Source organism: Nansenia antarctica, assembly GCF_963989245.1.
Source record: "Nansenia antarctica genome assembly, chromosome: 1".
NCBI classification, from domain to species: Eukaryota; Metazoa; Chordata; class Actinopteri; order Argentiniformes; family Microstomatidae; genus Nansenia; species Nansenia antarctica.
Window position 1 is genome coordinate 79319176 of NC_137674.1, and position 144179 is coordinate 79463354.

Sequence of the window (144179 nt, forward strand, 5' to 3'; positions counted from 1 at the left end):
CTGGATCCAGTTCCTGCCTCGGTGGCTATGAATATCCCTGGAGGAGGTCACATGGTCTTGATCTGCACAGAGCTCTTTAAGACTCATGTAATCATCACGCCAGAGACAAGGGGAGGGGGGGTAATCCTGTGCTGTCACACAGGAAGTGCATAGTCACTGTCTAATACCTAATTGGTGGTGGATCCGATGGCCAGTTAGTTTCTTTGACATCTTGTCAATGTGTTTAGGGATTATGTGTCTGAGCCCTGTCTGTCTGTCTGTCTGTCTGTCTGTCTGTCTGTCTGTCTGTCTGTCTGTCTATCTGATGTGAGTGACTAAGAGTTATGGTCCATTCTCCCTTCTTTTCTCCCTTACCACACTGACCCTGTCTCTACCCCACTTTCCCCTTCTCTCTCTCTCTCTCTGCCATAACCACCCCCCCCCCCCACAGACTACTACACCCCCGCCATGCTGGGTCTGAAGACGGACCAGGAGGTCCTAGGGGAGCTGGTGAAGCTGAAAGCCCCCGGCGTGTCTCAGGCCATGGGGGACCACAACGTCATGTGGACCCTTGTGGTCTCCCGCTGGTTCATCTGCCTCTTCATAGATGTGCTGCCAGTAGAGGTGAGGAGGGGAGGGAGGGAAGTGGAGACACTGTTGGGGTGGTAAGACACAGCAAGGGAGAAAGGGTGATGGTGGTTAAGGTAGAGAGGGGTGGGGAGACAGGGTCAGTGTGGTAGGGAGAAAAGAAGGGAGAGTGGCAGGATACTAGAAGGGACGGAGAAAGAGATGGTTAGGGAGAAAGAGGGCCAACCGTGGTCGTTGTTGCTGTTTAACCTGCCTCTCCCTGGTTCTCCTCAGACTGTCCTGCGGATCTGGGACTGCCTGTTCTACGAGGGTTCCAAGATCCTGTTCCGCGTGGCCCTGACCCTGATCCGCCACCACCAGGCTCTGATCCAGCAGGCCCCATCCCTCCCCGACGTCTGTGACTGCTTCAAACAGATCACCAGAGGGCCCTACGTTGAAGACTGCCACGGGTTCATGCAGGTGTGTGCGTGTGCGTGTGCGTGTGTGTGTGCGCGTGTGCGTGTGTGCGTGAGTACAAGATGACATGCTTTCGTGTGATTAAACAAAGACCCTCTGTGTGATGACCGCTGGTCCCTGATCTGATCGGCCCATGGCCCTGTGGCGTAATCCTCCAATCCCCCTGCCTTTCCTTTCTCTCTCCGCATTCCCAGGAAATCTTCACCGAACCAGGAAGCCTCTCCATGGCAACCGTCAACAAGCTCCGGGAGACGTGTCGGGCACGCATAATAGCTGAGGAGTCCTGACCCCGCCCACAGTGACCTGTCACTTACAAACACACACACATCCACATTCCAGAGCCGTTTCTCAATATTCTAAAGCGACGTCCTCTCTTTGTCTCCTTACCTTCACCTGCACTGATCTGATATAACAGGGAAGGTCAATATGATAGATGTCCACCAAGCAATCACTTCCCCCCTCTCCAGTTCTCCCGTATGAGGGCTGATGAAGGGAAGGAGACGAGGAGAGGAAGCCACCTTAAACTATTGGGATGCTGCCCTCCTCTGCCCCTATCTCCCATGATCTCTGATGGGTGAGAGGACTGGATGGGCTTCCACCATACAGCTTTGACCCATCAAGTCCTTTCAGATCCGTGAGGGAAGGCCGGCATGGAAGACTTAACACAGACCCAGACTCAGATTTGCACTCTGTAGACTGACTACTGTACTATGAACCACTCTGTAGACTGACTACTGTACTATGAACCACTCTGTAGACTGACTACTGTACTATGAACCACTGTTTTAACATGTGCGTGTTTTTGAGATACTACGATGATGCACAAGTCTTCACTGGCGAGAACCCCACAGTACCTAGGGAATAATTTTAACTATCAATCTGCGATAACGATCCAATGTTCTGCGCAGACCTGTGCCAAATCTGTGTATCTTGAAACATGAACAATGTCTCTGCTGAAGTCCTGTCACAGAATCTAGATGCTGTAATTGGTGTGTGTATTTGGACACAGACTGAGGCTTTGGTGCTGCATAGATCGATGTATGCGCGTATATACAATACCATCTCTACATGGAGTAACCTCTATGCGTTGAGAAAAGGCTAGATGGATATATATTTTTTCAAATACTGTAGAACTACAGTAACTGATTATACTGTATGTAGATGTGAGTAGCTTTATTCACAAGCTGAGGATTCCATTTTAAATGTTGTACACTGACTTTAGTCTTACGTATGTGGCAGGGGAGGCTGGTGGAGGTAGACATTGGAGGACGGGCTCATTGTAATTCACGGAATGGAATCAGAATCAGAAACAGATTTATTGCCAAGTAGGTTTTCACATACAAGGAATTTGGTCTGGTGTATAACAATAAACACAGTATGAGAACTAGGGATGGGAATCCAGAACCGGTTCCAGTGTAACAAATGGTTGGATCCATCAGAATCGTACAAGGTTATCCACTCCTTTTATCGATGCCGGCATGTGTTTTCTGACAGTTGCGCATTGCAAAAAGTTAATGCGGCATGACGTCAAATTCTGCGGTGTAGTATGGAGTATAACGTTTTATTTAGTCGCAACAAGGAAAAACATAAGTGAATTTTTTTTATAATAGAGATATTAAAAGTATTTTAATATGAGTAATAGAAAAGTATTTGCAAGAATAGTGCAGTGTCTGTTTGATGTTAGTGGGGGTGAAGATAACAGTCTGTGTGAATGGGGGTCCTGGGGACTGCAGTAGGGAAGAAACTGCAAATGAGATGAGGAATTCTATTCCATGCGTTCCAATGAGCCCGTCCTCCGACGTCTACCTCTAGCAAGCCTCCACTTCTATGTGGAGGAAGAACATTTTTTAAGAGTAATTGTTGAATTAAATTCTATGACTTTGCACTTTGCTTCTGATAGTAGAAGACTGATGAAGTTGGGTTGTAGGCTTAAAGTGTTTGATACTACGGTACCTAGTGAGAAAGAAGTGTTCGTTGTAGTGCACTACTGTAAGGTGAAATCAATGCCAGACTATGGTGACTAGCTTGATTCTTTGTACACAAGCCACAATTAAAAAGCTGCTTTTTCCCCCTTTTGACCTTCATGTGACCTGTCTCCTTGTCTGTCTCTGCTTATTCAGTGAAACGTTTAGAACAGTATATCCTGTTTGTTCTTAGTTCCTTGATGATAGTTTTCTATCTGGAAATAAAGTAGTGAGTATGTAATAATAATAATTTATTACTTTTTTAAAATTGTATTTTTATTTATTTTGGTAAGTTTTTAAACAACAAACGTCACAACAAGGACAGACATTAAGGGAAAACAAGTAACTACATGAAGTAGAAAGTAAGACAAATAAAGTAATTATAAGACAAAACACAACAGCAAACTAAAAAGTCTATAAGCAACAGCAACAGTAAAAGGACAAAAACAAAAAAATGACATATGCCAGTAATCAAAAGTGTGTGTGCAATGGGGGAAGGGCATTACCACCATCAACAACCACATAGACAGTGGCGGACTCAGGCTGTTTGAAGGGCAGGGGCGAAAAGAAAAAAGCGCACCTACTGCACAACATGGAACCCCATCAGCGAGCAAAGATCTATGATGCGAACATTATGTAGTCTAGGCCATGGGCGGATTTACGATTGTAGGAGATCCGGGGCTTAGCCCAGATGCGTAATGAAATGCGCGCACAGAGCCCCTGAAAAATTGGCCCTTTTTTTGCTGCGACACCACAAACTTCAACTTACCACCACCTTATAGCGGACAAAAGTCACTGGAGAACACTTTATACCAGGGGTCGACATTAAGGCTTTTTATATAAATGATACATCTTTATCAAATCAATAGTAGTCAAATGAGTTATAGGATTGCATGAGAGGTATTAGAGAATGAATGTAAGGATGGAGGGTTGGGCTTGATGAACCTGGAGGTGAAAAAGAAGGCTATGAGAGTGAAAAGGATCAAATCAAATCAAGTTTTATTTGTATAGCGTATTTCTCACAAAATGTGACCCAATGCGATTCACATGATGACAGAACACACAAGCAGGCAAGGGCAAAAAACTGTGTACACTGTGCATCCAGGAAAATTCCCTTGCAGCCCTCTACTCATAGAGCGACTACTTCCAGTTTGCATACCAGCGCACTTAAGGTAGCATTTTTTACTGCATTTCACTTAAGGTAACTTTTTACTGCATTTCGTTGTCTGAATCTAATCTAAAATCTCATCTAAAAAAGTATGTCGGCTATAAAATTATGGTGCAGGCTAATTTACAAGAACTGACACGATTACAATGGTGTTTGAAGCCTTTGCATGAAATCTTCAGTTAAATGTAAAAAAAAAAAAAAAACTTATTCAAGTCTCGAACTCGCAACCTTCAGAACTCTAGCTGGTTGCCTTAACCACTGCGCTAGCCAGACCGCTGTGTCAAAAGCAATGCAAGTTAATAGACATACCTTTTTATTTTATTTTATTTTTTACACTTTTTAATTTATTTATCTATCGATCTATCTATCTATCACACTTTCAAAATATCAAATTATCTATATCACACAGTCAAACTATCTATCTATCTATCTCGTAAAAAGTGGGAACTAATATTTCCTAAAAGACACTTGATGGAACTGTCGTTCGGGATATAGTTTCCGCCTGTGAGACAATTTTGACGCACGCATTACTTTAGCCAGCCTCTTAGCCTGCTTGCGACCAGAATAACTCGGGAGGCTATGTTGCATAGCAACCAAACAGTGAATTATTTGAGCCACATTGATGGACCCGAACGCAAGATAAAATTATCGCCGATTAGAACTTTATCGCGGATTAGAAGATAATCGAGCTTCGTGGAATCGGCCCCAGGTCCTCTTTTCCTGTCAACAGAATATCTCAAGCGCAATTATGATGCAACAGCACAGTAATCCTAGTTCTATAATCCCTAAATTTGCCAACTTTTCTCCCTAGTTTCAAAAGGCGAGATTGAATGAGTAGGTTTTGAGGTCTTGCTTAAATGTTTCCAGAGTTTTGGACAATCTCAGGCTCTCAGGTAGGGTGTTCCACAGTTTAGGAGCATATATACAGAGCATATATTTGGATGGTGAAGTATCTATATGGGGGTGGAGAGTACAGTATGCATGGGAAATATTCCTGGCTGAGGCCATCAGTAAGTGTGGAGGGTGTGGGGAGAATGGGGTGTATATGAAGATGAAGAAGGAGATGTTGGAGGGAGCAGAACTTTCCTACAGGGACATTTTGGAGGCGTGGGGAGAGTTACTACCTTGGGTGTCTTATGAATGTGAGACAGGTGTGGGAGCAACCAGTGTTTTTAAGCCCAAGGATAAGGTATGAGGGGAAGGAATTGTATGACATGGTAATGATGAGGGCTGGGTTGGGAAAGGTGAGGGTGTATGAATTTGTACCGGGATGTATGCCTGCAATGGTGGTGGTGGATGCAGTAGAGGAAATGGGAGATGAGATGTGCGAGGGGGCAGCAAGGAATATGTTAATGGAGGATATGGTGATGGAGGATGTGTGGGATGTGTTTAAGGCTCTCGTGAGAAGGGATGTATAGGGATGATAAGGATGTATGTAGGGAAGGAGACATTTGAGAAGGTGTTTGGGGAAGGGAGCATCTGGTAGCTTGTCTATGTTAGTAACACAGTAGCATGTCTATGTTAATAACACAGTAGCTTGTCCATGTTAGTAACACAGTACCTAAGTTGTCTATGTTAATAACACTTAGCTTAACTATGTTAGTAACACAGTACCTTGTCTAACACAGTAGCTTGTCTATGTTAGTAACACAGTAGCTTGTCTATGTTAGCAACACAGTAGCGTGTCTATGTTAGTAACACAGTATTTGTCTATGTTAGTAATACAGTAGCTTGTCTATGTTAGTAACACAGTAGCTTGTCTATGTTAGCAACACAGTAGTTTGTCTATGTTAGTAACACAGTAGCTTGTCTATGTTAGTAACAAAGTAGCTTGTCTATGTTAGTAACACATTAGCTTGTCTATGTTAGTAACACAGTAGCTTGTCTATGTTAATAACACAGTAGCTTGTTGGGAGCGTACCTATGTTCCCCGGGTCCTATGTTCCCCGGGTTCTATGTTCCCCGGTACCCCGCTTCCGAAAAAGGGTTCTATGTTCCCCGTTTTTATTTTTATTTTTTTAAATTATTTAAAAACAACATACACAAATACATAATCATACTGTGTTTTTTTAATTTTAATTTTTTTATTTAAAAAACAACATACACAAATACACAAATACATACACAAATACATAATCATATGTATCAATGTCAATCATATGTATCAATGTCAATATCAATATCAATGTCCTGAGGTTGATACACTAATGTATGCTGACGACACTGTACTATTTGTACATGGTCAGACCAAGACGGAGGTAGCTGCTGTACTTACCAAATCTATGGCTCAGGTGACTACATGGTTGAACCACTGTCGTCTCCAACTTAATGTTTCCAAGACGGTCAGCATGTTTTTTACCAAAACAAACCGTTCTGCTGAAGAAGCATATGTCATTATCTCAGGGGAACAACTACAAGTTGTGAACGAGTTCAAATATCTTGGGGTGCTGTTAGATTCCAACCTCACTTTTAAGGCACATATCAAAAAGGTCTGTAAAATTGTCAAGTTCAATCTGTCCAACTTCCGCTTTATAAGGGACTACATGTCAACAGAGGCAGCTACCATGTATGTCCACGCCATGATCTTCACACACATCAACTACTGCATAACAAGCTGGTCACAAGCAAATCCCACAACCTGCAAAGCACTCAAGTCACTATACAAACAAACAATCAAAACACTAGACAAGAAGCCAAGACACTTTCACCACTGCACAATACTGAAGAAACACAACATTCTAAGCTGGGACAATCTGAAAACCTACACAAACCTCTGCCTTGTCTATAAAACTATCCACAATTTAGCCCCACCACCACTTAACACCTTCATCTCACGACCAGGAAGTACAGCACGCACCACAAGGGGTGTCACCAGAGGGGACTGCACCATCCCATTTAGGAGGAGTGCCTTTAGTCAGTCTGCCTGGTCAGTTAGAGGGGCACGTGAATGGAACCTGATTCCAGGGCACCTTAAAGAATTAGGCACCTTTAAATCATTTAGAAAGCACCTAAAACAGTGGATGATCAACACACACACCTGCCAACATTGAAATGTCCTGTCCTATACCTGTATGTCATGTGTACCGCCTGTCTGTGTACCGCCTAACATGTCTTACCTGTACAGTCTGTGTGCTTGTTTTTAGTCTGCTTACCGTGCGTATATGTTGCTTGCTTTTAGTCTGCTTACCGAATATGTACCCTCCCTTTAACCGCCTATGATTAATGTATGCTCTTTTAACCCTCTGCTTATATGTACCCTCCTTTTAACCGCCTATGATTAATGTATGCTCTTTTAACCCCCTATGTTATGCCCTTAAGCTAAATGCTTGTCCTGTCTACTTTTTTGTGCCTAGGTCTACCTATATTTTATCTTTTAAATGTACTTTTTTCCTCCAGGGAGCCGTATACAACATCATGGCATAGGGACTGCGGATGAAAACTAGCTTTCGGGCTAACTCTGGCGTATTTACAATTTATTGTATTTTATTAATATGCACTGTCCCTTGAATAAATAAATGAATCTGAATCTGAAATCCGAAATTTAAAAAACAACATACACAAATACATAATCATATGTATCAATATACATAATATTATGTAATAATCAATGTCATAGTATTGTCTCAGCATTTTATATAACTCCCTAGATAGATCATTTTCGAGATGGAATTGAACATCTTATATTCCTAAAAGAACACCAGTGATATATATATATACACATTATTAAATATTTTTTCTATATTTTTGTCAAACGGAATCAAATAAATACAGTAGAGATATCAATCCAAAATATAGGCTTTTATTGCAACCAACCAAAAAAAATAGACTATGTTTGTGCATACATAATAACAATAACAATATTTAGGCCAATAACAATAACATAATAATAACAATAACAATAATAATAATAACAATAACAAAATTAGGCCAATAACAATAATAATAACAACAACATAGGCCAAAGTGCTCTCAAAATAAATGTGGAAAAATGAAAAAATCTAAAAGATCTAGCCCATACGGACGCTACGGCTGACAGCCCTCCAGTACGAAGCCAGATCTCTGAGGCCCTGCATATACTGTCCTTTCAGCCTCAGTAGACGGGCCTCAAGCAGCACAGAGACACACTAAATATCAGAGTGCAACATTGTCCCCTGAAACATACAAGTATATTATATCAATGTGTTTCTATGCAGTATCAATAGCATCTAATTTAGATTTTTTATTTTAGTTGTTTATCTAAAGAAAATAATATTTTAAAATAATGAATTATCTAAAATAATAAATTAAAAACAATCTAAATGATATGCTATTATCAATAGCATACTCCTTTTATAATTAGCATACTGAATTTCATTCTCAGATTTGATATAAAGACTATCAGAGTAGGGTCATTTGTGGAGACAACCCCAACCCAACTCCACCCAACCCTACTTGGTGAAGACAGGAACCACAGGCCACCGGTGAAAATCACAGGCATATGGGCTACCATGTCAGGTAAAATAGTCTTACTGAAAGACCTTGTATAAAAAATATTGATGGGAATCTATAGCCTACCTTAATACTTGATGTCTTTTATTTTCAGAGAATCCACAGCTCCTGTTTGAAGGGACCGTGTTCCTGCCACTCCACAGAGAAGATCCCCTGACAGGCTGTGAAGAGTACAAGGAGGGAGCAAAGCTTCTCTTCCCACCCTCAGCCATCACTGACACCCTCCTGTTCCTACATCATAAATGTTTTGGGAACCACGCCAACTTGTTGGGATAGGTATGAATTCAACTGCCACCAATGGGCAATACTGTGAAATTGTTGATAAAAGAGTAGTCCACAACATCAGGAACACATGCTACCTGAAGAATACGTTTCTCCACTCTCGTAACTCTCCCATGTCACACAAAAACAAACAAAAAACAGTATGATTATGTATTTGTGTATGTTGTTTTTTTAACTCTTTGACTGCCAGCCATGTTCAGAGCGGAGAGCTCCACACTGCCAGACTTTTGGGGCATTTTCGCTGAACTTTGAAGACCCACCAAATATTGACTTTTCGGACTACATAAACATTGAACATATCTACCAAAACTTTAGACTCTCTTCTTTCATCAGAAAAAGAAAGTTTGTTTCTAGCCTCTTTGAGTGTTTAGAAATCGGCCGTAGAACATAGGGTGGTTTCAGCAAAAACACCTGATTTTGACCAATAAACAGAGAAAACGAGCTTTTTCTGCAGAACTTTTTTTTTTTTTTCTGCACTTTTTCTGTATCATCCGACTCTGAACTGTTTGAAGAGTCGCGCGATGGCCGTGCTGCTCCGCGATGCTCCGCAATGCTCCGCGATGCTCCGCAATGCTCCGCGCCGCGTTTGGCACATACCCTGATCCGTTTCGCCATTACTACAACCCACAGCAAGCCACTTCCTTCTCCAGGCTTTTATCGAACTACTGCCCCCATCTGGGACCGAAATACATTACACCCAAGTCTGAAATTCACTCGCTAGGTGTAGAACATGTCAATAACGCGATCCCCGCGAAAAAAAAAAAAATCCCAAAGACGCCATTTGGCGTCTTTGGCAGTCAACGTTACTATTCTATAAGACGCCAGTTGGCGTCTTTGGCAATACAAAAATAAAAAAACCTCTCACGGAAGCGGGGAACATAGAACCCTTTTTCGGAAGCGGGGAACATAGAACCCTTTATTATTATTTTTCTAAGAAATCGGGGAACATAGGACCCGGGGAACATAGGACCCGGGGAACATAGGGATGACCCCAGCTTGTCTATGTTAGTAACACAGTAGTTTGTCTATGTTAGTAACACAGTAGCTTGTCTATGTTAGTAACACAGTAGCTTGTCTATGTTAGCAACACAGTAGTTTGTCTATGTTAGTAACACAGTAGCTTGTCTATGTTAATAACACAGTAGCTTGTCTATGTTAGTAACACAGTAGTTTGTCTATGTTAGTGTAGACTAGAGTATTTGGGTTTGCATCTATTGCTCTAGCATTGTTTATTCTACCTGGCCTGAGTACGTTACGTCACTATTACGTACCTGTTGGACGTACCTCCCAGCATTCCTATGTAGGACGTGACATGCAATGTAACGTTGTCATTACTCCAAGTAAAGAAGCTAGTAAACTACAGTCCGTTTCTCCGTGTTTATTTGAGTAGCCTACTAACCACAGTAGGTACACAACAGTGGCGACGAGGTGGTTGGAAAGTGAACCCTGTCTCTGATATGACCAAACTTGTTTCGCGGGAACAACAAACTGAGACTAGTGACTCTGACGTGAGTAGTGAAAGTGAAAGTCCCGTTATACAGCGTGGCAAGATGGCTAGAATTGGATCAATTGACCCGTTTGACGGCGCGACGGATGACTGGGTCGAATATACTGAACGCATTTCACAGTATTTCAAGGCAAATGACATTGAGGATGACAAACATGTTGCAGTGTTGCTGAGTGCAATGGGGGGGAAATCATATGGCCTGTTGCGTAGCTTAACTGCCCCAGAAAAGCCTTCCGTAAAAACATTCCAGCAACTGGTGGAGGTAATGAAAGAACATTTATCCCCAAAACCACTACTAATTGCTGAACGTTTCAGATTCCATAGACGAAATCAACATGAGGATGAATCCATAGTCAGTTACGTGGCTGAGCTGAAGAGACTCACTGAACATTGTGAATTTGCAAATGGACTGAATGATGCGTTGAGAGACCGTTTGGTATGTGGCATTCTTGGTGAGGCCATACGGAAGAGACTGCTAACAGAGGCCGGCCTCACGTTCAAAAGGGCAGTGGAAATCGCAGTCTCAATGGAAACAGCAGCCAGGGATCCTGTTGAACTGCAGACAGGAGTAAAGGCAGTAAATGTAAACAAAATGGCAACCGTCACACAAACAAGAGAGCAAGAACTGTGTTACAGGTGTGGGAGGGGCTCACATTCCCCATCACAGTGTAGGTTTAAAGACGAAGTCTGCAGACTATGTAACAAAACTGGACATATCCAGAGGGTGTGTCGCTCGGGAAAATCAAGAGTGAACAAAAATGAAAAAAAGACACAGTGGAGTGCGCAAAAGAACAGGAAAGTGCACAACATGGAGGAGGCTGCAGACGACGAGTCAGACGAGGAGAGTGAACATACCAATAGCTTGGATGTTTACCATGTCAAAGGAGGCGGCAGGGAAGCTATCTGGCTTGCACCACAGGTGAATGGCAAACAAGTACAAATGGAACTGGATACCGGCTCTGCAGTGTCAGTGATGGCACACATTGACTTTGTGAAGTACTTTGGAGACCAGAAGCTGAACCCATCATCTATCCTCCTAAAAACATACACTGGAGAGAAAATCAAGCCCCTCGGAGTACTGCCTGTGGATGTACAACACAATGGTCAACAATGCATTTTGGACTTGTACGTCGTAAGAAGAGGAGGACCAGCGTTGTGGGGGCGAGACTGGCTGAGGAAGCTGCAGCTGGACTGGAAATCCATTAAGAGCCTGCAGGTGGCGCCAAACCCCACTCACAAGTCCACAGAGGTGAAACTGGAGAAAGTCTTGGATGCCGCAGCACCTGTATTCCAAGACGGCATCGGGACGTTAAAACACATCAAGGGAAAAATCGTTCTCCAAGACGGAGCCAACCCATGTTTCCACAAAGCACGCCCAGTTCCATACGCCATACGACAGAAAGTGGAAGCTGAGCTGGACCGCCTGGAAGCTGATGGGATCCTGTCCAAGGTAGACTGGAGTCCATGGGCCACACCCGTTGTCCCAGTAGCAAAGAAGTCAGGGGCAGTGAGGCTGTGTGGAGACTTCAAGATCACCATCAATCCTGTGCTACAAGCAGAACAATATCCATTACCCAGGATTGAGGACATCTTCGCAAACCTGGCCGGTGGAAAACGGTTCACCAAGGTGGACCTGGCTGAAGCCTATCTACAGATGGAGATAGAAGAAGACTCGAAGATGTTCCTGACGATAAACACTTTGAAAGGCCTGTACCGATACAACAGGCTGGTCTTCGGAGTGGCCTCTGCCCCGGCCATATGGCAGCGAGCCATGGATCAGGTGTTACAAGGGATTCCAGGCACACAGTGCTACTTAGATGATATCATTGTGACGGGGGCCAACGATAACGAACACCTGGAGAACCTCCAGAAGGTCTTACAGAGACTTCAAGACTACGGACTCCGGGCCAGACGTGACAAGTGTGAGTTTTTTAAATCATGTATCACATACTGTGGCCACACCATCGATGCACAGGGCTTGCATAGATGCAAAGAGAAAATCGAGGCCGTCATGGAGGCTCCTCAGCCACAGGATGTACAGCAGCTGAGGTCGTTTCTCGGATTCATCAACTACTACAACCGGTTCATGCCTAACCTGTCCACGGTGCTCTACCCGTTGAACCAACTACTTCAGGCAGAACGGAAATGGAAATGGACCACAGAATGTGAACAGGCCTTCCAGGAATTGAAGAAGCTTGTGACATCGGAGACAGTACTCACACACTACGACCCCTCCTTGCCAGTGAAGTTAGCATGCGACGCTTCGCCGTATGGTATAGGAGCCGTTATGTCACATGTGATGCGGGACGGGACCGAAAGACCAATAGCGTTCGCCTCACGCTCCCTGGCCCCGGCCGAGAAGAATTACTCTCAAATAGACAAGGAGGCGTTGGGCCTGGTCTGGGGCGTAAAACGGTTTAACCAGTACCTGTACGGCAGGGAGTTCATCCTGGTGACTGACCATCAACCGCTGGTCTCGATATTCAACCCCCAGAAGGCGATTCCCGTGACAGCTGCAGCACGGATGCAACGCTGGGCCCTGTTCCTAGGAGGGCACCGGTACAAGATCGAATTCAAGAGAACACTGCAACACGCCAACGCAGACGGGTTGTCCCGGCTGCCACTTGACACAGCAACAACGACAAAGGGGGACAAGGAACCGGTGGAGATGTTCACACTCATGCAACTCGAAAGCCTCCCGGTGACGGTGGAAATGATTGAGAGAGAGACCCGGAAAGATGCAACTCTCTCACAAGTGTACAGAGCAACGCAGACTGGCTGGACAACCCACGAAGGGTCTCCCCTCACTCCCTATTACCGACGTAGGGACGAGCTCACCATTGACTCTGGATGCCTTATGTGGGGAATGAGGATCGTCATCCCCACCAAGCTCAGGTCCAGGGTGCTGGAAGAGCTACACAGTGGCCATCTGGGAGTGGTGAAGATGAAAGCACTCGCCAGGAGCTACGTCTGGTGGCCGGGGATTGACCAACAGATAGAACAGCTCGCCATGCATTACTCTGGCTGCCAACGTGTACAGAATGAGCCGACAGTTGCACCTCTCCATGCCTGGGAATGGCCTGCATCGCCATGGCAACGTATCCACATTGATTTCGCCGGTCCATTCATGACAACATTCCTAGTGGTGGTCGATGCATGTTCAAAGTGGCCAGAAGTGTTCACCATGAGCTCCACGACAACAGCCCACGCGATCGACGTGTTGAGAAGCCTCTTTGCAAGAACTGGTATCCCCGAACAGTTGGTGAGTGACAATGGTCCTCAATTCACGGCTAATGAATTCCAGATGTTCCTGAAGCTCAATGGAATTCGCCACATAACATCAGCCCCCTATCATCCGGCTACCAACGGGCTCGCCGAGAGGTTCGTACAAACCCTAAAACAAGGTCTGCGAGCTATGGCAGATGCCTCTCTCTCTCTACGTCAGAAGCTGGCCAATGTCCTGTTTGCCTACCGTAACGCCACTCACGCTACTACCAACCGGACACCCGCCATGCTGTTCCTGGGACGTGGGTTACGCTCAAGACTGGACTTGCTTAAGCCAAATCTGCGGCGGACTGTAATGGATCGGCAGATCAGACAGGGTCTAAGGGCGCACGACAGGGAAACACGTCAACTAGAGATTGGACAGACTCTGCTGGCCAGGGATTACCGTGGAGAACACAAGTGGGTGCCCGGCATAATCAAAGAAAGACAAGGGCCCTTGTCCTACACTGTAGAAGTAGCTCCTGACACTGTCTGGCGACGCCACCTTGACCAACTACGGAGGTCAGAGGTACGCACTGCAGAAGAGGTGGTGGATCCTGCTGCACGTATCACCGCTGCTCAGGAGAGCCTGAGCCTGCCTACCTCCAACACTGCTCAGGAGAGCCTGGGCCTGCCGACCTCCGACCGTGAAACGGGGTGTCTGCCTAGCCCTGGTCGGCCCCTGACCCCACGCCTGGGTCTCCCTGCTGGTGGTGCGAGCCCGGGGGTCACACCCCCGGAGGAGAGACGTTATCCAACACGCACCCACAGACCTCCAGACAAACTATCTCTCTGAATAAGACACTAGTGTGTTTAGTTATCTGTTTAAAGCAAGGGTATTGTTAGTTATGTTCAACCTAGTAAATGCTATGGTGTTTAATGTTGTTGTTATCTAGAAGGGGAGGAGTTGTAGAGTATTTGGGTTTGCATCTATTGCTCTAGCATTGTTTATTCTACCTGGCCTGAGTACGTTACGTCACTCCGTTATTACGTACCTGTTGGACGTACCTCCCAGCATTCCTATGTAGGACGTGACATGCAATGTAACGTTTTCATTACTCCAAGTAAAGAAGCTAGTAAACTACAGTCCCTTTCTCCGTGTTTATTTGAGTAGCCTACTAACCACAGTAGGTACACAACAGTTAGTAACACAGTAGCTTGTCTATGTTAGTAACACAGTAGCTTGTCTATGTTAGTAACACAGTAGTTTGTCTATGTTAGTAACACAGTAGCTTGTCTATGTTAGTAACACAGTAGCTTGTCTAGGTGTAACAGAGTTGGGAATGTATGTTTAGTTGTGGTGAATGTAGATGAGTTTCGCCGTGCTTGAGCAGCCCTGGTTGTTGTTGGAGCCCCCTTTGGAGTTTGGGTGTACTGCAGGTCTGCGCGTTCTTTTGTCCTTCTGTTGTTGCCGTACTTACGGTGGTACCAGAATATGGCTGCCATCTTAATGGGTATGTGCGCGATGTAAAATGCTCCTCGTGTTTTGTTGTTTGTGTGGAGAATCTTGTAATGTAGGGTGAAAATGTTGGTGTAGTACTGTGCTGTTTGTTTTTACATGTATTGTGATGATGTGATGTATTGTGATGATGTGAAACAGAACATTTATTGTATGTTATTTTGAATGCACAGATTCACAAGAGTTGCAGACCAGAGGAAGATTTGCGTTTTATATGTCTTCCATGCAGGTATGTTGCTCCACATGTTGTTTGTAATTGTTATTTGTAATGTTTGAGGGAAATTTGTGTTCTTTCTGTAAACAAATTATCCTGATGTGAAATATACATACACGGTGGGACGACCAGAATATGGCTGCCATCTTAATGGATTCACAAGAGTTGCAGACCAGAGGAAGATTTGTGTTTTATATGTCTTCCATGCAGATCAATAAAAATAATTGGTTGAAAGAAGTTAGCCTGTTTGACCATCGTTACATATGTTAATAACACAGTAGTTTGTCTATGTTAGTAACACAGTAGTTTGTCTATGTTAGTAACACAGTAGCTTGTCAATGTTAGTAACAAAGTAGCTTGTCTATGTTAGTAACACATTAGCTTGTCTATGTTAATAACACATTAGCTTGTCTATGTTAATAACACAGTAGCTTGTCTATGCTATAAACACAGTAGCTTGTCTATACTAGTAACACAGTAGCTTGTCTATACTAGTAACACAGTAGCTTGTCTATGCTAGAAACACAGTAGCTTGTCTATACTAGTAACACAGTAGCTTGTCTATACTAGTAACACAGTAGCTTGTCTATGTTAGTAACAAGACAGACAGCTACATGAGACACTGACAGACAGACAAAACTTGCTTTGCTGTGCCCAATACTGTACAAATTAGCAGGACATTACATCATTTTGATAACAATCATTGCCTTTTCAATGAAACATTTGGAACATTTGGTACAGAGGACTTACCAATGCGTAGTCTTTCTCCAACTGCCTGACTCCTAGAATGTTCACATCCCAAGACTCTGTCCGGATGTATGTCATTATCTGTGACATCACATCATTGTGACATCACTTCACACTTACTTGAGCTTGTGAAGATGCAGTTTGGGCATTTTCTCTCTATAACTGTATTAATCCAACTGAGTTTGGTGGAGCTCACATTGCAGTATTTACACACAAGCTCTCATCACATTTATAAATCAAATATAATAGTTGTTTGGTGTAGAAACGCTTTACCACTACCATTAGACTCCCTTCACAGGATGATACAGGATGATATACAGAATTATACACCAAGGAAATACACTCCTCGTAAAATACACCACTAAAATACACCGTGCTATCTCAAAATAATCTCAAACGTGACGTTTAGCAATTTTCGGGAAGAAGAAGAAGAAGAAATAATAATAATGGTGTGTCCGTGTGCATGCATTTATCATTATAGTCCATAAAGCATCTAGTGGGACGTCAATGTAGTTCCTTACCATCCCATCTGGGCATCAAAGCTGTAATAAAAAAAGAAGACAGTACATTTAAAATGATTGCCCACTGTTACCAACACACCATTTTTAGGAAATACTACTATGTTGATCAAATTGAATTGCTAATACAATGACAATGAAAAATACCTGAAGTGAAGGTGACTCTCATCAAGGTCTTATCTCAGAACCTCTCACCTTATCATTCTGTAACACAAATTTCAGGTCAGAGGTGTGGACACACTGCTAGTGTATGCTTGCATGCTTTCCATAGACTCAGTGTACTGTACTTGTTGAAGTCATCCTGCACTGTAAGAAGTTGGCTAGTGAAATCATTTCAATCCACAGTATTATTCTACAGCAAATCTACAAATCAATTAATTAATCATTCATAATTTAAGCATTTACCTTTTCTATAATCTATTATAATCTCTAACAAAGCTAGCTAGCTAGCAAGCTAACACTTGCAGGGCCCGCTTGTCCGGGACAAGTACATTTTATGTTCGGACAAGTGGACTTCCTCCTGCAGTTGTCCGATGGACAAGTCAAAACAAAAAAAGAAATCAATATGTATTAATATCTGCAAAACATTAATTCCTCCTTCCGATCTGAATAGTAAAAAAAAATATTACAAGCAAAGCGATGCCGCGCCTCGTTCTCGCTGAGGCTATTTCAGTCTCTTGTAGTTCGTTATCGTCGATGTTATAGAGTAGTTCATTCATAGTTCGTAAATTCGCTCAGAGCGCCAGAGCGCACACTGCGTTCAACGTCATAAAGAGACCAAGTAATTTGATTGGACAAAAGGCATTCCATGAGTGCTGCTCAGATTCCAGTGCGAGTTTACGAACGCAGCCATAGTGTAGCCGTTGTGGGTCGCCTGTCACTATACTAGTGCCATTCGCGTGAACGCGTCTTCGCTTCTTCTCAATGCCGCTTATTTTCATGTATTTCGATGCGATTTTAGGTTTGAAGTTTTAAGACCAGCACATCGCAATGCGAACTTCAGAATGACACTAAATGATAGATTTCTCAATTTGAATATAGGATACTATCCAAAAGCTAGCCCATTGGGGAGGGACTAAGTTACAATTTTTTTTTGTAAATATTCCTAGATATTCATCCCTTTCGTGGGTAATCACTGATTACCCCATCGTAACAATTTTAAATAATGACAAAATATTGTTTAATGAATACATTTGAAAATTAAGGATACATCATTATCAAATCAATAGTAGTCAAATGTGTTATTTGCATACACATACACTCACTGGCCACTTCATTAGGCACACCTTGGGGTTGGACCCCCTCTTTTGCCTTCAGAACTGCCAATTCTTCGTGGCATAGATTCAACAACATTCCTCAGAGATTTTGGTCCATATTGACACTATAATATCACGCAACAGCCTGTCTGGCACCAACAACCATGCCAGGTTCAAAGTCACATAAATCACCTTTATTTCCCATTCTGATGCTTGCTTTAAACTTCAGCAGATCGTCTTGACCATGTCTACATGCCTAAATGCATTGAGTTGCTGCCACATGATTGGCTGATTAGATATTTGCGTAACAAGCAGTTGAAAAGGTGTACCTAATGAAGTGGCCGGTGAGGGTATAATAAATTATTATTAATATTTATTGCTTTTTCAAAATCTTTGGATTTGGACAAGTAACTTGAGCTCTCGGACAAGTACAAGATAAGTTCACTTGACAAGTACCTGAAAAGGCTTAATGTCAAGCCCTGACTTGTGTGGCTATCGTAGTAAAAACACACACACACACACACACACACACACACACACACACACACACACACACACACACACACACACACACACACACACACACACACACACACACACACACACACACACACACACACACACACACACACACACACACACACACACACACACACACACACACACACACACACACACACACACACACACACACACACACACACACACACACACACACACACACACACACACACACACACACACACACACACACACACACACACACACACACACACACACACACACACACACACACACACACACACACACACACACACACACACACACACACACACACACACACACACACACACACACACACACACACACACACACACACACACACACACACACACACACACACACACACACACACACACACACACACACACACACACAACCACTTATAAGTCAGCTAACAAAAACAAACAATCTTCTACAAAAGCTAGCTAGCTAACAAGCTAACACCTGTTTGGCTAGTACACTAGTTAACAAGCTAAATAACTCATTACATAGTTAACAAGCAAACACGTTTGACTACTATGGCATGTAACTCGCTCTTGGTTTGTCGGCAACAAACAGAAACTTTCTCTGTGGATCGTCCTTGATGGCAGCTGTCTTGTCAACACACATGACGACGTGGGTCGGGAGTAGCCCACTCATAAATAAACAAATTAATAAAAATAATACCCTTCCCCCCCAAGTTTGCTAACTAATTGTAGGTATTTAGTGTAAAACTGTTGGTTATATGATCCTATGCCATAGTGGGTCCTATGCCAAAAAACGGAAAACACATTTTTCCACAACAAGACTTGTTTGGCTCGATTGCGAGGTTTCACAATTCCCAACATGGGGACCTTTTCATCAAACGGTGTCACATTTAGATGCAGCCATTATGAGTTAAGCATAGAACAACTACACAACTCGCAACAAGAACCAAAAGACAAAACAACCCAATGCAGGAGTTTCAAGTTTATTTTATTGACTTCAGCAAGATGCATGATAGAAAAAGATCAAAGCATTCTCTACAAAAATAAAAGATCAACTCATATCAACACAATCTCAAAGGGAGGGGGGGCGGGGGGTTAAAACAATATGTAACATCCCCCACCCCCCCCACATCTATGTTATTTACCCCCCTCCACCGTGTAAGGCCAAAGATTCAGAAACCACAATACATGCTCCTCAGGGGAGGCTGGTGGAGGTCGAAATTGAAGGTAGAAAATGAATGCCGTTCCTTGCATTATAATGTAACCATCCATCAATTTCTACCTCCACCAGGCTCCCCTGTCGTTCCTTCACATGTTGTGACTGAGGAATGGGGTGGACAGACATTCACAGGTTTCCCTTTTCACAGGACTTTTTAGACCTCCTAATGCTAGATTCCAAACAGAGCCCTAGCCCCTTACCCGACACCCCGATAGATCTGAAAGGACCGGACAAGTAAAATCAATATGGTCAAAGTTCCACTCAGGCAGAATGCCAAGGTGGGTCAGTTCCTACATTACTCACACCCATCCATTCCTTCCTCAGGTCAACAGGGGAACCTATAGGAGGTAAGGGGCTAGGGCACCATTTGGAACTCAGCAGAAGTGATTTCATAGAAGCAACGGCATGAGACAACACGAGAGGCCAAAAGGAAAGCAACAACAACACTGTGACTGCTCGCTTGTAGTCCTGGATAGACTCAGCTGAGCTCTGTATATACAAGCTCAAGTCAGCCAGTCCCACTTCAAACTCAATCAACATGAACTTTGTCCCCATAAAGTCTGAAATGGCTTCCTTTCCTATGCTTATCACTTTCAGTGGGTGAAAGCAATATAAACAAGGAATTTGTGAAGGAAGGATGAAGGATATAAGGAAGCTCATTGACTGTTATTGGAACATAGCCCATCATAAGACCCCAGTAAAATCATTCAGCACTTGATTGACAGCTCAGTGTGGTTACCATGGTTACACAGACCCCACCTCTACGTGAGTTTAATACTATAACTTAATGTCAAGTCAGATACACTTTTATTTACACAAAAATACACAATAAAAATATCATTCAATTCCTTGAAAGCGCAAATCCACCCAAGAAAACACAAGACAGAGTCAAACTTAACAGGCTATACAGAGCTGGTAACAGCAGCAGAGATGCATTAGTCAGAGTAGGGGACCGGGAGAGGGGGGTCGTTTGACCAGACAGTGGTTAGGTAATAGGTAGCAGATATTCAATTTCTCTTAATAATCCATAAACAGTAAGTAAAAGAGAGAAACCCAAAAAACTAATGTTCATTCACACACAAAAACACACACACACACACACACAAAAACACACACACACACACACACACACACACACACACACACACACACACACACACACAGCAGCTCGCAGGCTTCGTTTGTACATGGTCTAGTCAGCTGTTAGTAGCAGTGGTTGGTTCTGATTGGAGCATCTCAGCACTCCGTGGGCACTCTGACAGGAACTGGAAGTGCACGTGTGTGTCCTTATATGGTCTGGTATCCAGCATGACTCCTCTTCCTGCCGATGAGGTATGCAACGAGGACAATGAGGACCAGTCCAGCCAGAGCCGCTCCTACGATGATGGGTATCAACATGTTGTCCTGGTCCAATTGGCACTCCTCCGCTGGAAAGAGGGATGCAGCATGAGAGAGAGAGAGTCAAGGTCATTCTCACACACACACAGTAGAGCTGAGGAACATGAACGTGAGGACAACCATTGATTGATCAACAGGGTCATGAAGAGATGAAAGACCATTAAAGGAGGGAAAGAGATAAAGGGAGTGAACAAGAGAGAGAGAGAGAGAGAAGGAAACACCGTACCTGTGGCGAACTGTCCTCCCGTGAGGCCAAAGGGCTGAACCTGCAGCCTGAAGGTGTTGAGGGAGAAGTCCGGGACCACAGCCAGAGTCTGCTCTGCACTGCACATGTAGGAACGCCCCAACGTCCCTGGCAGGTAGTCCAGACTAACGTTACTGGCAGAGAAGGGTGCTGGAGAGAGGGAGAGAGGGAGGGAGGGAGGGAGGGAGGGAGGGAGAGAAGGAGAGCGAGATGATGAATGAGGTATTTCCTTATATTGCTTTAAGACTTCATGAAAGGCTGTACGACAGTACATTGCACTGTGGGCTATACCTGCACCTAGTAACCCTAATTCACACTACAGAGCTGCACCTAGCTCAGCTGAGACGAACTGGGCCGGCCATAGTTGAAACAGTTCTGAAAGGGTGACGTGAAAGGAAAAAAGAAATAGGGGTAGTGGTGGCCTAGCGGATAGTGAGTTGGACTGGTGAGTTGGACTGGTGATCAGAAGGTCATGACTTCAAATCCCACTTGTAAACTCCACCACTAGTGTGCCCTTGAGTAAGCCACTTAGCCCTAACTTACTCCAGGGAGACTGTCCCTGTCATCTCTCATTGTAAGTCGCCTTGGATAACACATAATCGCGGGGGATTTCAATCATGCTGACCTGAAGGTAGTACTACCGAAGTTCTATCAGCATGTTAAATGTGCAACAAGAGGAGAAAAAACACTGGATAAGGTATACACCAACATCAAGCTTGCTTACAAGGCTAGACCGCTAGCTCATCTAGGCATGTCTGACCATGTGTCAATCCTCCTGATCCAAGCCTACACTCCCATGAGGAAAAGTGCTCCCATCACCACTAAGACTGTCAGAACCTGGCCAGCAGGGTCCGCTCCACTGCAGATCTGCCTGAATGACACCTCATGGCAGGAATATGCCATGGGTAAGGCACTTAGCCCTCAGTTACTCCAGGGGGAATGTCCCTGTAATTCGTAATTGTAAGTCGCTTTGGATAAAAGCGTCTGCTAAATGGCAAAATTAAATTAAATTAAAATTAAAATTAATTAAATTAAAATTAATTGAATATGAGCATGAGGACCTGGAACAGTTCACGTCGTCGGTTTTGAACCACATAGTGAACTGCACCAACTCAGCCACCGTGGACAAACGGGTCCGGGTCTACCCCAACACGAAGCCATGGATGACTGGGAAGGTCCAAAAACTGCTCAATGAGAGGGACAACGCCTTCTCAGGGAAGGACACACTGCTGTACAGCACCACCAGGGCTAACCTAAAGCGTGGCATCCGGGAGGCCAAGGCAGACCACAGAGAGAAGATTGAGGAATGCTTCCTGAGCAACGACTCCAGGCGGGTGTGGCAGGGGGTTCAGCACATGACAAACTTCAGAGCCAACAGGCTCACAGCCGCGGAGGACGACCCCCTGCTGGCGGAAAAGCTGAACTCCTTCTACGCCCGGTTCGACGAGGGGCGAATGGAGGTAACCACAACACAAACACCACTCTCTCCAGCTCTCAGCAGCCTCACCCTCACAGAGCATGAAGTGAGACGCGTGCTGAAGGCGGTGGACCCCAGGAAAGCCTCAGGGCCGGATGGCGTCCTGGGACGGGTGCTGAGGGACTGCGCCGACCAGCTGGCCGGGGTTTTCACCAACATCTTCAACCAGTCCCTGTCCCAGGCCACCATCCCACCCTGCCTGAAAACCTCAACTATCATCCCAGTCCCGAAGAAAAGCACGGTGAGCTGCCTAAACGACTACCGCCCGGTGGCACTCACACCAATCATCATGAAGTGCTTCGAGAAACTAGTCCGGGCCCACATAGTCACACGCCTCCCGCCCAACCTGGATCCATACCAGTTCGCCTACAGAGCCCACAGGTCCACAGAGGACGCCATCGCGACGACTCTCCACTCCACTCTATCCCACCTGGAGAGGGGAAACAGCTACGCGAGACTGCTCTTTGTTGACTTCAGCTCTGCCTTCAACACCATCCTTCCAGACAGGCTAGTGACCAAACTACTAGACCTGGGACTATCACACTCTATATGTGCATGGATCAAGGACTTCCTGTCTGACCGCCCCCAGAGGGTGCGGGTGGGCTCCCACACCTCCACAGCCCTCAGACTCAGCACTGGGTCTCCCCAGGGCTGCGTGCTAAGCCCCATCCTCTACAACCTCTACACCTACGACTTCACCCCCGTCCACCCCAGAAACTCCATCGTAAAGTTTGCAGACGACACCACCGTGGTGGGCTGCATCTCGGGGGGGGACGAGGCGGCGTACAGGGATGAGGTAGAGCAGCTGAGCAAGCTGTGCACGGTTAACAACCTGCTGCTGAACCAGTCAAAGACCCAGGAAATCATCGTGCACTTCAGGAGGAAAAAATCTGAGGTCCAGCCCCTGCTCGTCGATGGAGGGAGCGTGGAGAGAGTCTCAACCCTCCGATTCCTGGGGGTGCACATACAGGATGACCTGTCCTGGAAGATCAACACAGCAGCCATCATCAAGAAGGCACAACAGCGGCTCTACTTCCTGAGAGTCCTCAGGAAAGACCACATCGGACAGGAGATGCTGGTGACCTTCTACCGCTGCGCAGTGGAGAGCATCCTCACCTACTGCATCTGCATCTGGTTCTCCAGCTGCACAGCCGCAGAGAGGAATGCGCTACAGAGAGTCGTGAGATCGGCCCAGAAGATCACCGGCGCCCCCCTCCCCTCTCTGGAAGAGCTGTACAACACACGCTGCCTCAGGAAGGCCTCCAAGATCTCCAGAGACCCATCCCACCCTGGGTACGAACACTTTGCTCGGCTGCCTTCGAACAGGCGGTTCAGGACCATGTTCGCAAGGACAAACAGACTGAAGCTCAGCTTCTACCCCAGGGCCATTCAGGCCCTGAACACAGCAAAGACCTAGGTTCTAGGCCCTGGACAATCTAGACAAATTGATGGCAGCTACTAGATTGAAATCAAGTGTAATACTGAAACACAACTGTGTACATTTCAAACCTGCAAACTGCGACACTTTAAATGAATGTGCAATAACACTATGTGCAATATGACAACCCTAGGGTACATAAGGTTCAGAGAATAGGAAATGTTAGAATAGGTATAGCATAGCATAGAGTACAGCACAGTGTTTTATTTGTATAGTATAGTATAGTGGATAGTGTACATAGCCTTTATTTATGTAAACCAGCTCTTTTCCCTTCTTGTTTTTAGCTTTTTTTTCCCTAGCACCAGGGGAGCCCCCCCTCCCAAATTTCGTTGTTTGGTACCTGTACTATATCAATGACAATAAAGACCATTCATTCATTCATTCATTCATTCATTCATAAAAGCGTCTGCTAAATGTATGAAAAAAATGTCAATGACCCTGTAGTGAGTGAAGCCCCTAAGGGTACGAAAAGGGGGACTCACTCACCAGTCATGTCGGGCAACGCTGCCTGTACCGTCAACCCACTCAGGTGGTACCTATTAGACGTGGAGTTCTGCAGGGGGAAGGACATTGAGTTAGGGTTAGAAGACAATGGGGACAGACAGACAGACAGACAGACAGACAGACAGAGATCATCACCAGAGAGAAAATGAAGCTGAGGTTGATGGCACGATCCTGCGTTAGCAACAAGGTGGCACTGGTCGCGGCACATGATCCTGAACTGGTCGTCTGATTGGGCTGCAGGTTTACGACTTCCTGGACAGTCTGCAGACATGGAAGACAGGTGATAGTGAGTTACTGATGTGTGTGAATCTGTGTGTGTGTGTGTGTGTGTGTGTGTGTTTGTGACCTACTTTATTCTGGGATGCAGAGAAATAGGAGATGTTGAGCTGCAGTCCCATGCTGGCCAGGAGACAGATGGTGCCGTTGCTATTGGGTACGGTGTAGCTCCCCCGGTCGGGGGTTCCAGGGGTGACTGGAGCAGGAGCTGTTGTCGTGGCAGTGACTGGTGGGGGTGGGGGGGCTGTGGTGGCACTCTGATCAGCCGGGCAAACACTCTCTGTAATGAACAGAAAAGCATGCACACACACAAACAGTTCAGTGCAGTTATCACACAAGCACACAGATACACGCAGACAGAAACACACAGACACAGACACACACACACACACACACACACACACACAGTATTGTCTGTCTGTTGTACCGTTAGGGCTCAGGTCGTTTCCGGGCATGTAGGCCTCCATCTTCATGTCAGAGAAGGTGACGATGGCTCCGCCCACGTTGACAGACGTGGTGCTGAAGCACTTGTAGGTGGTGTTGACCCGCGCCGATATCCCTACGGAGGTTGTCACCAAGGTAACCACATCTGAAGTGGGACGACAGTTGCATTGGTTAGAGGAATCATTATGAAAAAAAGTAAATAATTATACCCTAACTTGCATTTGGTACATTTGATAAGACCAAACAACAGCTGCAGACTTAGCTAGAACTTGTATGATTGATTTTTGGTTATTTCATTGCACCTCAATGGCACCCAGCTCATACGTGGGCATATAAAACACAGAATAGAAATGTGTTTTTCACATTCACCTCACTTCATTTGAAAGCAAAACAAAAAATAATAAAGCTAAATGTCTGTATATAGTGTGTGAGCAAAGGTGTGCCTGTGTAGGACATACTGATTGCATAGGTTTGTACAGTTTAAAGGGAGTATACAACTATTTAAAAACATCTATTGTACTCAATTTCCCTTGTATGAACAGTACATTCCACTGCAGTATAGGAGTAGGGTGAAATCAGTCTCACTAAGTCAAACTCTCTGAGTTTCCGACAAGATCAGGGCGAAGATGACCCTCGATGGTGCCAAGACGGTGTGAGTCTCACCGGAGCTGTTGGCCAGTGGGAAGGCTGCGGCGTCACTCAGGTTGTACTGCAGGGTGAGGTTGGCCACGCTGTACTGGCTGCCGCTGAGGGAGAAGCCCAGGCCCAGGGAGTGGCCCGGCCCGAACACAGCCACCAACCAGGGGGAGCCACTGGTGCCGCCGCATGAGCTGCTGCCGTCCACCGTGGCTGAGTCAGGGAGGGGCGTCTGTGTTGTTCTCTGGGGTGGGGGGGAGGGCAAAAAAAAAGATGGGACTATAAGGAACTGTCAGAGCAGAATGTGGAATTCATCGCTGCATTCCGATTCTCTACCGTTGTTCTCCCTGGAATGTGTACTTGTTGACTCCCTGAAGTGTGCACTCATTTACTCACCGTCATGGATTTAAAAGCATGGGGTTGGCGTACGCGTCGGCTAGGAGTTTCCAGCATATTCCACCTATCCACTGTGTTTAACCCATGAGGGGAGGTGAATGAGTGCACACGTCAGACAGAGGATGGAGAAACAGAATTCGGCGCAGACCCGTGCAGAGCGTGCAGAAGGCCAGCCAGGGAGGATTGTGGGGGGTGTAGTTTACCGTGCCATTGGTGGAGTCATAGGTGATGAGGATGGAGGCGGAGAGTTCAGCTTTGATGCAGGTGGAGTTCCCTTCCCTCACTTCCAGAGTGACGGCATGCGCTACCGCAACACAACCTGCTGGGAGACACATCATCATCATTATCATCATCACGTGACCCCAATCATTACGTGTTGCCCCTCGTCTAAAAATTACGATCTTTATCATCATCATCACTGATCCTTATCATCTTCATTAGGCCATATGAGGGAGACAACATGAACATAATCATCATCACACTGCAGGAGATGTCAAGGCCATATAACCTCAGAAACCAAAGAGATTCAAACACACCGAGTCAGATACAAGTTCTAGAGCTTTGCCTGAGTGATGTAACCTCATTGATGACGCAAATACGGCAGCCCATCCCTCCATCCTCCCCCTCCCCTATGACACCCAGCAACGTTAGCAAATACTTGATTTATTACACTAGTTCAGTTTAGTCACTGTCCCTGGCACTGTCACTGAACACTATTAATACCTGCTGATCTGCCACAGAGACATGCACCCTCCTTCCAACACCCTACACCCTCTTATTACCCACTGTGGAGCTACAAGACACACTCCCTCCTACCCCCTGCACCCTCTTATTACCCACTGTGGAGATACAAGACACAGAGGTCAAAGGAGGGGGGGGAGAGAGAGAGAGAGAGAGAGAGAGAGAGAGAGAGAGAGAGAGAGAGAGAGAGAGAGAGAGACTCCTCCTCAGAGTAAAGTGCCCTCCAAACAGTCTGGTCCGTCTATAGCGAACCATCCCTATTACTGTAACAAGCCTGGGATATCGACTCCATTATCTGTCTGGTTGGAGAGCAGGTCCAACTGTAATGTGCATCCTCAGATGGCTCTGGTTCCATCATGATTATCTACCGCTCTGTGTTTGTGTGTGTGTGTGTGTGTGTGTGTGTGTTAATGATGACTCAGGGAGTTTCACTCACATGAACCAGCCTGCCTCCCAGACTCCCAGACTCCCACACTCAATCACACACACACACACACACACACACACACACACACACACACACACAATGGGACAGACAGACATGCACACAGAGGCAAACTGACAAATACAGATGGGAATACAGATGCAAGCACAAACACACACACGGACGGACGGACGGGCGCGCGCGCGCACACACACACACACACACACACACACACACACACGCATTAAAAGACCCGAACTACCCACTGTACATACTTTGTGTTTTGTCCCCCGCCCCCACCTGTGGTGTATGTCCCCACCTGTCCTACCCGCTGTACATACCTGATGTTTTGTTGTATTGTTCTTCCCATGATGGATGTATTTTTATCTTGTAGATAGTAATAGTTATTTGTCTGTATTATCTTGTAGATAGTACTTGTTTTTTTGTCTGTCTTACATGTAACGATGAATTGAGAATCAAGGACCCCAATTGAAATAAGCCAGTGGCTTTCTTGGGTTTTTATCCTGTTAGTTGACCTTGTATGTAATTATGTACTTTCATGTACCTACTTCTGCAAATCTTCTAATAAAGTCTTCAATCAATCAATCAAACGCACACGCACACACGCACACGGCTTGTATTGACACATTCAACACTACAATACTACAATCAGTGGTAGCTGGTCATCTGATTATGACAAGAAATAAGATTTGACCAAAGATTATTAAATTGGCAAGAAAGAGTCCACATGGCTATACTTCAGTATTTATAACAAATATGCTTCTACATTCAGCAAAACACATTTTGACAGCACAAATCTCAACATAATTCAAATGGGGAAGGGACAAAGTTGTAGAGGTCAACATGAATCTGGGTCTAGACCACAAATAGTGGTACCCCAAAACATTGAAGCACTGATAGTTCCGTAGGAAAAGACACAACCAGCCTACATTAGGTGACTATTGGCTCACTTCACAGTGCTGTGACATATCTTTGTGGTCGTGTGTCAGTCAGTAGAGACCATTTAGAATAGTGTCTGACCGGCCAGCTAAAATGTAGCCTACATAAAGAGGCCACTGTTTCAATACAAAGCACCTCCGCGGTCACGTGAAGCGCTCCGGTACAATGGAGCGGCTCTATGAGCGCACGGCTCCGGTTGACAGTCGCGCTGTTGATTTAGGAAAACAAACTCGCAGTCTGTCTGTCCCCATTTGATTCGTACTTTACACGGTCTGTCAATTTGCATGGACTTTTTGAATAACTGCAAATTTGCTATTATCTGGAAACAGGAAATAGTAGATCGACTAAATCCCTATAATTAAAGGCCTGTCAATCAAACTTCGTGTCCAAATAGGGACCACAAATATATAGCCTCTTACGCAGGGTAAGCATTTTTAAGCAAAGAATAACCACAACACCATACTTGGATCCTTAAATGTAAATATAAGAAACAAGCTGCACATATAGCCTAACTAACGCCACACCGGAGATTAAATGTGACGTCGTTTCAATCCCGGCTGTAAATAACGGTCATCCACAATAAACACTTACCGAGGATCGCAATGCAGGCGATGCCAGCAACCAAGGAAGGTTTGTGTGTCATTTCAAGAAGAGCGCTGTCACTGTAAATAACACGCAACAGAATTTAAGGGAGTTTCGAGCGCAGACTGGACAGCGTACACAAGCTTCGCCTTGTCCAGCGCTACCAATACGTGCGCTTCCGTTCTCTGCAACTGAAAAGTAGTCTATAGACCTTCTTCTTCGCGTTCTTCTTTCCCCTTTATTTGCTTGTTATTTAATCCCGTTGGTATGCATGGCCCTGTGTTCGGACAGGTTGCAAGAGTCTGACAGTTAGATGGGTTTTCTTTCATGCCCTGGATATGAAGGAATGTAACGAGTCATGTGAACCAGCCTTTAGAACCACCCAGCACCGTCACGTGAGGCAGCGACACCCCTCCCCTCCTATCCCCCTGCCAGAGAGTACGCAGTTCTAGGCTACTGAAACCAGAGTCGACTGCATGGGCTTCTTTATAGAAACTGAAAATGTAAAATCTACATTGATTTCATCAGAAAATAAACATTGTAATTCAAAGGCCAACATACATATTTAGACTTAAGCATTTCCTAAAAACAAGCTAGGAAATGATCAACAAACACTGCACAATGTGCAAATAGATTTAGATAAAATCTGGGCTCGCTCGAACTCTCTAACCAAGTTATTGGTGTGGTCAACTATCAACACATTTTTAAAATGTATTATTATGTATCTGTTATCTATGTCACGAAGAGAAATGATTAACATAAATGACTAACATTTAACCAAATAATATAGTAGAATTATAGGTTTAAAAATTGTGACAATAGCCAGATTATAGGAGCAAATCAGAATAGTCAACAGCCATGTGAGGCCCCACGCGCAACCCTGCGCACGGAGGTCAGGGTGGAGCGCGCGCCGTGGGCGGTCAGCTGACGCTCCTTGCAATTCACGAGGGGATGTTGAAACCTTGGAAGGAACGCGATGGTCGCCGCAACTAAATACCGTTTCTTCGATGTATCGATGTCACAGTTTATTTGAGATTTCTTGCAGGTCAAAAGCGTGACTAAGCAGAATTGGCATAGCGTTGGTGTTGTCACAAATGCTTTCCCAGTCTTGCTATGAGGAAGGGAGGGTTCAACTTTTTTGCCTCAGTTTGTATAGATCCAGACACGGTTTCAATAACTTCTGGTGCAATGTGTTGACCGGGATTTTGTAAAATCATTCTAAAAGTAGTCATTACACCCTATAAAACAATTTTAAACGGCACGAAAAGTTCACCTCCGTATACAAACCTTCGGTTTGGTTCCTCTTGAGAATGGTCATGGTGTTATAGGTCATAGGTCAGACTTCAAGCTGCTTGGAGTGAAGTATTTACACATGGAGTGAAGGAGAGGGCAATAGGTTGGTTCACAGCACTGCAGGGTGCATCTCAATAGTCTAACTGGCTTCTCCTTTCCTTATCTGTTCTGATGTGAATGACCCCGGAAAACAAAGGGAGGTAACTGAACAGAAAACCAATGTTACATTTCTGATTTGGTAGTTTTAGGTGTTGAACTAAACCCGGATCATGTAACAACAAATTGCTTGTAGATACCATGTCCTTAAGTACTACTATTGATTTTACTTTATCTTTGTGCAGACTGGTAAGGACAGAGGAGAGGAGACATGGAGAAGGACACCACTTAAGTTCAGACTATTGAGACACACCCCAGGCGTGTGGGTGAGAGGTCCAGCACCCTCAACCTTCCACAGCGGTGTGTCAAACAGACAACCTGGGGAAAGGACCTCTGACATTGGTGGCCACCTGCCCCCTCCTTCCCCAGGGATAATTTGTTTCTGTAAGGAATTACTCAGACGGGAATTAAATTAGGCTGCCTTGGAGACATGCGTTGTCGGCAGATAGCTACCAGCACGTGGTCAGGGATACACACACACACACACACACAACGTGGCCATGAAATATATTTTTGGTGCGCACAGCTGATTCCTGACTAGCTGGGATAGTGAAATCATTTAGTGAAACTACTCAACTTCTTCTGACACTGACCACTCTATCATTCATTAAATATCAATTTATTCAGATTTCTTTTCTCTCTCTTACAAAGAATACAATCTGGTCTACAAAATTCAGAGCGTGGAAACATGTTGGTCAAAATACAGGAGAAAGCTAAAGGAACACCCAAGTGGTTCGTCCTCTTGTCCAGCTGCATCCCCTCCCTCCCCCATGTCACTCCCCACTTGTCCATGTCCATGTGACCCTCCTCTCCCCCCCCTTCCTCATGCCCCCCATAACCCCTAAAACCTGGTTCCTGCGCCCAATCCAATGCAACACTGGAGGTGCCAAACAGACCAGAGCATGTTGCTTGACAGAGAACTAAAAAATAAAGACAAGCTAATTCTACAGCTGAAACTGATAGACCGAGAGGTGGATGGAGCACAAATAAACCCCCCCAAAAAACAACAATAAAGAAATGAAAAACAAAAATACAACAGAACTTGACAAAGTGCTAGTTTTCTTTTTTTCTTAGCGTCAGCAGAGGATTTGTGCTGGGCCTCCCACCAACCAGGCCGCCTCCATCGCCACCCCACCCTGGCCCTGCCCTGAGTCCGTCTGAGGGTGCTTTTAGCTGGGCATGGGCAGGTGGGCTCTGGCCTCTCCTCCTGGCCCTCTGAGCTGGGCCTGGGCCCCGGGAGCAAGGGGGGACAGGGGCACAGGAGGAGGGGCACGAGGTGTGGTGAGGGGCTGTATCAGGGGCCGTCCTGGGCCCACCGTGAGGATGGGGATGGGATGGGAGCACCCCCTCAGGCCACATAGTGGTACTGGTTGGGGCTCTCCTTGTCGCGCTCCATGTAGTCTCGGTCAATGAGCGACTCGATCCGCTTCTTCAGGTCTCCCGGCTGCGGAGGGAACACAGTGGGGTGAGACTTGGAAGCGGGAGTGTGTGTGTGTGTGTGTGTGTGTATATAATTGTACGTGTTAAGTGATGTTTACTTTATGTGCGCCAACTTGGAATGTGACATTGGAGAACAAGCAAAAAAGACAAAAAAAGACAAAAGAGAGAGAGAGGAGAAAAGGAACGAGAAAGAGAGGGGGAATGAGAAAAGGAGAGGGGAGAGGAACAGGAGAGAGGGGGGAAGGAGAAACAAGCACCTTGACAGGGAACTTGAGCTGGTTGTAGAGTTCAGACACCAGGAGGTTGTGGCTGAGGGTCTTCCTCATCTTCATGATGCGGACCACGGCCGCGTCAATCTGGTACTGTCTGTCCTGGAACACGCGCTCTGTGGTGCTCACCTGCTCCTCCACCTGGACACACAAACACGCACAAAATGAAATCAAGTGTCAAATGTCACTAGAAAGCCCCATAACATAAATGTGTACTCATATAACAGAAACAAGATGCAGAGAAAGTGAGTGAGTCAGCCAATGCCCTAGTCTTTCCTGTCTGAAAGACACAGTCTTGACACAATGCTTCGGTGGATTAGACAAGAGGAGGGGAAGGTTTCTCCTTGGTCACGGATGACAAAATGTCAATGGTGTTCCACTAGCGCACCGCAGGCTTTGGCCTGCAAGAGTGAAAACTGGTGTAACTGATTTCCTTTCTGTTACGGCAAGCTTCAGGTAGAGAGAAAGAGAGAGAGAGAGATGTTAGTGATTGTGAGGCTCCAGCCTACCGTCTCCTTCATCTGGATCTGGTTGATCTTGATGCGGAACAGTTTGTGTTTGAAGTCGTTGTTGAAGTTGAAGCGGTCCCCGTCCTCCACGTCCTTCCCCCGGGGACTCTTATTGAGGACGCGCGCCTTCCCGCAGGCCAGAGACTGCAGGGTGCGCCTCAACTCACCTTCCTCTGGAACGGTCGTTCGAGGGGGGGGGAGAAATAAACAGGTCAACTTCTTCCTGTTCACCATGAATAAATAATGTTATGATGCTCACATTGAGATGGGAAAGAGAAAAGAAGAGAAAGGAATCTGTTTAAAGAGACAGAGCGATAGGGAGAGAGATAGAGAGAGCGATAGATAGAGAATGAGTGTGAGAAGGAATGAATGACAGTGTGTGAGAGAAAGAGAGAGATGGGGAGACAGAGTTGGAAAGTCATACCTATGCCGGTGGCTGAGCGGATCTCCTCCACGCTGAACTCTTCCCCCTCATTGAACATCAGCAGCACCAAGGTCTGGAACAGAGACACCTGCAGCTCCTTCTTCCCCTGCAGGACGGACACAGACAGACAGACAGTTACTAATAGGGAGGATCTTTATCATGTGTTATAAGAGGTAGGAGACTCCAACTCGCTGGCATCCCATCAAATACATGATTTCTTTGGCGGAGAACGAAACCATTTCTTTGGCAGAGGAATCCCACACATACTGTGAAAAGCAACATGACACACCCACACCGGTGAATAGGTTTGTCGGCAGAAGCGGGTCAAATTCGAATTTTGACATTGGCGGGTAAATCGTTTCATTTTATCAGCCACTTTGGTGGGGTAGCCAACAAAGGTTTATGAAATACTATGTTTAGCTAAAAAGTTCAAAAAAAATCAAACATGTGTGATGACACTCCTGCTGCTCCTTCCTTCCCCCGTCTGACTCCCAACTGCTGCGCATCTCACTCACGGTTCTTCCCCACTTCAACAATCAAACATTTGAATAAGTTGACCAGACATGGTCCCTGTCACACCACTGCAACTTGGCTGGTAGTGTCTGGCTGGGAATACCCTCTCTACTCCTCTTGTTCCATGTCTGCAGCAGCAATGCATCCTGTCAGGGCCATGAGGCAACAGTCTGGCCACAGAAAGAGAAACATCGGTGTTGCATCGATATCCGTCCTCCTCCCTCTGTGACTGGCTCACCTCTTTGAACTCGGTCTTGAGCACCGCGTGGCCTAGGGTGGGCTGCCACTGCAGCTTCCTCCCGCTGTGCTTCCCCAGGTAGAACAGCTTAAACACCTCCTGCAGCTTCACCATCTGATGAGAGAGAGAGAGAGAGAGAGAGAGAGAGAGAGAGAGGGGGGGGGGGGGGGGGGGGTGGTAGAGACCAGAGAGAGACAGGGTTGGGAATTTTTCAATCACAGGCATACACTAGAAAAGGCAACAATGGTGTTACTTCGGTCCCAGGCTGGCAATACAGATGCAGGGCTTAAAGTGGGAAAACATCCTGTGCCTGAAACTTTTTCTTGGGGAGGGGGGGTCACAGTTTGAGATATTGGGAGAGCGGGTACAGAAGACAGCTTCTTGTCTCAATGTTTAAATGCATTAATACTATTTAATAGTCAATACAACATATATGTCTAGGGATGCACGATATGCATTTTTTTCCAACTGATACCGATACCGATGTTTACCCGCTTCTCGTGGCCGATAACCGATATGAGAACAGATATAATTTCACAGTTGATAACCGGTAGTTCATGCACACCTGAAGGTAAGAAAGGCTATGTAGTGAGCAAAGATTGATGATTTAATATTCCATAGTGTTCTCACCAAATCTCACTATTGTTAACACAACAAAGAGAACACTTCTGACTCTTCAAATGTTCATTTATTATTTCCTCTAACAAACAGAATCTGTTATAGACAGTGCACATAAATGCTTTTTTTTAGAGTGTCAAAAATAAAGTGCATCTTGTCTATCCCTGTAAATTGAAAATGCATAAATAAAATATCAAAAAATAAATAAATAAAGTGCATCAGTCAATACAAAAATAACGGATGAGGTAGGTTGTGATAAAGCCCATCAAATGTTTTGCATAAGAATTCAAAATAAATTGCACTGACATGGGAAAACAAAAAGTGCATGTTTTCCTTGTAAACAACAAATCTCACTATAACAATACAGAGTGCATGTTTTCCTTGTAAACAACAAATCTCACTATAACAATACAGAATAAAATATATACATGTCTTTAAAAGAACAAACTGATTACTTAAGCCACTATCACTTATAATCTCCTTCTTTTTGGGTCATAAACAAAGCCCTGCAATTTCTCAGAGACACTCCTTTTCAAGGCATTAAGTGTTCCAGGGGAGACAGAGGACGCTTTGAGTGGTGCAGTGGAGGCAGTGGGTGGTGCAGTGGAGGCAGTGGGTGGTGCAGTGGAGGGTTTGAGTGCTTTGGGTGGTCCAGTGAAGGCTTTAGGTGGTGCAGTGGAGGATTTTAGTGCTTTGGGTGGTCCAAAGAAAGCTTTAGGTGGTGCAGTGGAGGATTTGAGTGCTTTGGGTGGTCCAGTGAAGGCTTTGGGCTTTTCTATATCATAATAGATGTCATTGCAGAATCCTTCCACCTCAGAGGTAAATGGGCTCATCATGGCCTTGGCGGCATTGTTCACCATGTGAACTGTATCTCCACATATGTCGAGCAGGTTAGGGTTCTCCTTCCTTGCTTGTGTCTCCAGTCCAGTCTTCTTTCCTCTCATCACTGCACAGTTGTCAAGCAGAATACTGATGACAAGTGACAAGTCAAGACCATTGGACTCCAGGATATCTTTGAGCTCCTGCATGAGGGCTGAGGAGTTGGCGATGTTAAGTTTCCTGCTGGCTAGGTGTTGTGTCGTTACCTTGCCCAGATCATCATCAAAAAAACGAACAAGGACATTGAGGATTTTGTCCATGTTGAGATTTGTAGCTTCGTCGATATTCATCGAAAATGTAGCTTTTTTTTGCTTTTCACATAGCCGTTTTTTTAATTCCGGGGCAAGGCCATGTGTGTTTAAATAGCTGGCGTGCTGGTTGGAAATGGACAGCTTTGACAGTGCATTTTTATCTTGTGATAGCGTCTTACACAAATCAACGAGTGGCTGAGCCACTGTAAAAGACAGATCATGTTCGGCTATAAACGCACACACTCGGATCTTTTGCTCGCAAACACGGTCGGTCATTGAAGATAAAATGGTACCTGTAGCCGTCGCTCCCGGCAAGGTTGTTGTGTGAGCGAGTGCTCGAACCGATGCTTGGTGACCGGGATCTGAGGCGTGTCGAGCGATCACCTTCTTCCCACTACTGCCGTAGAGGAGTCTCTTCGAGCACGGCGTACAGAAACAAGCACCCGGCTCCCTCAGTTTGAGGCACCACGTCCCATAAGGCTTCCCGTCACCACTACTCTCCTCTATCCATGCCCAGCGCCATTTATTTTTTACTCCTCGTTCTAATATAGCTGTGTCTTCGCCAGTTTTGAGAAACTTTGCTTCCATTTTAATAGACAAAAGTTAGCGAGACAGCGGGCTGCTAAAAGCGAACGTCTCTACAAGCTCACAATACACTCAAACTTCTTAAGGCCCGCCCCCACTACTCTGCCTCCGATTGGCTAGAAGTCGTTGGTTGGCTTGAGCAATACCATTGGTAGGCGGAACTGTCTCTTTGCTGAAGATGACTCTTTAAATTACGATGTAAACCAATAGCGTGTGATATATATATATATATATATATATATATATATTTTATTCCCCCACGCCGGAAATCCGGCACTGTGCCGGAGTACTTTAAGCCCTGCAGATGACAACGGCAACGGCGGCACCGCGCTGTCGCTCTGGTTCACTGCCATGCTTACACGGCTCGCTGCCCACCAACTGCTGGTCGCTCCCAGCCTATCCACTGACCTGCTCCCACCTGTACTCTGGTTTCATCTTCAGCTTGGTTTCGCCCTCCTGCTGCTCCTGTCGTTTTGCCCTGGACTCCCGGCCATTTCACCTGCCCCCCACCTCCCCCTGCCCTTCTCTCGTCTCACCTATACTCCCACTCTGACTCTGTGTTCCATGTTACTTGTTGTTTTAGTGTTTCCCATATCCCCTATATTGTCAGCGTCTTTGAGCCTCGGAAAAGCGCTATATAAATTTAATAAATTATTATTATTATTATTACTTTCTCACATCATCGTTTGACATTTCAAGTGACTAAGCGTTTTAGACAGGCTACGGAAGAACATAGCCACATCCACTTCTCATATCACACAATTCTCTCACACAGACACACACACACACACACACACACACACACACACACACACACACACACACACACACACACACACACACACCTCAGGGGGTAGGTGGACCTCCATGGGTATGTAGGAGGGCCAGTAGCCCATGGTGAGGATGTTGACAGTCAACTCGATGTTGCTGGGCTCGCTCTGGTTCTGTGTGTACTGGGGGTAGGACAGACAGACAGACATCACATAACTTTGTGGTTTTATTTGCGATTATAGTTTTTTTGTTTTTACCCTGGAGCAGCTTTATTCTATATATTTAAAATAGTCAAATACAAATAAATGTATTCTTAACTGACTACACAAACGTTTACAAAGGCCTTATTCAAGCATAACAACTTAATCCATAATCAGTGATGTGGCCACACAAACACATTTCACATGTTCCCTCTGCTGTGTGATGTTATCAGTCATAAGCCACACCCAACAGGAATGAGCCGTCCCGTGATCTACCATTTGGGCTGCCACAGGTATTCAGATAGCAAACTAAGTCAACTTCAACTATCGGCTCTATTTATTTAGTCAGATAGGGCAGTTTGTGTGAAGGTGTCTACCCAGACAGAGCAGTGTTTGTGTGACTGTTTATTCACCTGTTTGTACTGGATCATGACATCTTTGGAGAGCTCCATGTCTTTAAACATCCCCTCCAGTTTACTAGTGAAGGCCGCTCCGCACTCTACGCAGGAAGTAAAAACCACAAACATCACACTCACATCCTGTACGCTTGTTCCATTGCTTTTACTGGCATGACTATGACTCAATCACAGAGGACTCAATCAGAAAGCAAGGTTCCCACACCTTCTGAAACATCAAATTCAAGCACCTTTCAAGGACTTATATATTCACCTTTCAAGGTTATATACAGTGCCTTGCAAAAGTATTCACCCCCCTTGGCTTTTTACCTTTTTCAAATTTTATTTGATGTATCTGCACAAAATAGTGTTAGTTTTTAAATGAAATGAGAAATATATACAGTGGGGAGAACAAGTATTTGATACACTACTGATTTTGCACGTTTTCCCACTTAGAAAGAATGTAGAGGTCTGTAATTTTTTATCATAGGTACACTTCAACTGTGAGACAGAATCTCAAAAAAATTCCAGAAAATCAAATTGTATGATTTTAAAGTAATTAATTTACATTTTATTGCATGAAATAAGTATTTGATACATCAGAAAAACAGAACTTAATATTTGGTAAAGAAACCTTTGTTTGCAATTACAGAGATCAGATGTTTCCTGTAGTTCTTGACCAGGTTTGCACACACTGCAGCAGGGATTTGGGCCCACTCCTCCATACAGATCTTCTCCAGATCCTTCAGGTTTCGGGGCTGTCGCTGGGCAACACAGACTTTCAGCTCCCTCCAAAGATTTTCTATTGGGTTCAGGTCTGGAGACTGGCTAGGCCACTCCAGGACCTTGAGATGCTTCTTACGGAGCCACTCCTTAGTTGCCCTGGCTGTGTGTTTCGGGTCGTTGTCATGCTGGAAGACCCAGCCACTACCCATCTTCAATGCTCTTACTGAGGGAAGGAGGTTATTGGCCAAGATCTCGCGATACTTGGCCCCATCCATCCTCCCCTCAATACGGTGCATTCGTCCTGTCCCCTTTGCAGAAAAGCATCCCCAAAGAATGATGTTTCCACCTCCATGCTTCACGGTTGGGATGGTGTTCTTGGGGTTGTACTCATCCTTCTTCTTCCTCCAAACACGGCGAGTGGAGTTTATGCCAAAAAGCTCTATTCTCCTCTGGATCATCCAGATGATCATTGGCAAACCTCAGACGGGCCTGGACATGCGCTGGCTTGAGCAGGGGGACCTTGCGTGCACTACAGGATTTTAATCCCTGACGGCGTAGTGTGTTACTGATAGTTTTCTTTGAGACTGTGGTCCCAGCTCTCTTCAGGTCATTGACCAGGTCCTGCCGTGTAGTTCTGGGCTGATCCCTCACCTTTCTTATGATCATTGATGCCCCACGAGGTGAGATCTTGCATGGAGCCCCAGACCGAGGGAGATTGACCGTCATCTTAAATTTCTTCCATTTTCTAATAATTGCGCCAACAGTTGTTGCCTTCTCACCAAGCTGCTTCCCTATTGTCCTGTAGCCCATCCCAGCCTTGTGCAGGTCTACAATTTTGTCCCTGATGTCCTTAGAAAGCTCTTTGGTCTTGCCCATTGTGGAGAGGTTGGGGTCTGATTGATTGAGTGTGTGGAGAGGTGTCTTTTATAAAGGTAACGAGTTCAAACAGGTGCAGTTAATACAGGTAATGAGTGGAGAATAAGAGGGCTTCTTAAAGAAAAACTAACAGGTCTGTGAGAGCCGGAATTATTACTGGTTGGTAGGTGATCAAATACTTATTTCATACAATAAAATGCAAATTAATTATTTAAAAGTCATACAATGTGATTTTCTGGATTTTTGTTTTAGATTCCGTCTCTCACAGTTGAAGTGTACCTATGATAAAAATTACAGACCTCTACATTCTTTCTAAGTGGGAAAACCTGCAAAATCAGCAGTGTATCAAATACTTGTTCTCCCCACTCCCCAACAACGACCCCAAGCATACTGCTAAAGCACTTTTTTTTATAACCCAACCCTGACTTGGAGAGTTCCTTGGTCTTCATGGCAGTGTTTGGTTGGTGGTGCCTCTTGCTTAGGTGTTGCAGCCTCTGGGGCCTTTCAGAAAAGGTGTGTATATACTGACAGATCATGTGACACTTAGATTGCATACAAGTGGACTTCATTCCACTAATTATGTGACTTCTGAAGGTAATTGGTTGCACCAGAGGTTTTTAGGGGCTTCATAACAAAGGGGGTGAATACATATGCACATGCCAATTTTCAGTTCTTTTTTTTTTTTTTATTCTTTTTTTATATATATATTTCTCATTTCATTTAAAAACTAACACTATTTTGTGCAGATTCATCAAATAAAATTCTGATTAAAAAAATGTTTAAATTACAGGTTGTAATGTCATAAAATAGGTAAAAAGCCAAGGGGGGTGAATACTTTTGCAAGGCACTGTATATATATATTTATTAGAGAGAATGAGAGAGAGGGGAATTCAAGCACTTTCAATGACCCATGTCTATTTTCAAAAACTTTTAAGACCTTGATTTCCCCCCCCCCTCAAATTCACAAACTTTCAAGGATTTCAAGGACCCGTGGGAACCCTGAGAAAGGCTAACTAAGCTAGCTCGTCCCGTGGTTACTACGGAAACCACCACAACCCCATATTGAGACAAACAACCAGGTCACTTCCTTAACCATTTTTTGCAGTGAAATACTTCAAAATCCAAAAAACATTGACAGACACTTGGATTTAGCCAACTCTCTGATGTCGATAAGGGGTCCTGTCAAGACAGAAACTTACCGTGTTTGAGTTTAGACAACATTGACTTCTCTGCGTCGACAGAGGCACTCTTGCCCACCAGCAGTCGCTTGGCCAGGTCCTTCTTATAGAAGGCCTCAAACACATCCTTCCCTGTAGGGGGCAGACACAGGTTAGGGTGCAATCAATCACAACGTTTTCCCCCAAAAATGAAAGATATTTATTAATGATAGAGTAACTATCGTTGATCTCCAATACATCACTGTTAAAAGCAAGATTGTTATGATGTTCCTCGTTAAATTCAGCATATTTTAGGTATTTGAACCTGAAACAGTTTAACAGTTTTGATAATGCAACCCAGAAATTCCACAAAATCCTGGGAAGAACCACGCTAGCATACTAAAGCAATGTACTGGCAATGCAGTGTTGCATCCTGACTAGTCCCTCCTCTATTACTCACTTCCTCTGACCTTGCTCCCTGTCTGTCTTCACTATCTCTATCCAATGAAATGAAAAATAAATAAAAGAATATGAGGGCGATGGCCCAACTCAGAAAAAAAGAGAAGAAAAAGGTTCTAGGTAAAGTCTAACAATCTGGTTAGAACATACAGTGCAGCCTAATCTTGACTACACACCCCTAAATGCACTGTTCAAGTGGAACAAGTCATAAGACAAGCCAGTCAGTCTAACACTAACCCAGAACAAACAAACCAGTCTTGGTCAAATCAATCCAGTCATTGATATTCACAGCACATAATGTAATAGTGCTCAACCCAGGGTTATAGTCACATGACTAACAGGCCTAGTCTGAATCAAATGAAAACACACATGATCTAATGAGTGAGTCAGCTGTCCATTTTCTTGAGAGACAGTGACACAGACACAGACACAGACACACACACACATCTCTCTGACCGTGGATGAAGCGAAAGATGATCATGATCTTGTCCAGGATCCTCTCCAGCTCCTCTTCTGTGGCCTCCTTATTCCCTGCCCGCAGTTTAGAGTCCACGTACTTAGCTGGACAGAAGAGCACCACCGTCAGAACAGGTCCAACACCACAACAAACACAAGGGTCCTTGTGACTGATCAAAATCTAGTTTTTTATTTCACAGTTCTGTAGGTGTGTCGGGTTTGTTAGCTATGAGTTCTGCAGGTGTGTCGGGTTCGTTAGCTACGAGTTCTGCAGGTGTGTCAGGTTCTTTACCTACGAGTTCTGCAGGTGTGTCAGGTTCTTTAGCTACGAGTTCTGCAGGTGTGTCAGGTTCTTTACCTACGAGTTCTGCAGGTGTGTCAGGTTCTTTAGCTACGAGTTCTGCAGGTGTGTCAGGTTCTTTAGCTATGAGTTCTGCAGGTGTGTCGGGTTCTTTACCTATGAGTTCTGCAGGTGTGTCGGGTTCTTTAGCTATGAGTTCTGCAGGTGTGTCGGGTTCTTTACCTACGAGTTCTGCAGGTGTGTCGGGTTCTTTAGCTATGAGTTCTGCAGGTGTGTCGGGTTCTTTACCTACGAGTTCTGCAGGTGTGTCGGGTTCTTTAGCTATGAGTTCTGCAGGTGTGTCGGGTTCTTTATCTATGAGTTCTGCAGGTGTGTCAGGTTCTTTAGCTATGAGTTCTGCAGGTGTGTCAGGTTCTTTAGCTATGAGTTCTGCAGGTGTGTCGGGTTCTTTACCTATGAGTTCTGCAGGTTTGTTGGGCCTCTTGTTGATGAAGCTCTCAAAGGCCTCCTTCATGGCGTTGATGAAGGTCTCGTTCCTGTTGAAGCAGCCTTGGGCAACGTTGTCCATCTTGTCCTTGAAGTCCAGCAGCTCCTGGACCATGTCCTTATCCTTCTCTGGAGTCCCCACAATCTCCCCTCCAAAACTCTGAAACAGACACACACACACATTGATGAGGAGATAGAGTGTGAGTGACAGGGAGAATGATGTGTGAAAAAAACATGTCATTGTGGGTCCAATTATAAAATATGTTGTGTGTGTGTGTGTGTGAGTGTGTGTGTGTGTGTGTGTGTATGCACACCTTGATGTAGTCTCTCCAGAACTGCAGGAGAGTGGGGAGGCCTCCCTTCACCTTACTGAAGAGCTGATACAGCAGGGCCAGCTCAGTCACACGGTTCTCATCCAGCAGGATGCCCAGACCTGAGACAGAGAAGAGGGTGAGTGTTACAGACAGACAGACAGACACACGCAAACACAATCTCAGTGCTCTTACCTTTCTGCAATATGGCCGTCATGTGTTCCCCAAGCAGCTGTTTCTCTACATTGGAGATCAGTGGTTTTCTGAGAGAGTGAGAGAGAGAGAACGGGGTGTGTAAGTAAAGAGGTCAAAACCACTGAGCTACTGTCGTCTATGATTGGAGCACAGGCCTAGTCAGTCAAACGTATGCAGGGAATATCTTACTGAGTGCTCTGGTCGAGGTAGCTGATGACACGGTCGTTCTCCTCCTCCAACCGGCGTGCCACGTGATGTAGGTACACTGGCACCTGAACACGCGCACACACACGAGAGAGAGAGAGACAAGTGTATCAGAGGGCATCATAATAATTTTGTATACTAATCAGGGTTTCCGTTAACCGGTAATTACCGGTCTTTGTCCGGTAACATTTGTTGAAGTCCGACAAACTGAAAACTCGTCGGACAAAATGTCCGGTGAAAATAATCACCACCATTCTCAGCTGAGCACCAAACACACACACACCCACGCACACACACTGCCCGAGAGAGAAGGACCCGCCCCCTCCAGCCAGCCTATAGGCTAACCAAAGGGGGCGGGTCCTTCTCTCTCGGGCAGTGCCGCGCGTGCACGAGTGTGTGTGTCCGGTGCCCAGCTGAAAATGGTGGCCCGAAGCGGAAAGCCTTATCTTTATCGCACAATAACAAGGATAACAAACGAAACGGACAACATTTACACTAAGACAGTGTGCGAATTAAATCACGGTGTGCGGGGGAGCCCAGGGATTCAAGCAACAAAAAGAAAATCTCCTGACGGAAAAAAAAGTTCTGGCCAAATCGGGGCCGGTGGCTTTCCGCGCGCGTGCGATGTTCCGTTCTACGTTCTAATGCTTTGACTTTTCTTTCGAAAAATGTGAATACATTTCCGCGTTGTCGAAAATCAATGACACATCGCTAGTCAACTAACACGGTTTGTTTTATGAGCCTGCTAACAATGTAAAGTAGTGTTGTAAGATGGAGACAAACTTCAGCTATATGATCTAACAGCCGGTCTTCAGGACGACATACAGACCCGTATGAGCTTACAGGGCTATCCCCTAAGTATGATTTGACAGGCAGCTAAACGAAAATGCCTTCCCAACCAGCGAGACCTGGGGGGTGTTCCATCAACGTCGCCAAAGGAAAACCTAGGCCCACTTCGCCAAGTCCCGCGAGACTCTTAAAAAGATCCAGGCATATCTTGATAGATCTCGCGAGACTTGTCAAAACAAGCCCAGACTTTCCTCCAGCGACGTCGATGGAACACCCCCCTGGTTATAGAAATGACGTTGTTTTATTGATAAAATTTTAAAAAAAGGGTAAAACTGGAAAGAGAAAATTGAAAACTCACATTAATCCCAAACAATTTAACAAACTTCAGTTAACGTAATGTGGAGTCCGTTCATTGATCGATGCTGTCTGTTCAGTTCCCAGTGAGGCGCCCGTTCAGCGCTGGACATAATGGCATAGCGCGCATGCGAATCATGTTATATTATTATATAGCTCGCATCTAATCGTATCGGATGAGAAATAGACATTAAATGGCATATATAGGTCGCTACACAACAGTAATCACCGCGACAAACAGCTATATTAGATTTGGAGAAAAAAAAATATGATTTTGAAAAAAATTTTTTTTATTATATTTTAATATGATGACCGGAATAATTCACGTTTGTCCGGTAAATCGAAATCTTCCCGGACACGATGTCCGGCGGCAAATTTTTCTAACGGAAACCCTGATACTAATTCACAGCCACTACGAGACCACCCTGTGCCACCCTACTGATGTGACCATAACGATTGATTGACACGTGTTACTCACATCTCTCTCTTGCATCAGTCTCTGTCCTTCTGCGGCGTACAGTCGGTTAGTCTCCATCAGAAACCTCTCTTCAAATGACTCTTTATATACCTGGGAGGCACGGAGGACAACAGGCATTTATAATAGACAAACTCAAGGATATATTCCAACAGATAAACATTCCCTCCCCCAGAAGAATCGTCCAATCACCTGCAGGTCAGAGAGCATGCCCAGTAGGCTGCGCAGCAGACTGCGGTCCACGGTCTCCCCGTTGCGCTCGCGTTCTATCTGCTCCAGGATGCCATCCACCGTGCGCTTCTGGACCGCACCGTCACTTATGATATGGGTGCGGAAAAGCTCTAGCCCCGTATCCCTGCCAAATACACACACACAGACACATTGACACACACACACACACACCTCTGAGCACCTGAACGTAACACAACCACAACCGACCACTCAGACTAATTAAATAACTAACTACACTGGACATCAGAGCATGTGGATGGAGGCGTTACCAGATTGAGGGCAGGAGGGAGTTCTAAAGGATGGGGGTTTACCATATTGAGGGGAGGAGGGAGTTCTGAAGGATGGGGGTTTACCAGATTGAGGGGAGGAGGGAGTTCTGAAGGATGGGGGTTTACCAGATTGAGGGGAGGAGGGAGTTCTGAAGGATGGGGGTTTACCAGATTGAGGGGAGGAGGGAGTTCTGAAGCACGTAAGTCCGGTCCAGGAACAGAAAGATACTACGGATCATGATCTACACAAGGGAACACAATGGCATCAGAGTCAAACGTTGTCACGAAGAACCTTACACCAACAAAACATTTCATACAGCCAGCTCAACCACAAACTCTCTGTTGATCCCACTGACTCTATCCAGTATTTAAAAAAAAATATTAAAAAAAGACACAGCCTTGGGCCGTTTGTCTGTCCGTCGACAACTGTGTTGACAACTGTGTGTTGTGGTGAGTACCGTCTGTCTGCAGTGGTCCTGCCAACAGCGGTTCATCTTCTTCAGGAAAGACAGGCTGTCCAGGGACTCTGTGAACAGCGGTTAAGGAGGCAGGGTATATACAGGAATCTTGAGGTTAATTTCAATACCTTTCTAAGACTTTTTAAAGACCGTGTCAATATTCTTCCAGACCTCACCGCCACTTCGAGCTGTAACCGTTTACATCAGTGACACCTTTAACTTAACAGTTTTAGTTTGCAATAGACTAGACCACTATCATACAACAGAATATCAGTTTTCATCTTTGTTTTTTAATAAAACTAATAAATTCACGAACTTTTACTAAACGTTTTTAGGACTCAAACTCTTTGGACAGAGTCTAATTCAGAAAAATACCTACAAAATTCAAGACCTCATAAAATCGCGATAAGACTTTTTAATACTTATTAAGGGTCTTGATTTTTCCAAAATTGATTCATCAACTTTGAATACTTTTCAAGACACTGCGGATACCCTGGGAGGGGACCTCACAAGTCAATAGAGGAACAGTAAACCCAGCGGTCATCATACCCGACCATTCTTTGTGCCTTTAGCTTGGTGAAACACGGATTTGGAAGCCACAACCGAGGTGTCCCAAATCCATTATGGTGGATGGCCCTCTAACCTGATACAAGAGCAGAGCAGATAATGTGTCCTTTGACCTCCCCCTGTATGTATGCAGCTAAGAGGAAGGTAGCCAGTGCCCCCTAGTGACACACCCACACTATTGCACAGCAACCTGCTGATGCATAAACTTCTAAGAAAAACAAGTGTTATCAGGGCCACCCAGCTCTCTCCATATCATAAACTCTGTCCTTCTCACACCATGCTATACGCTACATAGCTAGTGACTAACATTGTCATAAAGACATATCTCAGAGGAGGCTCAGCTGCCATGTAGCATAGCACACACACTCACACCCATGCAAAAGGATATTCTCTGAACTGGTGGATCTGGGCCTGCACGTGGTCCTCACAGACCTGCCGTAGCTGCTTGTACAGAGTGGGGGAGACTTTATATGAGCACAGATTCTCCACCGCCTGAGAGAGAGAGGACACACACACACACACACACACACACACACACACACACACACACACACACACACACACACACACACACAGACACAGACACAGACACAGACACAGAGAGAGAGAGCAATACAAAGGTTATTCTTATTCTTAAATGTTACGGGTTAGGGTCATATGTTCACTGTCATTCTCTGTTTATCAGACCTGGGTGGAAACACGTTAGATGGGCTTGGGGCAAACTAAATCAAGCGCAATTGAAGTAATTCAAAGAGAAAACCAAATCCTATTCAGACCTAGGTCTGCTGTCCAGAGGCTGTTCAAAAGGCCTAGACTAGAATGGTCAAACTGGTGGAGCTGGTCAACACTAGAGAATGTTGGACGTGCTGCTGTGAGCTACAATCCGGTGTCATGGGTCTCTTCTCTAGGGTAGTGGTGGCCGAGTGGATAGTGAGTTGGACTGGTGAACAGAAGGTCATGAGTTCAAATCCCACCTCATGTGAGCTCTTGAGCAAGGCACTTAGCCCTAGGTTACTCCAGGGCGACTGCCCCTGTAATCTCTCATTGTAAGTCGCTTTGGATCTGCGTCTGCTAAATGGTGAAAATGTCAAATATGTTTTTGCGATTAGAGTTAGTGTCCGAGGAAAGCGCAGCCTCCAAATCTATGCTGGCCCAGTTAACACCGCCCAACCTCTAGGTCCATTACATCACAGGCCAAGGGAGGTCACACCCACACAGGTCATATGACATGGCGCAATGGTGTTACATAAAGATGCCAAAGTCACATACCCACGCACAACTAGGGATGCTCCGATTTATCGGCCACCGATTTAAATTGGCCGATTTCACTCCAAATGACTCGATCGGTGATCGGCAAAAATGGCCGATCGCAAAAGCCGATATTTTAATGCATTGCTCTACTTTTACGACGTGCGAATGCGGCAGCGGAAGTATCCTAAAAAGTCAGTCGCGTAAAAAGTCAGTCGCGAATGCGGCAGCGGAAGTATCCTAAAAAGTCAGTCGTGTAAAAAGTCAGTCGTGGCCATGTCGTCAGTTTGGCAGTTTTTCACAGTGTCCCCAAAAGATCCGAAAAATGCTATATGCAACGTCTGCAAACAAGACATCTCTCGTGGAGGACAGTCAAGTAAATCTTACAATACGACAAACCTTATACGACATTTGACGAATCGTCATGTAAAGGAGTTTGGTGAATATGAGAAGCTAAGGGCTGCTGCAACATCAGCAACATCAGCAGCAGCGGGCCCGTCTATGAAGCTAAAACAGCCCACAGTTTTGGCAGCGTTTCAAAGCAGCGAGCCATACCGTAGCGATAGTAAAAAGGCAAAAGACAAAGGCAGTAATGGAATTTATTGGGCTAGATCATCGTTTCTCAACGGGGGCGTTCAGACAACATCGGGGGGCGCTGGAGCAATTATTTTTTAAAGGGGGGCGTTGAGGTGTTCTTGGGGGGCGTTCGTTCACGCATAAAGTATTTTTCTCATGAAAAACAGCTGTGTTATTACGGGCACATTCGTAAATGCACGAACGGTCAGTTCGCTCGGACAAACCTTGTTTTCAGTCAGAGCACCCATCTCTGAGCGCTCTGAACTTGGCCGGGCTCTGTGACGCAGACACACGTAGCGCCACACCCAAAAAAATAAAAGTTTCCAATGTGTCTGGGTAAGCTGCATTGTAGAAGAATCTTGACAGTTCATGTACAGTGCAGAAATTGCAATACTATGCTACGATAGAAAGAACCCCGGTTCATCCCATCTGTAACATCATGTTGACCAATGCCCAACTTCTATGAGTGTTTTCCTTGTAGGCTATGCTTGAGTCCCATCGTGCTGATACCTTGCCGTGGTGGGGCAGCTTGTGTGCTTCTATGACTCTGAGAGCTATACCGGCCGGGGTTTACACCCCTGGCAGGTTCAACCAAGCCGGGCAGGTTTCAGAGGAGGGGCCAGACGAAAAGCAGCACCTGGCCCTCCAGGTTGGGGGTTGGGCGTGGGGCCAACAACCCCATCCCGTAGAAAACAATCCGTTACAAAAACGTTGACAACAGAACAGACCTCAGCCCTGGAAGAAGAAGGATCCTCAATGAGAGGAAATATGACGCTGTGTGATGAAAGCTGTCAAGTCACAGAAGTCACAGAGCCGAAACCCCTTCTGTCAACCAGAGACATACGAATTGGAACATGGAACGTCAGGACCTTGTATGAGACCGGAAAAACCATACAAGTAGCAGCAGAAATGAAGAGGTACAAACTAGATCTTTTAGGAATTAGTGAGTCACGATGGACACAATCTGGACAACAAAGACTGCAGACAGGAGAGCTGCTACTCTACTCTGGGCACGAAGAAGACAAAGCCCCTCACACTGAGGGGGTTGGCCTTTTGCTATCAACAACAGCAAAGAAAGCACTGATTGGATGGGAGGCACATGGATCAAGAATTATAACAGCCACCTTCAGAACCAAGAAAAGGAAAATCAAGTTGAACGTGATACAATGCTATGCACCAACTAGGGGTGGGCATCGACGATCGATAATTGATCGATAATTGATCGATAAGGATCTTGGTCGATCACAAAATAAAACATTTGGTCGATCACAAAAAAAAAATTATCGATCGTCGATGCCCACCCCTAGCACCAACCAATGACAGTGACGATGGAAAAAAGGATGAGTTCTACAACAGACTGCAGAGCATCCTGGATCAACAAAAAGGAAAAGACATCAACATTCTCATGGGGGACTTCAATGCAAAGATTGGCAGAGACAACACAGGCTTCGAAAAAGTGATGGGAAAGCATGGCCTAGGAGAAATGAATGAGAATGGAGAGAGATTTGTGGACACCTGTGCCCTGAACAACCTGGTTATCGGAGGAAGCGTCTTCCCACATAAGAGGATCCACAAGGCAACCTGGGTATCACCGGATGGAGTGACCGAGAACCAGATAGACCACTTCTGCATAACCAGCAAGTTCAGGAGATCACTACAGGACCTGCGAGTAAGGCGAGGAGCAGACATAGCATCAGACCACCACCTACTAAGCGCTATGCTCAAGTTGAACCTGAAGAAGCACTGGATGGAAACAACATCAAAGAAACAGAAATTCAATGTCCACCTCTTAAAAGACACACAGACAAGAGAAGTGTTCACACTGAAGCTGAAGAACAGATATCAAGCCTTGCAAGATCTAAGCAGTGACGAAGGAGACCAGCAAGACCAATGGGAAAGGATAAGGGAAACCCTCATAACAACATGTAAGGAAGTGATTGGAATAAAGAAGAGAAACCATAAAGAGTGGATATCAGCAGAAACACTACGCAACATAGAAGAAAGGAGACAGAAAAAGACAGAAGTTAACAACAGCCGAACAAGGGCAACCAAGGTAAAAGCCCAAAGCGAGTACACTGAGGCAAACAGAAAGGTCAAAAGAAATGCCAAGAAGGACAAGCGAAACTACATCGACAACCTGGCTAAAGAAGCAGAAGAGGCAGCAGCAAAAGGAAACATGAAGGAATTGTATGACACCACCAAGAAACTGTCCGGAAAGTTCAGCAGACCAGAACGACCAATCAAAAACAAGGAAGGAAAGACCATCACAAGACTGGACCAACAGCAAGAGGGATGGGCAGAGTATTTTGAAGAACTCCTGAATAGACCGACACCACATAACCCCCCGGACATTCAACCTGCGGAGACTGACTTAGTCATTAGGGATGCTCCGATTTATCGGCCACCGATTTAAATCGGCCGATTTCACTCCAAATGACTCGATCGGTGATCGGCAAAAATGGCCGATCGCAAAAAACGATTTAAAAAAAAAAATATATATATATTTTTTTTTTCCTGGGGAAGACAGATAACTGAACAGAAAACATAGGAGGACGTAACAGTATGTAAACCATGAAGGCCACGTTTATGATGTCTTTTATACAGCCATATCGACTGACTTGGGCTTCAGGCCCTAACTGGGTGATAGGCCAGACCTTTACTATGCCATAAAAATGGGTCTGCGTTTGCTTGATGCCTAATGGATCAAAACTTTTGTCTAAAAAGCAAAAAATATTTAGGCTATCCAGTCAGTTATGTATTTTTTTTTAAATCGGTATCGGTATCGGTTGATCTTGAGGAAACAAATCGGTGATCGGTATCGGCCCCAAAACTCCAGATCGGAGCATCCCTATTAGTCATCAACTGTGGAAAGCCCAGCAAGCAGGAAATCCAACAGGCCATTGCACAAGTAAAGAATAGTAAGGCAGCAGGACCAGACAACATCCCTGCCGAGGCACTGAAGGCAGACATAGACACCTCGGTAGAGATGCTACACCCCCTGTTCGAGAAGATATGGGAGGAAGAGGAAGGGCCAACAGACTGGAAAGAAGGCTACTTGGTCAAAATACCTAAGAAAGGAGACCTCAGCCAATGCCACAACTACAGAGGAATCATGCTTTTATCAGTGCCAGGAAAAATCTTCAACAGAATCCTCCTCGAGCGAATAAAGAAAGTGGTGGATCCACAGCTAAGAGACCAGCAGGCAGGCTTCCGACCCAATAGATCATGTGTAGACGGTCTACAGTAGACCAGATTGCAACCCTCCGAATCATAGGTGAGCAATCATTGGAATGGAACTCTCCATTATACATCAACTTTGTAGACTACGAGAAGGCATTTGACAGTCTCCACAGAAACACCCTCTGGAAATTGCTTCGACACTACAGCATACCAGAAAAGCTTGTCAACATCATGAGGAACTCCTATGAAGGAATGACCTGCAGAGTCATACACAGCGGGCAGCTCACACCCGAAGCTTCCAAGTGAAGACCGGAGTAAGGCAAGGCGGTATACTGTCCCCTAGAGATGCTCCGATCAGGGTTTTTGGTGCCGATCACCGATCACCGATCACTGGAACCAGTGATCTGCCGATCCGATATCACCGATCACCGATCACAGCGTCGAAAATGGCAATTGAAGCTTTTTTTTTTTTTTTTTTTCCTAGCACCAGGGGAGCCACCCCTCCTAAATTTCGTTGTTTGGTACCTGTACTATAGCAATGACAATAAAGACCATTCATTCATTCTATTTATTGTGTAGCATTAATTATGTTTTTAATTATTCTTAACACCATTGATATTGTATATTAAGTATTCAAATGAAATTAGGAGATGAGAAAGTATCATGAATTGACAACCATCTGTTTTATTGAATTCACAACCACCTGTAGCTTACTTCAGGAACATACAAATCATAATAAATAAAATGTGAAAATAAAAATCATAATAAATCAAATGTACACTGTCACATCAAATGTGCAACATTCCACTCGAATGAGAGGAACTAGGGGCTCTTAGAGAACTTGGAGCTTCAGGCCTTTGCACACCAATGCGTGCGTTTACGCCTGCGTATTTTTAATCCGTCATCCGAAAAAAAACGTTACGCACAGAGACCTTGCACACCGGTCCGTTGCGGAGTCCGTTGCGTTTTTTTACGTTGCGAACTTTTTTTGAAGAGGACACGCGCGTCTTCAACCTCCGCCTGTCAAGAGCTCTGTCTCCATCCCTACACTGGAGCTCTCCCTCTCTGTCTGTGTGTCCTCCTCATCCTCTGTTTCATCCTCCTCATCAAATTGAACATTACTGTCTGATCTGTTGAAAGTAGGCGTTATCTGCGTTATGAAACCATACTGTGTGGCCAATAAGTACTCTGCTGTAAGCATCATCATCATTGTTGTTGTGCATTTCTGGATAGGCTAACTTTACCTTCCCTTTGTTGTGGACGATTTTAGGAAGGACATTGCCTCCATGTATTTCCATTTTTTATTGACGCTTGCTCCCTGACCGCTTCTTCGCACTGTTTACCTCAGTGTACATTCGTACGGTGGCCAGAGTTGGCCAGAGTAAAAAAAAAAAAAAAACTCTCAAAACGCTTTTGACGGACGCGAAAACGCAGAAAATCGAACCTGTTGCGTTTTTTTTTTTGACGGACGAATAATTACGGATTGGTGTGCAAGCGTGGTTGACACAACATGAGTTCTAATTATTTTTTTTAACGGACGTAAAAAACGCGTTGGTGTGCAAGGGCCTTAAGCTGAGTGAGTGGTGTCGAACGTTCTTTCGACGACTCTTTCTCTCTGGCCTTAGTGCTCGCCAATGTATTAAACTCGTTATATTCCTTCGTGTGACAAGCCTTCAAATGCCGTATTATATTCGTTGTATTGAAAGACCTTGCGTGCGTTCCTCCCCGAGGTATTTCTTTTGAACAGGCATTACAAACGGCATATTTGTTGTCTCTTTCCGACACGGTGTAATATTTCCAGACTGGCGACGCCATTTTTTTTTTTTTTTTTTTTTTGTAAACTGATCGGTCGGGTTTGATCGGCCGTTTTGAGAACTCCGATCAAAACCGATCAAGGCCATATCGGCCGATACCGATCAGCGCCGATCAGATCGGAGCATCACTACTGTCCCCCTTCCTCTTCCTCCTGGCCATTGACTGGATATTGAAGACCACAACGGCACAGAGGAGAAACGGGATCCAGTGGACACTCACAACACAACTGGACGACCTAGACTTCGCAGACGACCTTGCCCTACTATCCCACAGTCGACAACAGATGCAGGAGAAGACAAACATACTGGCAGACACCTCAACACAACTAGGCCTCAACATCCACCAAGCAAAGACCAAAATCCTAAAGATCAACACAAACAACGAAGACCCAGTAAACCTGGAGGGAACAGCACTCGAGGAAGTAGAATCCTTCACCTACCTAGGTAGCATCATAGACAAGAAGGGTGGCACGGAGGCAGATGTCAGAGCAAGAATCAGCAAGGCAAGGGCCTCATACATCCAACTAAAGAACATCTGGAGCTCCAAGGTAATCAGTCAGCGGACAAAGATCAGACTCTTCAAATCCAACATCAAGCCAGTACTCCTATACGGATCAGAGACGTGGAGGATAACCAAGATCACAATGACTAGAGTGCAGTCATTCATCAACAGATGCCTGAGGCGGATCCTGAACATCCACTGGCCAGATACCATCAGTAACAACGATCTCTGGCAGAGAACGGGCGAACAACCAGTGGAAGAACAAATCAAGAGAAGAAGGTGGGGATGAATCGGCCACACACTACGCAAACCAAACACCAGCACCACCAGACAGGCCCTTAGATGGAACCCCCAAGGCAAAAGCAAGAGAGGCCGGCCCAAGAACACCTGGCGCAGGGACTTGGAGACAGACATCACACAGAGTGGACTAACATGGAAACAGCTGGAAAGCAAAGCACAGGACAGAGGACCCTGGCGAACTGTTGTCGACGGCCTATGCTCCTCCAAAAGGAGCGATAGGCGTAAGTAAGTAAGTAAGTATGCTTGAGTGACATATGTTTCAGTTTGTGGGCTCATTGTAATTGTTGCGTTCGCTTCGTTCGCTTCCTTTCAATACAGCTTATTTAATTTAGTTAAAATGAGTGCTAATACCATACCACCATACCAGAACATCACAGCAGGAACAACCTATCTCAAAAAAGCGATCGTAATAAACCAGTCCTGAAAGTTCTCTGTCGCTTACCAATAATCGAACCTAGAGAAATCAGCTACGAATGTCCCCTCCCCTCGCAGGTTCATCACAGTATATTACATAAATGTATTACTGTTAAGTGTTGTTGTGGATGTTGTCCCTAGTGCCATTCTGAGGTTAGCATTGCGATGTGTTTGCAAACTAAAATATACGATCGCTTTTTTGTGATATGTTGCTCCTCTTGTGATGTCCTGGAAACGAACGCATCAGCTGCAGCGTCTTTTGTATTGATCAGCTGTCAGCAGTGTTATTACGGGTACGTTCGTAAATGCACGAACGGTCAGTTCGCTCGGACAAAACCGTGTTTTCAGTCAGAGCGCCCATCTCTGAAGCGCTCCCATAGCGCAGAGCTCTGAACTTTGGAACTTTGTTATGTTTTGATATGAGAAATTCGAAGTGGTCAGTTTATGAAAATAATACCATAGAATACTAAATCAAATATTAAAATAATAGCCCCCTAGCGTTTGCCGCCATATTGTGACCCCCCCCCCCCCCAAAGTCCAATCAAAAATGAATAAATATTAGCATCATAAAACAGCAATTTGGAGAAATGCAACACCAGCACACTTAAAAAAACTAACAATGTTAGTTGTAATGTACAGTTCTGCATCCTACTGTTTGTTCTGCATCGGACATGTGTGAAATTGCTGCTGTTCCGTAGCAGTCTGTTTGTATTCTCTGATGTTGTCTGAGTTTGTTTAACACTCAGAAACAGCATTTTTATTCACATTCACATGGCTTTTCTGCTCTCTGGTAAACTAATGATAATGATATTCCAACTGCCCAGTTAAATCCAATCTATTATTTGGCATTCAGTGACATGCTTTTTAAATTATATAACACATAATATTAGTCAACATTAATATTTAGGGAAGAAAATAAGCCTACTTTTTTTGATGGGGGGGGGCGGTAAGAGGCCTGGATAATGGACAGGGGGGCGCTGGCCCAAAAAAGGTTGAGAACCACTGGGCTAGATGAACAGCCACCATCAGTGGTACAGGATGCGGGTTTCACACGGCTGTTAACCCATTTGGAGCCGCGGTACAAAATACCCGGACTCTTCACCGACGTCGCTTTGCCCGAGTTATACCAGACCGTATATAACAACATTAACACCCTTCTACAAAGCAACGTAACTGCTATTAGTTTTACCTCGGATATTTGGAGTTCAAGTGTGCCACCGATGTCTATGCTGAGTCTTACCGCACAATGGATCAACGAAAACTTTGAACTGAAGCAGGCGGTTCTACACTCCCAAGAGTTTTCAGGTTCACACACGGCTGCGGCGTTGACAGGTGCATTCAACAATATGTTAAGAGTCCAGTGTTTCCTCTATATGCATTTATTGGTGGCAGGCCGCCACGAAAGAATTTCCTCCGCCACCAAATGATTCAGACAGTCCACTTTGATTCAGGCTGCGCAGAAAGGCAGCGAGTTATTTTGACCGGAGAACAGAAAAAAAGCATGTGTCCCTGAACGCTCCGCCAATCACTGTGAGTAAACTGACTCTGAGAATGTCCTCACGTCACATTTTACCGTAATACCCTATATGTTGGTTGAAGTGCAACATCTCAGCTTTCAGGGACAGTTGGATTTTTTTCGATAGCACAAACCGTTTAGAAATTACGGTAATTACAATGTCGGGTGCGGATTTGTGCCGGCGGCGGTACATTCGGCGCAGAAGTGGTATCTATACCAGATACATAATAACCATTTGCTTACGTAATTTTTCGTTTGTATACATAGTCTGAAACTACAGATGGTAAGCTTTCAAATGATGCGTCATACATTGAAATCGAAAAAAAAATCAAGACGGCACGAGTATTTGAATGTTTGTTTGTATCATGTTTTGCTCAAGAATGGTGACTGCTAAAAACGCTGCTAGCGGCTAACGTTTCGTTCTAAAACGAAAGTATTGTAACGTCCCCACTTGGACAGTGGTTGAAATAATGACAGATAGCTTCTCTCATGTAATCTGTGCGTTTAATTGTAAACTATCTCATACACAACTTTCTTAGTTCACCCGAGCTCTCTCTCCCAACGGTCTCAATAACACACACAGCACCCGCCCCCCCCCCCCCCCCCCCGTGACCTCCACAAATCACAGGGGTGCATTGGCACACAACACAGTAACAGTGCGAACATGAACTGGAACTCAAGCATTAATGAACATTAATGAACAGGGTTGTTCTATCTAATTTATTATGTTTGTGTTATACTAATAAATGTAGATCCACACAGGTATACAAACTGAGCTCCGTTTACTGTCAAGTGCCATTCATTCTGACAACACACACACACAGTCGTAAAGCTCTAACAGAACGTGACGTCGTAAAGTGCAACAAAGTGCTGCAATGACATACTGTCGTACATAACAATATTGGTATTTGATCACCTTCTATATAAAATCACCTGCTCGGCTTTAATGACTTAACCGCTATTTAAGAAATTATATTTGTTTTCGCGTGCACGCGCAAAAAAAAACGCGCGCGCTGCGCCACTAATGTGAAAAATCCTGGAGGAAACACTGGAGTCATGGAACATCCCGAAAGACAGAGTGCATGTGATACTTCGGGACAATGCCCAAAATATGGCAAAGGGCATGAGAGATGCTGGTCTACCCAGCTTAGGCTGCATGGCACACAGCCTGCAACTTGTCGTGAAAGAGGGACTGTTGTCACAGCGTGCCATCCGTGACATACTGGCTATGGGGAGACGAATTGTCGGACATTTTAAACATTCGTCTTTGTCTTATTCGCGTCTTCAAGACATACAGAAACAGCTTGGTCAACCTCTGCATAGATTGCAACAAGATGTAGAAACGAGGTGGAATAGCTCTTTTTATATGCTACAGAGTCTCCTCGAGCAGAAACGCGTGTTGCTGTCCTATGCAGCCGACTACGATTGGCCATGCACCTACAACTAGGGATGCACCGAACATTCGGCCACCGAATGTATTCGGCCGAATATCGCAAAATAAAGCACATTCGGTATTCGGCCGAATGTGTGAAAACACCGATTGTTTACCACCGAATAGTGGGCGTGTTTTGATGACGCAATCAAACAGTGTAAGCATCCCATGCTGCTCAGCGAATGAGACGAGCATTGACTGCATGCTGCTACATCTTATAATTAGCCTACAGAAAACATGTCGGCAGTTTGGGTTTGGAATAAGACCCAACATGGCTAGCTCCATAACCGTGGCTGCGTTCGTTGAAAAAAAAACTCGCTCTGAGAGCGCCGGGGCTAGGGGTGGGCATCGATGATCGATTAATTGATCGATAAGGTCTTGGTCGATCACAAAATATTTTGCTCGATAATCGTTAATATTATTATTATTATTATTTTTTATAATAATAATAATAATAATAATGGAAATTAGTTTGTCCACGTTATGTGTGAGAAATGAACTTTGCATTTGCCTTCGCATTGAATTTCACAACGCAGTACGGCATGACGGAAGTTCCCGTACGTTAGTGTAACCTGACCTCCAGTCCCAACTCCCGCTGTCCAGTCGCTGACAGCGGGAGTTGGGAGTTTCGTCCAGCAGCCGGTGAACGCCCGGTTGATCGAGTTTCATATTAAAAGTATATCTTCTCGGGGTGTCAGCGCGGTGGTTAAGGGCTCAAAATTACCGTATACTGATGGTGAATTTAGCAATAATAGTCTTATGTTTGTACCACCTCCATAACCGGTGTTATTCACGGGAAAAGCCGGTCAAGGAGGCACCCTTTGCAGGTCAATAACTTTGATTCTCCGGGGGTTAGGAAAATAATTCCAACGTGTCCGGATAGAGTAGAAGACAGGGAATCCAACACTATTTGAATGGAGACGATCCTCCACTCCTATCACCGTGGACACAGCAAGGAGCGAATTCCCGGATATAAATATTCCCTCGCCTCGCTGACAGCGGGAGTTGGGAGTTTCGTCCAGCAGCCGGTGAACGCCCGATTGATCGAGTTTCATATTAAAAGTATATCTTCTCGGGGTGTCAGCGCGGTGGTTAAGGGCTCAAAATGACCGTATACTGATGGTGAATTTAGCAATAATAGTCTTATGTTTGTACCACCTCCATAACCGGTGTTATTCACGGGAAAAGCCGGTCAAGGAGGCACCCTTTGCAGGTCAATAACTTTGATTCTCCGGGGGTTATGATAATAATTCCAACGTGTCCGGATAGAGTAGAAGACAGGGAATCCAACACTATTTGAATTTAGGCTACTCAGTACTCACTGCCTTGTTTAAGAGGATTGTTATCTGACTGTAGTGTCTAGTTAATGTGAATGAATGAATGTGTGCATTGTGCAATTCTGCAATAGCAACACAAATAAAGTTTTTTCCCCAAGGAAAACATGTTTGTTATTTCTGCCCTAGTTTTTTATTTTTATGAAAAAAAACCTTATTGATTAATCGATAATTGATCGTTAATTCGTTACGATGATCGAACAAAAAATGTTGATCGTTTGCCCACCCCTAGCCGGGGCGCACACTGGGTCCGACGTCATAAAGGGACCGAGCGATTCGATTGGACGAGAGGCATTCCGCGAGTGCTGATCAGATCCCCGGAGCGAGTTTACGAACGCACCCGGGCTGTCATCTGCTCACTGCGCCAACAGCACATAGCTGCTTAGTGTTCTACAACACCCATGAGTTCATAAGTAGGCTTACCGGTATATTGTTTTAAAGGGCAGCCAGTTATTCATTTGTTTTATTTATCCCTATGCACATTTTTGTTATATATTGTGTAACTGACATGCCATAGCTGACAAGCTACACATACATAAGTTATATACATACGTTATACAGACAGATTTAATTTGAGCAGTCAGTCAAGTATAGGCATAATGTTGTTTGTTTGTTTTCTAATGTTTTGTTAAAATGAAAAAAGTTTAAAACATTTTGTTAAATATGGTCTTTTACTAAAAGAAGTAGCCTAGTAAAAAGTAGGCTCAAAGCACTTTTATCCCAATGCACTTTTTTGTTGTAGGCCTACAAAGATTTTCTTTCAGCAGCTATTCAGGGAAAACAAAAACATTTAATTTGAATGATTTATTTTATTTATTGTGCTTTGTTGGTATAGACTGATGTCTGCTGGAATGTTCAATAAAAGTTATTTTTTTTCAATCTCAATTTCTTTCTTTGAGAAGCATGAATAAAAAGCAAAATGTATTTAGTTTATGCAATGATCAAATTAAAAACTGCCGATACACATTCGGTATTCGGTATTCGGCCAAGTGTTTCCTTAAATTCGGCTTCGGACAAGAATTTTCATTTCGGTGCATCCCTACCTACAACGCCAGTCAGTGGAAACTGATGGAAAATATAGTGTCACTACTTACACCATTCAAGGAGCTTACACGAGACATCAGTTCATCAACAGCGTCGGCAGCGGATGTTATTCCAGCCATCATGGCACTGACCCGTCTGCTCAAGACAAGTGCTGAAACTGACCAGGGTGTTAAGACGGCGAAAGAAACACTTTTGGAAGCTCTCCGAAAGCGATTCAGCCTCATCGAATCTGAGCCTCTCTACGTCCTGGCTACAGTACTTGATCCCAGGTGAGTAACATAGGCTATTTTATAGCCTATTTTTTTCTGTAGGTTTACCGCAAATAAATAAATGTCAGGCTAATGTTTTATTTCGTCATGAAAGGTACAAGGACCGTTACTTCACAAACGATGCTCTCAAGACCCATGCACGCACATTGCTTTCCGGTGTCCTGGCCACAAAAGCAGGTTAGAACAGTAGTGTAGAATAGAACGTTTAATTCGTCGTATACTGTATAACGAGTACAGAACTGTTAGGCCTGCGTTTAAATTATTGGCCCCGTTTGTCCCTACAGTGTCGTCAGAGTTAGACCCACCACGGACAGGCGAAGAAACGCACACAGAGCCTCCCCGCAAAGTGGCCCGAGCAGGGTCGTTGCAGGCCATGTATTCCAAAATATTGAATACTCAGGAGGAACAGGGTGCTCCCGACAGCTGTGATTCTGCAACCTTGCAGACTAAATTCTATCTCTGTGAGGCACCAATAGCACGAAGCGCACCACCTTTGGCTTTCTGGCAGGTCAATAAGGACCGTTTTCCAGCGCTTGCCGAGGCTGCCCGTGTGTATCTTGGCGCACCCTGCACAAGTGTTAACAGCGAGCGTCTGTTCAGCACAGCGGCACACATTATTGATGAGAAAAGAAATAGACTATCATCAAAGAATGCAGAGATGCTAATTTTCATAAAGATGAATTTACCCTCCATGCTTACAGAGTGAAGTTCATGCTCTAAAGCATTTAGAGTATAGGATAAGCATAGGACTGGGTCTGGCATTCATTTTGATATTCGTAGAAATTAGGCTACCTTTGTTCTTTCACATTCTGTTTGTTCTGTTCCATCTTTGTTCTTTCACATTTATTGTTTATTTGTATTTACAAATGTCATTGAAAATCTGAATTTAGAGTTGGGACTGAGGTTCAGATATTTTATTTATTATTATTTATTTATCTTACTGTATGTAGGCATTTGCCCTCCATGCTTAGAGTGAAGTTCAAGTGATATGAGACTTCCATAAATATTTTCATATAATGTCCCAATTTATTTTCCTTTTTTTACCAAGATGTTGGCAACTTGTATAGCCTATTGTTAATTAAAAGAGGTTACATTCAAATTAAATGTGTCATTTAGCATTTGTCTGATATACTGTATATTGAAGTAGGCTATATATATATATATATATATATATATATATATATATATATATATATATATATATACACTGAATAATTATTTTGAGGGCCTATTCAGGGGGCAGGGGGAACATTGATTGGATGACACAGGTGGACTTGAGTGAGGATTCCAAGGGCAGGAACACAGGTGGATTTGATGATTGGACACGTGGACTGGGCAAAACAATGAACACCTGGGGAAGACATATAACTGAACAGAAAACATAGGAGGACGTAACAGTATGTAAACCATGAAGGCCACGTTTATGATGTCTTTTATACAGCCATATCGACTGACTTGGGCTTCAGGCCCTAACTGGGTGATAGGCCAGACTTTTACTATGCCATAACAATGGGTCTGCGTTTGCTTGGTGCCTAATGGATCAAAACTTTTGTCTAAAAAGCTAAAAATATGTAGGCTATCGAGTCAGTAGGCCTACAGTTATGTATGTAAAAAAAAAATCGGTATCGGTAGATCTTGAGGAAAAAGAATCGGTGATCGGTATCGGCCCCAAAAATCCAGATCGGAGCATCCCTACCCACAACCACTTACTTAGATGATGTTCATGCATAAGCTTACAAGAACAGTTGAAGTCTTAAGTTGGTTGAAATCACCAAAACTAATGTTTTAACCACTCCACATGTTAAGAAGCTGGTAAGTCGGTTAGGGCGTCTACGTTGGGCATGACAAGACATTTTTCAAACAATTGTTTACAGACAGATTATTTCACTTTCACTACATCACAATCCCAGTGGGTCAGAAGTTCACATACACTTAGTTGACTGTGTGTGCCTTTAAACAGCTTGGATTCCAGGAAAGTATGGCTTTAGAAGCTTCCGATAATATAATAATAATAATAATAATAATAATAATAATAATAATAATAATGTTTTATTTGCCATGCAATTAACTTGTCAATCAATTGCTGGAATGTGGTATTAATCTATTTATTTTTGTAGGCACAGATAGGCTGATTGACTTCATTTGAGTCAATTGGAGGTGTACCTGTGGATGTATTTTAAGGCCTACCTTCAAACTCAATGCCTCTTTGCTTGAGATTATGGGAAAATCAAAAGAAATCAGCAAAAGACCTCAGAAAAAAATGTGTGGACCTCCACAAGTCTGGTTCATGCTTGGGAGCAATTTCCAAATGGCTGAAGGTACCACGTTCATCTGTACCAACAATAGTACACAAGTATAAACACTATGGGACCCCGCAACCGTCATACCGCTCATGTTCTGTCTCCTAGAGATTAATGTACTTCGGTGCGAAAAGTTAAAATCAACCCCAGAACAACTGCAAAAGACTTTGTGAAGATGCTGGAGGAAACAGGTACAAAAGTGTCTATATCCAAACGGGTCCTTTATCGACATAACATGAAAGGCCGCTCAGCAAGAAAGCCACTGATTCAAAACAGCCGTAAAAAAGACAGACTACCGTTTGCAACTGCACATGGGAACAAAGATCTTACTTTGTGGAAAAATGTCCTCTGGTCTGATGAAACAAATTTAACTGTTTGGGCATAATGACCATCGTTATGTCTGGAGGAAAAAGGGGGAGGCTTGCAAGCCAAAAAACACCATCCCAACCGAAGCATGGGGTGGCAGCATCATGTTGGGGGGGTGCTTTGCTGCAGAAGGGACTGGTGCACTTCACAAACTAGATGGCATCATGAGGAAGGGAAATTATGTGGATATATTGAATCAAGACATCAGCCAGGAATTTAAAACTTGGTTGCAAATGGGTCTTCCAAATGGACAATGACCCCAAGCATACTTCCAAAGTTGTTGGAAAATGGCTTAAGGACTAGAAAGTCAAGGTATTGGAGTGGCCATCACAAAGCCCTGACCTCAATCCTATAGAAAATGTTTGTCAGAACTGAAAAACAGAAAATAGAAGAAAAAAAAGAAGCGAGCAAGAAGGCTCACAAACCTGACTCAGTTACACCAGTTCTGTCAGGAGGAGTGAGCCAAAATTCCACCAACTTATTGTGGGAAGTAGGGGTGTAAATCACCAGCTTCATCACGATACGATATTATATCGATTTGTTTGTATGACGATACAATGTTTGACGATATCACAATGTCAGTCACGATACGATTTCGATTCGATTCGATTCAAGATCGATATGACGATATGATCGATATGACGCAATATCATATGCCAATCTAACACAATTATCCACTCACAAAAACAACTAGAATATTATTTGACCATTTTATTTGTGAGCTCTTCCAGGTATCCAGCATTTAAATCATATTGGGCCGGTTTCAGAGACAAGGCTTAAGCCTAGTCCTGGACTAAATCACACTTTCAATGTAAAATCACCATTGAAGATGTTTTTTAGTCCAGGATTAGGCTTAAGCCTTGTCTGTGAAACCGGCCCATAGTATTATACAGTATTCTTCTGTTACAAAAAGAAAAATAGACCCATTCACTAGTCTCACAAACCTACAGTATATTTGTGCAATAATAATAAATAATAATAAAATAATAATAAATAATAAGTGCAAATGCAGTACAGTGCAGTACATCTTATATACATTCTTCTTAACCAAAATAAGTTAAGTATATCCTCCAGTGTTATATAATAAGTATATCCTCCAGTGTTCTTCTTTGGGAGGTTTTTCTTCAAAAAAACTAACTGATCAACATGTTCAGGACAAACACTACGCTCTGAACGCAGGTCAGGATAATTTTTAATATAGGGCCATCCATCACACTTCCTCTAGGAAGCACTGATCTGATATGATGTGTTGATTGGTGAAAGGTAAGGCTATGCTTGGACAGTCATGTTAGATCACTGATTACGGGAGTAATGATTTACCTGTAGATTTTATCAATAGGAATTTTGTTCAGGTTTATCCAATGAAATTGGACAAGCAAACCGGAGTAAAGTAAGTAAGGTCCAACCTGCAGCCTTTGCCCATTCATAAGACAGATGCTTTGTTACAGACCAGAGCGTTGACCAATCACAGTCGGCTAGACTAGAGCATTGACCAATCACAGTCGGCCGTGGGCGGGCTTGGCAGTCGCAGCTAAAACCGCTTCGCTGTTCTCCGCCGCAGTCACAAAATGCAGAACACACAGTGTGCAGCGCTCTTTGACTTTGTAATTTGCCGCTGCTAGTCGCGCGCTGCACGGAAATGGTGACAGTCACGCAGAATGTGCCATTTCAAAATAAAGGTGTATCTTTAAGATGACGATATAGATCGATATTTTTACATTGCATCGATGTAATCAGATCGTTAGTCAATGAATCGATGCATCGATGTGAATCGATGTATCGTTACACCCCTAGTGGGAAGCTTGTGGAAGGCTACCTGAAACATTTGACCCAAGTTAAACAATTTAAAGGCGATGCTACAAAAAAGTGGATGTAAACTTCTGACCCACTGGAAATGTGATGAAAGAAATAAAAGCTGAAATAAATAATTCTCTCTACTATTATTCTGACATTTCACATTCTTAAAATAAAGTAGTGCCTCTAACTGACCTAAGACAGGGAATGTTTACTAGGATTAAATGTCAGGAATTGTGAAATACTGAGTTTAACTGTATTTGGTGTATGTACTTCCGACTTCAACTGTATATGTGTGTAGACAAAAATAACACACATTATGTACATTTATGGCCTAATATTACCGTATTCAGATTATTGGGCCGTAACACGCTATACTGTGCTGGCACAGATGTTTTTCTTTCACTTTTCAACAGTTTGAGTTGTTAAAAGTGTGCTCAGCTGGCTCCACAAGTACAACATATCTGGCACCAGCCTTCTTGTATCCATGCTGAAGTGCGGGCAACAGTAACAATGTCTAAACTTGCCGGTGTTGAGGGCGTGATGTTGTCTAACCACGCTTGTCTACTCGGTGGTGATAATGCATAATATTTTACTTCAGCTGCCACCCTAACAGGGCTGTGATGAGCAATGTGAAATGAAAGCAGGCTGTTCAATACCAAGCCTTTACTCAATGAGGACCAGTTCAGGATAGCACCGCTTGGGTCGGCCCCATATGGCCTTTTTCCATCAGCAGACCACCCCAGGTCAGGTCGGGTCACTTTAGCCCACTATAGCCCGCTTTTAAACAGTTCTGGTTTTCCATTATACACACAGACCCGGAGCTAGTAGGAGGAGTAGACGATAGTAGGCGGAGTTACGCGTCATAACATTCACGAGACACAACACAGCAACAATAGCAGAATGGAGGAACTTGCAACTATCCTATGCCTTTCCCTCGGCATGTGGTATATTATTAACCGTGGTTTTTTGGAGAGAAAAGAGAGAAGACAGAAGAGCGAAGACAGAAGGAAGGGTACTCGAAAGAGGAATGCTGAAAAGAGAAAGAAACGTATGTGGGCTATCGTAAGGAGATGGCTACTATTTTACCTCACTGACTGTAGCATCATTGTTATGTTCAGCATAGAGATGGCTACTGCCTGATTGTCTGCATGTTTGAATCATTTCTATTGGATTTTGTTTTACACATATGTTGTTCTACACATAATAAAGACATGTTTTTTGAACCCTTAAAACCACTGCCTTCACTTGTCTGCTTTATGAACTGTAGTATCATTGTGTGCCGTGTTTCACGGACAAACACGGTGCCGTTTGCGGGTTAATAACTTCGGTTTACCGGGGGTTAGGATAACAATTCAAACGTGTCCGGAAAGAGGAGAAGCCAGGGAATCCAAAAGTTTTTGAATGGAGTCGATCCTCCACTCCTATCACCGTGGACACAGCGCGGAGCGAATTCCCTGTTAAAACCGGCATTTGACTCATGAGTGAACAGCGAAAATGGCTGGACGGCAGCGGGTGAACTCGCGGTTCATCGAGTTTACGGTTAAAAGCATAACTTCTCGGGGTGTCAGCGCGGTGGTTAAGGGCTCAAAATGACCGTAGACCGATGGTGAAGTTAGCAAAGGAGTATTGTGTTTGTACCACCTCCACAGCCGGTGTTATTCACGGACAAAGACGGTGCATAATAGCGATTTTTGTGTTGTTCTTGTTGTAAATAAAAGTTCTATGATTCATTGAAATGACATTAAACTAAGATAATACGATGGTCAGCATAATTTTTCGAATCTTTATTAATAAGCTATTACAGAAACTGTAGTGACATTTTCCAAGAGTGAATGTGGTATTTCAAGATGGCGGTTAGTGAAGAAATCTATGGGATGGGACATGGGCTGTTACGATTATTCGACGTCGTCAACGTCATCGACTACGCCAATACGTCGGTTAGCGTAATATGCGTCGGTTAGTCGTAAATAAACAAAATGGCGTTTTTTTTTTTTACCTTTATTTTACCAGGCGAGACAATTAAGTGTATGAGTGAAAAATGGATAGCTACTAGCTAATGTTACACAAGCAATGTAGCTCACCACAGTTCGTATGTCTTGTCTTCTGGTGTTAGTAACGTTAGCTATGTAGCTGGCTAGCTACGGTAGCCTATTGTCATTGTGGTGCGAGCACCTACTGTACGTTATCTAGCTCGTAGCTCGCATGCTACGTTAGCATCAATTTAGCTAATCATAACATAGCAGCGAGAGTAACGTTAGCTAGCTATGTGTTGTGGTGATGGACAGACTTCTAAATGGCCATGTTGGCATTCAAGTTGGCTAAACATAGCAGTGAGGTGGAGACAAATACGTTTATTTGTTTATTTTTTTTAACAGTACAAAAATAATCGTTAGACTTATCGATAAATTAGTCGTTAGACTAATCGATAAAATAATCGCTAGATTAATCGTTAGAAAAATAGTCGTTTGGGACAGCACTAAACGATTTCCATTGACCAATCAACGGTGTGCAGCGTCACACGTCACACGCAGCCTGGCAAAAAGATCCGGATATGAACATTTAGACCCTGGGGTCGATGTGGAGCTAAAGAAGCGAGCCGAACCGACCTGACCCGACCCGGAACGACATATGGAAAAGGGGAAAAGAAGCGGGCCGGCCCGGGCTGGCCTGCTTTGGCGCTGTAATGGAAAAGCACCATTAGTTAATGTGTGATGCTGGCCTTGTGACCTCTGACCTGGTAGAGTTCCTCCAGGTTGTACTTGATGGAGGTGCTGTTCTGGATGGCACCCACTGCATCTCGTAGCTTCAGCCAAGTGTCCTCAGTGTAGTTCTCTGCTAACTTTGGCCTGTCTGTGAAAAGAGGCCACATGAGACAACATGAGACCAAGACAATCAAGGAAACACAATGCAACCAAGATCACTTTTTCCAACGTGTTGACGTTCCTCAGTGTAGGAGAATGTTCCAGACTATTCACACAAGACAAGGAAGGATTGTTCGAGTTTGTTTACAAACACCTGACAGCAGTGTCAGCAAACCATGTAAGAGGAGATGTCATGAAATACAAGCCATTTCACCACCTACAATTGTTTCTCCTCAGCCAGTATGATTAAGTATAAAAGTTGGCTACAGATGATGTTAACAGAAATGCTGGGCCTAGTGTCTAGCTAACAACGAAAATGTATTTACACATTTAGCCATCATCACATTATGGTCAATGACGCTAGTCTTGGTATCATTTCGCAATCTAGCTAAGTGTCTGGCATGTAGTTCAGCAGGACACACGGCTAGCTGACTGTCAGTAGCAAGTATCACGCAAGGTTAGCAAGCTAACGTTAGCCAGCGGTAGCTACCTTTGAAATTCTTTATAACCAATTTCTTCGAGGCGCCAGTTTTGTTGGAGGCTAGTGCGGATGTCCTCGTCACTCCGTTGTTGTTGTGCTCCGTCAGGGCAGAGAAGTTGGCTTTCTTGTCCTGTCGTATGTCTTCTGCCATGATGAGAGAACGCAGGAGGCCGTTGTTGTGACTGATGGCTGCTGTGCTAGCCTGTCAACGACACAGGAGGTGTTCTTGGTTTTCTTTGACTAAAGTTGGATTATAGCAACAATCCTCCCCACAGCTGATTCTGTTGCTTAAACAAACCCACGAGTCAGATCGACCCCTTGCTTATGTAAAAAGCAGGTAGCTATTCTCAAAGCACATACAACTCCGGGAAAGTTTTGGGAACTGAACAACTGAAGAATAATATGATCTTTCGCTCCACGTTAGCCAGCCGTCATGCTAGCGCTGGTCACAACGAGGGCGTCCACAGCGTCATTCCCTGGCCCATGGGAGTTTAAATGTAGGCAGATGCTATTTGTTGTATCTTTAGAATCCCATGTGTGAACGAAAGTTCAAATTAAATCTACAATATCAGCGACACCATCGCTAGGTAGCTTACTAAAACAGTGGCGTTAGCCACACCGCTAGCTAACATAACAAAATGGCTTTTTACCTCCCCTTTCACAGATGCATCCTGGGAACGCTTACAGAAAGGCCCCGTACTAGACATGCAGACTACATTCAGCAGTGTGTGAATACGGGTTTCACTAGGGTTGATTTTCTGTTTTTTATTATTATTATTATTATTATTATTATTATTATTATTATTATTAGCTAATTATACAGAATAACGTTTATATTAAACTAAATATATATTTTTTAAACACATTTGTATTTTCTCTCTCTCTCTCTCTCTCTCTCTCTCTCTCTCTCTCTCTCTCTCTCTCTCTCTCTCTGATTATCAATATATTAGACATAATAGTCACATTACACATTTATTGGCCTCCTTAAACTCTCTTGCCTGTACTCCAGTGGAGGTAGAAGTTAAAGGACAATACATAGACAATACATAGAATGGAATATTTGATACCATTGCATTGGATGCTTAAACATACATTCCATGTATTACAATGAGCCTATCGTCCACACACACACACACACACACACACACACACACACACACACACACACACACACACACACACACACACACACACACACACACACACACACACACACAGTGTTTCACATTCTGTTCCTTAACCCTGTTAACCCTTTATTTCCTCCAACTAAGACTCTTTTTTTATTGCTTAACACTGTGTGCACATAGACTGCGCAATGCAGTTGAAGTGCGCTCAATTACTCTCTGTGCAGTCTGTGAAAGCGGCAGAACTTGTGCAGCTGCAGTCAGACACACAAGTCAGCTGCACAAGTTTCGCCGCTTTCACAGACTGCACAATGTGGTTTAGGTGTGAAGGCCATTGGTTTCAGTGTGATATGCAATATATGATTGTGACTTGGTAGCTGAGCCTGTGTTGCAACTCGGATGCCTGTGAAAAATCGTACCGATATAAGCTGTCCATTCAGATTTGAGTTATTTATGCCTGCAAACAGCAAACAGCAAACAGCATGATCCAAGACTGTTTCATCTGCACTAATGTGAGGGTCTATAGGAAAGTGATTTTCGAGTCAATAGAATAGAATAGTATTTTGTAAATGTTTTAATATCTTGTGAAAATAAAGTGTCCTTGATGTCCACTTTACCATCTCCTCTTCCTTAGCATCAGAAAATGTCATGCGTTCATACTGTAATGGTCTGCACTTATATAGCACCTTATTCCAAAGCGCTTTACAATGGCTTCTCATTCACACACACATTCACACACCAATGGTGGCAAGCTACCATGCAAGGCACCGGCCCGCTCATTGGGAGCAATTTGGGGTTCAGTGTCTTGCCCAAGGACACCTCGACACGTGGCCAGCCGAGGATCAAACCGCCAAACCGCTGACCTTGCGATCATTAGGCGCCGGCTCTACCTCCTGAGCCACAGCCGCCCAACATTCATACTGTGAACATATCTGAGATGTTAGCATTTGACGATAAAGCTGGAGGTTCAGTAATGCATGCAGTCCGTATTAGGCTGAAATAAGGCAGTGTATAGGCTACAGGGCAGAAGAGTGCAAGTGCGCAACGTATGTCATAATCCGGTATGGTCCCATAAAAGGGTGATAGAGTGAAAGTGAAGTGACTGCATTCTTCAGCAGGAATGAGAGTTACATCTGGGAGTCTCCCCTTCTGAGGGACTTCCTCAGAGAGGACTCAGTGGAGTCGTCGTTGAAGACCCTCACAATGGTCGAGACAAGCGATGCATGGATGGTGCGTCCCAGCCCCCGAGCAGCGAACACGTACAGGACGGGGTTCAGAGCACTCTTAATGTAGACTAGGTACAGGGACACATACGCTCCCATGAACGAGGCCCTGTACAGCCCCGCCATCTTGGGCCGTCCGGCCGCCAGCGCCCGCAGGAACCGACAGGTGAAGTATGGGACCCAGCAGGTGAGGAAGAGGAGCATGGTGAGGAAGAGGACTGTATACAGCCTGGCCATCCGCCGGGAAGAGAAAGAAGAGGATATAGAGGAGGTTGGTGTAGCGCCCCCTGCCTGTCGGGCGGTTAGCAGCACGGCTACATTACTCCCCAGGAACACCAGCAGAGGCAGCATGAAACCAGCTACCGTCTCTGTGATGAAGAGGCCCAGGCTGGGCTTGTCGCTCTCTAGACACTGACTAGTACCATTCATCTCCACCAGGACGGCGCTGTGGAGGTAGGGGGCGGCCAGCGCTGCAGCTAACACCCACAGCAGAGCGCAGACCAGCGGGACGGCCCAGCGGGCGCGTGTCAGGCTGGCCCACATGGGCCTCAGCAGACACAGGCAGCGCTCCAGAGCCACGGCACACAGCAGGAAGGCTGCAGCGTAGAGCCCCAGGCCCCGCAGGAACATCACCAGCCTGCAGAGGGCGTCACCCAGGGCCCAGCTGTAGCCGTTGGCCAGGTAGGCGAGCATGAGTGGAGTACGCAGGAGAAGAACCAGGTCGGCCAGCGCCAGGTTCACCACGTACACACGGAAGCTACTGGCGCCTCTCGTCTCGCCCTCGCCGCTGCTGCCCCGGCGACGCAGGCGGCCGTGCCGACGGAGGGCCAGCGCCCACACCACCAGGCCGTTCAGGGGCACACCCACCTGGAACGACAATGTCATAAATGCTTTGATTCAAATTGAGTACATTGGTTATCTATAGGTGTTAACCCAACATAAAAGGGATTGGCAAAAACAGCTCCCTAGATACGTGTGTAACTGAAAGGTTTACAATTGCATATGTGAAAAAGACGTCAGGTTATTGAAAAAAGTAGCCCCGCAATTCAAGTTGCTCCAACTGAGTCTCGAACATCTAACCTCTGACTTGACAACACACATGACCAGCTTCTCATATACCCGATGTTAACCAGCTGCGCCATCGAAAAGCTAGCAACTCAACAGCATGGGTGGGGGTATTTGAACTTGAGAAATGTATTTACCATCTCGACTTGTTTACATATTGTCACTTTCTTAAAATAATGGCTTACGTCACTTTTGAGGAAAATTATGTTTTTGCCTAAATATCATATATTCTAGATTTGGTTCAGTTTACTCTGTTTTTCGCAAAACTTGAAAATATGACTTAAGCCAATATTTTAAGAAGGTGACCATATGTAAGATATAAGCATATCATATATTTACTTATATTATAAGCAAGAGGGTAGTACTCCACCTTGCCCTCTCATAGGCTTGTTGGAATTTTCACCGTCGGCTAGGAGAAGGATCTGGGGGGTTGTGTCTGGACAGGGTCAATGGTGGAGACACTCACCAGGAAAATTAGTACTGTGACTACCATCTGAGTCACTCTGCCCGCCTCCTGGCCCCAGGTGCTGCGGTTGGGGCCTCCCGGGCTGCCTGGGCTACGGGGACTAGACAGGAAGTTTGCCAGGGCATCTAGAGGGGACTGGCTGGCATTAAAAGACGCCATTGGATCAAATGCAGACCTGGGGCTGTAGAGAGGAGACAGAATATATACCACAAGGCTCTTCTCAGCAATAAGCTTGATCAGACTAAAGTGTCTAAAAAGGAAGGGAGGTGTGTCATCATGGCAAAGGGATGTGGTAAATGGTCTGTCGGTCTGTGAAGCATCTGTCCCTTTTCTGAAAAAATACTTGTGATATTATGTGGGTTCATGACAATGATGATTCACAATAGCATTCAACAAAGCTTGGTACAAACCCCTTATTGGGTATTATTATTGTAAGTTTTTCGGTTAATCTGGCATTTAGAATATTGGTAATGATGAGTAACAATATACCTAAATGATAGATATTAGCCTACTAAATGTTTTTCATTAAGCACTTATCTCTTCCATCAAAATCTCCTGATCAGAAAGACATTCTATCGTTGTACAGTATTTAGGTAGGGCAGCAGTGCTTGAACAATGAGTCAGTGATATGATTTAGACCAAAGAAATGCCAGCATTTCCTTTCACATCCATTCCTCCAACAAGCCACAGTCCCAGAGTTAACCTGCGCTTCCCCACACCTCTCCCTCTCCCCATTTCACCTGTCTAGACCAGGCCTGTCCGCATGGAACAGACATGCTCACCAGGTATGAAACATCTTATGCCACAGAACACACCCATGTTGCCTCACACATTCTCCTATGATGATACAATGAAGTAAGTATTGACTTTAACTAATATACGCATACAGTATCAGTTTAAGTTTTACGGATCTTGTAAAGCCACAAACAATTGTTTTACAAAGACATAATAAAATATCTTCTGTTGTAAAAATATACAGTATGTTATGAAAGTTTTGTGACAGATATGGTAGTGAAATAGAAGATGTTGTCTCTTACCAGCTGCTTTGCCTGAAGCCCTGTATGTGTGTATGCGTGTGTGGGTGAGAAGGAGAGTGAGAGAGAAGGAAGGAGTGCCTCCTGTATTCATCATGATTGTGTGTGCATGTGTGTGTATGTGTGCATGTGTGTGTGTGTGTGTGTGTGTGTGTGTATGTATGTGTGTGTGTGTGTGTGTGTGTGTGTCTGAGGGGGGGGTCCTCTTTTTTTATGATTGTAAACTCATCTCATTCTAAAGAAATGTTCCAATTTCTATGGTGCAATCTCCACAGGAAAGGGCTTGCATTAGGATAAGGATTAGAATGTTTCCCCTACTCATATCAGCATATCAAATCTGACCATTTCTTTCTGTAGAAGACACAGTAGCAGCCTTGTACGGATCTCACCCCCACTGCACAACCATGTTTATATTAGAACTGCTTTCATGTGTGTTAGATGCTAGTTATCACAATCATTTAATGCATCTAGATTCGAGATACAATAAGGTCAATTGTTATGCATGCCTTGAAGATCTGATGTCATTGGATTAGTAGGTTGCAAGGTATAGATAAAAAGTAGTTTTTATCTGTGCCATCCATAAACATGTTGATGCAACTTTGATGAAGAGCCCTTGATTTCTGTATTTTCTAAATTCTGTTTATAGAATATTTAGTGAGACTACCTCCTCTGTGAATCTCTCCTGCCCCCATTCCCTCACTCCCTCTCTCTCTTCATTATAACAAGTGTCCAGCAGGTGGCAATGTGTCCCCTCACAGTGGTGTAGAAGTGAGTCTTTATGTGGGACACATACTCTGCCTGCAAGCTGGTATGTGAATGGTTGTGCCTCTTGATATCGGTGTGTCAGGATCTAAAGCAGCAGTGATGGGAAACTGATGTGTGTATGTGTGTGTGTGTGTGTGTGTGTGTATCTGTCTGTCTGTCTGTCTGTCTGTCTGTCAATCTGTCTGTCTGTCTGTCTGTCTGTCTGCTTGTGTATGTCTTTGTCATGAAGGTGGTGTCTGGTGTGATGAGCTTTGTCTTGTTTTCAAGACGGCAGGAGAATGACATTAGAATACATTACAATAGCATCAAATATGACTAAATACTGCATCTCCATTAGTGTAATTACTATAAATGCTACAGATGGAGGAGGAGGGAGGAAGAGGAGGGATGGATTTGCTGATGATTTGGCAACACTAGCACACACCCACCAACAGATGCAGGAAAAATCACACAAGGTAATGCAAATCAACAACAAAGAACAACACACCAATAATCATGGACCAACACCAGATAGAGGACGCAGTTAGTTTCACATACCTCTGGAGTATGATTACTGTGGACTGAGGATCGGAGGAGGATGTCAAAGCCAGAATTGGAAAAGCAAGGACAACATCTTAAACAAAATCTGGAAAACAAAAAACTCACTCAGGACCAAACTAATGTTCAACTCAAATGTCAAATCCACTGAAACCTGGAAGATAACCACCAACATACTCAACAAACTACAGACATTCATTTACGCCTCCGACGCCTCGTGGGAATCTACTGGCCCAACACCATCCCAAACAGCAACCTGTGGGAACTCAGCAAACAAGAAACAATCCAAATCAGGAGGAGAAAATGGAACTGGATAGGCCACACACAGAAGACCAAACAAATCAGAGCACAAGACCGGGAGGGGATGGAGGGGTTTCATCGATGGCCTATGTTCCCTAGGGAATTTAAAGTAAGTTCTACTTTGACCGAAGTAGTGTAATTATAAATGATATAGGTCCCCACTGACTTCACAGAGATGGGAAGACTATTGGAGAGAGGGAGGAGGAGAGGGAGAAGGAGGAGAGGAGGGAGGAAGAAGAGGAAAGGAGAGGGTTAGCCAGAACAATTGACTCTGCTTTCGTTTCGCTTCAGTAAGGTTCTCCCACAGATTCAAGCACATTAGAAGAAAAACCACATGTGAAAAGGAACCCAAGCGCAGAGGTTCTGCCTTGAGGCTGTGAATGACTGTTCCTCTGAGCCCATGCTAAATGTCATTGTGTCAGGGTCTAAATCAGCAGTGATGGGAAACTCTATGTGTGTGTATGGTGCGTGCACATGTGCGTGTGTGTGTATGTGTGTGTGTGTGTGTGTGTGTGTGTGTGTGTGTGAAAATCCCCAACCGTAGCTCATTCCTATTAGATCATTGCACTTTCTGATAGTTCAGTTAATCATTAAATGACTTTCAAATGCATTTCTCATAACCAGTAAACCCATTGGCATCAGTAAACTCATCTAGCCTATTGTTCATTTGTAATTACTGTATATTCCAGTACAATTCTTATCAGATATACATTTCTACTGTTGGGAGTTTTCTGGGTGTCAATTCATTTGAACAGAAAAAAAAGAGAGTGTGAGTAAGAACATTTGATTACCAGCAAATAGACTTTCAGTGGTAGAACACAATTTTTCAATGTGCCATATAATGTAATAATTAGGATCATTTAGGATCCAATTGTTTGTTATTTCATGTATTAATGTTTGAAGACATATGGAAGATCCCCATGCCAGGAATTGAAAAAGAGAGGTGGTCTGACAAGTGAAATAGGAGGTTACACTGGAGGCTCCTTTTCAAAGCATACAGGTGGAGTCATGGAAGGAGAATATATACCTATATTGGTATAGGTTGAGACATTTTTAACCTTTTAACCTTTGTTCAGCCATATCAGCCAAGTCATTGAGAATTGACCCATTACCTGGATGTGTAGAAGTGTGAAAAGCTCCAGATCTTTGAGGGACCTTTTCTCTGCTTAGTGATTTCAGGTGTACCAACATTCAAATACACATCTTAAAATTTCCAATTTCAATGTATGACACATCATTTGAAAGCATACAATCTGTCCTTCGGTAAAAAAATGAAAAATGACCTTTGCTACTTGTTCCCCAAAACACCAGCTGCTGTCACAAATGACCTTTTAGCATGATGATATGTATGTGGTTCTGTATACATGTGGAGCTTTTCTTCTTCCCACCGCTCAGATTTACGGTAGCCCACCCACACTTCTCACAAATCCAATTTTAGACTAACGGTGTAACAGGAAGTCCCAACCCATCTCCTGGTTCGGATCAGTTAACCCACAAACAACCGCAGGTGAGATCTGAGTAATTTACGTGCCCCTAACAAAGACCTGACAATTTTGTGACAGGTTTTGATTAATAGGTCCCCATCTCGGCCATTGTGAAAGCTCGCAATCGAGCCAAACAAGTCTTGTTGTGAAAAAAATTGTTTTCCGGTTTTTGGCATAGGACGACAAACGAAGCGATGAAGAACCCACTCGATATCATATCCAACAGTTTTACATTCACTAAATACCTACATTTAGTTAGCAAAGTCGGGTGGGGGGTATTATTCGTATTATTGTGGCAGTGTGTGTAGCCACGCCCACTCCAGCTGTATTTAAGTAGCCACCTGGACCTGTTGATGGATGGATGCTGTGTTCTTGGGTATGTTTTAGTGAGTTACATGTGTTGTATACTAGGATTTTGTGTTGTTTACTTAGGATAGCCAAACAGTTATTTGTTGTTTTGTGAGTAAGGTACCGTAGATAGCGCTGTTGTTAGCATCAGTTATCAGACCACTGAAACTGCTCACCACAATTATGCCACCCCTCTACAAAACTAATGAGATGGTGGGAGGAAGAAATACGTTGTCAAAGATAAAACATAATGAATAAATACATTTGTTGCAGACCTACTAAACATGCAACATACTGTACAGTATGTTTCATGCACCATTTTAGTGTGTGTGTGTGTGTGTGTGTGTGTGTGTACCAGCTAGCCAAACAAGTGTTAGCTTGTTAGCTAGATAGGTAGCTTTGTAAGAGATGTAATAGATTATAGAAAAAGTAAATGCTTTTGTAATGAACGGTAATCAGGGTTTTTCCTGCATAGAGAATTTTGAGGCGGCCGCCTCCGTCATATTTCTAGCAGCTCTCGACAAAACTCTGACAGTCGTATTTTCTACGGTGGATTTCTGTCATTTCTAACTGCAATTGCGTGGTGGTGGGGGCGCTGTTTCGCAAATAAGTTAGCTTTCGTTTTTGCTAGCGAAATAGCTGATAGTTGATATTGACTGCTCAAGGAGAATACATATTTGAAAGTACAGAATGCCTGAGAGCCTTATATTGCATTGTATTACATTATATTTTGATTGGTCATCTGGTGCCTGAAATTTGTGTTACAGAATGAGGAGGTGAGAGGTTCTGAGAGATGAGACCTTGATTAGAGTCACCAGCACTTCAGGTATTTGTCATTGTCATTGTATAAGCTATTCTATTTTATGAAGATAGTAGTAGGCTATTTCTTATTTTTTAGTGAATTGCCATGAATTTTACTCTCTTGTACTTGTAATGGGACTTAATAAACTTTTGGCACACATGGCAATAAAATGATGATGAATCATGAATCTTGAATTATTATTATTATTATTATTATTATTATTATTTAGCTATTTAAACGTGTCAGCCCTGCAATTTAGCTTCCCGAGGGTTAGCTGACAACCCCACTGACAGATGACAGGTAGGTAATGACAGGTAGTGTAATGGGGGAGTGGTTGTCTTGAGGGTGTGGTTGTCTTGAGGGAGTGATTAGGGTGGAGTTAACCAGCTATTGTTCCCACCCATTACCTCTGTGAAAATGTCTCTGAAGAAGTTTGAGGCTAGATATCTCAGTACGGTGGTTCAGGGGGTATCACCATTAAACTATCCATGACTTCTTCAACTTGTTTCAGATTTCGATGTATGACACATCATTTTAAAGCTTACAATCTACCCTTTCATAATCTGGAAAAAACAGAAAAAAGATTTTGCCCTAGTTGAGGACTTTTTAACCATGCCCTGTCACCTATGTGTCCACAGAGAACACAGGAAGAGAAGGCCTTTGTGCCTTGTTTCATTGGTGAGCCTGGTAAATTAGTAAAAACAAAAGTGGGTGCACAGATCTGAGGTTTTGCCACCCACGACTCTGTGGGTACTTACCCAACAGTATATTAGACACACAAAACTATTCTATTTCAAAACATTCCTTGAAAACGAAATTGATACCTAATGTTATCAGTGTTTTCAATGACATCTTGTCAAGACGTAAAGCATCATGTATATGTCATAGGTAAGAACTGAAGGAGGCCATATTACAGGACTGTATTCGTATAAAGAAAATAACAGGGTCATGGTTATTTTTTTTGTCCTACTGCCATTTTCTCTCCCTGTGAATTTCCCCCTTGATGTTGCATCTCTCATACACAGAATACTGGGGAAGGACCAGGGAAGGATTAACTGATTTATCACACTTTAACACACACACACACACACACACACGCACACAGACGCACATATGCACGCACACACACACACACACACACACACACACACACGCACACACACACACACACACACACACACACACACACACACACACACACACACACACACACACACACACACACACACACACACAGAATCAGAGACAGATATGACACCCAATATGGAACACAGGAAATGACATCATCTGTCTACGAAGTGCATCTTATGTATGACAGGAAAAGAGAGAGAAGCTAGCCACGTGGAACCCCAAAAGCAACAAGAAAAAAGAGGAAGAGTTTCACAGTACACAGTAAATGTCATTCTCCGTTATGAACTTTCACCTTGTTTTAATTTCGGTATTGATTTTATTCAGAGAAATTAACTTTTTCCACAATCCTGAATTGTTTCTCAGTGGTGAAGCAACATTTAGCCTGGTTAAGTTATCAGATATCAGAGAAAGAGAGAAAATGGAGGAGGAGGGAAGGAAGGAAGGAAGAGAGAAAGAGAGCAAGAGAGAGAGAAAGAGAGCGAGAGCGAGAGCGAGAGAGAGAGAGAGAGAGAGATTTGATCCTACAGAAGTGATCTTACCGAAAGCTATGCCTCATCACATTCATATTTGCGGTACATTGTAAATTTCCATCGTGCTGGGGGGGTCCCCTTTTCACTGTCTGTGTCTGTCCCCACCCTCTCAATCTTTCCCTTCAGTTTCAGATGACACACTTTTACTGAGCACACTTTATTATTTTTAATTTTTTTAATTTTATCCCTTTTTCACCCAATTTAGTATCCAATTATACCCAACCTAGTGTCCAATTATCCCCTGTCGCCTATTGTGTAGGATCGGCCGCACGCGCACCCCGTGGCCGGCAGCCCAGATGAGAGAGCCGATAGACTAGCTACCGGCCCCTCGAGCCCAACACTGTTATTCCGGCACCAGACGGGGGCGGTGTTGCGCGACGGATCCTTATCCGGAAATAGCCTATACCACCCTCGGGAGCGGCCGTCCAATATGCTGCTCCCCGTGGGCCCCGGCCATATCCGGGTCTGGCGAGACCGGGTTTCGATCCCAGTCCCCAGTGGGCAGCTTGCACCAGAGACTGATGCTTAGACCGCTGTGCCACCGCGGGGCCTTACTGAGCACACTTTTATTAAAATGTGATAGCTGAACAGAAACAACAGAGTGTGTATATAGGCCTATGTGATAAATGTCATGTGCTTGTCTTGGTTGATGGGAGTTGACAGACAAATTTCCCCAAGGGGATTCAATAAAATGGAAGACCTTACGATGACGGAAGGATTGAAGGAGATTGCTATAAAGGGTTGGGTTGATAGCACACAGTGTTGAAGTTCTCTTTTTCTTTTTGTCTGACAATAAAGTAAACTACACCATCCCTGGCATGACATGGTTGTTTCTGTTATGAATAATAACAATTCAGCAGAAAAATGTTAATCTTAATTGAGAAAGCAGGCAGATGTGAGTGAAGGGGGAACTACCTTGGCTCTTAAGAGAGGAATGATATGAGAGGGCTAGATGAGGTTGCTAGGCTATCACAGGGCAACATTGGAGGGACGTTTGATGCTAGCTGGGTCAATCCAGGGCATCGTATGCGAGAAATTAGGGTTTAGCGTGAAGGTGACAGTCATATAGAGGTTAGGGTCTGACTAAACCCTTTCGCTGTGAAATCCCTTGGTTGTCTCACTCCAACTGCCAATTAGACACCATCTTCATAATTCAGATAGTCAACTCAACACCAGCTTAACCTGATTCCCATAACTCCCTGGCCCCTCTGAAAATGAAGTCAATCACTTTCAGCTCATCCTCCCCCTGGTTCACCACTCCATGAAGCAGGCAGGCCGCCATCTTGAACAGTTGAGCAGAAAGTCTGGGCTCACTGTCCGCTCTGAAACCTTTCCCTTTACAATGACACTTTCCTGTTTTTCAAGGACAAGATTACCAAAATCAATACCCCCCCATGTCACTGATGACCTAATCGCGGCTGTCCCTGAAGAACGTCTCATCCACAACTACATGCTTCTGTGGATCCACCCCCCATCACTCTGAACCAGACTTGACTACTTGCTTTCTGCCCCTACCTCAATAGCATCTTCAACCAGGCAACTTGGTGTCATCAGGGTCAGGGTGTTGAGGGCCATGCACTCAGCTGATTCTGCTCACCAATAGAAAACACTTCATCCACCTGAATGGCGGGACCTCCGACACTGTTACTCAGGGCGTCCCTCAAGGCTCTGTACTCAGCCCCTTACTCTTCATCATCTACATACTCCCTCTTCTACAGATCCTCCGCAACCTGGACTTTAGGATCGCTGTTATGCAAAGGATATACAGATCTACGTCAGTACCAAATCCCTACTAAATCCTAGCCCATATTGAATCCTGGCTCTCAGCCATAAAGACCGGGATGCAACACAACTTTCTCAGACTCAACAGCTATGAAGCCGGAATCGAACCGGGGACCCTGCGGTTACATGGTCAGCGCTTAACCCGCTACGCCACCTAAGCGCCTAATGGGCCGTTTTCCCATTTCCTTCACCAGCCTCCTTCGCCAGCCTCCTTCACCAGCCTCTGCTGACTGCCACTCACTCCTTTTCAGTATCACCTCCTGTTCCCTCAATAAATGACAGATGGACGAGAGCTCAGCTGTCAGACTCCTCACCCACACCAAATCCTGGAATCAGTTGTTGAGAGGACATTCACCTGCACTGCCCCAGCCTCTGGAACTCACTCATCGCATCTATCATCCTTTAGAGCCAAGTTAAAAACCCACCTCTTCCAAAATGACATTCCCTAAATCTACTCCCTATTTGTTGTGAATTGTATGCCTGAGTTTTACGTTTAAGTCGTCTGTGTCTGATTGCTTTCTGTGTTCCTTGTCTTTGTCTTTATCTGTTCCTTTACCCGGGCTGCGCCCCGGGCCGATGTAAAAGTTGGATGGGGGGCGCATTATAAATGAAATTAACATAACATAACATAACATAACATCTATCCATGACTCTGAATTCATAACCATATTTCAATCCCGCCTCAAAACCCACCTGTTCTCCCTGACCTTTTCATAACCAACATATCACTTAAACTAGGCAATTTTCGTGTCATACAGTATGTATGCTATTTACATAGATTAGATCATATGTTATTTCCTCTAAAAAGCTTTTCTTCATCTCTACTAGACATATAGTAGTACTCTCCCCTTCTCGGGTGACTTTCCGTAAGAAGGGGAATTTGTGAATGAGTCACACAGACGCGTATATAAAAGGGACGCAGGCGCTCACATCTGTTACGAAGACGCTCATAAAGGAATACACTAACAGAGGAAGTGTGCTAGCTTGGCACCATGCGGGAGGAAGTTCATGACAGGTAATGTGTTGCTCTGTGAGACACAGACACTCTACATGATCCTCTACGGGCTATATTCTAACACATCTTGATGTCTTGACATCCTGTCAAGCCATGCAGATATAAAGTATCAGAATGCCGGGTTTGGGGCAGATCAAGTTTCTATGGCTTAATATCAGACTTGTGAAATAGCAGAAAACTATTGAGGTGTGCTTGACTTGGCTTGCTAATAAGATCATGTGCTCTGGTGTCTCATTGTACCATGGCTATAGTCTCAGCGATAATCTGTTAAATGATTGAGATTTATAGAATCATGTGTCATGATTCATATCTTAATGTATAATATCTAAATACCTGGATCTCATCTAAATGAGAATCTGGAATGTTTGTGTATGGTGGGCCACTAGTATGGGTTAAGATGACAGACTGAATTATATTTCTGATGAGTGGTTGCGAGGCCTTCAAGAGATTCAAACAGGTTCCAATTCCACCACTTTTCAATGTAGGCTGACTTCTTTTGAACCCAGGGCCCTGTTAGGAAATGTATTGTAAATTACTTAGATTATAGTAAAAGTTGTTCAACAATAATGTTGTATTTGGCATACAATAATGATGATGTAGACATAGTTCATGCCATAACTGCCTAATGTCTTTAAAAAAAATCTCTGGCACCTATATCAGACACCTATGTCAGGCAAGTAACAGGCACCTATGTCTGATGGCACAAAGGCACCACATACTAGACTGACATACTAACTAATCTTTGGATTTCTCCTAAGGTCTCCTAAGGTCTTCAACCCTCCGGTCTAACAGTGATGTATCTTTGCCACCTCCTACAGGCAGTTTCTTGTGTTGCAGCGGCTGTCTCCTTCCACAGAGCAGTGGTAGAACAAGCCAGTCCCAGGTGGAGTGGGGGAATCATGTCAGTAGGGTGAACCAACTCTTCCCAGGTCAGGGTTAATGCTAATCGTGATAGGGGTTGTGTTCCAAGAGACACCTATTACATTAGCATTGACCCCGCACTGGGGTCACACTGCTAAACCACAGAGCCAGCTACAGGGAATAATGAAACATCATGCTGATGAAAAACTAAAATGCACGCATGCACATACACAATCACACACACACACACACACACACACACACACACACACACACACACACACACACACACACACACACTATAACACATTGTGTGGTGTTAATGCTGTCCATGACTGGGGTCGTGGAAGTGATAACCCCCTGCGTAACAGCATTCACACCTAAACATCTTCCGTCTTCTCACCCCTATGGAAACCAGGAATTTAGAGCAAACGGGAACATTAAATCTTTTTGCATGATATTCACATGCATGGTGTGTCTTACATGGTGGTGCAAATAAGAATGCATAATGCATGTTTCTGTTATACACAGATAACCTACCGTACATGGTGAGTGTTATAGCTATGCCCAGCCATGAGTGTAATTACAGTAATTAAAGTAAATTGTGTGTAAATTGTCTTTTCATTTACTTATGGATTTTTTGGAATCTGTTTTGCAACCAACCAATAATAAGTCAAGACATCATATTGGAATTTTATTCAAGCATAGCTATGTGAAATTGCTACGACTACTACTACTACTACTACTACTACTACTACTACTACTACTACTACTACTACTACTACTACTACTACTACTACTACTACTACTACTACTACTACTACTACTATATGCATTTATTTTGTATAGCGCTTCTCAGTGTAGTCAAAGACACTACATTCCAGGGAGAGAACAAGAATAAATATATCCATAAAATGTAAAACAAAAGCACAGTCAGGAAAAATAACAATAGAAATAGTTTAAGATTAAAAGCAAGTTTAAGAAGATGGGTTTTGAAGATCGTTTGAATCGCGCAATTACAGTAAATTACTGTATATCTTCTATTATCAGCAGCCTCATATAATATTATTTATATTGAAAAAAATATGTAGGCCCTAAGTGCAAATATATTTTCCATGAAGATACTATAGCCACATCGCTCTGTCATTTTTGTCTTAGAGTGAAATAGGCTTATCTAAATCAAATGAATTTTGACTGAGGTTTTTGTGCAGGTAGATTGACAGATGCTGGCTCCTGAGAATGTTGTATTGGGCCATGTCACCATGCAATAGAGAACGATAATATGGGCGGATCCAGCTGACGACCTCAAATCAACTGTTCTTGTACTGTAAATTCAACCCTATCACCCCCCCCTCTCTGTTGTCATTGTCACTTTCATTACGCACGACAATACAGGCGCCAGGAGTTAACTGCTGGAATGAAACTGAATATTTGCAGCAGGAACCACTGGAATTATACGCAGTAATCGGTCATCTACTCGCCGCTGTAAAGTTAGAAAATATAGCGATGCAAAAGGAATCCGTATATTATCTTTTCGTCTTCTGATATTGAGAGTTCCCGACCAGTCGTGTGATGGGGAGTTCCACATGGAGTTTCAGTTTAGGAATTGTTATGATCGCTATCAGTCCATGTTCTGCCATCATTCTAGAATCCCTCTACTGGAATGCGTCAAATACAAAGTAAGTAGCCTATAGTAGCCTAAGTAAGTAGGTGCTGTAGTAATCATAATGTTGTATTCTTTTCCAAGTCACTAATTAGTTAAATGTACAACAGTGATCAATGTGAAAAAAGTGATTTCTTTAGTCTAAAACGCTCGATAACGGTGTGACAGCACTGTTGAATTTTCTAAATGTTTAATCTAGCCAACATTTGATGTCTCTAAACATCTGTGTAGCCTCTAGACAATTCTGGTAAATTGTGATTAACTAACGGATTAATTTATGAACATAAATCATCAAAGTATTTAATTAATTAATAAAAGGATGAATAACAAGTAAATTATGTAATGTCATTCTAAATATTATTATTTACAACTGTAATTGATGAATTATTATCAATGATAAACACTTCAATGGAGAAATGTATTAGTATGTAAGTACAAATCATGTGCATAAAAATGTACACCAATAATGTGAGAAGCTTTACAACACCAATATAAAAAAAACAATACCAGAAGCTGCATGTGCTGCATGTGTGGGTGTGCGTGTGCTTGTGTTGATAAAACCCAACCAAAGTTTCTTTTTAATATTCTACCAGCATCATAGTCATGAAACATTCACATTACCTCAACATATTATACACACACTTTTATTAGGAACACCAATGGTGTGGGGAATGTTTTCTTGGCACACTTTGGGCCCGTTAATACAAATCAATCATCGCTTGAATGCCACAGCCTATTTGTATTTTTTCTGACCATGTGCATCCACTCATGGCCACAAGGTACCCATCTTCTAATGACTACTTCCAGCATGATAATGCACCATGTCACAAAGCAAAAGTCCTCTCAAACTGTTTTCATGAACATGACAATGAGTTCAGTGTTCTTCAGTGGCCTTCCCAGTCACTGGATCGGAATCCAATAGAACACCGTTGGGGTGTAGTAGAATGGGAGATTCACAGCTTGAAAGTGCACCTGAAAAATCTCATCATGGACCAGAATCTCAAAGGAATGTTTCCAAGATGTTGTGGAAACAATGCCATGAAGAATTGAGGCTGTTTTGAGAGCAAAGGGAGGCCCTAGCTAGTATTAGTATAGTGTTCCTTATAAAGTGTTTGGTGAGTGTAAATATGACAGTTCTTGAATTGCAGGATTATGTTTAATAACAAGGTTCTGTTGTAGGCTTATTTTGGGTATAGGCTACTGGATCAAAAGGTGCTCTCGTTAGATGGCCCTCTTGTCATCCACCTGTTCTGGTGAAACCCAAGAGTCTTATGAACTGTGGATTATAATTAAGGATTATTCTATAAACTACCCTCAGATGTATTAGGCAATAAACATGACAGACGTTGTATAGACACTTTTCTCTCCGTCCTCTCTCCCAGATTCACTCCCAGACAGGGACATGTCCTGTTCCCCCAGATCGGGGACAAGATGGACATCGTGTGTCCCTGGGTGGGGGGTTCTGCTGTGGGGGGAAAGGCAGAGTTTTACCGTGTGTACCTGGTAACCCAGGACAAGTTGGACAGATGCAGTGTAGACAAGTCTGATACGCCACTGCTCAACTGTGACAAGCCAGACAGAGATGTCAAGTTCACATTCAAGTTCCAGGAGTTCAGCCCTAACCTCTGGGGGCTGGAGTTCCTCAAGGGGAGGGACTATTACATCACATGTGAGTACTGCTACTTGCACCGATTCCTAGAATTCTTGTTAGGGCCTTGTTATCGGAGGCCATGTTGGTCAACCACTGTCTCAGTGCCCAGCGTTGCGTGAGAGATCAAGTCTTACCATGTAACTTCCTCCTCTACCTCCATCAGCCCTGACAGTGCACTCGGCAGTGGTAGGCATTGTGATTATAAGAGCTTACATGCCCCAAATCACACACGGCTTTTAGCAGCATCGTGCAGATTTGACATGAACTTTTGTGGCAACCTAGCTTGTAGCCCACGAGACACTGTTATCTGACCTAAATGGTCCTAATGGGAATGTGTTTGTGAATGTGTGTGTTTGAGTTCATGGGGTTTTCCCCCGTGTTACTACTCAAGCTTGTGCTAGAAATTGTGTTAATTGTGGAGTAATGCTAATCATATGATTGTTAGCTACATTCATGAAATAACATTATAACAAAAATAAAATCTCACATCCATTCTGTCTAGTAAAACTAAACTGTTCACTGTTTGGTTACTTACACCATTTCTTTCTCTGTCTTTTTCCCTTGACTACACCAGCCACATCTACCGGCTCTTTGGAGGGTCTGGATAATACTAATGGAGGGGTGTGTGAAGCCAAATCCATGAAGCTGATTTTGAGGGTGGGCCAGAGTAAGTAGTGTGAGTGAGTGAAACATATTAGGGGCATGTGTGTGTGTTGTGTGTGTGTGTGTGTGTGTGTGTGTGTGTGTATGTGCGTCACACCAGAGGCCTCATTTATAGAAAGTACTTTGGATCAAATTTGATCTTACCCGTGGCGTACGTAGAAAACCACGTCAAAGTAGTGATTTATAACATTTCAACGTGAGTCAATTTGACCGTGGAAACGATCGTAGCTCTACGTCAGGTCTTGGCTACACACATTACCTACTGGTTATGCAGAGTTATTACAGGCATGTGAGCCGCAGTCAAACACGTTGCCTACTGTAATTCATGCGAAGTGAAAGTGAGAAAATGAGTTTAATTCAAGATTTATAGGGAACTGATGTTTATGATTGAACGTTTTTCTTCTTTGGTTTGTCTACCATTGTGTGAACTCGTCAAAGGTGCTGCTCAACACTTCAATCAAGCCTATTTAGAGCACTTGGCTTAATTAAGCCGCTATAATTGAGCCGCTATCACAGGGCGTAAATACAAAGCCCATTCACCTGTGTTCAATTTTAAGTATATTTGTTATTTATAGACGGACGACAGATTTACGCAATTTCAAACAAGCGCAGCCGTTTTATAAATAATGCTTACGTCCATTTACAAAAATTTGCTTACGTGCAAGTTAAAGATGACGTTCAAGGACATTTTTATAAATGAGGCCCCAGGTCAAATTTATTGATGAAGATTGGATATGGCACCTGTTGTCATACAGCCTTCAAGTAACAATGAAGGGGAGAACTACTGAAGTAAACCAGGGCTGTTTATAAGAGATGGGAAAGAGCGGGTGCTGAACTCTGAGTGACCACATCAATTGATGTGTGAACAACCACCCACACCAGTTAGTCACTTGTCCAAATTAGTTATAATATACATTCTCATGGTGGACTGCAGTGTGTGTGTGTGTGTGTGTGTGTGTGTGTGTGTGTGTGTGTGTGTGTAAGAGAGAGAGAGAGAGAGAGAGAGAGAGAGAGAGAGAGAGAGAGAGAGAGAGAGAGAGAGAGAGAGAGAGAGAGAGAGAGAGAGAGAGAGAGAGAGAGAGAGAGAGAGAGAGGGATGGGAGGGAGGCGGGGGTGGGGGCGGGGGCATGGTGTTGTTTTGTCTGGAATGCAATTAACTCCACTCTGGCTTAACTAGATGGCCGAATATTTTGTGTCAGCTCTGATCCAAATGTGAAGGATTAACCCATGAATTATCCCCCAATCCCCAATTTAAACCATAAGCAGCTTATTGCTGTTAGCAAGCTAAACCCAGCCTAATGTAACATGCACACATCGGTTTGGTGTGTGTAACCGTTTCACTGTAATACAATACCACGTGGTTACAATTCCCTGTGGTATGTCTTATAGGTGCTTCTGACCCTCCTTCAGCTCCTAAAGAGTCTCCCACCAGATACCCCCCTAAGCGGCCCAAGTCTAGAGGCAAGGACCCCTCCATCAATAACAACGATGAGAAGAATAATGTTGGTTTGTACTCTAAAGTAATGTATTGCTTTACAGCAATGATACAGTGTATCGTGAACACATCTGTTCATGTGTGTGTTCAAGACATACAGAGTATATCACCGACAGGTAATCACATGCACAAACAATGGTATTAAACCTACTGATTGATTATACCTGCTGTCGCTCATTCCTGCTTCTGAGAATAAACTACAACACTCCGTTTCTCTCACCCAGACACATCTCAGACAGGGGCCAAGACGGAGCCAGGGGAAGGGGTTGGAGACTCCCACGGAACCATCGTCTCAGAGGTGGGACTGTTTGTGGGCTTGGCCGCAGGTGGGCTCATCGTCATCATTGTCACCATCATCGCCGCCCTGCTGGTCATGCTGTGGCGGTGCCACCAGCACCACTGCCACCCAGAAGGACGGCAGTCGACCTCCGTGTCTCTCAACACGTTGGCGGGGACTAAACGGGGCAGCGGTGGTAGCAGCAGCAACAACGGCTCGGAGCCCAGTGACATCGTCTTCCCGATGCGGCCGTCTGAGAGTATCTTCTGTCGCCACTACGAACGAGTGAGCGGAGACTATGCACACCCGACGTACCTCGTACAGGAAATGCCCACAGAGAGCCCCACTAATGTCTACTACAAGGTCTGAGGGTTATATCATATGACCCCGCCCTCCTCTTTCAGGCCGGGGACATGCAGGGACATGTATTGCGGCTGTGTAATTGTTTATCCGGTGCTCACACACTCTGGAGCTGGTCTACCACCTGGACCTACAGTAGTATACCTGTGGACCTGGGGAGGCTGGTGTGTTTCCTCATTCCATCCCATGCATTACAATGAGCCTGTCCCTGGATTTCTTCCTCCACCAGCCTCTCCTGCTGTGTACACCTCTGCTGTGTCACATGGCTGTGGGTCCAGCTTTGTTGGCAGGACTGTTGGTTCTTCATAAACATGAGGACATCATGAGAGTTAGAGTTGAAACTCTTGAGAATGAAGGGAGGAGAGTACAGTTGCTGTGCCATCTCTTGTCTCATAAAAGCACACTAAAAGCACACTTTTTTTTAAAAAAGAAGACATCACCTGTTATGAACTATGTCTATGTGATGTTAATCTTGCATGGCAATTGTTAACCACTATCAGTTGCTGCTAAATGATGTACCTACTAAGTAATTTTTTATCTAAGAGTTTGAATTACGCATTTGACTATTGCAGCAAGTAAAATGCACTCAAAAATATCCAGAAGAATATTTTGTTTGCGGACACTTCAATCTATTTTTTCAGTGTGAAATACTTGAATAGCAAAGAATATGTTTCTGTGGCCAAAACGGTATAATTAAGTTATAATTACGCCTCCAATATTTTTGGGTGTCAAAAGTAAAAATCACTTTAATCCTGAGGGAATAAAATATTGTGGAAGTGGAAGTTGGTAATGCTTGATGTCGTTGATACATCTATGTTGACGTAGTGATGTAATATAGATATGACCTACTGTACCATACTATAACTGCTCAGCCAGAGGTCTATGAACAGGGATCTAGGACTGTAGTCTAGGGCTTTGCGTGCTGAGGGCATGAAGTTGCTGGGTCAGTTCAGTCATCACTGGGTCGGGGTGGAGAATGCCCCCTGGTGGCTGGTGATGACCATTTAATCAGTTCTACAGTTCTACATTTACAGTTATGACACTAATCGAGACACTGACATTTCTATTCAAACTGTTTGTTATTTCGAGTTGCTTCACGCGTCCACCTTGGCACTGGGAAAAATAAACTAGTTGCCAGCAGACTTGGGCCCCCCACCTCCAGACTTGCCCCCCCCCCTTCTCCAGTGAAGGAAATTAGTAATTAAAGCGTGTGTGTTTTTTCCATGAAACAAGATAGTCCATTACCCCTCTAATGGAACACTGGGGACGGTGTGATGATTCTGACTGTCATCCTATCTAGTGTGTACAGCACCAGAACCAATGTCTTACACTGATAATTACCCGGGACTCTAGCAATGACATCATACCAACATCTACAGTATCTGTCCTTTCAATTACAAATCAGAATAGAATTGACTAGAAGGACATTTATATTGCATCATAGAGTCAAACTTGGCACACAACAGACATTATGACAGATTTGTTTGCATGTTGAAATTGATAGCATAGCTCAATTATAAATGTGTTGAAATCGAAGCATTAAAAAAAAAAAAAAAAAATGTCAAATGATTAAATTAAATTAATTAATTAAATTAATTAATATTTTAAAACAATACAAATGACATGAGAGAAGCTGAATTTCACAGAGAAAATACATAGAAAAAAAGGATGTTTGAATAGGATTCAGAAACAATAGTGTATTAATAATACATGATCATTATTTAATAGTAATTCATTTATGTTGGATGCATTGCATCAAAGCAAGCAACACTAGGAACACATCATAAACATTCTTGGCGGAACGTAGTGTGGTTCCTCAGAGATGGCAGTTTGGTTTGACGTGTCCTTAAAGTTACTGTATGTTGAACTCAAGAGACTTAGCACTCCCGTGGCAGCGAGCGGGGCATCCATGGGCGAGGACGTTTCATGCTTCCCCAGCCACATCACGCCTCACATTATTTAAAACCTGTCAGCTTCCACCATGTGGCTTGTTTGTTACATTTCTCAGAGCAGGTTTTAATAACAAGACGAGTGATATGGAGCAGGTTATAATGGGAACCATAAAAAAACGTTTTAAACATTGTAATTGACATCAAACATATACAAACAGCAACATCTACAACACATTCCAAAGGTTGGGAGAAGGGTAAATCCTGGTTGGAAAAACAACATTACATGAAGACTCTACAGTGTAGACTCTACACTTTTACACATTCTTGTCCCCCAAAAGAAGAAGAACAAGTAGCAACACTTGTTTCTTGGTTCTTTCACAATGGAATGGAGCAGCTGTCTCTTTTGTGTGGAAAACATGGGGTCTGGGGGTGGGCTGCAGGGAAGGCTTAAGCCATATCTGACCCCTGTGAAGATGCACAGCCTAAAGGTCTCCCCCCCCTTCTAAAGGTCTCCCCCCCCCCCCCCCCCCTTCTAAAGGTCTCCCCCTCCCCCTTCTGCTGCTCACTGTGTGTGGGTGTTGGGGGGTTATGACTGAGCAGTGAGCACCCACTACAACCACATTCCCTGACACAGGAGCAGGGACTGGGAGTAGTGTCTTGAGGTTAACTTGAGGTTTTAAACCAGATAAATGCTACTTAATGTTCTTTAGTGAATATTGAGAACGGATAGGGCAGTCTCATCAGCACAGCAATGCATTCATAACTTGATAAAGGTATGCTCATTTCCTCTTTCATCCATCAGACTTGCAAAAGGAGTAGGCAGAGATTTAAAAACATGGGGTACAGTGCTTGGTTCAGTGCTTCCCTCAGCTGGCCAACTCACACCCTGCACCGTTCATCTATTTTGTGCCTGTCTGTTAAGCTGGCTGGTTGAGGCCTGAGAGATGGGGGGGTGTATCTCAACAATCAGAGCAACTTGAATTACGTGTGTGCAGCCTTTTGCTCAAAAGTTATCAACGTTTCATTTTCAGAGTCTCTTTTGACAATCTCTTAAGGAGCTGTTTTCAGTCATTAACAGAGCTGTTCTGAATGTGTCCAAGCGGCCTGTTCTGAGAGTGGATTGTTTTTTGCATTCGTTCTCAAGTTATATCAAAGTGTTGTTTTCTGCCTTTCTGGAGCACATTTTGACTTGTTGTTGAATGCTCCTATAATGTAACTCTAAATGAGTCAAAGCAATCAAAGCAACTTGAATTACGTGTGTGCAGCCCTTTGCTCAAAAGTAATCAACGTTTCATTTTCAGAGTCTCTTTTGACAATCTCTTAAGGAGCTGTTTTCAGTCATTAACAGAGCTGGGGCCTCATTTATAGAACGTGCTTAGATCAAATTTTGATCTTACCCGTGTCTAGTGTAATTCATGCAAGTGGCTCGTAAAATTAACGATGTTGTTATCAGCCGAGAAAATGAGTTTAATTCAAGATTTAAAAGGAACTGATGTTTATGATTGTATTTCAGTCTTCCTTTATATACCTCCGTAGCTGTCTATCTCCCCTTCAACATGCCTAGTGCGTTCCACAACGGACCTTGCCCGGCCATGCGCTAAATTATACTGGATTTTCTCCGGTGTCAGGGAGTGAGCAGTCATATAAGAATAAGACCACCTGATAAGAATAAGACCATTATATTATTACAGTATAAGCAGCACTCGAGTTGAGGGGGGATGGCATCCCCCCTGAAATAAAAACAGTCAAAATCGCCCCCTTCTTTCCATACTTTGTCATTTTATCAATGAACGTGGTATTACTGCTATTTCAAGGTGCGAGGGGGCACGCACACATGCAATGACATTTTTATCAAGTTACTGACACTGAAGTCACTGACGCTGAGGGGATGCTAAAATTGTCCTCTTATGATAAAATCCACCACCTCCCCTGATTTTCTTTTACAACTTGAGTAGAGTATAAGCATGTGCCTGGTTAGTTGTCATGATCAAACGTTACAAATGCAACTTACCGAGAAGCCACCCTACTCTGCCCTCTCCCACTTCCAGACGAACCCCTACCCTATATTATAGTGTTGTCTATTAAGTTATCTGTTGGCTGCTAAAAAGGAAGAATAGTTCTTGAGCAGTTTTAAGACTATTTATTCAGACAAGGCAGTTTACACAGCATATGGTCTTCTGGTCTGCAGATCAGGTCATCTGGGCGGGGGTCGCAGGAAGTCAAGAGAGCGAACAGATGTTGCCCAGGGGATTTATACTCTTTCATATGCAAATACCTTCACCCCTGGGCCAACCAAAAACAGAGGTCTGGTCAAGAAGATTCTACAACTTGTTCCTAGCCTCTTTAGCCAATAATGAACCTTTCCCTCGTTCTTTATCCTTATATGGTCATGGTCAGTGACCATGTGTGTGTGTGTGTTGGTCATCTGGCTAAAAAAGTGTGTGTGTGTGTGTGTGTGTGTGTGTGTGTGTGTGTGTGTGTGCGTGCGTGCGTGCGTGCGTGCGTGCGTGCGTGCGTGCGTGCGTGCGTGCGTGTGTGTGTGTGCGCGCGCGTGTGTGTTTACAAGCTGTCCTAAACCCCCATTTTCAGTAGAATCGTACAGAGCCAAAAGCAAGAATACAGGCCCATTATTATACAATTCATAGTAAAAAATATACTACATATTCCCCCCTCGGAACACCCAGAGGGTGCTCCGAAACTAAACGACCACAGAAAACAAAAACAAAAACACAAAACCCCACATACTGCAGCTAAGAAACCAAAAAACACAAACAACAACAGACAGAAAAACTACACCAACACACAACACAAGAAACATAATAACACAGACCAACCCAGCACCAGAACCAGCAACCAAAGACATCAAACAAACCAAATATAAAACAATCAACAATAAAAAAGAATCCTAAAAATAACAATCAAAATTAATCTAAACACAGTACATCATGCATAAATCAATACAAAAACTTCCAACGACCGATGTCTTCTTCGTTCTTGAATCTTCAGGGTCAGAGGTTACTAGCACTTGACCCCAGTTGGAGAACAACCTTTACCGCCGTCTCAGATTGATAACACTTTCATAGTCAGGAGCTTTCATCTTCGTTGCGCTAGGAACAGAACCTCTCTCCCAGCTTTGCGTAACCATCACATCACTTCTCAACCGACATCAATCACACGGTATAGAAATAAACACACAATAACCGAAGCAAACAATAACAAAATATCACTTAACAAACAAATCATCAAAAGAGGAAACAAAATCAGAAAGCAAGACAGAATCCAGCCTTTGCTCATCAGCTATGTTGGTCAACATCAAAGCATTAACAGGAACATCAGAAATACACTTTCCACAACATTTGATCAAAATACCAAGTAACATAATACAGATGATAATGACAACAAAAATAATAGCGACGGACCTGATCATATTACCAACACCTGAAAAAGCAGAATCAAAGAAATCTAATACATTCCAACCGTGTTCTTTATGCAAATCCTCCACACCCTTCTTGTTAGATTCATGAAAATCATACAGAGCTTTACCGGAATCCGAAATATAACTGCAGCATTCACCGCCTATCAATGCACAAGTACCACCCTGACTGGCCAAAATAATGTCCAAAGCCATTCTATTTTGGAGAGCAACATTCTTAGTTTCAGTCAATTCAGTAGCCAGGGCAGATATCACCGTATCCGAAGCATTAATGTGTTTTTCAAGAACAGATGACAGGGCACTCAATTCAGTCTGAGAGTTGTAGACACCATAACTTGGGAATATTAGGCCAAAAAACTTCTGAGCAGTAGATAACTCCCTACGACTACGATAGGTTGCTTGTTTGTGAAGCACAGACATCTCCTTTCGAGTAACTTTCCTAATCAAAGGTATCAGATGAGCCAAATAACAAATACCATCACTCATAGCAGGTAGTTTAGAGAATGCATCATTATTACACACAAGAAACACACCCTCCGGGAGTTGAAGCTCCTTACCAGGATTTGAAAAGACATAGATAGGGTCCACACAGGAAGCGTCCCCGAGCTGACGAATCGAGCGGCTTTTGGGCAGAGATTGAATGTCAATACAGGTTGTAACATTTACAAGAGGCATGACTTTAAGCTGCGTGGTGCCTTTCTGCCGTCTGGTATTATTGGTATCATGTAATTTCAATTGAGGCACAGATTGTGTTTTTTGTTTTTATTTTATTTTTTGAAAAATTTCAGTTCATCTTTTTATTTGATTTTTTTTGTTATGAGATATGTTGGCAGTTTACTGTAAAAAGTTAATTTGGTTTGTTTACTGATACTCTCTCCAGTACATTCCTGTATAAAGTCTTTTGCACTAACCCTAACCCTTATTGTTTGACTAAAACCCCTTGCTTGACTAAATAAAAATGATTGTAATGATACATGAACTCTGATAATTTATTTGACCAACATTTTATTGACTTGCACAATCTTACACAATTGTCTGAACATGTTGAACACAACTAAACACATTATGAACACACACACGGTTGCAACTTTTTCACAAAACGTGTTACCATTGTGTCATTTTTAAACAGATTAGAAGAATATTTAGATATCAACATATCATAGGTGATGCTTCTACACATGTGATTTAAGAAGTAGATACAGTGTTCACCACATGTGACCGATGTGACATCCTGAACTTGTTTGTCTGATAAATGTATCTCGTCACATGACATGTTTAAAAAGTCATAAATCGATTTAGGAAATATTGAATGATTTGGAGCATTTCCAAAACTGTCAAAAAAACACCCAACTCTCTCCAATATATAAACTGCCAGCCAATGCTCTCCAGGCTGGTCAGAGGGGTGTGTGTTAATTATCATAGCACTAGGTCTTATTTGTAGAGGTTGCTGGGGCAGTTTATCACAAGCCAAAACACCTGGCTGTCAGTTCCACAGTATTCATGATGCTTAATAGTAATCAACTAAAACCTGTCTGCGATGGGACACTTCAATCATACTATCATATACCGCATAAATTATTAGATTGATGGTATTAGGCAGCGGGTTCCTGAAACGTGTCTCCAGGCGTATGTTACCACTCTTGATCAATGATAGATGCTGACTATTATCCTCGTCAGGTGTCAGATTAAGTGCATAAAGAGTGTACCGTCTCAGGAAATCGTTTCGATCAATGGCCATAGCACTGTTCTTTAAATGTCTCCCTGTTGATAACACCAGTTGATAGAATTCACGAGTCACGCAACCATTAGGGAAGTCCGGTTGTAATGGTTTGGTGGGGAACTGGACACCGTCAACATATATTGCCAGATATTCTAGATTATAATTCTTAAAATTGAATGGGTTCTTGCCATAGTCGCCCGTAAAAGTGTCATTATCAACCATCGCTACCACCACAGACTATGTTATTGTTTGACTAAAACCCCTTGCTTGACTAAATAAAAATGATTGTAATGATACATGAACTCTGATAATTTATTTGACCAACATTTTATTGACTTGCACAATCTTACACAATTGTCTGAACATGTTGAACACAACTAAACACATTATGAACACACACACGGTTGCAACTTTTTCACGAAACGTGTTACCATTGTGTCATTTTTAAACAGATTAGAAGAATATTTAGATATCAACATATCATAGGTGATGCTTCTACACATGTGATTTAAGAAGTAGATACAGTGTTCACCACATGTGACCGATGTTACATCCTGAACTTGTTTGTCTGATAAATGTATCTCGTCACATGACATGTTTAAAAAGTCATAAATCGATTTAGGAAATATTGAATGATTTGGAGCATTTCCAAAACTGTCAAAAAAACACCCAACTCTCTCCAATATATAAACTGCCAGCCAATGCTCTCCAGGCTGGTCAGAGGGGTGTGTGTTAATTATCATAGCACTAGGTCTTATTTGTAGAGGTTGCTGGGGCAGTTTATCACAAGCCAAAACACCTGGCTGTCAGTTCCACAGTATTCATGATGCTTAATAGTAATCAACTAAAACCTGTCTGCGATGGGACACTTCAATCATACTATCATATACCGCATAAATTATTAGATTGATGGTATTAGGCAGCGGGTTCCTGAAACGTGTCTCCAGGCGTATGTTACCACTCTTGATCAATGATAGATGCTGACTATTATCCTCGTCAGGTGTCAGATTAAATGCATAAAGAGTGTACCGTCTCAGGAAATCGTTTCGATCAATGGCCATAGCACTGTTCTTTAAATGTCTCCCTGTTGATAACACCAGTTGATAGAATTCACGAGTCACGCAACCATTAGGGAAGTCCGGTTGTAATGGTTTGGTGGGGAACTGGACACCGTCAACATATATTGCCAGATATTCTAGATTATAATTCTTAAAATTGAATGGGTTCTTGCCATAGTCGCCCGTAAAAGTGTCATTATCAACCATCGCTACCACCACAGACTATGTTATTGTTTGACTAAAACCCCTTGCTTGACTAAATAAAAATGATTGTAATGATACATGAACTCTGATAATTTATTTGACCAACATTTTATTGACTTGCACAATCTTACACAATTGTCTGAACATGTTGAACACAACTAAACACATTATGAACACACACACGGTTGCAACTTTTTCACAAAACGTGTTACCATTGTGTCATTTTTAAACAGATTAGAAGAATATTTAGATATCAACATATCATAGGTGATGCTTCTACACATGTGATTTAAGAAGTAGATACAGTGTTCACCACATGTGACCGATGTGACATCCTGAACTTGTTTGTCTGATAAATGTATCTCGTCACATGACATGTTTAAAAAGTCATAAATCGATTTAGGAAATATTGAATGATTTGGAGCATTTCCAAAACTGTCAAAAAAACACCCAACTCTCTCCAATATATAAACTGCCAGCCAATGCTCTCCAGGCTGGTCAGAGGGGTGTGTGTTAATTATCATAGCACTAGGTCTTATTTGTAGAGGTTGCTGGGGCAGTTTATCACAAGCCAAAACACCTGGCTGTCAGTTCCACAGTATTCATGATGCTTAATAGTAATCAACTAAAACCTGTCTGCGATGGGACACTTCAATCATACTATCATATACCGCATAAATTATTAGATTGATGGTATTAGGCAGCGGGTTCCTGAAACGTGTCTCCAGGCGTATGTTACCACTCTTGATCAATGATAGATGCTGACTATTATCCTCGTCAGGTGTCAGATTAAGTGCATAAAGAGTGTACCGTCTCAGGAAATCGTTTCGATCAATGGCCATAGCACTGTTCTTTAAATGTCTCCCTGTTGATAACACCAGTTGATAGAATTCACGAGTCACGCAACCATTAGGGAAGTCCGGTTGTAATGGTTTGGTGGGGAACTGGACACCGTCAACATATATTGCCAGATATTCTAGATTATAATTCTTAAAATTGAATGGGTTCTTGCCATAGTCGCCCGTAAAAGTGTCATTATCAACCATCGCTACCACCACAGACTATGTTATTGTTTGACTAAAACCCCTTGCTTGACTAAATAAAAATGATTGTAATGATACATGAACTCTGATAATTTATTTGACCAACATTTTATTGACTTGCACAATCTTACACAATTGTCTGAACATGTTGAACACAACTAAACACATTATGAACACACACACGGTTGCAACTTTTTCACAAAACGTGTTACCATTGTGTCATTTTTAAACAGATTAGAAGAATATTTAGATATCAACATATCATAGGTGATGCTTCTACACATGTGATTTAAGAAGTAGATACAGTGTTCACCACATGTGACCGATGTGACATCCTGAACTTGTTTGTCTGATAAATGTATCTCGTCACATGACATGTTTAAAAAGTCATAAATCGATTTAGGAAATATTGAATGATTTGGAGCATTTCCAAAACTGTCAAAAAAACACCCAACTCTCTCCAATATATAAACTGCCAGCCAATGCTCTCCAGGCTGGTCAGAGGGGTGTGTGTTAATTATCATAGCACTAGGTCTTATTTGTAGAGGTTGCTGGGGCAGTTTATCACAAGCCAAAACACCTGGCTGTCAGTTCCACAGTATTCATGATGCTTAATAGTAATCAACTAAAACCTGTCTGCGATGGGACACTTCAATCATACTATCATATACCGCATAAATTATTAGATTGATGGTATTAGGCAGCGGGTTCCTGAAACGTGTCTCCAGGCGTATGTTACCACTCTTGATCAATGATAGATGCTGACTATTATCCTCGTCAGGTGTCAGATTAAGTGCATAAAGAGTGTACCATCTCAGGAAATCGTTTCGATCAATGGCCATAGCACTGTTCTTTAAATGTCTCCCTGTTGATAACACCAGTTGATAGAATTCACGAGTCACGCAACCATTAGGGAAGTCCGGTTGTAATGGTTTGGTGGGGAACTGGACACCGTCAACATATATTGCCAGATATTCTAGATTATAATTCTTAAAATTGAATGGGTTCTTGCCATAGTCGCCCGTAAAAGTGTCATTATCAACCATCGCTACCACCACAGACTATGTTATTGTTTGACTAAAACCCCTTGCTTGACTAAATAAAAATGATTGTAATGATACATGAACTCTGATAATTTATTTGACCAACATTTTATTGACTTGCACAATCTTACACAATTGTCTGAACATGTTGAACACAACTAAACACATTATGAACACACACACGGTTGCAACTTTTTCACAAAACGTGTTACCATTGTGTCATTTTTAAACAGATTAGAAGAATATTTAGATATCAACATATCATAGGTGATGCTTCTACACATGTGATTTAAGAAGTAGATACAGTGTTCACCACATGTGACCGATGTGACATCCTGAACTTGTTTGTCTGATAAATGTATCTCGTCACATGACATGTTTAAAAAGTCATAAATCGATTTAGGAAATATTGAATGATTTGGAGCATTTCCAAAACTGTCAAAAAAACACCCAACTCTCTCCAATATATAAACTGCCAGCCAATGCTCTCCAGGCTGGTCAGAGGGGTGTGTGTTAATTATCATAGCACTAGGTCTTATTTGTAGAGGTTGCTGGGGCAGTTTATCACAAGCCAAAACACCTGGCTGTCAGTTCCACAGTATTCATGATGCTTAATAGTAATCAACTAAAACCTGTCTGCGATGGGACACTTCAATCATACTATCATATACCGCATAAATTATTAGATTGATGGTATTAGGCAGCGGGTTCCTGAAACGTGTCTCCAGGCGTATGTTACCACTCTTGATCAATGATAGATGCTGACTATTATCCTCGTCAGGTGTCAGATTAAGTGCATAAAGAGTGTACCGTCTCAGGAAATCGTTTCGATCAATGGCCATAGCACTGTTCTTTAAATGTCTCCCTGTTGATAACACCAGTTGATAGAATTCACGAGTCACGCAACCATTAGGGAAGTCCGGTTGTAATGGTTTGGTGGGGAACTGGACACCGTCAACATATATTGCCAGATATTCTAGATTATAATTCTTAAAATTGAATGGGTTCTTGCCATAGTCGCCCGTAAAAGTGTCATTATCAACCATCGCTACCACCACAGACTATGTTATTGTTTGACTAAAACCCCTTGCTTGACTAAATAAAAATGATTGTAATGATACATGAACTCTGATAATTTATTTGACCAACATTTTATTGACTTGCACAATCTTACACAATTGTCTGAACATGTTGAACACAACTAAACACATTATGAACACACACACGGTTGCAACTTTTTCACAAAACGTGTTACCATTGTGTCATTTTTAAACAGATTAGAAGAATATTTAGATATCAACATATCATAGGTGATGCTTCTACACATGTGATTTAAGAAGTAGATACAGTGTTCACCACATGTGACCGATGTGACATCCTGAACTTGTTTGTCTGATAAATGTATCTCGTCACATGACATGTTTAAAAAGTCATAAATCGATTTAGGAAATATTGAATGATTTGGAGCATTTCCAAAACTGTCAAAAAAACACCCAACTCTCTCCAATATATAAACTGCCAGCCAATGCTCTCCAGGCTGGTCAGAGGGGTGTGTGTTAATTATCATAGCACTAGGTCTTATTTGTAGAGGTTGCTGGGGCAGTTTATCACAAGCCAAAACACCTGGCTGTCAGTTCCACAGTATTCATGATGCTTAATAGTAATCAACTAAAACCTGTCTGCGATGGGACACTTCAATCATACTATCATATACCGCATAAATTATTAGATTGATGGTATTAGGCAGCGGGTTCCTGAAACGTGTCTCCAGGCGTATGTTACCACTCTTGATCAATGATAGATGCTGACTATTATCCTCGTCAGGTGTCAGATTAAGTGCATAAAGAGTGTACCGTCTCAGGAAATCGTTTCGATCAATGGCCATAGCACTGTTCTTTAAATGTCTCCCTGTTGATAACACCAGTTGATAGAATTCACGAGTCATGCAACCATTAGGGAAGTCCGGTTGTAATGGTTTGGTGGGGAACTGGACACCGTCAACATATATTGCCAGATATTCTAGATTATAATTCTTAAAATTGAATGGGTTCTTGCCATAGTCGCCCGTAAAAGTGTCATTATCAACCATCGCTACCACCACAGACTATGTTATTGTTTGACTAAAACCCCTTGCTTGACTAAATAAAAATGATTGTAATGATACATGAACTCTGATAATTTATTTGACCAACATTTTATTGACTTGCACAATCTTACACAATTGTCTGAACATGTTGAACACAACTAAACACATTATGAACACACACACGGTTAGAACTTTTTCACAAAACGTGTTACCATTGTATCATTTTTAAACAGATTAGAAGAATATTTAGATATCAACATATCATAGGTGATGCTTCTACACATGTGATTTAAGAAGTAGATACAGTGTTCACCACATGTGACCGATGTGACATCCTGAACTTGTTTGTCTGATAAATGTATCTCGTCACATGACATGTTTAAAAAGTCATAAATCGATTTAGGAAATATTGAATGATTTGGAGCATTTCCAAAACTGTCAAAAAAACACCCAACTCTCTCCAATATATAAACTGCCAGCCAATGCTCTCCAGGCTGGTCAGAGGGGTGTGTGTTAATTATCATAGCACTAGGTCTTATTTGTAGAGGTTGCTGGGGCAGTTTATCACAAGCCAAAACACCTGGCTGTCAGTTCCACAGTATTCATGATGCTTAATAGTAATCAACTAAAACCTGTCTGCGATGGGACACTTCAATCATACTATCATATACCGCATAAATTATTAGATTGATGGTATTAGGCAGCGGGTTCCTGAAACGTGTCTCCAGGCGTATGTTACCACTCTTGATCAATGATAGATGCTGACTATTATCCTCGTCAGGTGTCAGATTAAGTGCATAAAGAGTGTACCGTCTCAGGAAATCGTTTCGATCAATGGCCATAGCACTGTTCTTTAAATGTCTCCCTGTTGATAACACCAGTTGATAGAATTCACGAGTCACGCAACCATTAGGGAAGTCCGGTTGTAATGGTTTGGTGGGGAACTGGACACCGTCAACATATATTGCCAGATATTCTAGATTATAATTCTTAAAATTGAATGGGTTCTTGCCATAGTCGCCCGTAAAAGTGTCATTATCAACCATCGCTACCACCACAGACTATGTTATTGTTTGACTAAAACCCCTTGCTTGACTAAATAAAAATGATTGTAATGATACATGAACTCTGATAATTTATTTGACCAACATTTTATTGACTTGCACAATCTTACACAATTGTCTGAACATGTTGAACACAACTAAACACATTATGAACACACACACGGTTGCAACTTTTTCACAAAACGTGTTACCATTGTGTCATTTTTAAACAGATTAGAAGAATATTTAGATATCAACATATCATAGGTGATGCTTCTACACATGTGATTTAAGAAGTAGATACAGTGTTCACCACATGTGACCGATGTGACATCCTGAACTTGTTTGTCTGATAAATGTATCTCGTCACATGACATGTTTAAAAAGTCATAAATCGATTTAGGAAATATTGAATGATTTGGAGCATTTCCAAAACTGTCAAAAAAACACCCAACTCTCTCCAATATATAAACTGCCAGCCAATGCTCTCCAGGCTGGTCAGAGGGGTGTGTGTTAATTATCATAGCACTAGGTCTTATTTGTAGAGGTTGCTGGGGCAGTTTATCACAAGCCAAAACACCTGGCTGTCAGTTCCACAGTATTCATGATGCTTAATAGTAATCAACTAAAACCTGTCTGCGATGGGACACTTCAATCATACTATCATATACCGCATAAATTATTAGATTGATGGTATTAGGCAGCGGGTTCCTGAAACGTGTCTCCAGGCGTATGTTACCACTCTTGATCAATGATAGATGCTGACTATTATCCTCGTCAGGTGTCAGATTAAGTGCATAAAGAGTGTACCGTCTCAGGAAATCGTTTCGATCAATGGCCATAGCACTGTTCTTTAAATGTCTCCCTGTTGATAACACCAGTTGATAGAATTCACGAGTCACGCAACCATTAGGGAAGTCCGGTTGTAATGGTTTGGTGGGGAACTGGACACCGTCAACATATATTGCCAGATATTCTAGATTATAATTCTTAAAATTGAATGGGTTCTTGCCATAGTCGCCCGTAAAAGTGTCATTATCAACCATCGCTACCACCACAGACTATGTTATTGTTTGACTAAAACCCCTTGCTTGACTAAATAAAAATGATTGTAATGATACATGAACTCTGATAATTTATTTGACCAACATTTTATTGACTTGCACAATCTTACACAATTGTCTGAACATGTTGAACACAACTAAACACATTATGAACACACACACGGTTGCAACTTTTTCACAAAACGTGTTACCATTGTGTCATTTTTAAACAGATTAGAAGAATATTTAGATATCAACATATCATAGGTGATGCTTCTACACATGTGATTTAAGAAGTAGATACAGTGTTCACCACATGTGACCGATGTGACATCCTGAACTTGTTTGTCTGATAAATGTATCTCGTCACGTGACATGTTTAAAAAGTCATAAATCGATTTAGGAAATATTGAATGATTTGGAGCATTTCCAAAACTGTCAAAAAAACACCCAACTCTCTCCAATATATAAACTGCCAGCCAATGCTCTCCAGGCTGGTCAGAGGGGTGTGTGTTAATTATCATAGCACTAGGTCTTATTTGTAGAGGTTGCTGGGGCAGTTTATCACAAGCCAAAACACCTGGCTGTCAGTTCCACAGTATTCATGATGCTTAATAGTAATCAACTAAAACCTGTCTGCGATGGGACACTTCAATCATACTATCATATACCGCATAAATTATTAGATTGATGGTATTAGGCAGCGGGTTCCTGAAACGTGTCTCCAGGCGTATGTTACCACTCTTGATCAATGATAGATGCTGACTATTATCCTCGTCAGGTGTCAGATTAAGTGCATAAAGAGTGTACCGTCTCAGGAAATCGTTTCGATCAATGGCCATAGCACTGTTCTTTAAATGTCTCCCTGTTGATAACACCAGTTGATAGAATTCACGAGTCACGCAACCATTAGGGAAGTCCGGTTGTAATGGTTTGGTGGGGAACTGGACACCGTCAACATATATTGCCAGATATTCTAGATTATAATTCTTAAAATTGAATGGGTTCTTGCCATAGTCGCCCGTAAAAGTGTCATTATCAACCATCGCTACCACCACAGACTATGTTATTGTTTGACTAAAACCCCTTGCTTGACTAAATAAAAATGATTGTAATGATACATGAACTCTGATAATTTATTTGACCAACATTTTATTGACTTGCACAATCTTACACAATTGTCTGAACATGTTGAACACAACTAAACACATTATGAACACACACACGGTTGCAACTTTTTCACAAAACGTGTTACCATTGTGTCATTTTTAAACAGATTAGAAGAATATTTAGATATCAACATATCATAGGTGATGCTTCTACACATGTGATTTAAGAAGTAGATACAGTGTTCACCACATGTGACCGATGTGACATCCTGAACTTGTTTGTCTGATAAATGTATCTCGTCACGTGACATGTTTAAAAAGTCATAAATCGATTTAGGAAATATTGAATGATTTGGAGCATTTCCAAAACTGTCAAAAAAACACCCAACTCTCTCCAATATATAAACTGCCAGCCAATGCTCTCCAGGCTGGTCAGAGGGGTGTGTGTTAATTATCATAGCACTAGGTCTTATTTGTAGAGGTTGCTGGGGCAGTTTATCACAAGCCAAAACACCTGGCTGTCAGTTCCACAGTATTCATGATGCTTAATAGTAATCAACTAAAACCTGTCTGCGATGGGACACTTCAATCATACTATCATATACCGCATAAATTATTAGATTGATGGTATTAGGCAGCGGGTTCCTGAAACGTGTCTCCAGGCGTATGTTACCACTCTTGATCAATGATAGATGCTGACTATTATCCTCGTCAGGTGTCAGATTAAGTGCATAAAGAGTGTACCGTCTCAGGAAATCGTTTCGATCAATGGCCATAGCACTGTTCTTTAAATGTCTCCCTGTTGATAACACCAGTTGATAGAATTCACGAGTCACGCAACCATTAGGGAAGTCCGGTTGTAATGGTTTGGTGGGGAACTGGACACCGTCAACATATATTGCCAGATATTCTAGATTATAATTCTTAAAATTGAATGGGTTCTTGCCATAGTCGCCCGTAAAAGTGTCATTATCAACCATCGCTACCACCACAGACTATGTTATTGTTTGACTAAAACCCCTTGCTTGACTAAATAAAAATGATTGTAATGATACATGAACTCTGATAATTTATTTGACCAACATTTTATTGACTTGCACAATCTTACACAATTGTCTGAACATGTTGAACACAACTAAACACATTATGAACACACACACGGTTGCAACTTTTTCACAAAACGTGTTACCATTGTGTCATTTTTAAACAGATTAGAAGAATATTTAGATATCAACATATCATAGGTGATGCTTCTACACATGTGATTTAAGAAGTAGATACAGTGTTCACCACATGTGACCGATGTGACATCCTGAACTTGTTTGTCTGATAAATGTATCTCGTCACATGACATGTTTAAAAAGTCATAAATCGATTTAGGAAATATTGAATGATTTGGAGCATTTCCAAAACTGTCAAAAAAACACCCAACTCTCTCCAATATATAAACTGCCAGCCAATGCTCTCCAGGCTGGTCAGAGGGGTGTGTGTTAATTATCATAGCACTAGGTCTTATTTGTAGAGGTTGCTGGGGCAGTTTATCACAAGCCAAAACACCTGGCTGTCAGTTCCACAGTATTCATGATGCTTAATAGTAATCAACTAAAACCTGTCTGCGATGGGACACTTCAATCATACTATCATATACCGCATAAATTATTAGATTGATGGTATTAGGCAGCGGGTTCCTGAAACGTGTCTCCAGGCGTATGTTACCACTCTTGATCAATGATAGATGCTGACTATTATCCTCGTCAGGTGTCAGATTAAGTGCATAAAGAGTGTACCGTCTCAGGAAATCGTTTCGATCAATGGCCATAGCACTGTTCTTTAAATGTCTCCCTGTTGATAACACCAGTTGATAGAATTCACGAGTCACGCAACCATTAGGGAAGTCCGGTTGTAATGGTTTGGTGGGGAACTGGACACCGTCAACATATATTGCCAGATATTCTAGATTATAATTCTTAAAATTGAATGGGTTCTTGCCATAGTCGCCCGTAAAAGTGTCATTATCAACCATCGCTACCACCACAGACTATGTTATTGTTTGACTAAAACCCCTTGCTTGACTAAATAAAAATGATTGTAATGATACATGAACTCTGATAATTTATTTGACCAACATTTTATTGACTTGCACAATCTTACACAATTGTCTGAACATGTTGAACACAACTAAACACATTATGAACACACACACGGTTGCAACTTTTTCACAAAACGTGTTACCATTGTGTCATTTTTAAACAGATTAGAAGAATATTTAGATATCAACATATCATAGGTGATGCTTCTACACATGTGATTTAAGAAGTAGATACAGTGTTCACCACATGTGACCGATGTGACATCCTGAACTTGTTTGTCTGATAAATGTATCTCGTCACATGACATGTTTAAAAAGTCATAAATCGATTTAGGAAATATTGAATGATTTGGAGCATTTCCAAAACTGTCAAAAAAACACCCAACTCTCTCCAATATATAAACTGCCAGCCAATGCTCTCCAGGCTGGTCAGAGGGGTGTGTGTTAATTATCATAGCACTAGGTCTTATTTGTAGAGGTTGCTGGGGCAGTTTATCACAAGCCAAAACACCTGGCTGTCAGTTCCACAGTATTCATGATGCTTAATAGTAATCAACTAAAACCTGTCTGCGATGGGACACTTCAATCATACTATCATATACCGCATAAATTATTAGATTGATGGTATTAGGCAGCGGGTTCCTGAAACGTGTCTCCAGGCGTATGTTACCACTCTTGATCAATGATAGATGCTGACTATTATCCTCGTCAGGTGTCAGATTAAGTGCATAAAGAGTGTACCGTCTCAGGAAATCGTTTCGATCAATGGCCATAGCACTGTTCTTTAAATGTCTCCCTGTTGATAACACCAGTTGATAGAATTCACGAGTCACGCAACCATTAGGGAAGTCCGGTTGTAATGGTTTGGTGGGGAACTGGACACCGTCAACATATATTGCCAGATATTCTAGATTATAATTCTTAAAATTGAATGGGTTCTTGCCATAGTCGCCCGTAAAAGTGTCATTATCAACCATCGCTACCACCACAGACTATGTTATTGTTTGACTAAAACCCCTTGCTTGACTAAATAAAAATGATTGTAATGATACATGAACTCTGATAATTTATTTGACCAACATTTTATTGACTTGCACAATCTTACACAATTGTCTGAACATGTTGAACACAACTAAACACATTATGAACACACAGACGGTTGCAACTTTTTCACAAAACGTGTTACCATTGTGTCATTTTTAAACAGATTAGAAGAATATTTAGATATCAACATATCATAGGTGATGCTTCTACACATGTGATTTAAGAAGTAGATACAGTGTTCACCACATGTGACCGATGTGACATCCTGAACTTGTTTGTCTGATAAATGTATCTCGTCACATGACATGTTTAAAAAGTCATAAATCGATTTAGGAAATATTGAATGATTTGGAGCATTTCCAAAACTGTCAAAAAAACACCCAACTCTCTCCAATATATAAACTGCCAGCCAATGCTCTCCAGGCTGGTCAGAGGGGTGTGTGTTAATTATCATAGCACTAGGTCTTATTTGTAGAGGTTGCTGGGGCAGTTTATCACAAGCCAAAACACCTGGCTGTCAGTTCCACAGTATTCATGATGCTTAATAGTAATCAACTAAAACCTGTCTGCGATGGGACACTTCAATCATACTATCATATACCGCATAAATTATTAGATTGATGGTATTAGGCAGCGGGTTCCTGAAACGTGTCTCCAGGCGTATGTTACCACTCTTGATCAATGATAGATGCTGACTATTATCCTCGTCAGGTGTCAGATTAAATGCATAAAGAGTGTACCGTCTCAGGAAATCGTTTCGATCAATGGCCATAGCACTGTTCTTTAAATGTCTCCCTGTTGATAACACCAGTTGATAGAATTCACGAGTCACGCAACCATTAGGGAAGTCCGGTTGTAATGGTTTGGTGGGGAACTGGACACCGTCAACATATATTGCCAGATATTCTAGATTATAATTCTTAAAATTGAATGGGTTCTTGCCATAGTCGCCCGTAAAAGTGTCATTATCAACCATCGCTACCACCACAGACTATGTTATTGTTTGACTAAAACCCCTTGCTTGACTAAATAAAAATGATTGTAATGATACATGAACTCTGATAATTTATTTGACCAACATTTTATTGACTTGCACAATCTTACACAATTGTCTGAACATGTTGAACACAACTAAACACATTATGAACACACACACGGTTGCAACTTTTTCACAAAACGTGTTACCATTGTGTCATTTTTAAACAGATTAGAAGAATATTTAGATATCAACATATCATAGGTGATGCTTCTACACATGTGATTTAAGAAGTAGATACAGTGTTCACCACATGTGACCGATGTGACATCCTGAACTTGTTTGTCTGATAAATGTATCTCGTCACATGACATGTTTAAAAAGTCATAAATCGATTTAGGAAATATTGAATGATTTGGAGCATTTCCAAAACTGTCAAAAAAACACCCAACTCTCTCCAATATATAAACTGCCAGCCAATGCTCTCCAGGCTGGTCAGAGGGGTGTGTGTTAATTATCATAGCACTAGGTCTTATTTGTAGAGGTTGCTGGGGCAGTTTATCACAAGCCAAAACACCTGGCTGTCAGTTCCACAGTATTCATGATGCTTAATAGTAATCAACTAAAACCTGTCTGCGATGGGACACTTCAATCATACTATCATATACCGCATAAATTATTAGATTGATGGTATTAGGCAGCGGGTTCCTGAAACGTGTCTCCAGGCGTATGTTACCACTCTTGATCAATGATAGATGCTGACTATTATCCTCGTCAGGTGTCAGATTAAGTGCATAAAGAGTGTACCGTCTCAGGAAATCGTTTCGATCAATGGCCATAGCACTGTTCTTTAAATGTCTCCCTGTTGATAACACCAGTTGATAGAATTCACGAGTCACGCAACCATTAGGGAAGTCCGGTTGTAATGGTTTGGTGGGGAACTGGACACCGTCAACATATATTGCCAGATATTCTAGATTATAATTCTTAAAATTGAATGGGTTCTTGCCATAGTCGCCCGTAAAAGTGTCATTATCAACCATCGCTACCACCACAGACTATGTTATTGTTTGACTAAAACCCCTTGCTTGACTAAATAAAAATGATTGTAATGATACATGAACTCTGATAATTTATTTGACCAACATTTTATTGACTTGCACAATCTTACACAATTGTCTGAACATGTTGAACACAACTAAACACATTATGAACACACACACGGTTGCAACTTTTTCACAAAACGTGTTACCATTGTGTCATTTTTAAACAGATTAGAAGAATATTTAGATATCAACATATCATAGGTGATGCTTCTACACATGTGATTTAAGAAGTAGATACAGTGTTCACCACATGTGACCGATGTGACATCCTGAACTTGTTTGTCTGATAAATGTATCTCGTCACATGACATGTTTAAAAAGTCATAAATCGATTTAGGAAATATTGAATGATTTGGAGCATTTCCAAAACTGTCAAAAAAACACCCAACTCTCTCCAATATATAAACTGCCAGCCAATGCTCTCCAGGCTGGTCAGAGGGGTGTGTGTTAATTATCATAGCACTAGGTCTTATTTGTAGAGGTTGCTGGGGCAGTTTATCACAAGCCAAAACACCTGGCTGTCAGTTCCACAGTATTCATGATGCTTAATAGTAATCAACTAAAACCTGTCTGCGATGGGACACTTCAATCATACTATCATATACCGCATAAATTATTAGATTGATGGTATTAGGCAGCGGGTTCCTGAAACGTGTCTCCAGGCGTATGTTACCACTCTTGATCAATGATAGATGCTGACTATTATCCTCGTCAGGTGTCAGATTAAGTGCATAAAGAGTGTACCATCTCAGGAAATCGTTTCGATCAATGGCCATAGCACTGTTCTTTAAATGTCTCCCTGTTGATAACACCAGTTGATAGAATTCACGAGTCACGCAACCATTAGGGAAGTCCGGTTGTAATGGTTTGGTGGGGAACTGGACACCGTCAACATATATTGCCAGATATTCTAGATTATAATTCTTAAAATTGAATGGGTTCTTGCCATAGTCGCCCGTAAAAGTGTCATTATCAACCATCGCTACCACCACAGACTATGTTATTGTTTGACTAAAACCCCTTGCTTGACTAAATAAAAATGATTGTAATGATACATGAACTCTGATAATTTATTTGACCAACATTTTATTGACTTGCACAATCTTACACAATTGTCTGAACATGTTGAACACAACTAAACACATTATGAACACACACACGGTTGCAACTTTTTCACAAAACGTGTTACCATTGTGTCATTTTTAAACAGATTAGAAGAATATTTAGATATCAACATATCATAGGTGATGCTTCTACACATGTGATTTAAGAAGTAGATACAGTGTTCACCACATGTGACCGATGTGACATCCTGAACTTGTTTGTCTGATAAATGTATCTCGTCACATGACATGTTTAAAAAGTCATAAATCGATTTAGGAAATATTGAATGATTTGGAGCATTTCCAAAACTGTCAAAAAAACACCCAACTCTCTCCAATATATAAACTGCCAGCCAATGCTCTCCAGGCTGGTCAGAGGGGTGTGTGTTAATTATCATAGCACTAGGTCTTATTTGTAGAGGTTGCTGGGGCAGTTTATCACAAGCCAAAACACCTGGCTGTCAGTTCCACAGTATTCATGATGCTTAATAGTAATCAACTAAAACCTGTCTGCGATGGGACACTTCAATCATACTATCATATACCGCATAAATTATTAGATTGATGGTATTAGGCAGCGGGTTCCTGAAACGTGTCTCCAGGCGTATGTTACCACTCTTGATCAATGATAGATGCTGACTATTATCCTCGTCAGGTGTCAGATTAAGTGCATAAAGAGTGTACCGTCTCAGGAAATCGTTTCGATCAATGGCCATAGCACTGTTCTTTAAATGTCTCCCTGTTGATAACACCAGTTGATAGAATTCACGAGTCACGCAACCATTAGGGAAGTCCGGTTGTAATGGTTTGGTGGGGAACTGGACACCGTCAACATATATTGCCAGATATTCTAGATTATAATTCTTAAAATTGAATGGGTTCTTGCCATAGTCGCCCGTAAAAGTGTCATTATCAACCATCGCTACCACCACAGACTATGTTATTGTTTGACTAAAACCCCTTGCTTGACTAAATAAAAATGATTGTAATGATACATGAACTCTGATAATTTATTTGACCAACATTTTATTGACTTGCACAATCTTACACAATTGTCTGAACATGTTGAACACAACTAAACACATTATGAACACACACACGGTTGCAACTTTTTCACAAAACGTGTTACCATTGTGTCATTTTTAAACAGATTAGAAGAATATTTAGATATCAACATATCATAGGTGATGCTTCTACACATGTGATTTAAGAAGTAGATACAGTGTTCACCTCATGTGACCGATGTGACATCCTGAACTTGTTTGTCTGATAAATGTATCTCGTCACATGACATGTTTAAAAAGTCATAAATCGATTTAGGAAATATTGAATGATTTGGAGCATTTCCAAAACTGTCAAAAAAACACCCAACTCTCTCCAATATATAAACTGCCAGCCAATGCTCTCCAGGCTGGTCAGAGGGGTGTGTGTTAATTATCATAGCACTAGGTCTTATTTGTAGAGGTTGCTGGGGCAGTTTATCACAAGCCAAAACACCTGGCTGTCAGTTCCACAGTATTCATGATGCTTAATAGTAATCAACTAAAACCTGTCTGCGATGGGACACTTCAATCATACTATCATATACCGCATAAATTATTAGATTGATGGTATTAGGCAGCGGGTTCCTGAAACGTGTCTCCAGGCGTATGTTACCACTCTTGATCAATGATAGATGCTGACTATTATCCTCGTCAGGTGTCAGATTAAATGCATAAAGAGTGTACCGTCTCAGGAAATCGTTTCGATCAATGGCCATAGCACTGTTCTTTAAATGTCTCCCTGTTGATAACACCAGTTGATAGAATTCACGAGTCACGCAACCATTAGGGAAGTCCGGTTGTAATGGTTTGGTGGGGAACTGGACACCGTCAACATATATTGCCAGATATTCTAGATTATAATTCTTAAAATTGAATGGGTTCTTGCCATAGTCGCCCGTAAAAGTGTCATTATCAACCATCGCTACCACCACAGACTATGTTATTGTTTGACTAAAACCCCTTGCTTGACTAAATAAAAATGATTGTAATGATACATGAACTCTGATAATTTATTTGACCAACATTTTATTGACTTGCACAATCTTACACAATTGTCTGAACATGTTGAACACAACTAAACACATTATGAACACACACACGGTTGCAACTTTTTCACAAAACGTGTTACCATTGTGTCATTTTTAAACAGATTAGAAGAATATTTAGATATCAACATATCATAGGTGATGCTTCTACACATGTGATTTAAGAAGTAGATACAGTGTTCACCACATGTGACCGATGTGACATCCTGAACTTGTTTGTCTGATAAATGTATCTCGTCACATGACATGTTTAAAAAGTCATAAATCGATTTAGGAAATATTGAATGATTTGGAGCATTTCCAAAACTGTCAAAAAAACACCCAACTCTCTCCAATATATAAACTGCCAGCCAATGCTCTCCAGGCTGGTCAGAGGGGTGTGTGTTAATTATCATAGCACTAGGTCTTATTTGTAGAGGTTGCTGGGGCAGTTTATCACAAGCCAAAACACCTGGCTGTCAGTTCCACAGTATTCATGATGCTTAATAGTAATCAACTAAAACCTGTCTGCGATGGGACACTTCAATCATACTATCATATACCGCATAAATTATTAGATTGATGGTATTAGGCAGCGGGTTCCTGAAACGTGTCTCCAGGCGTATGTTACCACTCTTGATCAATGATAGATGCTGACTATTATCCTCGTCAGGTGTCAGATTAAGTGCATAAAGAGTGTACCGTCTCAGGAAATCGTTTCGATCAATGGCCATAGCACTGTTCTTTAAATGTCTCCCTGTTGATAACACCAGTTGATAGAATTCACGAGTCACGCAACCATTAGGGAAGTCCGGTTGTAATGGTTTGGTGGGGAACTGGACACCGTCAACATATATTGCCAGATATTCTAGATTATAATTCTTAAAATTGAATGGGTTCTTGCCATAGTCGCCCGTAAAAGTGTCATTATCAACCATCGCTACCACCACAGACTATGTTATTGTTTGACTAAAACCCCTTGCTTGACTAAATAAAAATGATTGTAATGATACATGAACTCTGATAATTTATTTGACCAACATTTTATTGACTTGCACAATCTTACACAATTGTCTGAACATGTTGAACACAACTAAACACATTATGAACACACACACGGTTGCAACTTTTTCACAAAACGTGTTACCATTGTGTCATTTTTAAACAGATTAGAAGAATATTTAGATATCAACATATCATAGGTGATGCTTCTACACATGTGATTTAAGAAGTAGATACAGTGTTCACCACATGTGACCGATGTGACATCCTGAACTTGTTTGTCTGATAAATGTATCTCGTCACATGACATGTTTAAAAAGTCATAAATCGATTTAGGAAATATTGAATGATTTGGAGCATTTCCAAAACTGTCAAAAAAACACCCAACTCTCTCCAATATATAAACTGCCAGCCAATGCTCTCCAGGCTGGTCAGAGGGGTGTGTGTTAATTATCATAGCACTAGGTCTTATTTGTAGAGGTTGCTGGGGCAGTTTATCACAAGCCAAAACACCTGGCTGTCAGTTCCACAGTATTCATGATGCTTAATAGTAATCAACTAAAACCTGTCTGCGATGGGACACTTCAATCATACTATCATATACCGCATAAATTATTAGATTGATGGTATTAGGCAGCGGGTTCCTGAAACGTGTCTCCAGGCGTATGTTACCACTCTTGATCAATGATAGATGCTGACTATTATCCTCGTCAGGTGTCAGATTAAATGCATAAAGAGTGTACCGTCTCAGGAAATCGTTTCGATCAATGGCCATAGCACTGTTCTTTAAATGTCTCCCTGTTGATAACACCAGTTGATAGAATTCACGAGTCACGCAACCATTAGGGAAGTCCGGTTGTAATGGTTTGGTGGGGAACTGGACACCGTCAACATATATTGCCAGATATTCTAGATTATAATTCTTAAAATTGAATGGGTTCTTGCCATAGTCGCCCGTAAAAGTGTCATTATCAACCATCGCTACCACCACAGACTATGTTATTGTTTGACTAAAACCCCTTGCTTGACTAAATAAAAATGATTGTAATGATACATGAACTCTGATAATTTATTTGACCAACATTTTATTGACTTGCACAATCTTACACAATTGTCTGAACATGTTGAACACAACTAAACACATTATGAACACACACACGGTTGCAACTTTTTCACAAAACGTGTTACCATTGTGTCATTTTTAAACAGATTAGAAGAATATTTAGATATCAACATATCATAGGTGATGCTTCTACACATGTGATTTAAGAAGTAGATACAGTGTTCACCACATGTGACCGATGTGACATCCTGAACTTGTTTGTCTGATAAATGTATCTCGTCACATGACATGTTTAAAAAGTCATAAATCGATTTAGGAAATATTGAATGATTTGGAGCATTTCCAAAACTGTCAAAAAAACACCCAACTCTCTCCAATATATAAACTGCCAGCCAATGCTCTCCAGGCTGGTCAGAGGGGTGTGTGTTAATTATCATAGCACTAGGTCTTATTTGTAGAGGTTGCTGGGGCAGTTTATCACAAGCCAAAACACCTGGCTGTCAGTTCCACAGTATTCATGATGCTTAATAGTAATCAACTAAAACCTGTCTGCGATGGGACACTTCAATCATACTATCATATACCGCATAAATTATTAGATTGATGGTATTAGGCAGCGGGTTCCTGAAACGTGTCTCCAGGCGTATGTTACCACTCTTGATCAATGATAGATGCTGACTATTATCCTCGTCAGGTGTCAGATTAAGTGCATAAAGAGTGTACCGTCTCAGGAAATCGTTTCGATCAATGGCCATAGCACTGTTCTTTAAATGTCTCCCTGTTGATAACACCAGTTGATAGAATTCACGAGTCACGCAACCATTAGGGAAGTCCGGTTGTAATGGTTTGGTGGGGAACTGGACACCGTCAACATATATTGCCAGATATTCTAGATTATAATTCTTAAAATTGAATGGGTTCTTGCCATAGTCGCCCGTAAAAGTGTCATTATCAACCATCGCTACCACCACAGACTATGTTATTGTTTGACTAAAACCCCTTGCTTGACTAAATAAAAATGATTGTAATGATACATGAACTCTGATAATTTATTTGACCAACATTTTATTGACTTGCACAATCTTACACAATTGTCTGAACATGTTGAACACAACTAAACACATTATGAACACACACACGGTTGCAACTTTTTCACAAAACGTGTTACCATTGTGTCATTTTTAAACAGATTAGAAGAATATTTAGATATCAACATATCATAGGTGATGCTTCTACACATGTGATTTAAGAAGTAGATACAGTGTTCACCACATGTGACCGATGTGACATCCTGAACTTGTTTGTCTGATAAATGTATCTCGTCACATGACATGTTTAAAAAGTCATAAATCGATTTAGGAAATATTGAATGATTTGGAGCATTTCCAAAACTGTCAAAAAAACACCCAACTCTCTCCAATATATAAACTGCCAGCCAATGCTCTCCAGGCTGGTCAGAGGGGTGTGTGTTAATTATCATAGCACTAGGTCTTATTTGTAGAGGTTGCTGGGGCAGTTTATCACAAGCCAAAACACCTGGCTGTCAGTTCCACAGTATTCATGATGCTTAATAGTAATCAACTAAAACCTGTCTGCGATGGGACACTTCAATCATACTATCATATACCGCATAAATTATTAGATTGATGGTATTAGGCAGCGGGTTCCTGAAACGTGTCTCCAGGCGTATGTTACCACTCTTGATCAATGATAGATGCTGACTATTATCCTCGTCAGGTGTCAGATTAAGTGCATAAAGAGTGTACCGTCTCAGGAAATCGTTTCGATCAATGGCCATAGCACTGTTCTTTAAATGTCTCCCTGTTGATAACACCAGTTGATAGAATTCACGAGTCACGCAACCATTAGGGAAGTCCGGTTGTAATGGTTTGGTGGGGAACTGGACACCGTCAACATATATTGCCAGATATTCTAGATTATAATTCTTAAAATTGAATGGGTTCTTGCCATAGTCGCCCGTAAAAGTGTCATTATCAACCATCGCTACCACCACAGACTATGTTATTGTTTGACTAAAACCCCTTGCTTGACTAAATAAAAATGATTGTAATGATACATGAACTCTGATAATTTATTTGACCAACATTTTATTGACTTGCACAATCTTACACAATTGTCTGAACATGTTGAACACAACTAAACACATTATGAACACACACACGGTTGCAACTTTTTCACAAAACGTGTTACCATTGTGTCATTTTTAAACAGATTAGAAGAATATTTAGATATCAACATATCATAGGTGATGCTTCTACACATGTGATTTAAGAAGTAGATACAGTGTTCACCACATGTGACCGATGTGACATCCTGAACTTGTTTGTCTGATAAATGTATCTCGTCACATGACATGTTTAAAAAGTCATAAATCGATTTAGGAAATATTGAATGATTTGGAGCATTTCCAAAACTGTCAAAAAAACACCCAACTCTCTCCAATATATAAACTGCCAGCCAATGCTCTCCAGGCTGGTCAGAGGGGTGTGTGTTAATTATCATAGCACTAGGTCTTATTTGTAGAGGTTGCTGGGGCAGTTTATCACAAGCCAAAACACCTGGCTGTCAGTTCCACAGTATTCATGATGCTTAATAGTAATCAACTAAAACCTGTCTGCGATGGGACACTTCAATCATACTATCATATACCGCATAAATTATTAGATTGATGGTATTAGGCAGCGGGTTCCTGAAACGTGTCTCCAGGCGTATGTTACCACTCTTGATCAATGATAGATGCTGACTATTATCCTCGTCAGGTGTCAGATTAAGTGCATAAAGAGTGTACCGTCTCAGGAAATCGTTTCGATCAATGGCCATAGCACTGTTCTTTAAATGTCTCCCTGTTGATAACACCAGTTGATAGAATTCACGAGTCACGCAACCATTAGGGAAGTCCGGTTGTAATGGTTTGGTGGGGAACTGGACACCGTCAACATATATTGCCAGATATTCTAGATTATAATTCTTAAAATTGAATGGGTTCTTGCCATAGTCGCCCGTAAAAGTGTCATTATCAACCATCGCTACCACCACAGACTATGTTATTGTTTGACTAAAACCCCTTGCTTGACTAAATAAAAATGATTGTAATGATACATGAACTCTGATAATTTATTTGACCAACATTTTATTGACTTGCACAATCTTACACAATTGTCTGAACATGTTGAACACAACTAAACACATTATGAACACACACACGGTTGCAACTTTTTCACGAAACGTGTTACCATTGTGTCATTTTTAAACAGATTAGAAGAATATTTAGATATCAACATATCATAGGTGATGCTTCTACACATGTGATTTAAGAAGTAGATACAGTGTTCACCACATGTGACCGATGTGACATCCTGAACTTGTTTGTCTGATAAATGTATCTCGTCACATGACATGTTTAAAAAGTCATAAATCGATTTAGGAAATATTGAATGATTTGGAGCATTTCCAAAACTGTCAAAAAAACACCCAACTCTCTCCAATATATAAACTGCCAGCCAATGCTCTCCAGGCTGGTCAGAGGGGTGTGTGTTAATTATCATAGCACTAGGTCTTATTTGTAGAGGTTGCTGGGGCAGTTTATCACAAGCCAAAACACCTGGCTGTCAGTTCCACAGTATTCATGATGCTTAATAGTAATCAACTAAAACCTGTCTGCGATGGGACACTTCAATCATACTATCATATACCGCATAAATTATTAGATTGATGGTATTAGGCAGCGGGTTCCTGAAACGTGTCTCCAGGCGTATGTTACCACTCTTGATCAATGATAGATGCTGACTATTATCCTCGTCCGGTGTCAGATTAAGTGCATAAAGAGTGTACCGTCTCAGGAAATCGTTTCGATCAATGGCCATAGCACTGTTCTTTAAATGTCTCCCTGTTGATAACACCAGTTGATAGAATTCACGAGTCACGCAACCATTAGGGAAGTCCGGTTGTAATGGTTTGGTGGGGAACTGGACACCGTCAACATATATTGCCAGATATTCTAGATTATAATTCTTAAAATTGAATGGGTTCTTGCCATAGTCGCCCGTAAAAGTGTCATTATCAACCATCGCTACCACCACAGACTATGTTATTGTTTGACTAAAACCCCTTGCTTGACTAAATAAAAATGATTGTAATGATACATGAACTCTGATAATTTATTTGACCAACATTTTATTGACTTGCACAATCTTACACAATTGTCTGAACATGTTGAACACAACTAAACACATTATGAACACACACACGGTTGCAACTTTTTCACAAAACGTGTTACCATTGTGTCATTTTTAAACAGATTAGAAGAATATTTAGATATCAACATATCATAGGTGATGCTTCTACACATGTGATTTAAGAAGTAGATACAGTGTTCACCACATGTGACCGATGTGACATCCTGAACTTGTTTGTCTGATAAATGTATCTCGTCACATGACATGTTTAAAAAGTCATAAATCGATTTAGGAAATATTGAATGATTTGGAGCATTTCCAAAACTGTCAAAAAAACACCCAACTCTCTCCAATATATAAACTGCCAGCCAATGCTCTCCAGGCTGGTCAGAGGGGTGTGTGTTAATTATCATAGCACTAGGTCTTATTTGTAGAGGTTGCTGGGGCAGTTTATCACAAGCCAAAACACCTGGCTGTCAGTTCCACAGTATTCATGATGCTTAATAGTAATCAACTAAAACCTGTCTGCGATGGGACACTTCATTCATACTATCATATACCGCATAAATTATTAGATTGATGGTATTAGGCAGCGGGTTCCTGAAACGTGTCTCCAGGCGTATGTTACCACTCTTGATCAATGATAGATGCTGACTATTATCCTCGTCAGGTGTCAGATTAAATGCATAAAGAGTGTACCGTCTCAGGAAATCGTTTCGATCAATGGCCATAGCACTGTTCTTTAAATGTCTCCCTGTTGATAACACCAGTTGATAGAATTCACGAGTCACGCAACCATTAGGGAAGTCCGGTTGTAATGGTTTGGTGGGGAACTGGACACCGTCAACATATATTGCCAGATATTCTAGATTATAATTCTTAAAATTGAATGGGTTCTTGCCATAGTCGCCCGTAAAAGTGTCATTATCAACCATCGCTACCACCACAGACTATGTTATTGTTTGACTAAAACCCCTTGCTTGACTAAATAAAAATGATTGTAATGATACATGAACTCTGATAATTTATTTGACCAACATTTTATTGACTTGCACAATCTTACACAATTGTCTGAACATGTTGAACACAACTAAACACATTATGAACACACACACGGTTGCAACTTTTTCACAAAACGTGTTACCATTGTGTCATTTTTAAACAGATTAGAAGAATATTTAGATATCAACATATCATAGGTGATGCTTCTACACATGTGATTTAAGAAGTAGATACAGTGTTCACCACATGTGACCGATGTGACATCCTGAACTTGTTTGTCTGATAAATGTATCTCGTCACATGACATGTTTAAAAAGTCATAAATCGATTTAGGAAATATTGAATGATTTGGAGCATTTCCAAAACTGTCAAAAAAACACCCAACTCTCTCCAATATATAAACTGCCAGCCAATGCTCTCCAGGCTGGTCAGAGGGGTGTGTGTTAATTATCATAGCACTAGGTCTTATTTGTAGAGGTTGCTGGGGCAGTTTATCACAAGCCAAAACACCTGGCTGTCAGTTCCACAGTATTCATGATGCTTAATAGTAATCAACTAAAACCTGTCTGCGATGGGACACTTCAATCATACTATCATATACCGCATAAATTATTAGATTGATGGTATTAGGCAGCGGGTTCCTGAAACGTGTCTCCAGGCGTATGTTACCACTCTTGATCAATGATAGATGCTGACTATTATCCTCGTCAGGTGTCAGATTAAGTGCATAAAGAGTGTACCGTCTCAGGAAATCGTTTCGATCAATGGCCATAGCACTGTTCTTTAAATGTCTCCCTGTTGATAACACCAGTTGATAGAATTCACGAGTCACGCAACCATTAGGGAAGTCCGGTTGTAATGGTTTGGTGGGGAACTGGACACCGTCAACATATATTGCCAGATATTCTAGATTATAATTCTTAAAATTGAATGGGTTCTTGCCATAGTCGCCCGTAAAAGTGTCATTATCAACCATCGCTACCACCACAGACTATGTTATTGTTTGACTAAAACCCCTTGCTTGACTAAATAAAAATGATTGTAATGATACATGAACTCTGATAATTTATTTGACCAACATTTTATTGACTTGCACAATCTTACACAATTGTCTGAACATGTTGAACACAACTAAACACATTATGAACACACAGACGGTTGCAACTTTTTCACAAAACGTGTTACCATTGTGTAATTTTTAAACAGATTAGAAGAATATTTAGATATCAACATATCATAGGTGATGCTTCTACACATGTGATTTAAGAAGTAGATACAGTGTTCACCACATGTGACCGATGTGACATCCTGAACTTGTTTGTCTGATAAATGTATCTCGTCACATGACATGTTTAAAAAGTCATAAATCGATTTAGGAAATATTGAATGATTTGGAGCATTTCCAAAACTGTCAAAAAAACACCCAACTCTCTCCAATATATAAACTGCCAGCCAATGCTCTCCAGGCTGGTCAGAGGGGTGTGTGTTAATTATCATAGCACTAGGTCTTATTTGTAGAGGTTGCTGGGGCAGTTTATCACAAGCCAAAACACCTGGCTGTCAGTTCCACAGTATTCATGATGCTTAATAGTAATCAACTAAAACCTGTCTGCGATGGGACACTTCAATCATACTATCATATACCGCATAAATTATTAGATTGATGGTATTAGGCAGCGGGTTCCTGAAACGTGTCTCCAGGCGTATGTTACCACTCTTGATCAATGATAGATGCTGACTATTATCCTCGTCAGGTGTCAGATTAAATGCATAAAGAGTGTACCGTCTCAGGAAATCGTTTCGATCAATGGCCATAGCACTGTTCTTTAAATGTCTCCCTGTTGATAACACCAGTTGATAGAATTCACGAGTCACGCAACCATTAGGGAAGTCCGGTTGTAATGGTTTGGTGGGGAACTGGACACCGTCAACATATATTGCCAGATATTCTAGATTATAATTCTTAAAATTGAATGGGTTCTTGCCATAGTCGCCCGTAAAAGTGTCATTATCAACCATCGCTACCACCACAGACTATGTTATTGTTTGACTAAAACCCCTTGCTTGACTAAATAAAAATGATTGTAATGATACATGAACTCTGATAATTTATTTGACCAACATTTTATTGACTTGCACAATCTTACACAATTGTCTGAACATGTTGAACACAACTAAACACATTATGAACACACAGACGGTTGCAACTTTTTCACAAAACGTGTTACCATTGTGTCATTTTTAAACAGATTAGAAGAATATTTAGATATCAACATATCATAGGTGATGCTTCTACACATGTGATTTAAGAAGTAGATACAGTGTTCACCACATGTGACCGATGTGACATCCTGAACTTGTTTGTCTGATAAATGTATCTCGTCACATGACATGTTTAAAAAGTCATAAATCGATTTAGGAAATATTGAATGATTTGGAGCATTTCCAAAACTGTCAAAAAAACACCCAACTCTCTCCAATATATAAACTGCCAGCCAATGCTCTCCAGGCTGGTCAGAGGGGTGTGTGTTAATTATCATAGCACTAGGTCTTATTTGTAGAGGTTGCTGGGGCAGTTTATCACAAGCCAAAACACCTGGCTGTCAGTTCCACAGTATTCATGATGCTTAATAGTAATCAACTAAAACCTGTCTGCGATGGGACACTTCAATCATACTATCATATACCGCATAAATTATTAGATTGATGGTATTAGGCAGCGGGTTCCTGAAACGTGTCTCCAGGCGTATGTTACCACTCTTGATCAATGATAGATGCTGACTATTATCCTCGTCAGGTGTCAGATTAAATGCATAAAGAGTGTACCGTCTCAGGAAATCGTTTCGATCAATGGCCATAGCACTGTTCTTTAAATGTCTCCCTGTTGATAACACCAGTTGATAGAATTCACGAGTCACGCAACCATTAGGGAAGTCCGGTTGTAATGGTTTGGTGGGGAACTGGACACCGTCAACATATATTGCCAGATATTCTAGATTATAATTCTTAAAATTGAATGGGTTCTTGCCATAGTCGCCCGTAAAAGTGTCATTATCAACCATCGCTACCACCACAGACTATGTTATTGTTTGACTAAAACCCCTTGCTTGACTAAATAAAAATGATTGTAATGATACATGAACTCTGATAATTTATTTGACCAACATTTTATTGACTTGCACAATCTTACACAATTGTCTGAACATGTTGAACACAACTAAACACATTATGAACACACACACGGTTGCAACTTTTTCACAAAACGTGTTACCATTGTGTCATTTTTAAACAGATTAGAAGAATATTTAGATATCAACATATCATAGGTGATGCTTCTACACATGTGATTTAAGAAGTAGATACAGTGTTCACCACATGTGACCGATGTGACATCCTGAACTTGTTTGTCTGATAAATGTATCTCGTCACATGACATGTTTAAAAAGTCATAAATCGATTTAGGAAATATTGAATGATTTGGAGCATTTCCAAAACTGTCAAAAAAACACCCAACTCTCTCCAATATATAAACTGCCAGCCAATGCTCTCCAGGCTGGTCAGAGGGGTGTGTGTTAATTATCATAGCACTAGGTCTTATTTGTAGAGGTTGCTGGGGCAGTTTATCACAAGCCAAAACACCTGGCTGTCAGTTCCACAGTATTCATGATGCTTAATAGTAATCAACTAAAACCTGTCTGCGATGGGACACTTCAATCATACTATCATATACCGCATAAATTATTAGATTGATGGTATTAGGCAGCGGGTTCCTGAAACGTGTCTCCAGGCGTATGTTACCACTCTTGATCAATGATAGATGCTGACTATTATCCTCGTCAGGTGTCAGATTAAATGCATAAAGAGTGTACCGTCTCAGGAAATCGTTTCGATCAATGGCCATAGCACTGTTCTTTAAATGTCTCCCTGTTGATAACACCAGTTGATAGAATTCACGAGTCACGCAACCATTAGGGAAGTCCGGTTGTAATGGTTTGGTGGGGAACTGGACACCGTCAACATATATTGCCAGATATTCTAGATTATAATTCTTAAAATTGAATGGGTTCTTGCCATAGTCGCCCGTAAAAGTGTCATTATCAACCATCGCTACCACCACAGACTATGTTATTGTTTGACTAAAACCCCTTGCTTGACTAAATAAAAATGATTGTAATGATACATGAACTCTGATAATTTATTTGACCAACATTTTATTGACTTGCACAATCTTACACAATTGTCTGAACATGTTGAACACAACTAAACACATTATGAACACACACACGGTTGCAACTTTTTCACAAAACGTGTTACCATTGTGTCATTTTTAAACAGATTAGAAGAATATTTAGATATCAACATATCATAGGTGATGCTTCTACACATGTGATTTAAGAAGTAGATACAGTGTTCACCACATGTGACCGATGTGACATCCTCAACTTGTTTGTCTGATAAATGTATCTCGTCACATGACATGTTTAAAAAGTCATAAATCGATTTAGGAAATATTGAATGATTTGGAGCATTTCCAAAACTGTCAAAAAAACACCCAACTCTCTCCAATATATAAACTGCCAGCCAATGCTCTCCAGGCTGGTCAGAGGGGTGTGTGTTAATTATCATAGCACTAGGTCTTATTTGTAGAGGTTGCTGGGGCAGTTTATCACAAGCCAAAACACCTGGCTGTCAGTTCCACAGTATTCATGATGCTTAATAGTAATCAACTAAAACCTGTCTGCGATGGGACACTTCAATCATACTATCATATACCGCATAAATTATTAGATTGATGGTATTAGGCAGCGGGTTCCTGAAACGTGTCTCCAGGCGTATGTTACCACTCTTGATCAATGATAGATGCTGACTATTATCCTCGTCAGGTGTCAGATTAAATGCATAAAGAGTGTACCGTCTCAGGAAATCGTTTCGATCAATGGCCATAGCACTGTTCTTTAAATGTCTCCCTGTTGATAACACCAGTTGATAGAATTCACGAGTCACGCAACCATTAGGGAAGTCCGGTTGTAATGGTTTGGTGGGGAACTGGACACCGTCAACATATATTGCCAGATATTCTAGATTATAATTCTTAAAATTGAATGGGTTCTTGCCATAGTCGCCCGTAAAAGTGTCATTATCAACCATCGCTATACCACCACAGACTATGTTATTGTTTGACTAAAACCCCTTGCTTGACTAAATAAAAATGATTGTAATGATACATGAACTCTGATAATTTATTTGACCAACATTTTATTGACTTGCACAATCTTACACAATTGTCTGAACATGTTGAACACAACTAAACACATTATGAACACACACACGGTTGCAACTTTTTCACAAAACGTGTTACCATTGTGTCATTTTTAAACAGATTAGAAGAATATTTAGATATCAACATATCATAGGTGATGCTTCTACACATGTGATTTAAGAAGTAGATACAGTGTTCACCACATGTGACCGATGTGACATCCTGAACTTGTTTGTCTGATAAATGTATCTCGTCACATGACATGTTTAAAAAGTCATAAATCGATTTAGGAAATATTGAATGATTTGGAGCATTTCCAAAACTGTCAAAAAAACACCCAACTCTCTCCAATATATAAACTGCCAGCCAATGCTCTCCAGGCTGGTCAGAGGGGTGTGTGTTAATTATCATAGCACTAGGTCTTATTTGTAGAGGTTGCTGGGGCAGTTTATCACAAGCCAAAACACCTGGCTGTCAGTTCCACAGTATTCATGATGCTTAATAGTAATCAACTAAAACCTGTCTGCGATGGGACACTTCAATCATACTATCATATACCGCATAAATTATTAGATTGATGGTATTAGGCAGCGGGTTCCTGAAACGTGTCTCCAGGCGTATGTTACCACTCTTGATCAATGATAGATGCTGACTATTATCCTCGTCAGGTGTCAGATTAAATGCATAAAGAGTGTACCGTCTCAGGAAATCGTTTCGATCAATGGCCATAGCACTGTTCTTTAAATGTCTCCCTGTTGATAACACCAGTTGATAGAATTCACGAGTCACGCAACCATTAGGGAAGTCCGGTTGTAATGGTTTGGTGGGGAACTGGACACCGTCAACATATATTGCCAGATATTCTAGATTATAATTCTTAAAATTGAATGGGTTCTTGCCATAGTCGCCCGTAAAAGTGTCATTATCAACCATCGCTACCACCACAGACTATGTTATTGTTTGACTAAAACCCCTTGCTTGACTAAATAAAAATGATTGTAATGATACATGAACTCTGATAATTTATTTGACCAACATTTTATTGACTTGCACAATCTTACACAATTGTCTGAACATGTTGAACACAACTAAACACATTATGAACACACAGACGGTTGCAACTTTTTCACAAAACGTGTTACCATTGTGTCATTTTTAAACAGATTAGAAGAATATTTAGATATCAACATATCATAGGTGATGCTTCTACACATGTGATTTAAGAAGTAGATACAGTGTTCACCACATGTGACCGATGTGACATCCTGAACTTGTTTGTCTGATAAATGTATCTCGTCACATGACATGTTTAAAAAGTCATAAATCGATTTAGGAAATATTGAATGATTTGGAGCATTTCCAAAACTGTCAAAAAAACACCCAACTCTCTCCAATATATAAACTGCCAGCCAATGCTCTCCAGGCTGGTCAGAGGGGTGTGTGTTAATTATCATAGCACTAGGTCTTATTTGTAGAGGTTGCTGGGGCAGTTTATCACAAGCCAAAACACCTGGCTGTCAGTTCCACAGTATTCATGATGCTTAATAGTAATCAACTAAAACCTGTCTGCGATGGGACACTTCAATCATACTATCATATACCGCATAAATTATTAGATTGATGGTATTAGGCAGCGGGTTCCTGAAACGTGTCTCCAGGCGTATGTTACCACTCTTGATCAATGATAGATGCTGACTATTATCCTCGTCAGGTGTCAGATTAAATGCATAAAGAGTGTACCGTCTCAGGAAATCGTTTCGATCAATGGCCATAGCACTGTTCTTTAAATGTCTCCCTGTTGATAACACCAGTTGATAGAATTCACGAGTCACGCAACCATTAGGGAAGTCCGGTTGTAATGGTTTGGTGGGGAACTGGACACCGTCAACATATATTGCCAGATATTCTAGATTATAATTCTTAAAATTGAATGGGTTCTTGCCATAGTCGCCCGTAAAAGTGTCATTATCAACCATCGCTACCACCACAGACTATGTTATTGTTTGACTAAAACCCCTTGCTTGACTAAATAAAAATGATTGTAATGATACATGAACTCTGATAATTTATTTGACCAACATTTTATTGACTTGCACAATCTTACACAATTGTCTGAACATGTTGAACACAACTAAACACATTATGAACACACACACGGTTGCAACTTTTTCACAAAACGTGTTACCATTGTGTCATTTTTAAACAGATTAGAAGAATATTTAGATATCAACATATCATAGGTGATGCTTCTACACATGTGATTTAAGAAGTAGATACAGTGTTCACCACATGTGACCGATGTGACATCCTGAACTTGTTTGTCTGATAAATGTATCTCGTCACATGACATGTTTAAAAAGTCATAAATCGATTTAGGAAATATTGAATGATTTGGAGCATTTCCAAAACTGTCAAAAAAACACCCAACTCTCTCCAATATATAAACTGCCAGCCAATGCTCTCCAGGCTGGTCAGAGGGGTGTGTGTTAATTATCATAGCACTAGGTCTTATTTGTAGAGGTTGCTGGGGCAGTTTATCACAAGCCAAAACACCTGGCTGTCAGTTCCACAGTATTCATGATGCTTAATAGTAATCAACTAAAACCTGTCTGCGATGGGACACTTCAATCATACTATCATATACCGCATAAATTATTAGATTGATGGTATTAGGCAGCGGGTTCCTGAAACGTGTCTCCAGGCGTATGTTACCACTCTTGATCAATGATAGATGCTGACTATTATCCTCGTCAGGTGTCAGATTAAATGCATAAAGAGTGTACCGTCTCAGGAAATCGTTTCGATCAATGGCCATAGCACTGTTCTTTAAATGTCTCCCTGTTGATAACACCAGTTGATAGAATTCACGAGTCACGCAACCATTAGGGAAGTCCGGTTGTAATGGTTTGGTGGGGAACTGGACACCGTCAACATATATTGCCAGATATTCTAGATTATAATTCTTAAAATTGAATGGGTTCTTGCCATAGTCGCCCGTAAAAGTGTCATTATCAACCATCGCTACCACCACAGACTATGTTATTGTTTGACTAAAACCCCTTGCTTGACTAAATAAAAATGATTGTAATGATACATGAACTCTGATAATTTATTTGACCAACATTTTATTGACTTGCACAATCTTACACAATTGTCTGAACATGTTGAACACAACTAAACACATTATGAACACACACACGGTTGCAACTTTTTCACAAAACGTGTTACCATTGTGTCATTTTTAAACAGATTAGAAGAATATTTAGATATCAACATATCATAGGTGATGCTTCTACACATGTGATTTAAGAAGTAGATACAGTGTTCACCACATGTGACCGATGTGACATCCTGAACTTGTTTGTCTGATAAATGTATCTCGTCACATGACATGTTTAAAAAGTCATAAATCGATTTAGGAAATATTGAATGATTTGGAGCATTTCCAAAACTGTCAAAAAAACACCCAACTCTCTCCAATATATAAACTGCCAGCCAATGCTCTCCAGGCTGGTCAGAGGGGTGTGTGTTAATTATCATAGCACTAGGTCTTATTTGTAGAGGTTGCTGGGGCAGTTTATCACAAGCCAAAACACCTGGCTGTCAGTTCCACAGTATTCATGATGCTTAATAGTAATCAACTAAAACCTGTCTGCGATGGGACACTTCAATCATACTATCATATACCGCATAAATTATTAGATTGATGGTATTAGGCAGCGGGTTCCTGAAACGTGTCTCCAGGCGTATGTTACCACTCTTGATCAATGATAGATGCTGACTATTATCCTCGTCAGGTGTCAGATTAAATGCATAAAGAGTGTACCGTCTCAGGAAATCGTTTCGATCAATGGCCATAGCACTGTTCTTTAAATGTCTCCCTGTTGATAACACCAGTTGATAGAATTCACGAGTCACGCAACCATTAGGGAAGTCCGGTTGTAATGGTTTGGTGGGGAACTGGACACCGTCAACATATATTGCCAGATATTCTAGATTATAATTCTTAAAATTGAATGGGTTCTTGCCATAGTCGCCCGTAAAAGTGTCATTATCAACCATCGCTACCACCACAGACTATGTTATTGTTTGACTAAAACCCCTTGCTTGACTAAATAAAAATGATTGTAATGATACATGAACTCTGATAATTTATTTGACCAACATTTTATTGACTTGCACAATCTTACACAATTGTCTGAACATGTTGAACACAACTAAACACATTATGAACACACAAACGGTTGCAACTTTTTCACAAAACGTGTTACCATTGTGTCATTTTTAAACAGATTAGAAGAATATTTAGATATCAACATATCATAGGTGATGCTTCTACACATGTGATTTAAGAAGTAGATACAGTGTTCACCACATGTGACCGATGTGACATCCTGAACTTGTTTGTCTGATAAATGTATCTCGTCACATGACATGTTTAAAAAGTCATAAATCGATTTAGGAAATATTGAATGATTTGGAGCATTTCCAAAACTGTCAAAAAAACACCCAACTCTCTCCAATATATAAACTGCCAGCCAATGCTCTCCAGGCTGGTCAGAGGGGTGTGTGTTAATTATCATAGCACTAGGTCTTATTTGTAGAGGTTGCTGGGGCAGTTTATCACAAGCCAAAACACCTGGCTGTCAGTTCCACAGTATTCATGATGCTTAATAGTAATCAACTAAAACCTGTCTGCGATGGGACACTTCAATCATACTATCATATACCGCATAAATTATTAGATTGATGGTATTAGGCAGCGGGTTCCTGAAACGTGTCTCCAGGCGTATGTTACCACTCTTGATCAATGATAGATGCTGACTATTATCCTCGTCAGGTGTCAGATTAAATGCATAAAGAGTGTACCGTCTCAGGAAATCGTTTCGATCAATGGCCATAGCACTGTTCTTTAAATGTCTCCCTGTTGATAACACCAGTTGATAGAATTCACGAGTCACGCAACCATTAGGGAAGTCCGGTTGTAATGGTTTGGTGGGGAACTGGACACCGTCAACATATATTGCCAGATATTCTAGATTATAATTCTTAAAATTGAATGGGTTCTTGCCATAGTCGCCCGTAAAAGTGTCATTATCAACCATCGCTACCACCACAGACTATGTTATTGTTTGACTAAAACCCCTTGCTTGACTAAATAAAAATGATTGTAATGATACATGAACTCTGATAATTTATTTGGACCAACATTTTATTGACTTGCACAATCTTACACAATTGTTCAGGATGTCACATCGGTCACATGTGGTGAACACTGTATCTACTTCTTAAATCACATGTGTAGAAGCATCACCTATGATATGTTGATATCTAAATATTCTTCTAATCTGTTTAAAAATGACACAATGGTAACACGTTTTGTGAAAAAGTTGCAACCGTGTGTGTGTTCATAATGTGTTTAGTTGTGTTCAACATGTTCAGACAATTGTGTAAGATTGTGCAAGTCAATAAAATGTTGGTCCAAATAAATTATCAGAGTTCATGTATCATTACAATCATTTTTATTTAGTCAAGCAAGGGGTTTTAGTCAAACAATAACATAGTCTGTGGTGGTAGCGATGGTTGATAATGACACTTTTACGGGCGACTATGGCAAGAACCCATTCAATTTTAAGAATTATAATCTAGAATATCTGGCAATATATGTTGACGGTGTCCAGTTCCCCACCAAACCATTACAACCGGACTTCCCTAATGGTTGCGTGACTCGTGAATTCTATCAACTGGTGTTATCAACAGGGAGACATTTAAAGAACAGTGCTATGGCCATTGATCGAAACGATTTCCTGAGACGGTACACTCTTTATGCATTTAATCTGACACCTGACGAGGATAATAGTCAGCATCTATCATTGATCAAGAGTGGTAACATACGCCTGGAGACACGTTTCAGGAACCCGCTGCCTAATACCATCAATCTAATAATTTATGCGGTATATGATAGTATGATTGAAGTGTCCCATCGCAGACAGGTTTTAGTTGATTACTATTAAGCATCATGAATACTGTGGAACTGACAGCCAGGTGTTTTGGCTTGTGATAAACTGCCCCAGCAACCTCTACAAATAAGACCTAGTGCTATGATAATTAACACACACCCCTCTGACCAGCCTGGAGAGCATTGGCTGGCAGTTTATATATTGGAGAGAGTTGGGTGTTTTTTTGACAGTTTTGGAAATGCTCCAAATCATTCAATATTTCCTAAATCGATTTATGACTTTTTAAACATGTCATGTGACGAGATACATTTATCAGACAAACAAGTTCAGGATGTCACATCGGTCACATGTGGTGAACACTGTATCTACTTCTTAAATCACATGTGTAGAAGCATCACCTATGATATGTTGATATCTAAATATTCTTCTAATCTGTTTAAAAATGACACAATGGTAACACGTTTTGTGAAAAAGTTGCAACCGTGTGTGTGTTCATAATGTGTTTAGTTGTGTTCAACATGTTCAGACAATTGTGTAAGATTGTGCAAGTCAATAAAATGTTGGTCAAATAAATTATCAGAGTTCATGTATCATTACAATCATTTTTATTTAGTCAAGCAAGGGGTTTTAGTCAAACAATAACATAGTCTGTGGTGGTAGCGATGGTTGATAATGACACTTTTACGGGCGACTATGGCAAGAACCCATTCAATTTTAAGAATTATAATCTAGAATATCTGGCAATATATGTTGACGGTGTCCAGTTCCCCACCAAACCATTACAACCGGACTTCCCTAATGGTTGCGTGACTCGTGAATTCTATCAACTGGTGTTATCAACAGGGAGACATTTAAAGAACAGTGCTATGGCCATTGATCGAAACGATTTCCTGAGACGGTACACTCTTTATGCATTTAATCTGACACCTGACGAGGATAATAGTCAGCATCTATCATTGATCAAGAGTGGTAACATACGCCTGGAGACACGTTTCAGGAACCCGCTGCCTAATACCATCAATCTAATAATTTATGCGGTATATGATAGTATGATTGAAGTGTCCCATCGCAGACAGGTTTTAGTTGATTACTATTAAGCATCATGAATACTGTGGAACTGACAGCCAGGTGTTTTGGCTTGTGATAAACTGCCCCAGCAACCTCTACAAATAAGACCTAGTGCTATGATAATTAACACACACCCCTCTGACCAGCCTGGAGAGCATTGGCTGGCAGTTTATATATTGGAGAGAGTTGGGTGTTTTTTTGACAGTTTTGGAAATGCTCCAAATCATTCAATATTTCCTAAATCGATTTATGACTTTTTAAACATGTCATGTGACGAGATACATTTATCAGACAAACAAGTTCAGGATGTCACATCGGTCACATGTGGTGAACACTGTATCTACTTCTTAAATCACATGTGTAGAAGCATCACCTATGATATGTTGATATCTAAATATTCTTCTAATCTGTTTAAAAATGACACAATGGTAACACGTTTTGTGAAAAAGTTGCAACCGTGTGTGTGTTCATAATGTGTTTAGTTGTGTTCAACATGTTCAGACAATTGTGTAAGATTGTGCAAGTCAATAAAATGTTGGTCAAATAAATTATCAGAGTTCATGTATCATTACAATCATTTTTATTTAGTCAAGCAAGGGGTTTTAGTCAAACAATAACATAGTCTGTGGTGGTAGCGATGGTTGATAATGACACTTTTACGGGCGACTATGGCAAGAACCCATTCAATTTTAAGAATTATAATCTAGAATATCTGGCAATATATGTTGACGGTGTCCAGTTCCCCACCAAACCATTACAACCGGACTTCCCTAATGGTTGCGTGACTCGTGAATTCTATCAACTGGTGTTATCAACAGGGAGACATTTAAAGAACAGTGCTATGGCCATTGATCGAAACGATTTCCTGAGACGGTACACTCTTTATGCATTTAATCTGACACCTGACGAGGATAATAGTCAGCATCTATCATTGATCAAGAGTGGTAACATACGCCTGGAGACACGTTTCAGGAACCCGCTGCCTAATACCATCAATCTAATAATTTATGCGGTATATGATAGTATGATTGAAGTGTCCCATCGCAGACAGGTTTTAGTTGATTACTATTAAGCATCATGAATACTGTGGAACTGACAGCCAGGTGTTTTGGCTTGTGATAAACTGCCCCAGCAACCTCTACAAATAAGACCTAGTGCTATGATAATTAACACACACCCCTCTGACCAGCCTGGAGAGCATTGGCTGGAAGTTTATATATTGGAGAGAGTTGGGTGTTTTTTTGACAGTTTTGGAAATGCTCCAAATCATTCAATATTTCCTAAATCGATTTATGACTTTTTAAACATGTCATGTGACGAGATACATTTATCAGACAAACAAGTTCAGGATGTCACATCGGTCACATGTGGTGAACACTGTATCTACTTCTTAAATCACATGTGTAGAAGCATCACCTATGATATGTTGATATCTAAATATTCTTCTAATCTGTTTAAAAATGACACAATGGTAACACGTTTTGTGAAAAAGTTGCAACCGTCTGTGTGTTCATAATGTGTTTAGTTGTGTTCAACATGTTCAGACAATTGTGTAAGATTGTGCAAGTCAATAAAATGTTGGTCAAATAAATTATCAGAGTTCATGTATCATTACAATCATTTTTATTTAGTCAAGCAAGGGGTTTTAGTCAAACAATAACATAGTCTGTGGTGGTAGCGATGGTTGATAATGACACTTTTACGGGCGACTATGGCAAGAACCCATTCAATTTTAAGAATTATAATCTAGAATATCTGGCAATATATGTTGACGGTGTCCAGTTCCCCACCAAACCATTACAACCGGACTTCCCTAATGGTTGCGTGACTCGTGAATTCTATCAACTGGTGTTATCAACAGGGAGACATTTAAAGAACAGTGCTATGGCCATTGATCGAAACGATTTCCTGAGACGGTACACTCTTTATGCATTTAATCTGACACCTGACGAGGATAATAGTCAGCATCTATCATTGATCAAGAGTGGTAACATACGCCTGGAGACACGTTTCAGGAACCCGCTGCCTAATACCATCAATCTAATAATTTATGCGGTATATGATAGTATGATTGAAGTGTCCCATCGCAGACAGGTTTTAGTTGATTACTATTAAGCATCATGAATACTGTGGAACTGACAGCCAGGTGTTTTGGCTTGTGATAAACTGCCCCAGCAACCTCTACAAATAAGACCTAGTGCTATGATAATTAACACACACCCCTCTGACCAGCCTGGAGAGCATTGGCTGGCAGTTTATATATTGGAGAGAGTTGGGTGTTTTTTTGACAGTTTTGGAAATGCTCCAAATCATTCAATATTTCCTAAATCGATTTATGACTTTTTAAACATGTCATGTGACGAGATACATTTATCAGACAAACAAGTTCAGGATGTCACATCGGTCACATGTGGTGAACACTGTATCTACTTCTTAAATCACATGTGTAGAAGCATCACCTATGATATGTTGATATCTAAATATTCTTCTAATCTGTTTAAAAATGACACAATGGTAACACGTTTTGTGAAAAAGTTGCAACCGTGTGTGTGTTCATAATGTGTTTAGTTGTGTTCAACATGTTCAGACAATTGTGTAAGATTGTGCAAGTCAATAAAATGTTGGTCAAATAAATTATCAGAGTTCATGTATCATTACAATCATTTTTATTTAGTCAAGCAAGGGGTTTTAGTCAAACAATAACATAGTCTGTGGTGGTATAGCGATGGTTGATAATGACACTTTTACGGGCGACTATGGCAAGAACCCATTCAATTTTAAGAATTATAATCTAGAATATCTGGCAATATATGTTGACGGTGTCCAGTTCCCCACCAAACCATTACAACCGGACTTCCCTAATGGTTGCGTGACTCGTGAATTCTATCAACTGGTGTTATCAACAGGGAGACATTTAAAGAACAGTGCTATGGCCATTGATCGAAACGATTTCCTGAGACGGTACACTCTTTATGCATTTAATCTGACACCTGACGAGGATAATAGTCAGCATCTATCATTGATCAAGAGTGGTAACATACGCCTGGAGACACGTTTCAGGAACCCGCTGCCTAATACCATCAATCTAATAATTTATGCGGTATATGATAGTATGATTGAAGTGTCCCATCGCAGACAGGTTTTAGTTGATTACTATTAAGCATCATGAATACTGTGGAACTGACAGCCAGGTGTTTTGGCTTGTGATAAACTGCCCCAGCAACCTCTACAAATAAGACCTAGTGCTATGATAATTAACACACACCCCTCTGACCAGCCTGGAGAGCATTGGCTGGCAGTTTATATATTGGAGAGAGTTGGGTGTTTTTTTGACAGTTTTGGAAATGCTCCAAATCATTCAATATTTCCTAAATCGATTTATGACTTTTTAAACATGTCATGTGACGAGATACATTTATCAGACAAACAAGTTGAGGATGTCACATCGGTCACATGTGGTGAACACTGTATCTACTTCTTAAATCACATGTGTAGAAGCATCACCTATGATATGTTGATATCTAAATATTCTTCTAATCTGTTTAAAAATGACACAATGGTAACACGTTTTGTGAAAAAGTTGCAACCGTGTGTGTGTTCATAATGTGTTTAGTTGTGTTCAACATGTTCAGACAATTGTGTAAGATTGTGCAAGTCAATAAAATGTTGGTCAAATAAATTATCAGAGTTCATGTATCATTACAATCATTTTTATTTAGTCAAGCAAGGGGTTTTAGTCAAACAATAACATAGTCTGTGGTGGTAGCGATGGTTGATAATGACACTTTTACGGGCGACTATGGCAAGAACCCATTCAATTTTAAGAATTATAATCTAGAATATCTGGCAATATATGTTGACGGTGTCCAGTTCCCCACCAAACCATTACAACCGGACTTCCCTAATGGTTGCGTGACTCGTGAATTCTATCAACTGGTGTTATCAACAGGGAGACATTTAAAGAACAGTGCTATGGCCATTGATCGAAACGATTTCCTGAGACGGTACACTCTTTATGCATTTAATCTGACACCTGACGAGGATAATAGTCAGCATCTATCATTGATCAAGAGTGGTAACATACGCCTGGAGACACGTTTCAGGAACCCGCTGCCTAATACCATCAATCTAATAATTTATGCGGTATATGATAGTATGATTGAAGTGTCCCATCGCAGACAGGTTTTAGTTGATTACTATTAAGCATCATGAATACTGTGGAACTGACAGCCAGGTGTTTTGGCTTGTGATAAACTGCCCCAGCAACCTCTACAAATAAGACCTAGTGCTATGATAATTAACACACACCCCTCTGACCAGCCTGGAGAGCATTGGCTGGCAGTTTATATATTGGAGAGAGTTGGGTGTTTTTTTGACAGTTTTGGAAATGCTCCAAATCATTCAATATTTCCTAAATCGATTTATGACTTTTTAAACATGTCATGTGACGAGATACATTTATCAGACAAACAAGTTCAGGATGTCACATCGGTCACATGTGGTGAACACTGTATCTACTTCTTAAATCACATGTGTAGAAGCATCACCTATGATATGTTGATATCTAAATATTCTTCTAATCTGTTTAAAAATGACACAATGGTAACACGTTTTGTGAAAAAGTTGCAACCGTGTGTGTGTTCATAATGTGTTTAGTTGTGTTCAACATGTTCAGACAATTGTGTAAGATTGTGCAAGTCAATAAAATGTTGGTCAAATAAATTATCAGAGTTCATGTATCATTACAATCATTTTTATTTAGTCAAGCAAGGGGTTTTAGTCAAACAATAACATAGTCTGTGGTGGTAGCGATGGTTGATAATGACACTTTTACGGGCGACTATGGCAAGAACCCATTCAATTTTAAGAATTATAATCTAGAATATCTGGCAATATATGTTGACGGTGTCCAGTTCCCCACCAAACCATTACAACCGGACTTCCCTAATGGTTGCGTGACTCGTGAATTCTATCAACTGGTGTTATCAACAGGGAGACATTTAAAGAACAGTGCTATGGCCATTGATCGAAACGATTTCCTGAGACGGTACACTCTTTATGCATTTAATCTGACACCTGACGAGGATAATAGTCAGCATCTATCATTGATCAAGAGTGGTAACATACGCCTGGAGACACGTTTCAGGAACCCGCTGCCTAATACCATCAATCTAATAATTTATGCGGTATATGATAGTATGATTGAAGTGTCCCATCGCAGACAGGTTTTAGTTGATTACTATTAAGCATCATGAATACTGTGGAACTGACAGCCAGGTGTTTTGGCTTGTGATAAACTGCCCCAGCAACCTCTACAAATAAGACCTAGTGCTATGATAATTAACACACACCCCTCTGACCAGCCTGGAGAGCATTGGCTGGCAGTTTATATATTGGAGAGAGTTGGGTGTTTTTTTGACAGTTTTGGAAATGCTCCAAATCATTCAATATTTCCTAAATCGATTTATGACTTTTTAAACATGTCATGTGACGAGATACATTTATCAGACAAACAAGTTCAGGATGTCACATCGGTCACATGTGGTGAACACTGTATCTACTTCTTAAATCACATGTGTAGAAGCATCACCTATGATATGTTGATATCTAAATATTCTTCTAATCTGTTTAAAAATGACACAATGGTAACACGTTTTGTGAAAAAGTTGCAACCGTGTGTGTGTTCATAATGTGTTTAGTTGTGTTCAACATGTTCAGACAATTGTGTAAGATTGTGCAAGTCAATAAAATGTTGGTCAAATAAATTATCAGAGTTCATGTATCATTACAATCATTTTTATTTAGTCAAGCAAGGGGTTTTAGTCAAACAATAACATAGTCTGTGGTGGTAGCGATGGTTGATAATGACACTTTTACGGGCGACTATGGCAAGAACCCATTCAATTTTAAGAATTATAATCTAGAATATCTGGCAATATATGTTGACGGTGTCCAGTTCCCCACCAAACCATTACAACCGGACTTCCCTAATGGTTGCGTGACTCGTGAATTCTATCAACTGGTGTTATCAACAGGGAGACATTTAAAGAACAGTGCTATGGCCATTGATCGAAACGATTTCCTGAGACGGTACACTCTTTATGCATTTAATCTGACACCTGACGAGGATAATAGTCAGCATCTATCATTGATCAAGAGTGGTAACATACGCCTGGAGACACGTTTCAGGAACCCGCTGCCTAATACCATCAATCTAATAATTTATGCGGTATATGATAGTATGATTGAAGTGTCCCATCGCAGACAGGTTTTAGTTGATTACTATTAAGCATCATGAATACTGTGGAACTGACAGCCAGGTGTTTTGGCTTGTGATAAACTGCCCCAGCAACCTCTACAAATAAGACCTAGTGCTATGATAATTAACACACACCCCTCTGACCAGCCTGGAGAGCATTGGCTGGCAGTTTATATATTGGAGAGAGTTGGGTGTTTTTTTGACAGTTTTGGAAATGCTCCAAATCATTCAATATTTCCTAAATCGATTTATGACTTTTTAAACATGTCATGTGACGAGATACATTTATCAGACAAACAAGTTCAGGATGTCACATCGGTCACATGTGGTGAACACTGTATCTACTTCTTAAATCACATGTGTAGAAGCATCACCTATGATATGTTGATATCTAAATATTCTTCTAATCTGTTTAAAAATGACACAATGGTAACACGTTTTGTGAAAAAGTTGCAACCGTGTGTGTGTTCATAATGTGTTTAGTTGTGTTCAACATGTTCAGACAATTGTGTAAGATTGTGCAAGTCAATAAAATGTTGGTCAAATAAATTATCGGAGTTCATGTATCATTACAATCATTTTTATTTAGTCAAGCAAGGGGTTTTAGTCAAACAATAACATAGTCTGTGGTGGTAGCGATGGTTGATAATGACACTTTTACGGGCGACTATGGCAAGAACCCATTCAATTTTAAGAATTATAATCTAGAATATCTGGCAATATATGTTGACGGTGTCCAGTTCCCCACCAAACCATTACAACCGGACTTCCCTAATGGTTGCGTGACTCGTGAATTCTATCAACTGGTGTTATCAACAGGGAGACATTTAAAGAACAGTGCTATGGCCATTGATCGAAACGATTTCCTGAGACGGTACACTCTTTATGCACTTAATCTGACACCTGACGAGGATAATAGTCAGCATCTATCATTGATCAAGAGTGGTAACATACGCCTGGAGACACGTTTCAGGAACCCGCTGCCTAATACCATCAATCTAATAATTTATGCGGTATATGATAGTATGATTGAAGTGTCCCATCGCAGACAGGTTTTAGTTGATTACTATTAAGCATCATGAATACTGTGGAACTGACAGCCAGGTGTTTTGGCTTGTGATAAACTGCCCCAGCAACCTCTACAAATAAGACCTAGTGCTATGATAATTAACACACACCCCTCTGACCAGCCTGGAGAGCATTGGCTGGCAGTTTATATATTGGAGAGAGTTGGGTGTTTTTTTGACAGTTTTGGAAATGCTCCAAATCATTCAATATTTCCTAAATCGATTTATGACTTTTTAAACATGTCATGTGACGAGATACATTTATCAGACAAACAAGTTCAGGATGTCACATCGGTCACATGTGGTGAACACTGTATCTACTTCTTAAATCACATGTGTAGAAGCATCACCTATGATATGTTGATATCTAAATATTCTTCTAATCTGTTTAAAAATGACACAATGGTAACACGTTTCGTGAAAAAGTTGCAACCGTGTGTGTGTTCATAATGTGTTTAGTTGTGTTCAACATGTTCAGACAATTGTGTAAGATTGTGCAAGTCAATAAAATGTTGGTCAAATAAATTATCAGAGTTCATGTATCATTACAATCATTTTTATTTAGTCAAGCAAGGGGTTTTAGTCAAACAATAACATAGTCTGTGGTGGTAGCGATGGTTGATAATGACACTTTTACGGGCGACTATGGCAAGAACCCATTCAATTTTAAGAATTATAATCTAGAATATCTGGCAATATATGTTGACGGTGTCCAGTTCCCCACCAAACCATTACAACCGGACTTCCCTAATGGTTGCGTGACTCGTGAATTCTATCAACTGGTGTTATCAACAGGGAGACATTTAAAGAACAGTGCTATGGCCATTGATCGAAACGATTTCCTGAGACGGTACACTCTTTATGCACTTAATCTGACACCTGACGAGGATAATAGTCAGCATCTATCATTGATCAAGAGTGGTAACATACGCCTGGAGACACGTTTCAGGAACCCGCTGCCTAATACCATCAATCTAATAATTTATGCGGTATATGATAGTATGATTGAAGTGTCCCATCGCAGACAGGTTTTAGTTGATTACTATTAAGCATCATGAATACTGTGGAACTGACAGCCAGGTGTTTTGGCTTGTGATAAACTGCCCCAGCAACCTCTACAAATAAGACCTAGTGCTATGATAATTAACACACACCCCTCTGACCAGCCTGGAGAGCATTGGCTGGCAGTTTATATATTGGAGAGAGTTGGGTGTTTTTTTGACAGTTTTGGAAATGCTCCAAATCATTCAATATTTCCTAAATCGATTTATGACTTTTTAAACATGTCATGTGACGAGATACATTTATCAGACAAACAAGTTCAGGATGTCACATCGGTCACATGTGGTGAACACTGTATCTACTTCTTAAATCACATGTGTAGAAGCATCACCTATGATATGTTGATATCTAAATATTCTTCTAATCTGTTTAAAAATGACACAATGGTAACACGTTTCGTGAAAAAGTTGCAACCGTGTGTGTGTTCATAATGTGTTTAGTTGTGTTCAACATGTTCAGACAATTGTGTAAGATTGTGCAAGTCAATAAAATGTTGGTCAAATAAATTATCGGAGTTCATGTATCATTACAATCATTTTTATTTAGTCAAGCAAGGGGTTTTAGTCAAACAATAACATAGTCTGTGGTGGTAGCGATGGTTGATAATGACACTTTTACGGGCGACTATGGCAAGAACCCATTCAATTTTAAGAATTATAATCTAGAATATCTGGCAATATATGTTGACGGTGTCCAGTTCCCCACCAAACCATTACAACCGGACTTCCCTAATGGTTGCGTGACTCGTGAATTCTATCAACTGGTGTTATCAACAGGGAGACATTTAAAGAACAGTGCTATGGCCATTGATCGAAACGATTTCCTGAGACGGTACACTCTTTATGCACTTAATCTGACACCTGACGAGGATAATAGTCAGCATCTATCATTGATCAAGAGTGGTAACATACGCCTGGAGACACGTTTCAGGAACCCGCTGCCTAATACCATCAATCTAATAATTTATGCGGTATATGATAGTATGATTGAAGTGTCCCATCGCAGACAGGTTTTAGTTGATTACTATTAAGCATCATGAATACTGTGGAACTGACAGCCAGGTGTTTTGGCTTGTGATAAACTGCCCCAGCAACCTCTACAAATAAGACCTAGTGCTATGATAATTAACACACACCCCTCTGACCAGCCTGGAGAGCATTGGCTGGCAGTTTATATATTGGAGAGAGTTGGGTGTTTTTTTGACAGTTTTGGAAATGCTCCAAATCATTCAATATTTCCTAAATCGATTTATGACTTTTTAAACATGTCATGTGACGAGATACATTTATCAGACAAACAAGTTCAGGATGTCACATCGGTCACATGTGGTGAACACTGTATCTACTTCTTAAATCACATGTGTAGAAGCATCACCTATGATATGTTGATATCTAAATATTCTTCTAATCTGTTTAAAAATGACACAATGGTAACACGTTTCGTGAAAAAGTTGCAACCGTGTGTGTGTTCATAATGTGTTTAGTTGTGTTCAACATGTTCAGACAATTGTGTAAGATTGTGCAAGTCAATAAAATGTTGGTCAAATAAATTATCAGAGTTCATGTATCATTACAATCATTTTTATTTAGTCAAGCAAGGGGTTTTAGTCAAACAATAACATAGTCTGTGGTGGTAGCGATGGTTGATAATGACACTTTTACGGGCGACTATGGCAAGAACCCATTCAATTTTAAGAATTATAATCTAGAATATCTGGCAATATATGTTGACGGTGTCCAGTTCCCCACCAAACCATTACAACCGGACTTCCCTAATGGTTGCGTGACTCGTGAATTCTATCAACTGGTGTTATCAACAGGGAGACATTTAAAGAACAGTGCTATGGCCATTGATCGAAACGATTTCCTGAGACGGTACACTCTTTATGCACTTAATCTGACACCTGACGAGGATAATAGTCAGCATCTATCATTGATCAAGAGTGGTAACATACGCCTGGAGACACGTTTCAGGAACCCGCTGCCTAATACCATCAATCTAATAATTTATGCGGTATATGATAGTATGATTGAAGTGTCCCATCGCAGACAGGTTTTAGTTGATTACTATTAAGCATCATGAATACTGTGGAACTGACAGCCAGGTGTTTTGGCTTGTGATAAACTGCCCCAGCAACCTCTACAAATAAGACCTAGTGCTATGATAATTAACACACACCCCTCTGACCAGCCTGGAGAGCATTGGCTGGCAGTTTATATATTGGAGAGAGTTGGGTGTTTTTTTGACAGTTTTGGAAATGCTCCAAATCATTCAATATTTCCTAAATCGATTTATGACTTTTTAAACATGTCATGTGACGAGATACATTTATCAGACAAACAAGTTCAGGATGTCACATCGGTCACATGTGGTGAACACTGTATCTACTTCTTAAATCACATGTGTAGAAGCATCACCTATGATATGTTGATATCTAAATATTCTTCTAATCTGTTTAAAAATGACACAATGGTAACACGTTTCGTGAAAAAGTTGCAACCGTGTGTGTGTTCATAATGTGTTTAGTTGTGTTCAACATGTTCAGACAATTGTGTAAGATTGTGCAAGTCAATAAAATGTTGGTCAAATAAATTATCAGAGTTCATGTATCATTACAATCATTTTTATTTAGTCAAGCAAGGGGTTTTAGTCAAACAATAACATAGTCTGTGGTGGTAGCGATGGTTGATAATGACACTTTTACGGGCGACTATGGCAAGAACCCATTCAATTTTAAGAATTATAATCTAGAATATCTGGCAATATATGTTGACGGTGTCCAGTTCCCCACCAAACCATTACAACCGGACTTCCCTAATGGTTGCGTGACTCGTGAATTCTATCAACTGGTGTTATCAACAGGGAGACATTTAAAGAACAGTGCTATGGCCATTGATCGAAACGATTTCCTGAGACGGTACACTCTTTATGCACTTAATCTGACACCTGACGAGGATAATAGTCAGCATCTATCATTGATCAAGAGTGGTAACATACGCCTGGAGACACGTTTCAGGAACCCGCTGCCTAATACCATCAATCTAATAATTTATGCGGTATATGATAGTATGATTGAAGTGTCCCATCGCAGACAGGTTTTAGTTGATTACTATTAAGCATCATGAATACTGTGGAACTGACAGCCAGGTGTTTTGGCTTGTGATAAACTGCCCCAGCAACCTCTACAAATAAGACCTAGTGCTATGATAATTAACACACACCCCTCTGACCAGCCTGGAGAGCATTGGCTGGCAGTTTATATATTGGAGAGAGTTGGGTGTTTTTTTGACAGTTTTGGAAATGCTCCAAATCATTCAATATTTCCTAAATCGATTTATGACTTTTTAAACATGTCATGTGACGAGATACATTTATCAGACAAACAAGTTCAGGATGTCACATCGGTCACATGTGGTGAACACTGTATCTACTTCTTAAATCACATGTGTAGAAGCATCACCTATGATATGTTGATATCTAAATATTCTTCTAATCTGTTTAAAAATGACACAATGGTAACACGTTTCGTGAAAAAGTTGCAACCGTGTGTGTGTTCATAATGTGTTTAGTTGTGTTCAACATGTTCAGACAATTGTGTAAGATTGTGCAAGTCAATAAAATGTTGGTCAAATAAATTATCAGAGTTCATGTATCATTACAATCATTTTTATTTAGTCAAGCAAGGGGTTTTAGTCAAACAATAACATAGTCTGTGGTGGTAGCGATGGTTGATAATGACACTTTTACGGGCGACTATGGCAAGAACCCATTCAATTTTAAGAATTATAATCTAGAATATCTGGCAATATATGTTGACGGTGTCCAGTTCCCCACCAAACCATTACAACCGGACTTCCCTAATGGTTGCGTGACTCGTGAATTCTATCAACTGGTGTTATCAACAGGGAGACATTTAAAGAACAGTGCTATGGCCATTGATCGAAACGATTTCCTGAGACGGTACACTCTTTATGCACTTAATCTGACACCTGACGAGGATAATAGTCAGCATCTATCATTGATCAAGAGTGGTAACATACGCCTGGAGACACGTTTCAGGAACCCGCTGCCTAATACCATCAATCTAATAATTTATGCGGTATATGATAGTATGATTGAAGTGTCCCATCGCAGACAGGTTTTAGTTGATTACTAT

General features: G+C 41.8%; 5 protein-coding genes across 8 annotated transcripts in view; 2 read left to right on the plus strand and 3 right to left on the minus strand.

Moving 5' to 3' along the window:
- The window catches only part of grtp1a (growth hormone regulated TBC protein 1a), a 16461-nt gene extending 15144 nt beyond the window's left edge, over positions 1-1317 (plus strand). The window contains exons 6-8 of the mRNA XM_080539295.1: positions 431-603; positions 841-1026; positions 1218-1317. Coding sequence (XP_080395421.1) covers positions 431-603; positions 841-1026; positions 1218-1310 — 452 coding nt within the window. The 3' untranslated portion in view covers positions 1311-1317. The remainder of the gene's footprint in view (positions 1-430; positions 604-840; positions 1027-1217) is intronic.
- Positions 1318-19397: 18080 nt separating this feature from the next.
- lamp1a (lysosomal associated membrane protein 1a) lies at positions 19398-30531 on the minus strand. 4 transcript variants are annotated; one of them, XR_013937635.1, is made up of 10 exons: positions 29169-29690; positions 26656-26774; positions 26084-26300; positions 25404-25565; positions 25051-25256; positions 24836-24961; positions 24683-24749; positions 21264-21431; positions 20014-21066; positions 19398-19827 (listed from the first exon to the last, which is right to left on the minus strand). XR_013937635.1 is itself a non-coding variant. In XM_080538455.1 (9 exons), exons 1-9 carry the CDS (start codon positions 30490-30492, stop codon positions 20927-20929), a joined length of 1251 nt encoding a protein of 416 aa, XP_080394581.1. In that variant the 5' UTR covers positions 30493-30531; the 3' UTR covers positions 19398-20926. The 4 variants fall into 4 exon arrangements, 3 of the variants coding, with proteins under 3 accessions (XP_080394581.1, XP_080394580.1, XP_080394579.1); XM_080538455.1 differs by lacking the exon at positions 29169-29690 and adding an exon at positions 30447-30531 and having other exon boundaries at positions 19398-21066; XM_080538454.1 differs by having other exon boundaries at positions 19398-21066; positions 26656-26771.
- Positions 30532-31452: 921 nt separating this feature from the next.
- cul4a (cullin 4A) lies at positions 31453-68024 on the minus strand. The gene is made up of 20 exons (XM_080534267.1): positions 67458-68024; positions 66841-66956; positions 46402-46506; positions 45448-45516; positions 45158-45231; positions 44682-44844; positions 44493-44582; positions 42857-42939; positions 42668-42735; positions 42476-42594; positions 42129-42321; positions 41375-41479; positions 40502-40612; positions 37719-37804; positions 37180-37287; positions 34002-34115; positions 33251-33356; positions 32827-32999; positions 32306-32458; positions 31453-32052 (listed from the first exon to the last, which is right to left on the minus strand). The coding sequence occupies exons 1-20, from the start codon at positions 67597-67599 to the stop codon at positions 31957-31959; spliced, it is 2274 nt and encodes a 757-aa protein (XP_080390393.1). The 5' UTR covers positions 67600-68024; the 3' UTR covers positions 31453-31956.
- A 1675-nt stretch (positions 68025-69699) lies between these two features.
- Positions 69700-71485, minus strand: LOC308153313 (leukotriene B4 receptor 1-like; the record flags this gene model as incomplete). The annotated part of the gene is made up of 2 exons (XM_080526418.1): positions 69700-70662; positions 71327-71485. The coding sequence occupies 2 exons, from the start codon at positions 71483-71485 to the stop codon at positions 69700-69702; spliced, it is 1122 nt and encodes a 373-aa protein (XP_080382544.1).
- Positions 71486-83526: 12041 nt separating this feature from the next.
- Positions 83527-88033, plus strand: LOC308153323 (ephrin-B2a-like; the record flags this gene model as incomplete). The annotated part of the gene is made up of 5 exons (XM_080526427.1): positions 83527-83594; positions 84961-85247; positions 85804-85896; positions 87282-87398; positions 87612-88033. The coding sequence occupies 5 exons, from the start codon at positions 83527-83529 to the stop codon at positions 88031-88033; spliced, it is 987 nt and encodes a 328-aa protein (XP_080382553.1).
- Positions 88034-144179: the final 56146 nt, after the last annotated feature.

Bases quoted from the DNA above. Each gene is read 5' to 3' on its own strand.
- lamp1a (XM_080538453.1), bottom strand. From the start codon at position 29,220: ATGACACACAAACCTTCCTTGGTTGCTGGCATCGCCTGCATTGCGATC. The intron at 26,301-26,655 runs GTAAACTACACC...CCCCCACCCCAG, and splicing joins ATGACTCCACCAATGGCACG to AGAACAACACAGACGCCCCT. The intron at 24,962-25,050 runs GTAGGTCACAAA...CCATGTCTGCAG, and splicing joins TCTCTGCATCCCAGAATAAA to ACTGTCCAGGAAGTCGTAAA.
- cul4a (XM_080534267.1), bottom strand. From the start codon at position 67,599: ATGGCAGAAGACATACGACAGGACAAGAAAGCCAACTTCTCTGCCCTG. The intron at 37,805-40,501 runs GTAAGTTTCTGT...CTTCCTGCGTAG, and splicing joins GTTGTCTAAACTCAAACACG to AGTGCGGAGCGGCCTTCACT. The intron at 37,288-37,718 runs GTGAATAAACAG...TCCTACCCCCAG, and splicing joins TCATGATCCAGTACAAACAG to TACACACAGAACCAGAGCGA.